This window comes from Ochotona princeps, chromosome 24, assembly GCF_030435755.1.
Source record: "Ochotona princeps isolate mOchPri1 chromosome 24, mOchPri1.hap1, whole genome shotgun sequence".
In the NCBI taxonomy this organism is placed as follows: domain Eukaryota; kingdom Metazoa; phylum Chordata; class Mammalia; order Lagomorpha; family Ochotonidae; genus Ochotona; species Ochotona princeps.
Genome location: NC_080855.1, coordinates 1584410 through 1728588, shown reverse-complemented (window position 1 = coordinate 1728588; position 144179 = coordinate 1584410). Strand labels below are relative to the sequence as shown.

Genomic DNA, 144179 nt, shown 5'->3' with positions numbered 1-144179 from the left:
TTTGTAAAGGTCTTCACATGGTGCAGGGGCCTGAGAGCTTGTTTCATCTTCTGGTACCTTCCCAGGGTACATTAACAGAATGCTGGCTAGGAAATAGAGCAGCTTGGACATAAACCAGTACCTTTATGAGATGCCTCTTCTGTGGATTACTTGATTTCTTGCACCACAGTTCCAGCCTCTTGAGTTAGCTTTGTACAGAATGTTTAACAAAGAACTGACTCTACTTTTTGTGTGTAAATGTCCAATTTACCACCAATATTTGTTGAATTGGAAACCTCATTTCGTAAATGGTTGCAATACTTTCACAAAATTTGGTGGATCATGAAAATAAGGTTTACTTCTGGATTATATTTTTTATCTATGTCTATATTGAAGGCACTAAATCATTTGCTCTGATGTTATAGCTTTATTTATGTTGAAATTTTGAGAGAGTGATTTTCCATCTGCCATCTTGCTTCTGAAATTGCTACAACTTTTGGAGTTGAGCCAATATGAAGCAAGAAGTCAGCATCTTCCTCTGTATCTCCTACGTGGGTGCAAAGTGTAAAAATTTAGTCCATTCTCCAATAGTTTCCCAGGTCATAAGCAAGCTAGATGGGATGTTGAGCAGCCTGGATATTAACCAGTGCCCATCTGGCCTGCCAGTTTCATAGAATGAATCTAGAATTGTTCATTCTTCTTCCCTGGTTTGCGACTTTTTTGGGGGGAGGGGGGAGAAGTGATAGGAGTTCTTTAAATACATGATGGCATCCATCTTTGAAGGCACCTGGAACTGGGAATCTCATCCATTCCTGTGATCATTGCAAAGATGAGGAAAAGACCATTGATGCTCTGTCCCAGTGATGAAATCTGTGTGTGAATGCGCCTGGAAGTCTAAAAAAAGTGCTGAGGGAATGCTTCCTGGTTGAAAACCTTGATGACTTTTACTCCTCTGCATGAGAAATTGCAATTGTGCCACATAAATTTTGCTTTTCATTTTGGTTTCTTTTCTTCCTATAGCACTCTTTTTTTTCCTCACCCCAGTATGTGAAGCATTGCCTATCACTAGGTTCCCCCAAAGATGTTATAGATGTTTTGAAAATTTCTGTAGAAAGGATTTAAGAATATTACCTCAAGTATAAAGATGTTAATTCAATATTACATGAGGATGTTCTGTTTTGCCAAGTTTTGGGGGCCATAACTGTATGATCTATTTATTTTTTTCTGTATTTTTTAAAACAAAGATTTATTTGGTTTTTTTATTGGAAAGGCAGATATACAGAAAGAAGTAGAGACATAGAGAAAAATCTTTTGTATGCTGGTTTGCTTCCCAAGTGGCTTCAGTGGCTGGAACTGAGCCAATTCAAAGCAAGGAGCCAGGAGCTTTTTTTTGATCTCCCATGGGGGTGCAGAATCCCAAGGCTTTGGGCTGCACTACCACTCTTCCTGGAACAAATGGGGAGCTGGAAGGGAAGTGAAGCAGTTGGGGCAGAAACTGGTGTTCATATGTGATTTCAGGAATGCAAGGTGAGGATTTAGCACTAGGCTGTTGTGCTGAGCCTGATAGTTCTAAGTTTAAGGTGAGCTTTTGTATTGGGTGGGCGATGAAGAATTTTGGGTTTGTGCAGATATGAAAATGAGTCAACGACAACATTTACAATGCAGTGATAGGCATGGCAATTAGCATTTTGAGGAATAATATTGAGATGATGACTCAGGGGAGTCCAGTCAGACCTCTCGACTTGAGAGCAGTCTTCTCAGAGAGCAGTTGCACTCCTGAGCTCCTGAAGCACTTTTGACATATGGTTGTCTTGTCTTTAAAATTTGCTTTCAGCACAGAGTGGATTTTCTACAACTAATGATTAACTACCCGAATTCTAAAGAAGTCGATTCCTACAAAGTTAACCAAAGATTCCTGTGAGGTCTGTGGACAGGAAGGTCTGAGGGAGGGTTTGTTCCAAAATATGCATGCAATTTTCTAGACAGGTGAGCAATTCTTCCAAACTTCAGAGAGATGCATGGTCAGACATGATCAGGGGTAGCAGAGTGAATTCACCCAGCCTGTGGCATTACCACACGGAGAAGTGTAGCATTTCATGCCAGAAAGCCAGTGATCACCATTGTTGGTAAAACAGAGGCAGATCCCCAGTCACATCCAAATCCCTGTATCAGAGCCTCTGCCTAGAAATGTTCATCTAGATGTGGAATTAGTCACTGTGTCCCGAGCTATTTTATTAAGTGGGGCTGCTTTGTGTAAGTATGCTCACTGTCATAATTTATAAAGTTTCATTTCCTGTTTGAAATACACATGCACCCTGTGGGGAAAACATTTAAGTATTTGTGTGTTTACAGTTTCTTCTGAAACCTCTACTTACAAGTTTGATCATGTAATGATGGCTTTCAAGTGAAGCCATGGTCACTGTACTGGATGTGAAATGACTTCTTACATCCCTCATTTTTTGCAAACTAGAAGTGATAATTGCTACTAAGTTGTCTGCTTTCTAGATTACTTCTAGGATCAAAACGGACAAATGAAATTTATGTACAGAGAACCAAAACTGAAGCACTTCCATTGATATTATATCAAGTGATGCCAGTGGGCTTTTTTTGTTTTCCATGTCTCATTCTTTGTCTCTCTCAAAGACTACTCCAATCCATAACCTAGTTCTTTGACATAAATATTCTCGGCATGTTAACTTTCAAGCTACCACCATTTTGCCAATTTTTGCCAAAATTCTTAAGTACCTCAAAGTTGGCATAGATGGTAGGATTGACTGATCTAAGTACAACCATGTAAATGTATTTTTCATATGATTTCATTCTGTTTTCTTTATTCTAGTTTAATTTATAAAAATTTTAACTTTTCTTGAAGTAGGAGACAGCAAGGGAACCAGTATGCACTCTATCCATTAATTCACTCCTCACATTTTCATAATGGCCATGGATGTCAAATGCATATTGTAGAAATTGCACATGGTAAACCCTAACTCTAGATATTTTGACATGAACTGCTTTAGATTATGAATTATATAAAGTAGGCACTTATGTGTTTCAGTGTTCTGAGTATCAAGCATCATAATTCAGCCTTGATTAGACAGAACAAAATATTTCAACTTTTATATTCTTGGAAGCAACATTAAGAGGGATGCTAGTTTTTATCCACAAGGGCTGTATTGAGAGTATGAGGACGGCAGCTGGAGAGGATATGCACTCAGGAAGAGGTCATTCATGCCATGACTTTGCATGAATTGCAGATCCCTACAGTGTATCCCATCTTTCAGTATCTCCAACTGAGTCATCACTTTCTGTTGACACATTCCTTCATCTGCTATTTCAATGTCCTCCAACAGACTAGGATGTTTTCTTTCTGTGTAGTTTCTTTACAGTCTGAGATGATCTGTTTTGTGGCTCTTCCCCAATCTTCTATTACTTGATGCCTTTCAGAAGTATGTCCCATGCTTCTCAAGTGAGATTGTGCATAATACCTTTTGATGCTGCACAAAATAACAGATTCTGAAGTTCTTCTCTATCTTTTTTAAAAATTTGTTTATTGGCCTTTGTTGCCAGACAGTGGGCAAATTCTAAGCTTGTCCTGAGGTCCGAGAAACCCCTCTTCCCACAATTATACTGTGGGCATCTCAAGTGGATCTAGGCAGACACAGCATCCTGTCTCTGCCCACCACGACCCTATTGGTGGGGGAGTTCAGGTGTGCCTGAAACTGGAGGCATGGGTGCTCTATTCTTGCCACATGGCAGCTGCTGAGAGACCTGGGTGATGCCTGTTGGCCACCCTACAATGCACTCTGAGAATTTGGGGGTGTGGGCTTACAGGGACTCTGAGAGATGGCCTAGGTGGAGACTAGCATGAACCTTAGGCTTCAGGTGCAGGTGAGGATGAATTTTCCGGAATTTACATAGACAAGGCCACTGTACTTGAAGGGTTACAACATGGAACCCATTAGAAAGTGTCAGAAAATGGAATAGAATTTGTTAGGGTGGCTAATGAAGTGGACAAATATGTGAGTGAATTAAGTCTGGGGGTAGAATCTGTAGGGCAATATGTGGACTCACCCATGTGAAACAGCAATATTCATTAGCACATGCAAGTACTGTGGTTGTGAAGCTAAGGGGATGCCCCAACTGGGCTGGAATTCCCATCGGTGAATTGGTGCATTGTTCTGAGCTGAACATGGCTTCAATCTTCCTTGGCATGGGTTTGCATCTGGGGAGGATCAAGTTCGACTAGACTCCAGCACCCACTGGTAATTCTGAGAATCAGGGTGGATGAAAAATGGGTTGGGCATGGTCTCCTGTGTGTGCAAGATCTACCATTGGGAGGAGAGGATAAAGGAGTTTCGTGAACTCCGTTGGATGGTTGCAGTCCCTGTAGGTTAGCACAAAAACCAAGGCAAAGAGCCGCCTAACCCAGACCAGGTTATGCTCCGACCAGCAAAGCCAGTAATGTGGACAGGGAGAGAGTCTGGGGATGAAGCACCAACAGGAGACCAGTGATGGTAGAAGTCTCCCTTTACTACACCTTTTATACTCTTCCCCTCAAGTCCTTTAGACAAACAATAGGATGCCACTGAGTCTGATTAGTCCAGGTGTTTTTAGCTACAAGCCCGTTTCCTGTTACTTCTCAACATAATGAGAGCACTAATTAAATTCTTAGCCCACAATAGCTCCTCCCTTTTGTTTTAAAGCAGACTTGAATACACTTGTTTTATGTTGTGGACTCTCAGGTAATCTACCTTACCTTTCATTGGGAATCTGTTTTAGGTTGGTCAGTTCCTGGCCCATCTTACCCATCACTGGCTGCCATTCAACTTATTTCCTCCTGCAGCTGTGAAAGCCATTTTTGGGGAGGCTGGTAGCCCTGTTCCATGGCTGAGAGTACCTTTAGCATGGTAGCAATAAGCAGACAGCCATTTCTGGGCTTGGGAAACATATTGCACTAGCACAGGTGTCACACACAAAAAGGCATATGATGGGGAGCAAGAGGTCCTGACCCTCTCCCACAGCATCTGCTGCTCCTGTGTCAACAAATCAACTTGCTGTTACAATGTAAGTGTGCCTACCTGCTCGTATTCATCAATAAAGTTCTGTTGCTCCATAACTTGGACAGTCTATTCTGTGTGTTTGTTTATGGTCTCAGTGGAAGCTGTAGGGTGTCCCAGGGTCATTGGTGCTGTGGTGGTATCTGCCAAAGCCACAGCAATATTGGCTAAGATGGTTGCCATTATGCCAAAGTCTCTTATCAGCCCAACAGAGGTCTCTAGTTAGCCCAACAGGCCTAGGCAGGATTCTGGGAAGCCGCACGATAACAGCAGTATCACCATTGTCATTCCAACATGTTGTCAGGGTGCAATTGACCTCGGTGTAATTCACTTCAGAGGTGTTTCCTGTATGTTAGAGAGAAACATGAGGATAACACAGGCAGACACAGGCTTAAAATTCAAGGAGCTGAGGTTCACCACATGAGCGAATCTTCAAATCCAGTGGAGTGATAGAACTAATCAATTCCATAGGAATACTTGCCTGCCTGAATAAGGGAAAGGGGGGGGGGCATGCCAGTGCATGCCCATACTCCACAAAGCTGTCACAAAGAAAAAGTGAATGATAAGAAAAAGCAGGAGCAGTAGTTGAACTATTTTTAAGGGGAGGGCAAGGCCCCCAACAGGTGGGGTCACACACTAGGCAATCTGGTAGTCTGATTTAAGGAGAAACTGGCAGGACATATTGGGACCTTGGGGAGCATAGGAAGAGGACAAAAAGGAGGGGTGCTTAGCAAAGGCCCAATATATTTGTTGTCCTGTCAATCTTCTGACTCAAATGCCATCACCATGGCTAGTACCTGAGGTTTCACTAGACTCAGCAACAGCAGCTTGCTGGACAAGCCTCTCAGGAATTTACCTTGGAAAGTTTTCATTTTCTGGGAAAACACAAACCAATCCTTGCCCCCATATGAAGACAGGATCTGGGCCGTGCCACTGACCAGTCAAGGGATCCTTCCACTCGTTCCACATCACATAGCCCTTCTGCTTCTGAGATGCATTCCAATGTTGATCTGTAGCTGACTGTCCTTCAGCATCCAGTGTTAGAAAATTTAAGATAAACACAAGGTTCAAATTATCTTGGGGGTGCTATACTCCCCCTTTATATTTTAATAAGGTAATCCTTAATAGTATGGTCCACAATACCTTGTCCTTGAAGATTATATGGAATACCTGTCATTAGTTGTATATGGTCAGAGGCAGCAACATCACAAAACTTACTGCTGGTATAGCAGGGGCCATTATCAGTTTTAATAACTTTGGAAGTTCCCAATATGGTAAAGCATGCAGAGCAATGGGCTAGAGCATGCCAAACTTTTCCCCCCCTCTGAGGAGTAGCTAGAATAAACCCAGAGCAAGTATTGACAGTAACATTCACATAATTCAGTGTCTCAAAAATTGAGATGTGTGTCACATCCATTTATCAGCCATGATTGGGTAACAGTCCTTGGGGATTTATGCCATAATGGGGAACAGGCAAAATTTGAGGGCACACTGAGCATTGCTTCACAATGGTTCTGGCTTGTTCCTTGATCAAATTAAAGTGCAAACGTAGGGTGTAGGAATTCAAATGAAACCTAGCATGTGATTTTTGTGTTTCCTTAGGGCCAAGGCCACCAATTTGGCTGTGGTATCTGCAGCTGTATTTTATGCCCTTGCCTTGAGGATATGAAGTGGGGCCTTAGATCTGAGCTACCAGGTTGCTTACCCATATAGGGACAGTATAAAGTGAAAATTGTCAAATAATATCTTTATAAAACATTTATCCCAAAGGCCTATTGCCTGTATCAATGAGACAGGAGTGTAGGTTAACAATAAACTTAAATATAAATATATTAATGACTTAACATTTTAAAAACAGCCTATTAGTAGTTTAAGTTACATAAATCAAAGAAATCTGTGTTAATTAGTAATCTTATTGCTGGACAAAACAAATCAGTTTTGACTCTTACAATCCTATCAGAAGGCTCTGGGTATGGCTGCAGAAACCAGGTATTGCCACAGCCTCAAGGCAACCTGCTTTTGTTGATGATATGCAAATTATGTGCCCTGTGTTTGCAGCTGAGGATACAGATAGCTGATGAGACCAACAGATGAATAAATTTACTCGCTTTTTAAAATGTTCCTATAGGTGCTTTAAACTTAATTCACAAAAGCTAAAACATTTTCTGACCAATAAACAGACAGTAATACATTATAACAATGATAGACACCTGTACAAAAGACAGATATTAAGACACACATGCGTTCACACACACAAAGATCCACACTATTGGAAACTAAAAAAAAAAAAAAAATGATTCTCAATCAAGCTTAGTAGTAGTAGTGTTCACCAGAAAACAGTAACTGAAAAGCTATCAAGTTAACAGTCTTGAACCAAGATCCTCAGAGAAAAAAAAGTCACCACTATGAAATCCCTTCATCAAGCTGAAGATCTGAATTTCAATCTTCCCAGTAATATAACCATGGAACAACCAGATACAACTGTAGAGCTAAATCATTAAAAGCACACAAACTAAAATTAAACCTTCCCAACTCCATGGATGTATACAACATTTTGACATGACAGAATTTTGCTCCATTTGGAAATAATCTTAATATAACCCAATTAACCGGATTAACTGTCTCCACAAAATGGGAGATTAATTCGTTGGCACTCTTGAGGCCTCGTAAGAATAGCAAGTGAAGCCCTAGAATTTGAAACTTTTGAATTCTTGGATGCCATTTTAAGAATGGTTAAAAATACCTGAAAGATTTTTGTTGTTGTTAGCATACCACATTATAGATTACAATCAGTTACTGACATGAAATCCTCACTCAAATACCCTTAAAGCAAATACAAAACCTTTACCAACTTTAAGCAATGAGAAATTCTCAAAAGCACAAGAATTACTTTAATATATTAAAATACTTTGTAGACAATAGCACATTAATTTAACTTATACCTTGAAATGATTTAATAGTGTTAGTTTTAATTCTATGCTAAATTACTTATGATAAAATTTCACATTTTTGAAATTATCACAAATAAAACCTCAAGAGTTGTAAGAGCCTAATATGGTCTTTGAATTCTAAGTTCCCAAAAGTTGCCATGGATATGCAAGTGAAGTTAGTTTGCTAAACATTTATCACAGCATAAGACATTCCAAGGCACAATTTGCAAGCCTGAAGAATAAGTTCTGTAAAATTGTTCTTCTTTCTTTGACTTTTTCTTCTTTATCATTTCATAAAGACATTTTAAAAGTGGGCAACCAGGTAACAGTAAACTTAGGGTCAGATAATGGAAGTCCGGATGAATTAAAAGTGGCCAGCTGTCAACAATAGAAAGCCTGACTAACAAAATTAGCATCCCAAGAGTTGCTATCAGAGTAAAGCATTCCAGCAAGCCTCCAATGGGTGGAGTGTAATTGGTAGTTGTCTAGGTTTCAATCTTGGAAATTGAGAAGGGAGGCAGGCAATAGACCATCTGCAGCAACAGCGTCCCTCAGATTCTTACAGCTCTTAAAAGATAGTGCCACCTGATTCTCCCTTGCTGATCTTCTACTTCAACCACTAGGAAGGCAAAACAGCTGGCAAGGGCAGCTGCCTCAAGTTCTCCCTGCTCCTGTGCTTGCCGTACTGCAAGCTCCACAGCTGAAATGGAACTTGAAAGCAGGGGTCCAAAGCAAGACCCGTTAGTGTGTCCACTCTGTTCCTACCTCAATTGAAGGGAGAGCTGCTGAAGTTGTTCCTGTAAATGTTTCACAGCTGCACCCAGATTTAATGGCTCCAACAGCAAAGGTGGTGCAGAGGGCTCCATGCCTAGCCAAAAGAGATTTTACCTCAGCATGCGCTCTATATGCACATGATCCTCGGCAGACTGACTTTCATCCTCTCCCCCTTCTTCCTCCTCAGAAGAGGACCACAAATCTTTGCACAGTTTCTCCAGACTTTGTCTGGTTTGGGATTCCTTCTCCTTTTTTACCCTGGTTCAGGGTCTTCTTACTCTGTCCTCTTTCTCTGGTTTGCAGTTCCTTCTGTCTTCTTACTCTGGTTTGTGGCTCCCTCCCCCTTCTTATGGATAATTTTTCAAGGAAGGGTTGCACCACTGCTTGAGGGGAAGACAAAGCATTTTTTACCAAGTGTCAGAGGAAAAAAGTGGCTACAAGGATAGCAAACCATGGGGATACATTGTAGACAGTTTCAACAAACTTCTGCGAGGTCTTAAGCTTAATGTCAGTGCCTTGTGACTGGAGCAGATCTCTGATTGCCTTAATCATCAGTACTTTAGCAAGTTCTTGCCCCATGATAAGTTTTACTTACACTCCTGCAAAATATTAAATTCTAAGCTTGCCTCTAGTTTTCTGGGGTCCCTCAGATTATCCCTTGTGTCCCAGGACAGGAAGAGGGTCTGGGGTTGAAATCACTTTTGCCCTTGCAAAATTTTTAATTACAAACCTACTTTTGTAGGTCCAGGGATCTCTCAGATTGTCCCTCGTGCTGTGCTCCACGTTAGGCACTGTTTGCTCTGACCAGCAGAACCAGTAATGTGGACAGGGAGAGGGTCTGGGGATGAAGCACCAACAGGAGACCAGTGATGGTAAAAGTTTCTCTCAAGTCTCCCCTAACTACTTCTTTTATACTCTTCCCTCCCATGTCCTTTAGCCAAACAATAGGATGCCACTGAGCCTGATTAGTACAGGTGTTTTTAGTCTCAAGCCCATTTCCTGTTACTGCTCAGCTTAATGAGCACTAATTAAATCTTAGCCCACAACAAAGTTAGAGTACCTGGATGTGCACGTGTGGGTCAAGTCAGGGGATGGGCCAGGTTGGGACAGTTTATGACATCCACTGGTTGATCCAAGAACCAGGATGGGGTGCAGGAGGGGCTGAGTTGAGATGCATCTGTAGAAAATTCACACTCGAGCCAGGACTGGGGGCTGACTCTGCATCTGAAGTACCAACTGGTGGATGCCGAGGAAACATAAGCCTTGTCAGTCTGGAGGTGATGGGTGTCAGGTCTATGAGCCCTGAAGGTGGGGGATCCAGTGGGTCCCAGGGGTGAAGGGTCCAGCGGGTCATGGGTGACATGGCTTGGGCCTTAGGCCCACCTGTGTAGTGGGTGCTGGATGCATGAACCTCAGGGGTGGAGGGTCTGGCTTGGATCTGGGTCTCCTGGCTCAGGCCCAGGTCCTAGGGCCCATCTATATATTGGCTGTCAGGTCTGTGAGCATAGGGAGTTGGGGTTACTGGTGCATCCTGGACCGCAAGGCCCTCAGTCTTGGGTCCGCCTGCATGGTGGGTGCCCACCTGCATGGTGAGTGATAGGCTGCTGAACCTAAGGGTGGAGTGTACGATTTTGCCCTGGATCTCCTGGCCCAGCTGTCCTTGGGCCCACCTCTGCAGGTGATGGATTCGTCTACCCTAGGACTGGAGTCATGGAAGGTTTTGGGTCTCCTGGTCCAGGTCACCAAGCCCACTGGAATGGTGATGACTGGGTCAGTGAGTCCTGGTCATGGGAGATCGGTGGGTCCCGGGTTGCATGACCCATGGCCTAGGGCCTGCCTGTGAAGTAGGTGCTGGACTTGTGAGCCTCAGAGGTTGAATGTCCAAAGGGCCCTATGTATCCTGTCCCAGGTTCTAGAATCCACTTACATAGTCAGTTTCAGATCCATGAACCCAAGGGGTGCTTGTCCAGCAGTGACTGGGTCTCCTGATTCACATCACTGAGCCTACCTGCATGGTGAGGACCAGGTCCATGAGCCCTGGGGATGGGGGATATGACGGATCCTGGGTTTCATGGCCTAGGGTCTTGGGCTGGCATGTACAGTGGGTGCTGAACACGTGTGCCTCAAGGGTGTGGGGTCTACTTGGCACTGTGTCTTCTGGCCTAGGTCTTAGTGACCATTTATGTAGTAGTTGTCAGGTCTGTGAGCCCTGGCAGTGGAGTGTCCAGTGGAACACAGGTTTTCTTATCCAGGTCCTTGTGCTCATCTATGCAGTGAGTGATGGATCCGTGTACCCCAGGACTGGGGGCCCAGAGGAGCCTGTGTCTCTTGGTCTAGGTCACCAAGTCAGTTTGAGTTGTAGGTCTGGTTCCATGAGCTTCGGTGCTGTTTCTTCCAGGTTCTGTGTCATATGGCCTTGGGCCATCGGACCTCCTATAAGGTGGTTGCTGGATCCATGACTCCTGGGTGGGGGGCAGGGGGCAGTGGGCATCAGTCTCCTGGCTGAGGTCCATGAGCCTACCTAGTGAAACTGATCCTCCTAAGTTTAGAGGATGGAGTACTATATGGCAGACCCTGGTGCAACAGGAGAACATAATAACTCATTGGATCCTGCAGAGGACATCTGGTACGATAGCAGAGAATGGAGAACAGATCACATGGACCATACCCAGTCAAACAATGACAGCAAATATCTGGGCAATTGGAGACTATAAGGTCGGTGGTGTCAGTCAATGGACATTGGGAGGGATTCCTCATTCATAGATTGGTGAGATCTATAGCATTTTCAAACTATCACATCCACATGGGCAGTGCCTTCAGAACATGTGTCATATGAATCTGAGTTGATATTGGGTAGTGTTTCCCCATCCTCAGGTACTGGGGTGGTATGGAGGCTGTGTATGGATACTCCACTTATCTCTCCTCTCCCTCAAAAATGGGAAGAAAAAAATAGAAAGCTTGGAAACAGTGATCACACTAACTTCTCCATAATCTTAGATCATTTTCACCATGATTAACTATGTAAATATTAACCAAAATTGAGAAAAGGAAAAAGAGAAAAGAGAAAAAAAGTATTTGTTTATTCCTTGCCTGCAGGGGAGCAGCTGTCTTCACACCTTCCTGTTCTCCACATCTGCTGCACGGACTCCAACACCTCATCTTGTGAAAAAAGATTTCATTTGCCTTTATAGCTGAGTAATGTTCTACCATACATAGAATAAAAATCTCTTTATCTAGTCATCATTTGATGGATACTTTAGTTAAATCTATATCCTAGCTATTGCAAGATGAATTACTTTAAACACCGGGGACACAGAAAACAATCTTCATAAGCTGATTTCATTTCCTTCATGTAAACTCCCAAGAGTGGAATGTCTGGGTCATATGGTTGATGTATTTTCATAATTCTGAGGAAACTCCATGTTGTCTTGCATAATTATTGCTGCATTTGTGTGAGTTTCCAGGGGCTGCTCATCCTTGGACTGCATTCTGAGTCCAGAATTTTATCTGTAGCCCATTCTTGTCCCATTAACCTAACTCATGCAGACGTAGATGAAACAACCTTTAATTTTCATACAGTTAAGCTTTAGCCTTTTACACTCAGTGTTTTCAAATATTTTAAGTAGAACACAATGTAATTTTCTTAAGGAGAAGGCTACTCTATATTGTAATTTCACAATTATCCAAGTGGTACACTGGTTGCACTGTGCATGTGTGACAGAGAAGCTGTCTCCTGAAAACAACCAGCTGAGATGGTAATGAGGATGGTGCAATAAAGAAAGGATAGCAGGGCATGGGATTGACTGGGATAAAGTGGATTAAAGCAATGTTGGATTTTTGGCTTGATAAGGAAGACGTTATTTGAATACCATTTATCGTCTCTGCAGTATCCGTTTTTTTTTCCTACAGGAATTTTAAAGTTGTATGAGAACTTTTGTTTTTTAAGATGTATTTACTTGCAGCACAGCAAGAAAGCAATAGATTGTGTGCTTTGCCATCTGCTGGTTCATTTTCCAAATTGCTTCAACAGCTGGAGCTACTTCAAGTTGAAGCCAGGGGACTGGAATTCCATCAAAGATTTCCCATGAGGGTACAGAGGCCCAAGCATTTAGACTATCTTTTACCATTTTCCTAGGCTTATTGGTAAATGATGGTATTGGAGGTAGAGCAGCTCTACACTGGAATCCAGCAGTCATTTGGGATGCTGGCATTGTAGCCAACAGGTGAGTGCCCTCTACCACAATACCCATCACTATGTGGAATTTGTGCATGTACTGTGGGTCACACTCCTCTGCTTTACTTAAAGCATATTTCTTCTCTTTTACCTCTGACTGGTGTAGAGATTGTATCACAGTCAAATATCTTTCTTTTTGATGCTTATAGACAACTGGCAATGCTCTCTCCTTCATTGTGTAATTATTGTCCAAACACCCTGATGTCCAGCAGAAACTGCAGCAGGAGTTTGATGCAACTTCGCCCAATATGGTGAATGAGTTATGCTTGTGTTTCCCAATAAAATGAGTGAGTAATATTTGTGTTGCCAAATAAGAGGAATAGGTTATACTGGAGTTGAGGAGAGTTCATTGGGAGAAGAGAGTATCTTGATAGAATGCTTGTTCAGTGCTATTCGGGGGTGCAAAATGTGTGAGCCTGGATTCTTTAACTGACAATATTAGGAAAATGTAATTAAAAACAATGTGGGGGCCCGGCGGCGTGGTCTAGCGGCTAAAGTCCTCGACTTGAAAGCCCCGGGATCCCATACGGGCGCCGGTCCTAATCCCGGCAGCTCCACTTCCCATCCAGCTCCCTGCTTGTGGCCTGGGAAAGCAGTTGAGGACGGCCCAATGCATTGGGACACTGCACCCGCATGGGAGACCCGGAAGAGGTTCCAGGTTCCTGGCTTTGGATTGGCGCGCACCGGCCCGTTGCGGCTCACTTGGGGAGTGAATCATCGGACGGAAGATCTTCCTCTCTGTCTCTCCTCCTCTGTGTATATCTGGCTATAATAAAATGAATAAATCTTTAAAAAAACAAAAAACAAAAACAAAAACAAAAAACAAAAAAAACAATGTGGAACAAAAGGATGATGGTGCTACTCACTGAACTGTACGATCTTTATAAATCAGTGTTGATCCTGGGTGTCTGTTACCAGAATCCACAGAGGCACCTACAAGAAGTCTTTTTATTCAAGTTTGTGGTTTTTCACTCTGCTTCAATTGTCTGCACTTGCTTAAGCTTGTGGTCTTTTGCTCTGTTTCAGTTGACTGGACTTGGTCTGGTTTTTCTGTTAGCTAAGTAAGGCTGGCCTGTTCTGTCCTGGCCTGTGGAGGCAGACTGCGCTCTGCTTCCTGCCATTCTCATCCCCTAGTCACATCAGCAGAGGTAAAGAAGATAAGACATGACCCAGGGAGTCTGCTGTTGAATACAAAGGAACCTGATATCTAGGGTGGTATGGCAGTTTGTCACAAGGAATCACCAGCATCATCTTCAGAGTTTGTAGTTGAAGCCTGAAACTATAGCTCAGAGACTTCTAGAAACAGCACAGGGAGCTGAGGTGGGTTCCTATCTCTGTCAAAATTTCATTTTACTGTAAATGTTACCACATTAGCATTTATTTTCAACTTTTTGGATCATAACAGGATAGAAAGAAGATAGTTCTTAATCTCTGCAAAAAATTTAAAAAGTTTAGTAGTTATTTTGAAAGCCAGATCTAAAGAAAGAAAGGTAGAAATGAAACTCATATTTTCTGATCATTCCTTTATGTCTACCATGGCCAGGGTAGAATCAGACTAAAGCTAGGTGCCAGGAGCTGCATATGGCCTCCCATGTGAGAGGCAAGGACCCTGCATTTTGGACCATGTTCTACTGCTTTTCCTATGCCTTTAACAGTGAGATGAATTGGAAATGGAGCAGCCAGGACACCACCTCACATTCATAAGGGTCGCAGGCTTGACCTCCTGTACCACAGCCCTGTTGACCATCTTGTCAGAGTTTTGATGTGTGTTGAAAGCATTGCCAATCAGGAGTCTTCAAATAAATCTTTTTAGTGTTTGTGAGAGTAAGAGGTTTTCTGCTCTCCATGTAAATTTACTTGGCTATGCATGTGACCTCTCTTGCAATAGAGACTCTGGCATATTTTGTTTGATAACAGTGAATATTGTAAAGATGTGCTGGGGATTTTTGAACCTGTGTAGTGAATTTTTCTCAAAGTCTTCCAGTAAATCTCCTTATCATCTGAATGAACCATTCATTGAGCAGGGCCAAAACACTTGGCTCTTATTAAATACCTCTTAAATGTCAGTATCTTTCACCAATGAAAGTTATGCTCTTGAGCATGTAATGCTCCAATAGTACTGCATAGACCTAGTTTAAAATTAATTCCATATCTCAACTTATCAAAATCTTTTTTCCCAGACACTTGTCACGTATGATGCTCTGATGTAAATGGAGTATCTGACATGGTGGTGAATGAAGCTCTATGATTATACCCAATTACTAGCAGAATTAAGAGAATTGTAAGACAGACATTGAAATCAAGGAGATATACATTCCCAAAGGGACAATTGTGACGATGCTGCCTTATGTCCTTTACTGAGAACCAGAATCCTGGACAGAGCCTTATGAATTCTGCCCTGAAAGGTACAGGATCCCTGGAAAGGGAATCCCCCGTGACCCAAGCTGGCTCAAGCATACCTGGAATCTCTTAGTGTATATAGCAAACTTGTGGCAGTAGAATCATTTGCATCTAGGTATTTTGATTGTTAGAAGCCTTTCTTAAGAGAAAAGCAGTAATTGTTTTCCAAACTGTCAAAAGTGGTAACTAGAGAAAGAATACTATCGTCATCCATAATTCCAAAAAAAAAAAAAAACTTGAGACCCTGAAAATGCTATGTAATTTTATATTAGGAATTTGAGTGTATGGATTGTGTATTTATGGGGATCCTGGATGTAGTCTTCCACTGATACACATACACAGCATATGCATATAGAAACTCATAGTTTTGGTGATACATGCATACATCATAGTTTATAAACTGCTACCTCATTTTAGGTATATAGACTTCTTTTATTCCTTCCAAAATTTTTAAAGATTCATTTGTTTTAATGAAAAGTCAGTTTTATAGAAGGAGAGACAGAAAGAAATGTCTTCTGTCTTCTGGTTTACTTCCCAGTGGCTGCAAGGTCAAGAGTTGAGCTGATCTGAATCCAGGCTCCAGGAGCTTCTTCTGGGTCTACCATGTGGTTCCAAGGCTTTGGGCTATTCTCTACTGCTTTTCCAGGCCACACGCAGGGAGCTGGAGGGAAAATGGAGCAGCTGGGATATCTTCTGGCACCCATATGGGATCCTGGTGCTTGAAAGGCAAGACTGTCATGCTTTTTATTGCTTTCAGTTTTCCTGTGCTGATCACTTCGGCTGCCACTGTCATTGCACCTATAGGAAACACTTATACCTTGCATCTGATGGCCTCTCTCTCTAGAGTAAATGTAAAACAACAGGCTTTGCTGATGAGAGTCCTCATTGTTGCTTGACAGAGGAGTTAGTGAGAACAAGGTAGAGCCTGGGTGCCCTATTCCTGGTTCTGGCTGCTGTCTTGTGCTGGCTCACATGCTCTCTTGTTAGTGAGTGACTCCTTCCAGTGTGAAGTCACAAGCTCTTGAGGCTGGTCTCTCTCTGTGAACTAACAATGTAGGTGAGGCTTTAATTAGAGTGTACACTCTGGAAATGGTTGACCTGCTGCCATTATTGTATTGGTAAGCAAAAATGACCAGGGAGATTGCAGGACACTGGTTGGTAAGTCAGAAGTCTTGGATTACGGTTCTTTTTACCCCTACATGTGGACTTTGTCTTGTTCGACGCCTCATTGTGTGTCTTGTTGATCCTGCTGATGACACAGTGCTTATGTTTTAAGCGGCTAAAGTCCTCACCTTGAACACGCCAGGATCCCATATGGACACTTGTTCTAATCCTGGCAGCTCCACTTCCCATCCAGCTCCCTGCTTGTGGCCTGGGAAGGCAGTTGAGGATGGCCCAAAGCTTTGGGACCCTGCACCTGCGTGGGAAACCCGGAAGAGGTTCCTGGTTCCCGGCATCGTATCGGCGCGCACCAGCCCGTTGCGGCTCACTTGGGGAGTGAATGATTGGATGGAAGATCTTCCTCTCTGTTTCTCCTCCTCTCTCTGTATATCTGACTTTGTAATAATAAGAAATAAATCTTTAAATAAATTATGAATTAATTAAATTAGTTTTACCTGGCCCTTTGCTTTCTGAGCCATAAATTCTGTGTAGCCTACACATTCAGGACTTCTACTTTCTGTAGCTTCATTTGTATTCAGTGGTAATTGTTTGTAGTTCTTTTTCATTAATTTAGTCATCCAACTTTAAGTTCATGGACTGAACCAGGCAGTAGGTTACTTCCAGATGCTATGAGTGTGGGTGCTGAAGAATGTTTGAAGTATCCCCACGTGTAACCAACAACAGATACTATTTTATGGAGCACTTCTAATGCATCTGCATGGGTCTTACATTTGCCTGAATGTCCATGACTGATGTCAGGTCTCTAACTCAAGCACCATCAATACGCACCCTCTGTTTGATATATTATGAGCAAAATAAGCCATAGAAACTTAGCAATACATAAAAATTTCAGCATTATTTGAAGATCTATGTGATTTTGAAAATGATACTGCATGATCATTTTTGTAGTATAAACTTTCTTTTTAAAAAAGTATCAACTATCTAGGAATTATTTGAATAAATGATAGGTTTACTCTTCATAGGATGTATAAATCCTTAGATGAAGTGATAGGCAAGTGTCTCACTGATGATACTAAGTAGAGTAGTATCAGATGTCACATGAATTATCTGACTAAAACTATTGCAGTAAGATAGCAGAAGGATTGTGCTGGTGAGGCAGATCTTAAAGACCATTTGAGGGAGAATTTGGAGAGGAAGGAGAAGGAAGGTGATATGGAGAAGGAGAGACGTGAAGGAGTGGTGAAAGAGAAGGAGAAGGACAGATAGGAAGATTATAGAAGAGAAAGAGAAGAGTAAAGACAGTTTTACTTAGATAGCAGGAGGCATCATCTTCTTTCTCAGTGAACATATGACCTTATAGCTGTGAATTGGCGCAGGTACATGCTTTCCCTTCCATCATCCTCATTTTGCATACACATTCCAGAATGTGAATACACCATAATTTCTTAACTGCTACCTCAGTTTAGGGATATAGGCTTTTTCTTTATTCCTTTCACTTTTATTTTTTCAGTCACTAATCTAAATGTAATTTAAGGGTGCCAAGTTAAATTTTTTTAAAATAGAATTTACAGCATTTCATCAACGGGAGAGAAAAGTCCTCTACAGAGCGGGTAATTGGAAAGGCTCTATAATAAAATGCTTAAAGCTCAATAACAGTAAGATCTGAATGGCCATTCCAGAAATGGTTGAAAGTTGTAGGTAACAGTTCCAACTAGGTGGTTCTGTGTTTTTGCAAGTTGCTAATTAGTTTTCACTTTCTGATGTGGAACCAGGTTCAGCAAGAAGAACAAGGTTAACATCAACCCTCTCAGATATCTTTCCTTTGGAGCTGGTCCACAAAATTGCATTGGCATGAGGTTTTCTCTCATGAATGTAAAATTTGCTGTCATCAAATTAATGCAGAACTTTTCCTTCAAGCCTTGTAAGGAAACCCAGGTTAGTGCAGTTCATGTAGCAAGAACGTTTTCCTGGCATTTTCTTTTTTTTAAAGCTTATTGTTGTTGTATTCAAACAGAATATTTTGTCATTACCATTTGATTTGGCTCTGTTTTTCCTACATCTCAGAATGCTTCCCCAAATCTATACTCTTGAGTGTCACTTTTGCCCTTGAATAAACCCCTCAGTAATGCGATTTAGGGGACTCATCCCACTGACAGCACAAAATGTTTAAGGAGTAGTTTGGTTTTGATTTGGAGTTACTGAGTTCAGATTTTAAGCTACTTTAAAACAATTTTATCAAGAGATATTTGTGTATATCTTCAATGAAAGTGTCTGATCACATTTCAAATTTAAATATGATTAAATATGTTTATAATGAAATGTGCTCTTCTACCCTCATTTCCAATAATGTGACAATCTATAGAGCAGAATCAGTGAGAATCAATAGCTTATTGCATTTGATCATCAGCATCACTTGTGCGGGGCTTCAGAATTCCAACACGATGGTCAATAAAGTTGAGGACTAATCTGAGATTTTGCCTGTTCCTTACATGGTAAATTTATTGTTATATTTTGATTTTTGAAGTCCCCTCCTGCTCTGTACACAAAGCCTCCCTTAAGAGGGTTTCTTTTGGATCAAAATACAAGCTCCTATATTTTTTTCTAATGTCTAAGGTAGTTAAGTATCTGTTATCTATAAATCACCTATTACAATATTAATAGAATATATTTAAAGTCCTCCTCAAATATTCTAAGAAGGTAGAGGATTTCACTGCACTCCTGACCTGTTGAGGAAAAAAAGGAATATTAAAAGCAAATCAGGTTTTTCCACTCTTTGAGGTAGTTACAGTGGGGTTTCATCTTCTCCAGGGCAGCATTGTATTCAAGGGAGTTGCTGTACTTTCAAGGCCAAATAAGCTGGTAACAGAAACCACAGTTTTTCAAAGGATCCATCAGGAAATTCTAAAGAGACAAGGGCATAACATTTGCCACAGGTTATTATATCCTAGAATACCAATCAAAATCAAATAAATATTTATTAGTAGTACCAAATCCTCCAATTCTTTGGTTATTAGAGAAACCAGGCATATAATATGGTAAAAGCAAAAGCTGTGTAATTTTTCCTTCTTGCTTGAAAGTCCAGGCACATGGAATTGAAATCAATACAGAAATTTCTACTTTATAATTGGAATCAGTAACTCCTAGATGTACTTTGATATTTTTTGAAGCTGAGACTGCCACATCCGATTATTAAGTCAACCATTCAATCATGAATGGATCCAAAAAATCTGCTGGGCACTGAACACGAACACTGAGATGGAGTAATAGTGAAATTCTGAGAAATATCAATATCTAAGACAAAACTTCCAGCAGTTGCAGGTTTTAAATCTATTATTGTGTTGTGGACACGAATTGAATGGGATATTTGTGTGCTGCAAACACCTGATTGTTTGGGGCCTGGGTCTGGCCCTGCAAGTAGTTTCCTGGCTACAGGAATTGGCCATTGCGATCTGTTATAGATTTACACTCTCTTGTCCAGTGTTGTCCTCGACAGCACCTGGGGCATATACCAGAGGAAATATTGTTATCTGTATCAGCACCAATTTTTTGTTACAGGAGGTGTCTGGCATTGTTTGCAAAAGTGATTTGGCTTGCCACAATTGAAACATTTAGCCTTCATCTGCTTCTGGACAGCAAAGGTTTCATTGCGGCTAAATGGGCACGATACTTAAAAGTCCCTATGTTACAGCAGGTTTCACGGTAACATAAAAGATCTTCTCTTTCTTTTATAGGATGAATAACAGCCTGGCAGTCCTCATTTGTATTATCAAAAGCTAACTGTCTGAATAATAGTTTTCTAGTACTGTCGTCCCTAACCTGTTTTTCTGTGCAATTCATCAACCGTCTTTTAAAGTCAGCATAAGATTCCCCTGCTCTTTGGATGACTTTTGTATAACTGCCTGCAAATTCAGACCCAGTGTTGATATGTGGGAAGATGGCCGACCGCAGAGAGCTGGTGTAGGGAGGAGTAGGGAAAGAGGGGAACCAATCCAGCAGAGAAACAGGCTAGGAAATACAAAATTGTAGGAAGAAGAGCGAGAAGGTCACTGGAGCTCATTAAAGCAAGAAGATCTACACAGCATGAAGGAACAGCCGCAAAAAGTGGGAAATAAAATACAGCACGCTGCGAGAAACTTGGTGAGTCACGAACCCAGGCAGGGGGAAGGCGGCAGAGACTCAACCGTCCCAAGGACAGAGGCGGCTGGAAGGATAGGAGCCCACACAGACAGGGGCACCAGTCCTCTGGAGGGCAGGAGCCCTGAGAGGAGGCTACTGGACTGATCATAGGGGGCATCATCTCCTGCAGAAGTGGAGGACAAGCAGGGGAGATTTCCCAGAGGTGCACCTCTCAGCTGCTCAGCGTTTTTGGGAGAGTGCAGAGGGAACAGGAGCAGCGCTGTGGGACTGGGGCTCAGAGATCCCCGTATCGGCTCCGAACACTGGACTGGCTGCTGGGCCGTCCAGTGGATCCTTTTGCTGGGCTCAGACTGAGCTCCAGAGGCTGGGCAACACTCAGCAGGGACCTCACGTCCTGGGCAGAGGAGCAGACTAGTGGGGGCACGTCTGCGTGCCCCTCACAGCTCTGTGCCTCTTGGGAATCCGCTTCCACCCTTGAGAGAGTGCAGCTGAGGAAGTGGTTTCTCTGGGGTGGAGTCCATTGCTGGGCGCAGCTGGACAGGTCTGACCTGAGCGGGCTCGGCGGAATTGGCCAGACAGGTTCTCCCAGCAGGAGCCCACTCTGAAAGACCTGCTTGCAGTGTCAGTGGAGCAGCGCCTCTGAGTAGGAATCCCTGAGAGTGCAAATCGGCACTGGGACAAGCGGAGATTTCTAGCCCAGCCCAGCCCTGAGTTGGGGATTTCAGGCTTCAACCAGCAGGGGCCTCTGCTGTGCTAACCTGAAGCCCTGAAGGAGAGTAGAGGTTCAGCACTGAGGCAGAAACACCCGCTGTGCTAGCCTTGTGACCCAGAGCCGTGGGGCACCGCCTTTGAGATGGAACCACAGGGGAAGGGGCCTGGCACTAGGGCTGGCCCACAAACCCTCCTGACACAGCTCTGGGCTGTGATCTACAGACCCTGAAAGTAGCTGGTGACTCAGGCAGTACGACCTGCTGGGCTCAGCCTGAGACCCCAGAACAGAGCCGGATCAGCTGAATCGACGCTAAAATCCCAAAACAAAAGAAGCAAAAACACAATGAGGAGAAGTATCAGAAAAAGCAATGACCCAGAGGAAGCATCAAGCACTCCCTCCCAATACAACCAAAAACTAATCTCAATATCTGAGATGTAAGATGAAGACATAGAGGAAATACCAGATAAGGACTTAAAGAAACTAGTGATGAAATTCATCAGAGACAGTGAGAAGCATTGGGAAGAGTCGAAGGTATTCAAAAACCATGTCACTGCAGAAATAAATCAAGTCAAAAAGGGAATCCTCGCTATAGAGTGCAAAATTGAAAGCATAACCAACAGAATGAACACAGCAGAAGACAGAATATCAGAATTGGAAGACAATCAGAATGAAAGGCAGCAGCTCATCAAACAGTTGGAGACAAATCCAGAGAAGGCCAATAGATCCATACAGGAAATGAAAGACAACCTCAAAAAATCAAATATTAGAATAATAGGCCTTCCCGAAGGAGTGGAAAAGGAGACAGGCTTGCAACGGGTGCTCAATGAGATAATACAGGAGAACTTCCAGAACACTGGTAATATAAATCCAGCACAAACTCAGGAAGGACAAAGGACCCCCAGTAGATTCGATCTAAATAAATCGTCACCCAGACATGTGGTCCTCAAGCTACCTTCAAGTGAATACAAGGAAATTATTCTAAGACAACTATGAAAAAATATAAGATTACTTTCAGGAGAAGGCAAATCAGAATCACAGCCGACCTATCAGAAGAAACGCTCCAAGCAAGGAGAGAATGGGGTAAAACCTATTAAATCCTGAAACAAAACAACTGCCAACCAAGAATAATGTACCCAGCAAAGCTCTCATTTGTATTTGAGAATGAAATCAAATACTTCAACAGTAAAGAGAAACTCGAAGAATACATCAACACGAAACCAGCTCTGGAAAATCTCCTCAGAAAGGTGCTAAACCCAGAAAGAAAAAATGAAAACCAAAATCAAAGATGGCAAATGGGAAGACCTCCCCACTAAAATCCATACAAGGAAAGTCAACCAATCAGAAACTCTAATAGTCGCAAATACACATTTGCACACTTACACACACTCATGGAAGCCAAAAATCACACCCTCTCAATATTGTCTCTTAACACAAATGGCCTAAACTCACCAATCAAAAGGCATAGATTAACGGAATGGATCATCAAACAGCACCCAACAATCTGTTGCCTACAAGAGACACATCTAACCAGAAAAGCCTGTAAGAAATTTAAAGTGAAGGGATGGAAAAAGACATTTCATGCCAATGGACGAGAAAAAAAGGCTGGCGTAGCTGTCCTAATCTCAGATGACCTAGACTTCAAGCTGACAGACATCAAGAACAGAGAAGGACTTTATATATTGGTGAAGGGATTGATCCATCAGGAAGTAATTACCATTGTGAACATATATGCACCAAATTCAACTGCACCTAGCTACGTGAAGCAATTACTCACGGACTTAAGGGGAGACATAGATATGCACACAATAATAGTGGGCGATCTTAACACTCTGCTAACAACAATAGACAGATCAACAAAACAAAAACTCAACAAAGAAACAACAGAGCTAATACAAACATTACAACAACTAGACTTAGTAGACACTTATAGAACTTTTTATCCTAAGACCACAGATTATACATTTTTTTCAGCAGTGCATGGCACCTTCTCCAGGATCAACCACATGATAGGACGCAAAGCAAATCTAAATAACTTCAAAAAGATAGGAATCATACCATGTACCCTCTCAGACCACCACGGAATGAAACTGGAAATCAGAAATTCAAAATGCCCAAGGAAATACAGAAACTCTTGGAGGTTGAACAATAGGCTATTAAATGAACAATGGGTCAGGGAAGAAATTGAAGATGAGATCAAAAACTTTATGGAAACCAATGAAAACTCTGACACAACATTGCAAAACTTGTGGGACACTGCCAAAGCAGTGCTACGGGGTAAATTCATCGGAATTGGAGCTCATGTCAAGGCCTAAGTGAAGCGCAAAATACAGGAACTAACCACACACTTCCAGGATTTGGAAAAGCAGCAGCAGATGAGCCCCACACACAACAGGAGACAAGAAATCATCAAAATAAAGGAGGAAATCAACCAGATAGAAATAAAAAAAAAAAACATACACAAAATCAATGAATCAAACACCTGTTTTTTTGAAAAGATAAACAAAATAGACACCCCGCTGGCCAGAATGACAAAGAAAAAACAGGAGAAAGCAAGAATTAACAGCATCAAAGATGAAAAAGGCAACATAACAACAGACATTACAACCATTAAGAACATAATTAGAAATTACTACAAAGCACTGTACTCCAACAAATTAGAAGACCACCAAGAAACAGAAAAGTTCTTAGACTCACACAACCTGCCAAAACTTAGCCCAGAGGCAACAAAAAAACTGAATAAATCCATTACTGAAGCAGAGATTGAATCAGTGATTAAAGATCCTCCAACAAAGAAATGCCCAGGCCCAGATGGCTTCACTGCAGAATTCTACAAAACATTCCGAACAGAACTAACCCCAATCCTCTACAAACTCTTCAAAACAATAGAAAAGGAAGCAACCCTTCCAAACTCATTCTATGAAGCCAACATTACCTTAATCCCAAAACCGGACAGAGATCCTACAGAGAAAGAAAACTACAGACCTATCTCTCTGATGAACATTGATGCTAAGATGCTCAACAAAATCCTAGCCAATAGAATTCCAAAAATCATCCGACAGATCATTCATCCAGATCAAGTAGGATTCATCCCTGGAATACAGGGGTGGTTCAACATTCGGAAATCAATAAATGTGATACACTACATCCAAAAACTGACAAATAAGAATCACATGATAGTATCAATAGATGCAGAAAAAGTTTTCAACAAAATCCAACACCACTTCCTGCTAAAGACCCTAACCAAGGTAGGCATAGATGGAAAAATCCACAACATAATCAACGCAATATATGAAAACAAAACGCCAGCATCATACTGAATGGAGAAATGCTAGAACCCTTCCTGCTGTGATCTGGAACAAGACAGGGATGTCTGCTTTCTCCACTGCTATTCAACGTAGTCCTAGAGGTACTCGCTGAGGCCATAAGACAAGAAAAAGAAATGAAAGGAATCCAAATGGGAAATGAAGAAGTCAAGCTTTCACTATATGCAGATGACATGATTCTTTATATAGAAGAGCCAAGAGGCTCAACACAGTGACTGTTAGAACTTATACGAAAGTTCAGTAGAGTGGCAGGGTACAAAATTAATGAACAAAAATCAACAGCCATAGTGTATGCGTACAGCCCCAAGTTGGAAAAATATCCAACCAGCAAGATACCATTCAAAATAACAGAGAAAAGTATGAAGCATCTGGGAATAAACCTAACCAAAAATGTAGGAGACCTATTTGAGGAAAACTAAAAACCACTTGAAAAGAAATGGAACAAGACCTCAAAACATGGAATAACATCCCATGCTCCTGGATAGGTAAAATCAATATCATTAAAATGTCTATATTGCCAAAAGCAATATATGCATTCAACGCAATTCCAATCAAATTGCAAAAAACATTCTTCATGGAACTTTAAACAATGATCCAAAGGTTCATCTGGAAACACAAAAAAACACGTATAGCTAGAACCATCCTGAAGAACAGAAAGTTAGCAGGGGGAATCACAGTCCCAGACCTCTGGACATACTACAGTGCAGTGATTATCAAAACAGCCTTGTACTGGCACAAAGATAGAGAGGAAGATCAATGGAGCAGAATAGAAACACCAGAAGGGAACCCACACAGATACAGTCAAATAATCTTTGATAAAAGGACAAACGATAATCCAGGCAAATGGGAAGGTCTGTTCAATAAATGCTGTTGGGACAACTGGTTGATAGCCTGTAGAAACAAAAAGATAGACCCACATCTCTCACCATACACCAAAATCAAATCTAAATGAATAAGATCTAAACCTGCATCCAGAAACCTTCAAACGTTTGGAAGAAAATGTTGGAAATACTCTGCAAGATCTAGGGGTAGGTCCCTACTTCCTAAGAAGGACAGCAAAAGCAGTATAAATGGAGACCAAAATCAACAAATGGGACCTCATCAAACTAAGAAGCTTCTGTACAGCAAAGGAAACAATCAATAAAATAAAAAAGCAACCCACAGAATGGGAGAAGATCTTCGCGCACGACATAGGTGATAGAGGACTAATCTCCAGAATATACAAAGAATTACAAAACAGCCAAAACACCAAAATAAATAAGCCACTCAAGAAATGGGCATGGGAAATGGGCAGACACTTCACGAAGGAACAATCCCAAATGGCAAATAAACATATGAAAAAATGCTCAAGTTCCCTGGCAATAAGGGAAATACAAATTAAAACATCAATGAGGTACCACCTAACGCCAGTGAGACTGGCCCACATGAATAAAAGCACCAACAACACTTGTTGGCGAGGTGGTGGGGAAAAGGGAACCCTACTCCACTGCTGGTGGGGCTGCAGATTGTTTCAGCCTCTATGGAAATCAGTATGGAGAACATCCAAACAACTCAAATATAACATACCGTATGACCTAGCAATAGCACTCCTAGGAATATATCCAGAACACTTGTTTTATGAGAAATCAACATGCACTCCTATGTTCATAGCAGAACAATCAGTAATTGCAAAAACATGGAAACAACCAAAATGCCCATCATCAGAGGATTGGATAAGAAAGCTATGGTTCATCTACTCCATGGAATACTACTCAGCTATTAAAAAAAATAAAATGCAGTTCTTTGTGGCCAAATGGGCCAAAGTGGAAACCATAATGCTAAGGGAAATGGAAATGAACCAATCCCAAAAGGTTAAATACCACATGTTTGCCTTAATTTAAGATGATATGATGTATAGCATATTATGTTATGTTATGGATATTATGTCATTTGTAATAAATAAACTAAAATTGAACTGTGAATGGGAGGTCACAGAAAGTGGTTAAGGAATGCATTTATTTTTAACATGTTGACTGCTCAATACCATGTCAATTAATTGCATAATGATGTTAATTGTTGCAGATGGTATGTTAGTGCTTTTATTTGACCGGGATGATACTCTGCTGACTCTGGCCTCAGACCAGAGAGGGTCTACCCAATAAGTAGTTGGACTTGTCTGGACTATGGGATGTTGGACTCTATGCTTGGCAAAAATTTACAGGGAGGGAATATCAACTAAACTTGAACTATGGTTATGCAGCGGGGTGGAGGAACCCACCATGGGGGGAAGGTGGGGGGAGAATCCCAGATTCTATGTAATTACAACACCATGTAATTAATGAATAAATTAAAAAAATTCAGACCCAGTGTCAACTTTCTCACAGGCCCACTATGCTACCTCTCATATATGAGTAAACATAGCTTAAGCTAGTTGTATTTGCTTTGTAGTAGCCCACTGTGCATCTCCAACAAGCATATCATAAGTTTGCCGCCCACCACAGGGGGTTGTCAACCTGTTTGCCCTAAACTGCAATTTTTCCTTAGCCACATCATTCCTCAACATTTTCCATTGTAAATACTGAGAATGAGAAAGTCCTCTTTTTCTATTACTTCAAAATCCTAAAGAATCCAGCTTGTTTCTTTGTCCCAACTATTTAAATATTCCCATACATATGCAGAAGTGGGACCGCAGGACACACAAGCAGTTTTAAAAGCTGTGATGGCATTAAAATCTAGGCTTTCAATGTAGGTTGACTATTTTCTTGACTAAGTATAATTGGAAAAGCCAATCAGAATTCAAGAGGTCTCCAGGGAATATTAGAACTTTGCAAATGTCTTTGATCAGATTTAAGGGTAATGGAGTATAGGCTGGTATTTAACTGCTCTTCTTCTATCTCATCCTCATCTTCCCCACTAAAGAAATCTGTGATTTAACACTGAAATGTTTCCTTTTTTCTTAGTTTTAATTTCATTTTCTTCCTTATCTATGCTTTGAAGAATCCCCTTTCTGACCAAATAACCATGGCCTCCCCAGTGAGAGGAATCTAGCACAGATTCCACTTCTTCATTCTCCTCATCTGTACTGTGAGATAGGGAAGGAGCAAGAAGTGAGTCAGAAAGTGGGGGTGCAGATGGAATGGTGTTAGGAAGTATTTTCTTGTTTTTTTTTCTTTTTAGGCTTTTGCTTCAGTTTACATCCAGCTCCCAGTTTGTGCCCTGTGACAAAGTCCAGATGGCCAAAGTCTTGAGAACCTGCACTCACGTGGGATACCGAGAAGAAGCTCTGGTCTCAATGGCTTTATATTGCCTCAGCTCCGGCCATTGCAGCCATTTGGTGAGTGAATCATAGAATGGAAGACTTTCTGGATCTTCTCTCTGTAAACCTGGCTATCCAGTAGAAATAAATAAATGTTAATACTAATAAAAGTTAATTAAAGTTAATAAAAGTTTTTCTGGCAAGAGAAGGCCATATTGAAACTAGCTTAAATATAATATACCCTTAATATCATCAGTAAGACCCAAAAAGTTAAACTGTTGCTTGCAAAGTCAGCACTCCATGTGGGAGCACAGTTTCATGCCTTGCTTGTTGTGCTTCTGCCCTAGGTCCCTGCTTACTGTATCTGGAAAACCAAAAGCTGTCCTAAGTACTCGGGTTCCTCCCATGACTAGGAAGATACAAATGGGGTCTAGACTTCTGGATTAAGTCTGACCCAGCCCCAGCTGTTTTGGTCATTTGGGGTAAAGGAACAGCTGCAAAGCCTCTTGATTTCTCCTAGTCATTCTACACTTTAAAAAGACAGATACATGTTTCTAAAAGAGTGGCAACCTACACAGTTTGGAGTAGAATTAGAGTTAGTATTTACATGTTTAACATAGTATTTATCATATATGTGGCTTATTATGATTCATAATATATCTATGTTTAAATCAGAATCATTTGAATATTTAAATCTTTCCATGAGAATTTATTTATATCTTACATATGCTTATATATTACTCACTGTAGTTGTACTTGAACAAAAATTATACTTTTCAAGGTAATTCAGGTCCAAATAATCAATTTCAGCATTAGTCTAAATAAGATTATCTTTCTCAGTACTTTTTAATGTCTGCATTGATTTAACATTAAGAAGAGGCACTTAGAATTCCAAAGTACCATATTAACGTGAAGGTCATTTATTTTTGATCTATCTGTTGCCAACTTACTAATATTTGTGTAATATTAAACCCTACAACACTGATTCACTAATTTCACTCTTAATAATTTTTAAGAATTCATTATATTTATTTGGCAGGCAGAGTAATAAACTCGCAGTATGAAAGAGAGAGACAAAAACAGAGACACAGAGATCTTCCATTTCATGGTTCCTTCCCCAAATGGTCACATCAGCTGCGGCTGAATCAAGTCAAAGTTGGGAGTCAGGAACTACTTGTGGGTCCCCCTGGAAGGCTCGAGAGCGCATCAGCTGCTGGATTTCCAGGCACATTAGCAGGAAGCTGCATTGTGAACAGGGCAGCTGTGATTCAAATCTGTGCCTGAATGAGAGATGCCAGTTTTAAAAGTAGCAGCTTACCCTACTATGAGACAACATGCATCAAAATAAACTTCATTTAAAAGCTCAGTTATAAAATACGTCTTCTGGGGCAAACTCTACTTCTGATTCCAATCCAGGATTTGCCAGTATTTGGAAACTTCACCACCAGATGATTATGAATAATATGACATTGACTTCTCTTCAAAAACTGTGATGTTTAACTGGTAAAATATGTTAATTGAGTTTCTTATAACTTAAGTTTCCTTCTTTATTATGTGCCTTTTTATATCAGCATATTGCAATTATTTCATTTAGACATCAATCTATATCTATAAACTAAATTGTTCTAAAATTTCTTTACAGTGTTTTTGCTTAATTGAGGAATTCTAGTTTTTAAGGTAACGCCTCTTCCTGTTCTCAAGAGACTCTTCATTTCATTATATTTTTTACAGATTCCGAAAAAAAATTCAGAAGTGAAAGGTATGGACAAGTATTCAGTGTACCAAGATGTTTTCTTTTTTTAATAAAATAATTATACTTGATGCATTTAATTCTTTTTTGGTTTTGTTTCTTTATTTATTATTTTTAATTCATTAATTACATTGTATTATGTAATCCCGGCAGCTCCACTTCCCATTCAGCTCCCTGCTTGTGGCCTGGGAAAGCAGTCGAGGACGGCCCAAAACTTTGGGACCCTGCACCCAAGTGGGAGGCCTGGTAAAGATTCCTGGTTCCCGGCATCGTATCGGCGCGCACTGGCCTGTTGTGGTCATTTGGGGAGTGAAACATCAGATGGAAGATCTTCCTCTCTGTCTCTCCTCCTCTCTGTATATCCGGCTTTCCAATAATAATAAATCTAAAAAAAATGTTAAAAAAAAAAAGTAAATGCGAGTTCTTAACCACCTTCTGTGACCACCTCATTGACATTTCAATTTTAGTTTGTACACAACACATAACATCCATAACATGTTATACATAACATCATATCATCTTAAATTAAAGCAAACATGTGGCATTTAACCTTTTGGGATTGGTTCATTTCCATTTCCCTTAGCATTATGGTTTCCAGTTGGGCCCATTTGGCCACAAAGAACTGCATTTTGTTTTTTTTAAGAGCTGAGTAGTATTCCATGGAGTAGATGAACCATAGCTTTCTTATCCAATCCTCTGATGATGGGCATTTTGGTTGTTTCCATGTTTTTGCAATTACTGATTGTTCTGCTATGAACATAGGAGTGCATGTTGGTTTCTCATAAGACAGTGTTCTGGATATATTCCTAGGAGTGCTATTGCTAGGTCATACGGTATGTTATATTTGAGTTGTTTGGATGTTCTCCATACTGATTTCCATAGAGGCTGTACCAGCCTGCAGCCCCACCAGCAGTGGAGTAGGGTTCCCTTTTTCCAACAACCTCGCCAACAAGTGTTGTTGGTGCTTTTATTCATGTGGGCCAGTCTCACTGGTGTTAGGTGGTACCTCATTGATGTTTTAATTTGTATTTCCCTTATTGCCAGGGAACTTGAACATTTTTTCATATGTTTATTTGCCATTTGGGTTTGTTCCTTTGTGAAGTGTCTGCCCATTTCCCATGCCCATTTCTTGAGTGGCTGGTTTGTTTTGATGTTTTGGCTGTTTTGTAGCTCTTTGTATATTCTGGAGATTAGCCCTCTATCACCTACGTAGTGCGAAAGATCTTCTTCCATTCTGTGGGTTGATTTTTACTTTACTGATTGTTTCCTTTGCTGTACAGAAGCTTCTTAGTTTGATGAGGTCCCATTTGTTGATTCTTGTCTCAATTTCTATTGCTTTTGGAGTCTTTTTAGGAAGTAGGGACCTACCCCTAGATCTTGCAGAGTATTTCCAACATTTTCTTCCAAACGTTTGAAGGTTTCTGGATGTAGGTTTAGATCTATTATCCATTTAGATTTGATCTTGGTGTATGGTGAGAGATGTGGGTCTATTTTTTTGTTTCTGCAGGCTATCAACCAGTTGTCCCAACAGCATTTATTGAACAGACCTTCCCATTTGCCTGGATTATCGTTTGTCCTTTTATCAAAGATTATTTGGCTGTATCTGTGTGGGTTCCCTTCTGGTGTTTCTATTCTGCTCCATTGATCTTCCTCTCTATCTTTGTGCCAGTACAAGGCTGTTTTGAAGACCACTGCCCTATAGTATGTCCAGAGGTCTGGGACTGTGATTCTCCCTGCTAACTTTCTGTTCTTCAGCATGGTTCTGGCTATACGTGTTTTTTTGTGTTTCCAGATGAACCTTTGGATCATTGTTTAAAGTTCCACGAAGAATGTTTTTTGCAATTTGATTGGAATTGCGTTGAATGCATATATTGCTTTTGGCAATATAGACATTTTAATGATATTGATTTTACCTATCCAGGAGCATGGGATGTTATTCCATGTTTTGAGGTCTTGTTCCATTTCTTTTCAAGTGGTTTTTAGTTTTCCTCAAATAGGTCTCCTACATTTTTGGTTAGGTTTATTCCCAGATGCTTCATACTTTTCTCTGTTATTTTGAAAGGTATCTTGCTGGTTAGATATTTTTCCAACTTGGGGCTGTACGCATACACTATGGCTGTTGATTTTTGTTCATTAATTTTGTACCCTGCCACTCTACTGAACTCTCGTATAAGTTCTAACAGTCACTGTGTTGAGCCTCTTGGCTCTTCTATATAAAGAATCATGTCATCTGTGTATAGTGAAAGCTTGACTTCTTCATTTCCCATTTGGATTCCTTTCATTTCTTTTTCTTGTCTTATGGCCTCAGCGAGTACCTCTAGGACTATATTGAATAGCAGTGGAGAAAGCAGACATCCCTGTCTTGTTCCAGATCACAGCAGGAAGGGTTCTAGCTTTTCTCCATTCAGTATGATGCTGGCGTTGGGTTTTTCATATATTGCGTTGATTATGTTGTGGATTTTTCCATCTATGCCTACCTTGGTTAGGGTCTTTAGCAGGAAGTGGTGTTGGATTTTGTTGAAAACTTTTTCTGCATCTATTGATACTATCATGTGATTCTTGTTTTTCAGTTTTTGGATGTAGTGTATCACATTTATGGATTTCCGAATGTTGAACCACCCCTGTATTCCAGGGATGAATCCTACTTGATCTGGATGAATGATCTGTCGGATGATTTTTGGAATTCTATTGGCTAGGATTTTGTTGAGCATCTTAGCATCAATGTTCATCAGAGAGATAGGTCTGTAGTTTTCTTTCTCTGTAGGATCTCTGTCCGGTTTTGGGATTAAGGTAATGTTGGCTTCATAGAATGAGTTTGGAAGGGTTGCTTCCTTTTCTATTGTTTTGAAGAGTTTGTAGAGGATTGGGGTTAGTTCTGTTCGGAATGTTTTGTAGAATTCTGCAGTGAAGCCATCTGGGCCTGGGCATTTCTTTGTTGGAGGATCTTTAATCACTGATTCAATCTCTGCTTCAGTAATGGATTTATTCAGTTTTTTTGTTGCCTCTGGGCTAAGTTTTGGCAGGTTGTGTGAGTCTAAGAACTTTTCTATTTCTTGGTGGTCTTCTAATTTGTTGGAGTACAGTGCTTTGTAGTAATTTCTAATTATGTTCTTAATGGTTGTAATATCTGTTGTTATGTTGCCTTTTTCATCTTTGATGCTGTTAATTCTTGCTTTCTCTTGTTTTTTCTTTGTCATTCGGGCAAACGGGGTGTCTATTCTGTTTATCTTTTCAAAAAACCAGCTTTTTGATTCATTGATTTTGTGTATGGTTTCTTTTATTTCTATCTGGTTGATTTCCTCCTTTATTTTGATGATTTCTTGTCTCCTGTTGTGTGTGGGGCTCATCTGCTGCTGCTTTTCCAAATCCTGGAAGTGTGTGGTTAGTTCCTGTGTTTTGCGCCCCCCTTGGGCCTTGACATGAGCTCCAATTGCTATGAATTTACCCCGTAGCACTGCTTTGGCAGTGTCCCACAAGTTTTGGAATATTGTGTCAGAGTTTTCATTGGTTTCCATAAAGTTTTTGATCTCATCTTCAATTTCTTCCCTGACCCATTGTTCGTTTAATAGCCTATTGTTCAACCTCCAAGAGTTTCTGTATTTCCTTGGGCATTTTGAATTTCTGATTTCTAGTCTCATTCCATGGTGGTCTGAGAGGGTACATGGTATGATTCCTATCTTTTTGAAGTTATTTAGATTTGCTTTGCGTCCTATCATGTGTTCGATCCTGGAGAAGGTGCCATGCACTGCTGAAAAAAATGTATAATCTGTGGTCTTAGGATAAAAAGTTCTATAAGTGTCTACCAAGTCTAGTTGTTGTAATGTTTGTATTAGCTCTGTTGTTTCTTTGTTGAGTTTTTGTTTTGTTGATCTGTCTATTGTTGTTAGTGGAGTGTTAAGATCGCCCACTATTATTCTGTGTATATCTATGTCTCCCCTTAAGTCTGTAAGTAATGGCTTCACATAGCTGGGTGCATTGGCATTAGGTGCATATATGTTCATGATTGTATTTACTTCCTGGTGGATCAATCCCTTCACCGATATGTAATGTCCTTCTCTGTGTTTTTGATGTCTGTCAGCTTGAAGTCTAGGTCATCTGAGATTAGGACAGCTACGCCAGCCTTTTTTTCTCGTCCATTGGCATGAAATGTCTTTTTCCATCCCTTCACTTTAAATTTCTTACAGGCTTTTCTGGTTAGATGTGTCTCTTTTTTTTTTTTTTTTTTTTAATTTTATTTTAAATTCATTAATTACATTGTATTACGTGACACAGTTTCATAGGTACTGGGATTTTCCCCACCCCTCCCCAAACCCTCCCACCATGGTGGATTCCTCCACCTTGTTGCATAACCACAGTTCAAGTTCAGTTGAGATTCCCCCATTGCAAGCATATACCAAACATAGAGTCCAGCATCTTATTGTCTAGTCAAGTTCAACGGCTTCTTAGGTATGCCCTCTCTGGTCTGAAGACAGAGCCAGCAGAGTATCATCCCGATCAATTAAAAGCTCCAACATACCATCAGCAAAAATTTACATCATTATGGAATTAATTGACATAGTAATGAGTAACCAATATGGTAAAAGTAAATGCGATTTCTTATCCACCTTCTGTGACCACCTCATTGACATTTCAATTTTGGTTTATACACAACATATAACATTCATAACATAACTTGTTATACATAACATCATATCAAATTAAGGCAAACATGTGGTATTTAACCTTTTGGGATTGGCTCATTTCCCTTAGCATTATGGTTTCCAGTTTGGCCCATTTGGCCACAAAGAACTGCATTTTGTTTTTTTTAATAGCTGAGTAGTATTCCATGGAGTAGATGAACCATAGCTTTCTTATCCAATCCTCTGTTGATGGGCATTTTGGCTGCTTCCATGTTTTTGCAATTACTGATTGTGCTGCTATGAACATAGGAGTGCATGTTGGTTTCTCATAAAACAAGTGTTCTGGATATATTCCTAGGAGTGCTATTGCTGGGTCATACGGTATGTTGTATTTGAGTTGTTTGAATGTTCTCCATACTGATTTCCATAGAGGCTGTACCAGCCTGCAGCCCCACCAGCAGTGGAGTAGGGTTCCCTTTTCCCCGCAACCTCGCCAACAAGTGTTGTTGGTGCTTTTATTCATGTGGGCCAGTCTTACTGGCGTTAGGTGGTACCTCATTGATGTTTTAATTTGGATTTCCCTTATTGCCAGGGAACTTGAGCATTTTTTCATATGTTTATTTGCCATTTGGGTTTGTTCCTTTGTGAAGTGTTTGCCCATTTCCCATGCCCATTTCTTGAGTGGCTTGTTTGTTTTGACATTTTGGTTGTTTTGTAGCTCTTTGTATATTCTGGAGATCAGCCCTCTATCACCTAAGTCGTGTGCGAAGATCTTCTCCCATTCTGTGGGTTGCCTTTTTACTTTGTTGATTGTTTCTCTAGCTGTACAGAAGCTTCTTAGTTTGATGAGGTCCCACTTGTTTATTTTGGTCTTGATTTCTACTGCATTTGGAGTCTTTTTTAGGAAGTGAGGGCCTACCCCTAAGTGTTCCAGTGTGTTTCCAACATTTTCTTCCAAAAGTTTGAAGGTTTCTGGATGTAGGTTTAAATCTTTTATCCATTTGGATTTGATCTTAGTATATGGTGAGAGATGTGGGTCTATATTTTTGTTTCTGCAGGCTATCAACCAGTTGTCCCAACAGCATTTATTGAAGAGACCTTCCCATTTGCCTGGGTTGTCGTTTGTCTTTTTGTCAAAGATTATTTGGCTGTATTTGTGTGGGTTCCCATCTGGTGTTTCTATTCTGCTCCATTGATCTTCTTCTCTATTTTTTTGCCAGTACCAGGCTGTTTTGATAACCACTGCCCTATAGTATGTCCAGAGGTCTGGGACTGTGATTCCCCCTGCTAACTTCCTGTTCTTGAGAATGGTTCTAGCTATTCGTGGTTTTTTGTGTTTCCAGATGAACCTTTGAATCATTGTTTCCAGATCTGTGAAGAATGTTTTGGGCAATTTGATTGGGATTGCGTTGAATGTATATATTGCCTTTGGCAGTATAGACATTTTAATGATATTGATTTTACCTATCCAGGAGCATGGGATGTTACTCCATCTTTCTAGATCTTGTTCAATTTCTTTTTTAAGTAGTTTGTAGTTTTCCTCAAATAGGTCTCCAACATTTTTGGTTAGGTTAATTCCCAGATACTTCATGCTTTCCTTTGTTACTTTGAATGGTATCTTGCTGGTTAGATCTTTTTCCAACTTGGGGCTGTTAGCATACACTATGGCTGTTGATTTTTGTTCATTAATTTTGTACCCTGCCACTCTACCGAACTCTCGTATAAGTTCTAGTAGTCTCTGTGTTGAGCCTTTTGGCTCTTCCATATAAAGAATCATGTCATCTGCATATAGTGAAAGCTTGACTTCTTCATTTCCCATTTGGATTCCTTGATTTCTTTTTCTTGTCTTATGGCCTCAGCGAGTACCTCTAGAACTATGTTGAATAGCAGCGGAGAAAGCGGACATCCCTGTCTTGTTCCAGATCTCAGTGGGAAGGGTTCCAGTTTTTCTCCATTCAGTATGATGCTGGCATTGGGTTTTTCATATATTGCTTTGATTATGTTGTGGATTTTTCCATCTATGCCTACCTTGGTTAGGGTCTTTAGCAGGAAGTTGTGCTGGATTTTGTCGAAAGCTTTTTCTGCATCTATTGATACTATCATGTGATTCTTGTTTTTCAGTTTTTGGATGTGGTGTATCACATTTATGGATTTGCGAATGTTGAACCATCCCTGCATTCCAGGGATGAATCCTACTTGATCTGGATGAATGATCTGTCGGATGATTTTTGGAATTCTATTGGCTAGGATTTTGTTGAGCATCTTAGCATCAATGTTCATCAGAGAGATAGGTCTGTAGTTTTCCTTCTCTGTAGGATCTCTGCCCGGTTTTGGGATTAAGGTAATGTTGGCTTCATAGAATGAGTTTGGAAGGGTTGCTTCCTTTTCTATTGTTTTGAAGAGTTTGTAGAGGATTGGGGTTAGTTCTGTTCGGAATGTTTTGTAGAATTCTGGAGTGAAGCCGTCTGGTCCTGGGCTTTTCTTTGTTGGGAGGTCTTTAATCACTGATTCAATCTCTGCTTCAGTAATGGATTTGTTCAGGTTGATTGTTGCCTCTGGGCTAAGTTTTGGCAGGTTGTGTGAGTCTAAGAACTTTTCCATTTCTTGGTGGTCTTCTGATTTGTTGGAGTACAGTGCTTTGTAGTAATTTCTGATTATATTCTTAATGGTTGTAATGTCTGTTGTTATGTTGCCTTTTTCATCTTTGATGCTGTTAATTCTTGCTTTCTCTTGTTTTTTCTTTGTCAGTCGGGCCAGCGGGGTGTCTATTTTGTTTATCTTTTCAAAAAACCAGCTTTTTGATTTGTTGATTTTGTGTATGGTTTTTTTTATTTCTATCTGGTTGATTTCCTCCCTTGTTTTGATGATTTCTTGTTTCCTGTTGTGTGTGGGGCTCATCTGCTGCTGTTGTTTTTCCAGTTCCTGGAGGTGTGTGGTTAGTTCCTGTATTTGGCGCCTCTCTTGGGCCTTGACATGAGCTCCAATTGTGATGAGTTTACCCCGTAGCACTGCTTTGGCAGTGTCCCACAAGTTTTGGAATGTTGTATCAGAGTTTTCATTGGTTTCCATAAATTTTTTGATCTCATCTTTAATTTCTTCCCTGACCCATTGTTCGTTTAATAGCATATTGTTCAACCTCCAAGAGTTTCTATATTTCCTTGGGCATTTTGAATTGCTGATTTCCAGTTTCATTCCGTGGTGGTCTGAGAGGGTACATGGTATGATTTCTATCTTTTTGAAGTTATTTAGATTTGCTTTGTGTCCTATCATGTGGTTGATCCTGGAGAAGGTGCCATGTACTGCTGAAAAAAATGTATAATCTGTGGTCTTAGGATAAAAAATTCTATAAATGTCTACCAAGTCCAGTTGTTCTAATGTTTGTACGAGCTCTGTTGCTTCTTTGTTGAGTTTTTGTTTTGTTGATCTGTCTATAGTTGTTAGCGGGGTGTTAAGATCGCCCACTATTATTGTGTGTGTATCTATGTCTCCCCTTAAGTCTGTAAGTAGTTGCTTCACGAAGCTAGGCGCATTGGCATTAGGTGCATATATGTTCACGATTGTAATTACTTCTTGATGGATCAGTCCCTTCACCAATATATAATGTCCTTCTCTGTCCTTTTTGATGTCTGTCAGCTTGAAGTCTAGGTCATCTGAGATTAGAACAGCTACACCAGCCTTTTTTTCTCGTCCATTGGCATGAAATGTCTTTTTCCATCCTTTCACTTTAAATTTCTTACAGGATTTTCTGGTTAGATGTGTCTCTTGTAGGCAACATATAGTTGGGTGCTGTTTGATGATCCATTCCGTTAATCTATGCCTTTTGATTGGTGAGTTTAAGCCATTTGTGTTTAGAGATAATATTGAGAGGAATTGGTTTTGGGTTGCCATGAGTGTAAGTGTACAAGTGTGTATTTGCGACTATTAGAGTTTTTGATTGGTTGACTTTTCCTGTATGGATTTTAGTGGGGAGGTCTTCCCATTTGCCATCTTTGATTTTGGTTTGTATTTTTTCTTTCTGGGTTTAGCACCTTCCTGAGGAGATTTTCCAGAGCTGGTTTCGTGTTGATGTATTCTTCGAGTTTCTCTTTACTGTTGAAGTATTTGATTTCATTCTCAAATATAAATGAGAGCTTTGCTGGCTACATTATTCTTGGTTGGCAGTTGTTTTGTTTCAGGATTTGATAGGTTTTACCCCATTCTCTCCTTGCTTGGAGCGTTTCTTCTGATAGGTCGGCTGTGATCCTGATTTCCCTTCGCCTGAAAGTAATCTTATCCTTTTTTCTTACTTGTCTTAGAATGGTTTCCTTGTATTCACTTGAAGGTAGCTTGAGGACCACATGTCTGGGAGACGATTTGTTTGGGTCGTATCTACTGGGGGTTCTTTGTCCTTCCTGGATTTGTGCTAGATTTATATTTCCAGTATTCTGGAAGTTCTCCTGTATTATCTCATTGAGCACCCGTTGCAAGCCTGTCTCCTTTTCCACTCCTTCGGGAAGGCCTATTATTCTAATATTTGATTTTTTGAGGTTGTCTTTCATTTCCTGTATGGACCTATTGGCTTTCTCTAGATTTGTCTCCAACTGTTTGATGAGCTGCTGCCTTTCATTCTGATTGTCTTCCAATTCTGATATTCTGTCCTCTGCTGTGTTCATTCTGTTGGTTAGGCTTTCAATTTTGTTCTCTATATCAAGGATTCCCTTTTTGACTTGATTTATTTCTGCAGTGATATGGTTTTCGAATGCCTTAGACTCTTCCCAGCGCTTTTCACTCTCTCTGACGAATTTCATCATTAGCTTCTTAAAGTCCTTATCTGATAGTTCCTCTATGTCTTCATCTTGCATCTCAGATATTGGGATTAGTTTTTGGTTGTATTGGGAGGGAGTGCTTGATCTTTCCTCTGGGTCATTGCTTTTTCTGATATTTCTCCTCATTGTGTTTTTACTTCTTGTTGTTTTGAGATTTTAGCGGTGATTCAGCTGAGCCGGCTCTGGTTTGGGGTCTCCGGCTGAGCCCAGTAGGGCTTACTGCCTGAGTCACCAGCTGCTTTCAGGGTCTGTAGATCACAGCCCCGAGCTGGGTCAGGAGGCTTTGTGGGCCAGCCCTAGTGCCAGGCCCCTTCCCCTGTGGCTCCCTCTCAAAGGCAGTGCCCTACAGATTCACTCTGCTGAGCCGCGCCTGGGATTTGGGTCACAAGGCTAATACAGCGGGGGTCTCCGCCTCAGTGCTGAGCCGAGACTCTCCTTCAGGGCTTGAGGTTAGCACAGCAAGGGCTCCTGCTGCTCGGAGCCTAAAATCCCCAACCCCGGCCTGTGTTGGGCTGGAGATCTCTGCGGCCCCAGTGCCAAACTCGGAAGCGCTGCTCCACTGAGGGCTGCAACACTGCAGGCAGGTCTTTCCGAGCGGGCTCCTGCTGGGAAAACCTGTCCGGCCAGTTCAGCTGAGCCCGCTCCGGTCTGGCCTCTCTAGCTGAGCCCAGCTGGGGACTCCGCCCTGAAGAAGCCACTTCCTCAGCTGCACTCTCTCAAGGATGGAAGCGGATCTCTGAGAGGCACAGAGCCCTTTAGGTGAGACGTGCCCCTACTAGTCCGCTCCTCTGCCCAGGACGTGAGGCCCTGTCGAGCGTTGCCCAGCCTCTGGGGCTCAGGGCGAGTCCAGCAACAGGATCCACTGACTCTCCCACAGCCAGTCCACAGCTCGGAGCCGATATGGGGATCTCTGAGCCCCAGTCCCACAGTGCTGCTCCTGTTCCCTCTGCACTCTCCCAGAGCCGCTGAGCAGCGGGTAGGCAAGCCTCTGGGAAATCTCCCCAGCTTTTCCTCCACTTCTGCAGGGATAATGCACCCAATGATCAGTCCAGTAGCCTCCTCTGGGGGCTCCTGCCTTCCAGGGGACTGGTGCCCCTGTCGGTGTGGGCGCCTATCCTTCCAGCCGCCTCTGTTTTCCCTGGGGCGGTTGAGAATCTGCTGCCTTCCACCTGCCTGGGATCCTGACTCACCAGGTTTCTCGCGGCGTGCTGTATTTTCTTTCCTACTTTTTGCGGCTGTTCCTTCACGCTGTGTAGATCTTCTTGCTTTAGTGAACTCCAGTGACCTTCTCGCTCTTCTCCCTACAGTTTCGCGCCTCCTGGCCTGTTTCTCTGCTGGATCGGCTCCCCCTAGATGTGTCTCTTGTAGGCAACAGATTGTTGGGTGCTGTTTGATGATCCATTCCGTTAATCTATGCCTTTTGATTGGTGAGTTTAGGCCATTTGTGTTTAGAGACAATATTGAGAGGGTGTGATTTTTGGCTTCCATGAGTGTGTGTAAGTGTGCAAATGTGTATTTGCGACTATTAGAGTTTCTGATTGGTTGACTTTCCTTGTATGGATTTTAGTGGAGAGGTCTTCCCATTTGCCATCTTTGATTTTGGTTTTCATTTGTTCTTTCTGGGTTTAGCACCTTCCTGAGGAGATTTTCCAGAGCTGGTTTCGTGTTGATGTATTCTTCGAGTTTCTCTTTACTGTTGAAGTATTTGATTTCATTCTCAAATACAAATGAGAGCTTTGCTGGCTACATTATTCTTGGTTGGCAGTTGTTTTGTTTCAGGATTTGATAGGTTTTACCCCATTCTCTCCTTGCTTGGAGCGTTTCTTCTGATAGGTCGGCTGTGATTCTGATTTGCCTTCCCCTGAAAGTAATCTTATCCTTTTTTCTTAGTTGTCTTAGAATAGTTTCCTTGTATTCACTTGAGGGTAGCTTGAGGACCACATGTCTGGGTGACGATCTGTTTAGATCAAATCTACTGGGGGTTCTTTGTCCTTCCTGGATTTGTGCTGGATTTGTATTACCAGTGTTCTGGAAGTTCTCCTGTATTATCTCATTGAGCACCCGTTGCAAGCCTGTCTCCTTTTCCACTCCTTCGGGAAGGCCTATTATTCTAATATTTGATTTTTTGAGGTTGTCTTTCATTTCCTGTATGGACCTATTGGCTTTCTCTGGATTTGTCTCCAGCTGTTTGATGAGCTGCTGCCTTCATTCTGATTGTCTTCCAATTCTGATATTCTGTCCTCTGCTGTGTTCATTCTGTTGGTTAGGCTTTCAATTTTGTGCTCTATATCGAGGATTCCCTTTTTGACTTGATTTATTTCTGCAGTGACATGGTTTTTGAATACCTTCGACTCTTCCCAGCACTTCTCACTGTCTCTGATGAATTTCATCACTAGTTTCTTTAAGTCCTTATCTGGTATTTCTCCTATGTCTTCATCTTGCATCTCAGATATTGAGATTAGTTTTTGGTTGTATTGGGAGGGAGTGCTTGATCTTTCCTCTGGGTCATTGCTTTTTCTGATACTTCTCCTCATTGTGTTTTTGCTTCTTGTTGTCTTGGGATTTTAGCATCTCTTGTTTGACCACAGCCCTTGCCCTCAGTGCTGTAATCTGTAGGAGGTGTGATCTAGCTGCTGTATGTGGTGCTGGCATAAGCGTTCTATTTCTTACTCTACTGGGGACAGCAAGGGATGGTGGGGTTGTTGTTGGGTTGCTTTGTTTGCGCCTGTGTTTATATTTCTGCCACCTGTCTCCAGTGCTGCTAGTTGGTTAGGAGCTGTCCTACGTGTGCCACCACCTCTGAGGCTCCTGCTGAGTAGAGCAGGGGGTACTGCCTGAGTCACCAAGTGCTTGCTGCTCAGTGTTTGTAATCTACAGCCCTGTTCTGGGTCAGGAGGCTTTGTGGGTCAGCCCTAGTGCCAGGCCCCTTACCCTGAGGCTCCCTCTGAAAGGCGTTGTACCTCTGAGGACTTCCGCCTCAGTGCCGGGCCAATACACTCCTTCAGGGCTTGAAGTTAGCACAGCAAAGGCCTCTGCTGTTCGAGGCTTGAAATCCCCAACCCCGGGCTGGGTTGGAAATTTCTGCAGGCCTCAGCACCGAACTCTGCTCTCCAGAATTCCCACTCAGAAGTGCTGCTCTGCTGAAAGGTGCAACACTGGGTCCCGCCTCTGGGCAGGCAGGCTTTTCTGAGTGGGCTCCCACTGGGAGAACCTGTCTGGCCGATTCAGCTGAGTTGGCTCTGGTTTGCCTCTCCACCTGAGCCCAGCAGGGGATTCTTCCTGAGAGAAGCTACTTTCTCAGTTGCACTTTCTCAATGGTGGCAGAGCCCTGAGAGGCACAGAGCTGTGAGGGGTACGCAGCCGTGCCCCTACTAGTTTGCTCTTCTGCCCAGGTCGTGAGGTTCTGCCGAGTGTTGTCCAGCCTCTGGAGCTCAGGCTGAGCCCAGCAATAGGATCCACTGGATTCTGTTGCAGCCAGTCCACTGTTTGGAGCTGATATTGGGATTTCTGAGCCCTGGTCCCACAGCGCCGCTCCAGTTCCCTCTGCACTCTCTCAAAGCTGCTGAGCAGTTGGGAGGCACGCTTCTGGGAAATCTCCCCGGCTTGTCCTCCACTTCTGCAGGGGATGATGCCTCCTAGAATCAGTCCAGTAGCCTCCTCTCGGGGCTCCTGCCCTCCAGAGGACTGGTGCCCCTGTCTGTGTGGGCGCCTATCCTTTCAGCCGCCTTTGTTTTCCCTGGGACAGTTGAGACTCTGCCACCTTCGCCCTGCCTGGGATTGTGACTCACCAATTTTCTCGCAGCGGCTGTTTTTTCATGCTGTGTAGATCTTCTTGCTTTAGTGAACTCCAGTGACCTTCCCGCTCTTCTCCCTACAATTTTGTGTTTCCTAGCCTGTTTCTCTGCTGGATCGGTTCCCCTCTTTCCCTACTACACCCTACACCAGCTCTCTGCAGTCGTCCATCTTCCCACTAATAAATGATGTATTTAATTCTTTTTATGATCCCTAAATCTTCCCAACATTTTTTTTACAAGTTGTTGTTTGTAACATGCTATTGCCAATGTGTTGCAAAGCAAAGCAGACTTAACTTGTTTTCTCCTAGGTGTTGGAGCTCAAAATTCCTCTGTCTGTACAAACATGTTTTGAGGCTGGAACCCGCGGGTCTGATTGGCAGGCGCCTCCGGCTCGCGATGCCTTGAACTTGGGGGTGAGCTCCGCAGGCTGTTTTTCTGCTCTCTCCCTTCACAGGCGCTCTACCAGCCTCAGTTGGAGAGTAGAAACTTGGGCCAGCCCTCTGCTCTCAGGTCAGGTTTCAGAAGCCAGATAGGCCTGGCCAGGCCCTCTCTTGCCTGCTCTTCCCAGGCCTCAGCTTGGGCTGTGGGTTTGCAGACCTGGCGCTGTCCAATTGCCGGGGTGAAAGTGCCCTGTCCTGCTGTGGGGGTGATTCTGGGGAACCCAAAGAGGGTTTTGCCTGTGTGAATGCAAACTGTTTTCTTAATATTACCGCCAGCGCAGCCCATTGGCCACCCAGACTTGGCTATTTGTTCACAATGCTGGAGTGCTTTTAGAAACTATGTGAAGCAACATTCTTGAGATTCCGAAAGACATCATTTCATCATGGGACAACACATTTCGGATCAGACCCAGTTGGTTATTAGCAGGTTACCAGAAAAAGCAGCAAAACATGTCACATTGGTTCAAGAAAGTGGCTCCTTAACATACGGAGAATTTCTTGGGAGAGTAGCTGAGCTTAACGATGTAACTGCTAAAATGTCTTCTGGCCAGGAACAACATCTTCTCTTTGAGGTGCAACCTGGGTCTGATTCCTCTGCCTTTTGGAAAATGGTTGTATGGGTGGTGTGTACCAAGATTAACAAAAGTAGTGGCGTTGGGGAAGCATCACGCATCATGAATTTATACCAGTTCCTTCAGCTTTATAAAGACATCACAAGCCAAGCAGTGAGTGTGCTGGCCCAGAGATCTGCCTCTCCTGAACCCGAGGAAGATGCATCCTCTGGAGCGTCTTGTCAGGCCAGTCTTTGGATGGGAAGGGTCAAGCAGCTGACCGATGAGGACGAGTGTTGCATCTGCATGGATGGGCGAGCTGACCTCATCCTGCCATGTGTTCACAGCTTTTGTCAGAAATGCATTGATAAATGGAGTGATCGACACAGGAATTTGCCCAATCTGTCGACTACAGATGACTGGAGCACATGAATCTTCAGTGGTGTCGAATGGGCCCACTGAAGATGTTATGGCTAACTACATACTGAACATGGCAGATGAGGCTGGTCAGCCACACCGGCCGTGAGCTCCCTGTGAAGATCTGCTGCAGGCCACACACTTTGGTCACGGACGAAAACTGCTGTGGTACAGATAAACAATGAGTTTCTCCCCCCTCCTATTTTTGCTATACTCACACAATGCCCCATTTTTTTTTTTTAACATAAACTATCCATGTCTTCCACTGATCATAAGCTAAAGTTTGCTACTGTTTTAGACCATGGTTCCCTATTTATTTGTTCGAAAGTGCAATAGAACTAAATTGCTCTTGAGTCCTTTGCTAGCCCGTAACAGCAATATTTCCAGAGGGTTTTGATCACACTGCAGTTTTTCAGGGCAAGACTATTCTGGAGTCTTTAGATTTAAAATAAGCCTTGAAATTAAAAACTGGAGAAAGCATTAAGTGACTAAACATGTGGGCCACATCAGAGTGCGTGTTACTACTTAGATTGTGGGCTCTAAGGGCTGTGTCCGCCCCCTTGTGGTTAATTACCACTCTCTTAATTTTTGCTTGAATGCTCCATCCACTGTTTTCAGGACTTCAACAATGTGTCTTGGAGCTGCCTAGTGTTGTCGCTTCTAAAGGTGGTGGATTTTGTCCTGCTGTGTAAACTGGATGAGGACTGTAGAGCTGGGCGTGGTCGCTTCATAAACAGACCTCCCAAGGGACGCTCGGGGGCTGTTCTGGAAAGGCCTTCCCCAGCAGAGCAACTGCTTTCCGTGGCTTTTGGGAATGCTCACAAACTGAGTCTCAAAAGGAAACTTTTCCTCATGACAAGCACTAAACTTTATATTCCCAGCTATGGTAAGTCATTCAATATTGGTTTGTAGTACCTCTGCTTTCTCAACTTGAAGGTGTGCTTCTAGGTTTCATGGTCCTCAAATTTCAAAGATTGAGAGAATATAGGGTGAGCCTCCCCCACCTTTTTAAACTATGCAGTGTGAAACATCTCTGAAAATGACAATTTTTGCTTACTCTTTCACTGTAGTGCTCTGAAAGTGTCTGAACAAGTATATAATTATCCTTACTCCCTCAAAACATTTTTCAAAATTTTTGTCTATGGCATACAATTCTTAACATTAGCATTTCAGCATACAAAAACTAGGGCTTGACATCACCTTTTAGGAATATTGTGACTGTCCATGTAATTGTTCTGACCTTTTATTGATAATTTGCAAATGTTATTTTCCTAAGTATCCAGGGATCACTGTGTAAGTCACTGCTTATTAATGACAAATTTTGAAAGCTAAGATCTTAATAAGCATGCCTATCAAACCCATCTCAAAAGTTTGACTGAAAGCAGCTTCATTTTTACCTCTGAGAACTAGACCAACTCATTAACATTTATGATGAGGACAGTGAAGCACCAAATGGTTAAGTACTTCACCACAGCTGTTGAAGGTTGCCAACCTGGGGATGCACTTGATGGTTGTGTGACCTTGAGAAAGTTTCTCATATTTCTAAGTTCCTACTTTGAGAATTGACTTCATCTGTACTTTTCCCGATATTTCAACACTTGAGCCTTTTCTTCCCCCAGGCAAAAATCTTAGAGTTTTTATATACACACACCATATCCCACCATTTTTAAAAGTAAAATTTCATTAGTACAACTTTCCTCATATAAACTTGATATACTATAGTAACTGAAGTGAGCCGATGAAAGCAGAATAAAGCATTCTAGTACAAGTGTATTAAAATTTGGTAACAAGTTTGTATAATGGGAGTTGTATTTGTTTACACACACACACACACACATAGACACCAGTTAAAATTCAGGTCAACTTCACAGAAGCCTGAATCTCCTCCACTTATTCCTAGTAGTCCATGGAAGATGATTCTGGAACCCTTGGGAGAGATGATTCTCTGAGAACTTCAGTTGGGATTAGACCTGCTGAGTCTAACTCAGGTTGCCTAACTTTAAAATGTTTGTGAACATCCAGTTGTTTTACAGATGTTTGATCTTTCCAGTGAGAGTGAAGATTTTGTCTCCCAGAATTATTCTTCCTGTTAAGGAGTTATATCATAGTAGCCCAGCAACTCAACCTTGCCCAACACTTTTTACTTTACAATACGAACTCCAAGACATTAACTGATCTACTGTGAAATGTGGAGGGTTTTTATTAGCCTTATCAAATCAATGAGCAATGGATAATAATTCTTTAAATGTGAATGTTGGGTAGGTTCTACTGTAACAACTAATCATGAAAGTTATAAATTTGTTTCGTGGATGAAATGTACACTTTTTGTATTCTGTACAGCTTTTTCTTTTTAAAATCAGAAGTACTTAAATGCACTCACTATGATAGGAGATATGTGTGCCTTCTAGGATTTGTGAAATGGTCTCAAGAACTCTAATTCATATTATAGATCATAGAGATTTTCCTCTCCTAACTCAACAATGAAGGGTTTATTTGTATTATAGTGCTATAAAACTGTGATTTGGTAAAATGAGTTTGATATATTGAATTTAGAGGTGAGAATGTTAGTTTGGTTTTATTCTTAGGATGAACTAATAAATTGTGCAATAACTAATCTTTAGCCAGAAAATGTTAGCTAATTGAAAAATATTTTTCTTACCACGTAATTTCACATTCTTACATATGAAATGCTTATATTCCTTAGAGGACTATTTCATATTGTGCTCTGGCGGGTTGTGATGTTTGTGTGCTGTGTTTTAAAATTCATTTCAAGTTGGACTTGATTTTATGATTGTACCTAATATTTTTCCAATAATAAGTTGGCTTGAAAATATCTGTTGGTTCAAAAGTATTTTTTGACATCAGGATATTTGGGCTCATTAAAATGCGATTTAAATAAAAAAATATACAAACATGTTTTGAGACATTAATCAATGAAATTTCCCCTAATATTTATACAAAACTGATAAGCAAAAAAGGAAGACTATTGGAGAGAATCTGAATCAATAAAATCTGAAAATAAAAAGAGATGTTACAAGAGATATCCCTGAAACAGAAAGTATAATCAGGAAATATCAAATTTAGCTAGAATGAACCATAATGACAATGAAAATCTGGAACATGTAAATAATTGACACAAAAACTCAATCAAGTAAAAAAACAAAACAATTTCCCAGCAAAGAAAACTCAATGATTATTTGGCTCCAGTGATAAATTCTTCCAAGCTTTTGAAGAAGGACTAACCCCAATTCCTCCTAAACTGTTCAAAACAATTCAATGTGGACAAAAAAAAAAAGAACAATTACTTTAGCTCCTTTTGCAGTCTCATAAACAATGGGTCAAACGTGACTGCCAAAAACCCTTCAGTGAAACTTCAGTCTCAGGAATCGCAATGAGTGCAGGACTGTCCAGTGTCTCATGACTCAAGCACCAACATTAGTCTGGTATGCTCACTTTTTCCTCTCTTAGCCTAAGTGGTTCCACTTCTACAAAGCCTGGTGCAATTCCACTGAAAGAATAGTTCACAATGTTGGGAGCCAGGATTTCGCTGGAATAATCAATGAATCATGTTAAAATTAAGCAAGATTACAATTTAAGCATGAAAAAAATCAAAGTGCAAGATTTTTATATATCACAGCTCTAATGGGCAAATTATTCCCAGCAGGTCAAGACTAGACTTTCCCAACTTTGGTGAAGCACTGTCAACTATGCTTCAGAAGCATGGAAGGAGAGATGGCAGTGAGGAGAAGGCAGGTCCCTGACATTCTCAGTTGGCATGGCAGGAGAAAGGCACCTCTGTCTCACTGTAAAGTGGGGTGGAGAGTATGAAGTTCAAGAATGTCATATTAATTCCGACCAAGTTCCCACAGAGGTAACTCTTCCTTCTTTCCATAATTCTTTCCCTCATTACAAGAAAGGCAGAAAACCGAATCCTAAGTGCTTGGTTGATGGAATGTAGTGGACCTTGAGAAAGCCTTTGATCTTTGTTTATGTGTCCCTATGAAAATGATCAGAATTGAACCAAAAGATACAAGGTATTCCTTCTTCCATATACAACACCCCTTTAGAGTTGTCTGCCTCTGGTCTCTTTAGGATTCAATAACATGCACCCGCTTCTTATTCTCCTGATTTTGTGGGCCGTGCTTTGCCCATCTGACTAACATCAAGAACTATTCCAGAAAGGATTTGACATCAAGATAGAAACAGAGTAGATGAGGTGAACAGAACAGACTTTTCAGTCTCAGGATTCTATGTCCAAGGGTGATTTCTCAACCAGGACTGCAGGCATATGGACAATCTATTTCACACCCACACCTTCAGAAACATATATAAATGAATCACTTTATGTACTGTCTGCTTTCATCAGTTGACCATGTGAGACAGGTACTTCCATCATCCTTACCCCATATATAATTAAAATTAGCCAAAGAAAAGCTACCTGATGCATCCAAGAGGACAAGACTGGTTAAAGCTAATGCAGGATTATATTTCAATAGTCTACCTCTGCAATAACAGATCGGCCAGCTTCCATGTAACAGCTATCAAAACATGTATATCATGACAGATTGATTTCAACTAGTAATCCAAGTGTAATTAAAACATAAAGCATACAGTCACTTGGAGCAATGTCATATTAACTTAATGCACATTAACTCAATGATTTCTAAAAAGTCAAAAATATTCAATATTTAATTCTAGTTTAAGAATTTAATGCAAATATTGAGGGATTTTCAACCTTGTCATTTCATCATTTTATCATTTTAGAATCACAAAAACATTAACTGCTAGTTGCAATGTATTATTCTGTGCTTACAGGTTAATGTTTGCAACAAACTTACAGACAGCAATGTCACTCATTACTGTATATTTCACAGTTGTAAAAACATGTTCCTTGTAAAATGAAAAACATTTAATATGAGGTTAGCCATTTGAAAAAAATTGTCAGGATTGTTATAAACACATTTTGATGCAACCCTCACATCCATCTCAACATGAATACTAGTTCAAATATAATCCTATGACAATCATTCGCTGAAATATTTATTCAAAAAACTCATGTCAGATTTCAGCCTGGAAGAACAGTACATATTTTACCTGCCACCACTAAACAGTTCTTTTCAACTGTCTCATGAATCAAAGATACTTATTCAATGAACCAACACTAAAGCCTATGAGATTAATCCTGGAATTGAGTGGCAACCCAAAAGAGGATGCAAAGTTGGGCTATGGTATAGCAGCTGAGATGGCCCTAAGATACTGCATCTCACATCACAGTACAGGGGTTCACTACTAGCCCTCCTTAAGATTCTTTTTAATGCTCAAAATGAAAATAACGAATGGTTGATCAGGACCAATCTCCTCACCACTCATGTTGAACATCCAAATGAGGTTTCAAAACCTGTTTATCCCTATCCCAGCTACAAGCATCATGTTATTTTAAATTGAACAAAACTTTAAAAAAGTGTCCAAAATGTGTGTAGGCATCTCTAAATCCAGAAACACTGTACAAAAAAACCATAAAAAAGAGACACAGGGAAAAGCCTTAAAGCTTTCTTTCAGAGCTGATCACAAGTAACATATCACTTGCACAAGGGTCACAAACCACATTTCTGTCCTGCCATATCTTTGGATTTCCAGCTGGCAGTTGGCTTCCTAAAAACACAGAGCCATCACATGCATGCCCTGACAAGGAGAAAATTCATTCATGTTCTTAGGATCCAAAAGCAGACCAAAGGGAAATCAATCCCTGTCCATGGGGCTGAAAACAAAACAAAGTATATTATACACCAAATTTATGCTTAAGTCAAGACACATTTGTAAAGCAATTGTCTTACTAACCTGACTTGAAATACAAAGAACGCACAGCAACTCAGAAAGTTCCCTCCAGAATCCGGCTAGTTACTCTTGAGCAGTGACATCCAGGGATTTGATCTAGCACACTGGACTTCCCACATTATTTATGCAGCTTGTGACCTGATTAGCAGACACTGTGACATCTCAATGCATGTATATGGCATGTATTGGTCAAATCAGATTAATTAGCACAGACATTGTACACCACTGCATTACACTTGGAGCCTTTAATCTCTTCTAGATCTTTATGAAAAATAAATTTGTTAATATTAACTGTAATCACCCAACACACTGTGATGTGGAGTTTTCACAATTATTCCTTCCATTTAGTCATTTTTGGATCTGTTATTCAGTCTCCAAAATCCCTCCCTCTCCTCCATTAGGTAATTGTCTGGAAATTTCCACTCCATGTCCTGACTGTCTTTAACTTCTGAATGGGGTAGAATACAAAGTATAGTTTTCCTTTTGCTTTATTGGAATCTCTTCTATTCATCTTTACTACGGAGGATATAATAATGGTTTGTCAATATGACATATTTCATTGGGCTAATGAGTGTCATTCCCAATTTGACATTACCAACCAACTTCTGCAGGGAAAAGGAACCGGGAGCCATATCAAGGACCCCTCCAAAAAATATCGAGACCTGTCCTGAAAGCCTACCCATTCAGCAATGGTCAGGCGCACGCCCAACTGTTTCCAACCTGCGAAATGCAACCAGAGGAAGTGTTGCATTAGACTTGCCAATGAGAAAAAGGAGGACAGTAAAGCCAGAGGAGGGAAGAGTTACTCTTCCTACAGAAATACATGGACCGTTACCCTCTGGATCTGTGGGACTATTGTTGGGTCAAAGGAGCATGATGATGGCTGGCCTGGTGGTAGCTACTGAGGTTATAGATGAAGACTTTAAACGGGATATTGAAATCATGGCTCATGCTGAAAGAGAAGTACATTTGCTTCCTGGACAGTTTGTAGCACAATTGTTTTTACTACATTATAAAAAAGGAAAATCCCTCAATAAAAAGCAAACTGGGGAATTTGGAAGCACAAGTAAAAATATATATATTTTTATCAGACATATATTCAGGAATGTCACTCTTAACTAAAGTTGAATATTAATCAAAAATGCTTAAGGAAATTAGTGACATTGAAGCAGATGTTTCTATTATACTATTGAATTTTTGGCTTAAGCAATGGGAAAAGGTTCAGGTGCCAGTTACATTTTTAGGAGTTGGACAAATTTCAGATATTTGGCAATCTAAACATGTACTCACCTGCAAGTTTTAAGAACAAGTAACTTTTTTGCCTTAGATAGTAGATGTAGCATTTACATTGTGGGGTCAAAATTTACTTTCTAAATTACATACAATTATAAACATAGGGGAAGGATCTTATTCATCAGCTTAAAGAATGATGATGTCCATGGGGTATAAAGAAGGAAAAGGATTAGGGAGATTTTATCAAGGCACACCCTTCTTTATCCCAGAACAAAATTATGATCAAAGGCAAAGTCTTGGTATGTCAAAATTAGAGCAGGGGCCATTGTTCATTATATGTTAAAATTGAAATGGAAGGGCCCTGCAAGATAGCCTAGAGGCTAAAGTCCTGGGAGCCCCACCTCCCAACCAGCTCCCTGCTGGTAGCCTGAGCAAGCAGTTGAGGACAGTCCAAAGCCTTGGAACCATGCACCTGTGTGGGAGACCCAGAAGAGCTCCAGGCTCCTGGTTTCAGATCAGCTCAGAGTCGGCCATTGCAATTGGTTAGATGGAAGATCTTCCTCTCTGTCTCTCCTCTTCTCTCAATATATATCTGACACTGCAATAAAATAATAAATATAAAAAATTAAAATGAAAATCTGATAACGTTGTGTGGACAGAACAGTGGCCCCTTCCTCATGAGAAATTACAAGCCTTACCAATATTAGTGCAATAACAACCAGATGCTGGACATTTAAAGAAGCCAGTAGTCCTTGGAATTCTCAGATTTTGTTACAAAAAGAAATCAGGAAAGCAGAGAATGTTAGCAGGCCTTTGCAGTCTTAACAAGCACATTGAGCCCATGGGGCCACTTCAGCCAGGTCTGCCAACATCTGTGATGTTTCCTCAAGATTGGCAAATTATGATTATTGATCTTAATGATGTTTTTTTCACTACCCTTTTCATCAAGATCTGCTTTTGCCTTTGCCATACCTGTATATAATCACAGTTACCCATGCCCTGCAACATATCAGTGGAAAGTCCTTCCTCATGGTATACTTAATAGCCCTATCATTATCTATACCTACAATGTTAGAATAAACTTAAACACAAGAATAAGGACATGCATGTATTGCTGAGGACAATACTACTTGTAATAGTGTACGGGAAAATAGTAGCAGATAAGGGACATGGGCATGCATGGAAGAAGTAATCCCTGAGCCTTAGGAACCATTTCATGAAGAAAATATACACATTGTGATCATTTTTCTAGAAGTTCCATATGTCAGAAAAACTGTTCTTTCCATGAACAAGGCAGAAACAGAAACCTAGAACACCCACTAAAGCAGAATAGAAAGGGGTTGACTAAAGATAAGCAAATGGCCCTGGAAAACTGCATGTTTCTTCTAAGCCATTTCTCTTTCCATCTCTCTGTCTTGCACTCTATACACAAAAGCATGTACATGGCGAGCAATCATTAACTTATGTTAATAAGTAACAATTCATTTCATTTATGCTCCACTGTTTCACATTGAGCAATATATCCAGGAGAAAAAAAATCACAATTTCAAACAAAGAACTAAAATCTCAGGTCCTATTGTTTGCAGCACAATGAATGGAATAGGAGTTCATTATGCTAAACCAAATAAGCCTTTACAAAAAAAAAGTCTCTCATGTCTGCAAGTTTAATAAGTTAGGCTGAACATAAAGCAGAGATCACTGTAGGCTTTGAAGGACTAGAAGAGGGAATAGAGATACAGGTTGAATTTCAGTCAACCAAAACAACAAGCAGTAATAAGATTTAGGGATGATAGCAGAGTGACACATCTATGGTTCACAATAATGTATTTAATACTGAATGATAAAACACTGAAACCCATAGGCTTCAGCATAAAGAAAGAATAAGAAATTAGAATGACTAATGTCAGAGTCAGGCTAATCTTCCACCTCTGGCATTGCCAACCCATACAGTCACAAGAGTGTGTGTGGGACCCTGGTAGGTAGGAAAGGTGCCCAGGTGGAATGACACACTGCTGTAGCACTTGAATTGAGGACCTGCCTGTTAATGGGTATAGAGAGCTCTGTATTGCTCAGAAAATAGTGTCTGTGGATGTGTGGGAGCAAAGACAGCTGAAGGAAAACATGACAGGTGAGAAATGACTTCTGAGCTGCTGCACTTGAGAATAAATGAGGGAGCTAAGAACAGGTGGTTTGGCGGAACTTTCAGGGCCAAACCAATACACCAACCATGTCGGAAACCTGAGCTGGACTTGTTAGTATCAACTACAATCTACTGCACATGCAACAGCCACAGGTGAGGGGGCAGCCTGGCATGGTTTGGCCACAGTGCCCACCAGTATCAGGGCAGGGTGAGGACAACATTAGGCTGGAAAATTATACTAACCAACATATGAGAGAACTAGGTCTGGGAGCAGATTAGGTGGGGGACTTGTGGACTCACCCTTGTGGGATGATCATACAAGTTAGTTTGTGTGAGAGTTGGAGGTGGTGATGGTCTCATCTAGACATGACCATGGAACTCACCAACACTCACAGGTACTGGTGTTGGGAATAGGCAGTCTGGTCTAGGCTACACCACCTGCAGACACACCCAAGGATTGGCTGTGGGGTAGGCCCACAAAGACTGACACTGGGGGAAAACTGTGCCGGGGAAAGTTCTACCAAACACTAGTTCACATGAGATCTGGGTCTTGGAGTGGGCCTGGTGAAGGAACTTTGGGAAATCCCCTAGTGGGTCATAGCTAATCCTCGTGAGCATATAAGTTACTGCTGGGTGTTGACCAGGTTGGGCTTCACATATCTGCAGCTATGTGGGCTGGCTTTGTAAGAGTCTGACTAAGCAGGGTTTGTGAAACCATAGCACACTGGCATGCACAGGAACCAAGATGGGGTGCAACACATGCCACAATAGGCCAGGTTTACATGAATGCCAGGATGGGCACAAACTAGGCAGGGCTAGGCTGTAGAACCCAACAGTGAAAATTGGGACCAGGGCCAAGCTAGGCTGGGCCAGGCTGCAGCATCTGATAGCAAATCCCAAGACAGGTGATGTGTTAGGTCAAGATGGATCGAAGCAACCATGAGCATATGCAAGATCTGTAGCTCGGCGTGGGACTTCTTGGAGAGCTAAGGGGATGCCAGATCTGGGCTGCAGTTGCCCCTACTGAACATGAGAGCCAGAATGGGGATGGTGTATTGGGCTGAACATGGATGTAGTATTCCTCAGCATAGGTGTGAACTAGGTCTGGGGTGTGCCACATTGGGCAAGGCTCCAACATTGAATATTGCTCACAGATTATGTATAGAACAGGTCGGGATAGGTCTTGGCATTCACTGAATCACATGAGAGATGGTTCTGGCATAGACCAGGTGAGGCTGGTCTGTAGAACCAAATGGTAACAACCAGAATGGGTGTAGGATGGTCAGGCAAGTCTGCTGTACCTGCTCAACAAGACATGAGCCAAGTCAGGATAGGCCAAAGGCCCTTTGGTTCATGTGAGATCTGCTAATACAAAGTAACCTGATAGAGCAGCTTGTAAAACCCTCTCAAATTCAGCACCTGCAGGTAAACACAAGACCCGAGGCTGGGAGCAGCCCAGACCAAGCTAGGTTACAGTACCTGTTGGCATACATGTGGGTCAGGTCTGAGGGTAGATCAGGTTAGACCAGTTCACAGACCCCACTGGCACATGTGAAAACCAGGATGAGGTGCAGCATAGGCCATTTGGGCCACAGCATCACCCAGTTCACATTATGGCCACAACTGGGGACTGTCCAGGCTGTGCTAGGCTCTAGCACCCACTATCATGACCTGGAACTGGAGACAGATCCAGCCAAACCAGGCTGCAGTGCCTGCCGGTGGATGTCAAGGTGAATTGAGCCATGCCAGACTGGACCTCAGCACCCACCAGCACATGTAACATAGAGGTGAAGTTGCAAGCCCCATAGAGGGCTGCAAGGCCTTCCATATTGGACAACTGCTCCCACTGGTAAGCATGAGAGCTGAGACTGTGAGCAGACCAGGTTAGACAGGACATGAGCTGGGTTAGAGGGAGAGCCAGGTTGGGCTAAGTGACCATCTCCACAAGTGCATGCATGAGTCAAAGTAAGTACAGACTGGTTTGGTTTTGCTGTAGCATCAACTAACAAGTGCTGGGACTTGATGAACATCCTGTCACTAGACTGCAGAAACACCTAGAAAGTGTAAGATCTGGGACTATAAGTGACCTAGTATAGAAAATGTTGGAACTCCTGTGGTGAGTTCCAGCTCCGACCAATGAAAAAGACAATCAAGGCTGAAGGCAGACTTGGCTGGACAGGTTAGGACATCTGCTGGCATGAGTGTAGGCTGAATAGTGCTGTCAGCTATGCTGCAAAACCCATTGATGTGTATGAGACCGCTTTAGAACAGAAGCTTAACAATTATTATTTAAACTTGAAAGAAATACATTCATGCCTACCTGCCATTTGTAAAAAAAAAAAAGGTAGCATTCATTCACCAGCACTGTTTTCATCATGTCTGGATCAGTGATGGTCAACAAAGACTGCCAACCATCAAACAACCTGTGCTGAGAAAACAGAACTGATCATTCCCAACTAGCCAAAAACAGCAGCTAGAGCCAAGGCCAGAAATCCACAGTTTGATCCTAATATTACATTTCTCATAATGCTTTTGTCAACATATAAAAACACTCCTCCTAGTTCATAGTAGGGAGGATATACAATGAGATACCATACACAGAAGACATTTTGTCTCCATAAAACTAATATAACTCAATTAGAAGAGATATTAAAAATTGAATAGCTCATCATAAGTGTAGAAGGACATTGTGACTCTGGAAGGTCAGCAAGCATAAGATTACAAAAGATAGGATAACATTTGTATGAAAACAACTGAATGGATATCATTTATGTGACTGATTGGATATCATTTGTATAAGAACAATTAAATGAATACCATTTATAACTGATTGGACTTCATTTGTGTGAGAACAACTGAATGGATAGCATTTTAATCAGAACACTTGGTGAGATATACAAAACAAAAGAGTTCCAAACAAAAGTGTGGAAGCTGTTGATGGGCTCTGTAGGTATGCTCAATACCTCTTTCCTTATCCTATGTGACCCTGTGTGTAGAAGTCTGATGCCACTAATAAACTTTGGTTATTCACCATCATTCAGTGGTCCACACATGTTATTATCGCCTCCGTACACAAAGTCCATCACTGCAGGACAGCAAACACAAAAGTATCACATACCAAGAAATAATGCTAGCGGATGGCACAGTGGCACAACAAACAAAGCCACAACCTGCTTATGGATTGTATTCCGGCTGCTCCAACACTGAATCAGTTCCCTGATAAAAACCTGGAGAAGCAGCCGAGGATGGCTCAAGTGTTAGGTTCACTGCCACCCATATTGAAGACTGGGTAAACTTCCTGGCTCTTGGTCTTGCCTGGACCCACACCAGTTATTGTGGACATCTAGGGAATGAAACAACATATGAAAGCTATTAGTACTTTGAAAATGCAATGAAAAAATATTTTAAAAGAATATTGGAACATTTTTCATTCTAGGTTCAAAGAACTTAAAAGATAAGGGAATGCTGAAATTGCATTAGTTAAAAGATAAGCTGACTTATATGTTGTGTATAAACTAAATTGAAGTATAGGTGAGGTGGTCACAGAAGGTGGCTGGGAACTCGCATTTACTTTCAACATGTTGGTTACTCATTACTATGTCAATTAATTCCATAATGATGTAAATTTTTGCTGATGGTATGATGGAGCTTTCAATTGACTGGGATAATACTCTGCTAGCTCTGTCTTCAGACCAGAGAGGGTATACCTAAGAAGACATTGAACTTGACTGGACAATAAGATGCTGGACTCTATGTTTGGTGTATGCTTGCAATGGGGGAATCTCAACTGAACTTGAACTGTGGTTATGCAACAAGGTGGAGGAATCCACCATGGTGGGAGGGTTTGGGGAGGGGTGGGAGAACCCAAGTATCTATGTAACTGTGTCACATAATACAATGTAATTAATGAAGTTAAATAATAAAAAAAAAGATAAGCTGACTTTAGCTCAGAGCTGAAAATTCGTGCATTGTTTGTCATAATTTGGATTTTCCAAAAATTTTTGAGTCTCATGCATGTAATGGTTTAAAAAGACATAAAGAGTGAGCATTTCCCTAATTGTGACTGTGGTAGTCAATCCCACATCCGATATACTGCTTGCTGAATTCAATTCCAGGCTCCTGACCATGATTCCAGCATTACGCCAGAGAAAACGCTGGAATGAATCAGATAATCACACAAATGGCTGGTTCCTATCACCCCATAGGATATCTGAAATACGTTCCCAACCCCTCCCACCTCCCATCCACATCAACATGCAGATGCACCCTGGCAGTCTCTGACGTTTAAGAAGTGAACCAGGAGGTTGCAGAGATCTTCTTCTCTTTCCATCTCTTTCACGTTTTCTCTCTGTTTTGTTTTTGGCTTGTTTTATTTTTTAGAAGGGATATTAACAAAGTGAAACACAAGGCAATTGAATCATTTAAGCCTGACTGAATCCTACAAGGGGCATTTAGTGCTGAGTGAATGCTGACCCAGTGCTGCATGTTTCTCTATCAGATCACACCACTTTCATGGGCTGTGTCACCTCAGAAGCCCCTGGACCAGCACTAAGAGTTCAATGAGATGAGATTTGAAAAAAAGAATGTGCGAAGAGGCAAAGACTTGTCTTACTTGCTCACTAAGCATGCTGGTTAGAACTCTTCCTCGGCTCTCAGTAAAAGCAGCAGCTACCAAAAGAAATGAATGTTGAAAAGGGACAAGCATGCTTCACATATTACCAAGTATAATATATCAAGTGAAGAATGGGTAGTTTAAATAGCCCTACATTTGCTCTCCAGATTCAGAAGAAGAAAGCATGGAAATGCTTGGGCTCACTCACTAACAAGTCCTGTTTTTATAGTTTAAAAAAAAGCATTTTTTTTTTAACGTGCAGAGGCATATATATATATATATATATATATATATATATATATATGCAACATGTGTACCTGTACCTCCCAGTGACTCTTAGTTTTTTTTTTTTTAAGATTTCTATTCATTCATTCATTCATTCATTCACTTAAGGCATATTTTACAGACAGAGAATGGGGAGATAAAGACAGAGAGATCTTCCATCTTGTGGTCCACTCCCCAAAGGGGCCACACTGGCAAGAACTGCACTGATGCAAAGAAGGAACCGGGAGTGTCTTCACAATTTCCCATATGGGTGCAGGGACCCAAGGGCTTCAGCCATCCTCCACTGCTTTTCTAGACCATAAAACAGAGCTGGATTAGAAGTGGAGCAGCTTGGACACAAATGGATGCCTATATGGGATGACAGCACTAACAAGTGGAGGATTACCTTGCCACACAATTACGCAAGCCCCTCTCCCAGTCCTTCATTCAAAAGCACATATTAAATACAAATCTTTTGCAACAGAGTTTAGATTTTTAATGGAAAGTGTTCAACACAGGAAGGACATGGTGTCACACAAGTACAAGGGCACGCTAGAATGATCTGGAATGATGGACCTTACTCAATTCAAGGAGCCCTATCACACCCAAAATAAGAGAAAGCCAGACCTTGCACAGAATGTAAGGCAGGGGTCTCTGAGTCAACAACAGCTGAAAAAAGGTGATGACCTGCAACATATACACCTAATTCAGACACCAACATCTGGGATGTATGTAATCCTTGGTAGACAAGCCTCCACATCTTTATCCTCCACCACCTTATACGAAAAGCCTCTGAGCTAAGGTAGTCCCCTACACAGGGAGTAACTCTACAGAACAAGAAAGTTTCCTCAATACTCATTCCACATATTTCCATACTTCTTGTAACATTTCATCTCAAAATTCCATATGCCCTGGAAATTGAATAAAATGAAATATGATTATTATTCTAAATATAGTCATTTGGGAGAGATCCAAAATGGCAGAATGCAGAGGGCTGGTGCACATCACTGCGAAGAAAGCTTAGGATCCTGGAGCTAGTCTAATGGAGAGCTGAAAGAAGAGAAATGCTGGGCAAGGTGTCTGAAACACCCTAGAGTTCATGGAGGGAAACAGGTGTCATGAAAGTGAGGAAGAACTATGAAGGACAGACAGGATCACAATGGTAACTGGCAGCCCAGGAGGGTGCATGCCGATTGCAAAAACAAGGATGAAGACAAAGCAAGGAGAGTCACAGGCCTGCATAGGGAGACAACCATGAGAATTGCTTTCACCCGCATGGAAACCAAGGGAGACAGAGGAGCCCAGAATGTGGAACACTGGTGAAAAAAAAAAAAAGATTAACCCTTGAGTGCCTGCTCAGGTATCCCTGGAGCCTGGAAGACACCACTGGGGAGGTGCTTATGAGGAGCCCCATACACTATCCAGATTTAGGGGCTTGATCTCTTGCATTCAACTCAGAGCTGGTGCTGTCTGCCCAAGATTTGGGGCACAGGCTCCATGGCAGGAACCACCATACTCTGTCTGTCTTCCAGGATGATTAATCTTCTTCTTATTCCCCTACTCCTCATGAAAATGACATGATTGGAAAGGAAGAAGTCAATCTATCCATGATTTGAGCTAGGAAGAGGTCTTGTTCAACATGCAAGGGGGAATCCCCTGAGCCTATCATGAAAGATTAAAGACGTTAATGAAAATTTTTCCAAAAGGAAGCCTATGGAAGCTAACTGAAACGTAATACCCCCTTAATATCACCTGGGCTTTCAATCAATAGGACCCAAAAAGTTAAACTTTTGCTTGCAGTGTTGGAATTCTATATGGGAACACAGATACATGTCCTTCCTGCTGTGCTTCTGTCCTATGTTTCTGCTTTCTGTACCCGGGAAATCAAAAATATCCCAAGTACTTGGGCTCCTCTCATTACCGAGAAGGTCCAGGTGGGGTTCTAGGTTCCAAGCTAAACCCTGGCCCAGCCCGAGCTGTTTTGGCCTCTTTGCCTTTCCTTGTCATTCTACCTTTAAAATACACAAATGCGTCTTCTTAACACTTTTTAACACTGCCTGAACACACTAGCTCCTTGCAGTGGAGGGATGATCAGCAAGCTTCTGGGACCACCCCATCTTGGAAGATTTTTTTTCCTTTTTCTGTTTTTCTTTTTACTGTACAGATGCCTGTATTCTGGCTGCATGGCTGCCTTGCTTGGGGCAGGACACTCACTGCAGGAATTCAGGTCTCCCTGTTGGAAGCATTTGAACCAACGCAGGTATGTACCACTGAGCACATGAGCTTCCTGGTAAGGGTCAGGGAAGAAGGGATGCTTAGTGAGCTTCCAGCATCACCCTATCCTGGAAGGTATTTTTATTATTATTATTAACTGCACGGGGTGCCTGTAGCCATGCTGCTTTGCTCCCCCATGAAGGGCCTGGGCAGGGCCAGTCAAAGGTGATAGACAAAGCCCCTCAGGCTGTCTGGTGGACCACCCTCACAGTTTGAAGGGTCTTGATTTATAGGGGAATGATGGGATATAAAAGGTGGTAGTAAGAGATGACCTGTGGCTTTTTTTTTTAATTTTTAGGTTAAGAATTACAGCTGAGTGACTTCCATAGAAAAGTCCACAACATGTGTATGTAAGTAGGGGACTGATAGCAAATTGGTTTGGAGGGGAGAACAAGAGTGAGAGAAATGGGTCTGCTAGCAGAATCTGTGGGGGGAAATATGGGCTCACTTCTGTGGAACAGCAATCCCTGGCCCAAGAACTGAGGATGCGTTCAGGCCTTGCTGGTGAGTTAAGGTGGCAATTTACATGGGTTGGTTTTCCAATTGCACAGGACTAGAGTAGGATTGCAGAATACAGCCTTACCTGGATGAGGCTACAACTTACTCTGACACAGGAGTGCACTGAAACTGTAAAGCATCTGATTGGGTTGGACGTCAGTCCCCACTGGTACTCATGAAAACCATGTTGGGTATAGAACAGGCCAGGCCAGGTCTTATCACTCGGTTGCAAAAAACAGCAAGAACCAGCATGGCTGTGGCTAGTTGAACAAGGCCTATACTCTTGCCAGGACAGGAGGTGGACAAAGTCTGTGTGGGCCAACAACCCAATTGTGTGTGCAAGGGAGGAGACTCGATGGGGGAGCTTGGGAAACTCCATCACTGGGTTGCAGCCCCTGCAGGTGAGTGCAAGAATCAAGGCAAGGAGCAGCCCAGACCAAGTCAGTTTAGAGTACTTGCTGACATACATGTGGGTGAGATCTAGGGACAGATCAATCTGGGACAGCACATAACACCCACTGGCAGATCTGAGAACCAGGGAAGAGGACAGCAGCCAGATACAGCCACAACACCAGCCAGTTCACATTAGGACCAGGACAACAGTCAGACTGGCTGATATAGCCTGCAGACCCACCAGAAGGAGATGGAACAAGGGGAAGATTAAACTAGGCCAGGCTGCACAGTAACCCAGGGGTTCCACGTTTGTAGAAGTGGCAGGGACGGGGGATCTGACAGGGCTTGGGAGGTTTCCTCAGGTCCTGGAGACCTCCAACTTGGTGGGAACCAGAATCCTGAGCTTGAATTATCTGGTCCAGATCCTGGGACCTGTGCTTTAGGTGGGTGTCAGTTTCATGAGCCCCAGGGGTGTGGATCTGGCGGAACTCAAATCACCTAGCCAAGGTCTGCGGACTGCTTATGAAGTGGGTGTCAGGTTCATGAGCACCAAGGAAGGGGAATTCGGAGGGGTTTGGGTTGCCTGGCTTGGGTCCTGGGGTCTACCTGCAAGGTTGATGCTGAGTTGATGAGCCCCAGGGGGATCCAATGCGACTTAGATTTCATGGGGCTGGTCCTGGGGCCAACCTACTCAATTGGTGTGGGGTTTATGAGATCCAAGAGTAAGGGATCCGGAGAGGCTTGGGTCCCCTGGCCCGGGTCCCATTGCCCACCTACAAAGTGGATGTCAGGTGCATGAAACCCAAGAGTGGGAATTATGGTGGGCCTTGGATTACCTAGGCTGGGTCCTGGAGCCCCCAGGCAGGTGGGGTGAATCCAGCAATGCTTGAGACACCTGGTCTGGGTCCTAGGACTCACCTATAAGAACATGTCGTACTTAATGAAAAACTTGGAGCAGTGACTACATTCCCTATTGTAAAAGGCAAATATGAAAGCTCATTTGGTGCTGAAGCAGAACAGAACTAATCAGCCAACTACCCCAAACAAACGATGATAGGAAAAAATCTTGGGGAATGGAGCCAATGGACATTGGGGGGGTGACATCATCCTCAAATTGGTGAATTTGGCAGCATTTCAGAACTATGCAAACCACTTGGCCAGAACCCTTGGAAAATGTACACATTGAGATTCTGGGTTGGTATGAGGTGACAGTTCCTCACACCTGCATACTGGAATGTGTGAAAAGTTGTGAGTGGTTTCCTCCTTTGTCTCTGCCATTACCCCAGATAAAAGAAGAAATAGCAAATATGGAAGAAATGAGTTCCCTTATTTTTCCCTAAACCTTGATCCTTCCCACTCTAATCCACCATGTAATCATTATGAAAATTTATATATATATATATATATATATATATATATATATATATATATATATATAATGACTTCCTATCTAGAGTTTGAAGTAAAGTTACTTAGTATTTACATACTTAATACAGTGTTTATTATATATGCAATGTATTGGTTTTTTTTCAGTTTTTTTATTCATTAATTACATTGTATTATGTGACACAGTTTCATAGGTACTTGGATTCTCCCCAACCCTCCCCAAACCCTCCCACCATGGTGGATTCCTCCACCTTGTTGCATAACCACAGTTCAAGTTCAGTTGAGATTCCCCTATTGCAAGTATATAACAAACATAGAGTCCAGCATCTTATTGTCCAGTCAAGTTCAATGTCTTCTTAGGTATACCCTCTCTGGTCTGAAGACAGAGCCAGCAGAGTATCATCCTGATCAATTAAAAGCTCTAACATACCATCAGCAAAAATTTACATAATTATGGAATTAATTGACATAGTAATGAGTAACCAATATGTTAAAAGCAAATGCGAGTTGTTAACCACCTTCTGTGACCACCTCACTGACATTTCAATTTTAGTTTATACACAACATATAACATCCATAACATAACATGTTATACATAACATCATATCATCTTTTTTGACTTTTTTATTAATTATTATGCATTATGTGACAGTTTCATACGCTCTGGGAATCCCCCCACTCCTCCCCACGCCCCTTCCCCCTGGTGGATTCCTCCACCTTGGTGCAGTATTACAGTTCAAATTCAATCAAGATTCTTTCATTGCAAACATATACCAAACATAGAGTCCAGCTACTTATTGTCCAGATGGGTTGAACAGTTTCTTGGGGAGACCATTTCTGGTCAGAAGTTAGAGCTGGTAGAATATCATCCTAGTCAATTAAGAGTCCCAATATAACATTAACAGCAATTTGTAACATTATGGAATTGACATGGTTTCGCGTAACCAGTATGTTAAAAAAAAAAACAAAAAACAAGTTCTTAACCACAACCTATGATTTGCTCATTGACATTTCAATTTTCGTTTGTATACAGGACCGGCTGCTATATACCTTAAAATGGCTGTAAGTTACCATTCAGCTGTCTCGTGTCTATTTCATTTTAGGATTTAGCCATTTGTTGTGTTGAAGTATAATTTTGCTGATCTTGGCAGATTTTAGGATAATCTAGACTGGCTTGTAACTCTACCAAGACATTTGTCAGCAATATAGGTGCAGAACATTTTTTTTGGGGGGGGGGTGCAGGAAAGTCCCCAACACCATGGTGAGGAGTGACTAATCTTTGTGTCCCACCCAGCAAGGCATGAGCAAATCCATGCCAGCTCTTTCCTGTCAGATTACAAGCTCTACTTTTTGCTGTTTGTCTATTTATTTTAGGTTTTTTTAGTTTGTAGGATTGTTTGTTTGCTATGAGGGGTTTTCGAAGCGATCCTGATGGTCATTGCAAGGGAGGGTGGGGGTCCAGAGGTGGATCCAGGCTCGGACCAGAGAAAGCTCTCCTCCCTGGTCCCGAAGGATGTTTATTCTTCTGTTTCTGCGGACCGCTCAGGGCTTCTGCTTGTCTTTCCGATGACGTTGGTTTCTGCGTGGTAGTGTTTGGACTTCTTCCATCCCCAGCGGAAGCTCTGGTTGGGGGTGGGTGACCTCAGAGTACTCGGCCTCTGAGGACATCCAATTCCCTGTGGCCTCCGAGGCAGTTGGGATATAGTCCTTGTTGCTCGTATTAATAGTTTGTGGTGAAGGTCTGGGAGTCTTCATGGTTGGGATCCAGGCTTTCTCCTTGCCACCTGCTCCACTCTGCAGTGCCCCCCCTGCTCCATGCACATGACCTCCTGTTAAGAGGTTGTCAGGATCACACCTGATTCCCCCCTCATGCATTGGTATAGTAGTTTTACTATTGTTTAGTGCCGCTTTGAATTTGTTGTCTATGAATTACCAGATTTGATCTTGATAGGCTATATTGTACTTTTTCCTCACTCTTTTTATGGTCCTGAAAGGCTTCCCTGCACTCCCCTCCTATTACGGATTAACGTAGCATATTGAGGGTATAGTAGGTTTTACAGTTTTTCGATGTAGATTTTAAGTATTCTGACATTAATTGTTGGTTTATAGATTATATCGCATTATCTTATTGTATTGGATACAGGTTGTTAGAGATTGCACTAATATTACAATATACAGGTACTATCTTCCAAGTTGTCATCTTTTCATCTCAAATTAAGGCAAACATGTGGTATTTAACCTTTTGGGATTGGTTCATTTCTCTTAGCATGATGGATTCCAGTCGGGCCCTTTTGTCCACAAAGAACTGCATTTCATTTTTTTAATAGCTGAGTAGTATCCCATAGAGTAGATGAACCATAGCTTCCTTATCCAGTCTTCTATTGATGGGCATTTTGGTTGCTTCCATGTTTTTGCAATTGTAGATTGTGCTGCTATGAACATAGGCGTGCATGTTGGTTTCTTGTGTAGGAGATCTTTTAGATATATTCCTAGGAGTGCTATTGCTGGATCATATGGCATATTGATTTTCAGTTGAGTATTCGCCAAACTGATTCCCGTAGAGGCTATACCAGTCTGCAGTCCCACCAGCAGTGGAGTAGGGTTCCCTTTTCCCCACATCCTCGCCAGCAAGTGTTGGTGGTATTATGTATGTGTGCCATCCTTACTGGAGTTAGGTGGTACCTCATTGTTGTCTTCATTTGGATTTCCCTTATTGCCAGGGAACTTGAACATTTTTTCATATGCTTGTTTGCCATTTGGGTTTGTTCCTTTGTGAAATGTCTGCCAATTTCCCGTGCTCATTTCTTGAGTGGCTTGTTTGTTTTGACATTTTGGTTTTGTAGTTCTTCATATATTCTGGAAATTAGCCCTCTGTCACCTAAGTCGTGCAAGAAGATCTTCTCCCATTCTGTGGGTTGCTTTTTTACTTTGTTGATTGTTTCTCTAGCTGTACAGAAGCTTCTTAGTTTGATGAAGTCCCATTTGTTTATTTTGGTCTCTATATCTACTGCTTTTGGAAGTAGGGACCTACCCCTAGATCTTGCAGAGTATTTCCAACATTTTCTTCCAAAAGTTTGAAGGTCTCTGGATGTAGGTTTAGGTCTTTAATCCATTTAGATTTGATCTTGGTGTATGGTGAGAGATGTGGGTCTATCTTTTTGTTTCTGCAGGCTATCAACCAGTTGTCCCAACAACATTTATTGAACAGACCTTCCCATTTGCTTGGATTGTTGTCTGTCTTTTTGTCAAATATTAATTGACTGTATCTATGTGGGTTCCCATCTGGTGTTTCTATTCTGCTTCATTGATTTTCCTCTCTATCTTTGTGCCAGTACCAAGCTGTTTTGAAGACCACTGCCCTATAGTATGTCCAGAGGTCTGGGACTGTGATTCCCCCTGCTAACTTCCTGTTCTTCAGGATGGTTCTGGCTATTCGTGGTTTTTTGTGTTTCCAGATGAACCTTTGGATCATTGTTTCCAGTTCCATGAAGAATGTTTTTGGCAATTTGATTGGAATTGCGTTGAATGCATATATCGCCTTTGGCAATATAGACATTTTAATGATATTGATTTTACCTATCCAGGAGCATGGGATGTTGTTCCATGTTTTGAGGTCTTGTTCCATTTCTTTTTTAAGTGGTTTGTAGTTTTCCTCAAATAGGTCTCCTACATTTTTGGTTAGGTTTATTCCCAGATGCTTCATACTTTTCTCTGTTATTTTGAATGGTATCTTGCTGGTTAGATCTTTTTCCAACTTGGGGCTGTTTGCATACACTATGGCTGTTGATTTTTGTTCATTAATTTTGTACCCTGCCACTCTACCAAACTCTCGTGTAAGTTCTAGGAGTCCCTGTGTTAAGCCTCTTGGCTCTTCTATATAAAGAATCATGTCATCTGCGTATAGTGAAACCTTGACTTCTTCATTTCCCATTTGGATTCCTTTCATTTCTTTTTCTTGTCTTATGACCTCAGCGAGTACCTCTAGGACTATGTTGAATAGCAGTGGAGAAAGTGGACATCCCTGTCTTGTTCCAGATCACAGCAGGAAGGGTTCTAGCTTTTCTCCATTCAGTATGATGCTGGCGTTGGGTTTTTCATATATTGCGTTGATTATGTTGTGGATTTTTCCATCTATGCCTACCTTGGTTAGGGTCTTTAGCAGGAAGTGGTGTTGGATTTTGTCAAAAGCTTTTTCTGCGTCTATTGATACTATCATGTGATTCTTGTTTTTCAGTTTTTGGATGTAGTGTATCACATTTATGGATTTCCGAATGTTGAACCATCCCTGCATTCCAGGGATGAATCCTACTTGATCTGGATGAATGATCTGTCGAATGATTTTTGGAATTCTATTGGCTAGGATTTTGTTGAGTATCTTAGCATCAATGTTCATCAGAGAGATAGGTCTGTAGTTTTCTTTCTCTGTAGGATCTCTGTCCGGTTTTGGGATTAAGGTAATGTTGGCTTCATAGAATGAGTTTGGAAGGGTTGCTTCCTTTTCTATTGTTTTCGTAGAGGATTGGGGTTAGTTCTGTTCCGAATGTTTTGTAGAATTCTGCAGTGAAGCTGTCTGTGCCTGGGCTTTTCTTTGTTGGGAGATCTTTAATCACTGATTCAATCTCTGCTTCAGTTATGGGTTTGTTCAGGTTGATTGTTGCCTCTGGGCTAAGTTTTGTCTTGTGGTAGAAGTCTAAGAACTTTTCTATTTCTTGGTGGTCTTCTTATTTGTTGGAGTACAGTGCTTTGTAGTAATTTCTAATTATGTTCTTAATGGTTGTAATGTCAGTTGTTATGTTGCCTTTTTCATCTTTGATGCTGTTAATTCTTGCTTTCTCCTGTTTTTTCTTTGTCAGTCGGGCCAGTGGGGTGTCTATCTTGTTTATCTTCCCAAAAAACCAGGTGTTTGATTCATTGATTTTGTGTATGTTTGTTTAAATTTCTATCTGATTAATTTCCTCCCTTGTTTTGATGATTTCTTGTTTCGTATTGTGTGGAGGGCTCTTCTGCTGCTGCTTTTCCAATTTCTGGAAGTGTGTGTTTAGTTCCTGTATTTGGCACCTCTCTTGGGCCTTGACATGAGCTCCAATTGCGATGAATTTACCCCGTAGCACTGCTTTGGCTGTGTCCCACAAGTTTTGGAATGTTGTGTCAAAATTTTGATTGGTTTCCATAAAGTTTTTGATCTCATCTTCAATTTCTTCCCTGACCCATTGTTCATTTAATAGCCTATTGTTCAACCTCCAAGAGTTTCTGTATTTCCTTGGGCATTTTGAATTACTGATTTCCAATTTCATTCCATGGTGGTCTGAGAGGGTAGATGGTATGATTCCTATCTTTTTGAAGTTATTTAGATTGCTTTGTGTCCTATCATGTGGTCGATCCTGGAGAAGGTGTCATACACTGCTAAAAAAAAAAGTATAATCTGTGGCCTTAGGATAAAAAGTTCTATAAATGTCTACCAAGTCTAGTTGTTCTATTGTTTGTATTAGCTCTGTTGTTGCTTTGTTGAGTTTTTGTTTTGTTGATCTGTCTATAGTTGTTAGTGCGGTGTTAAGATCGCCCACTATTATTTGCATATCTATGTCTCCCCTTAAGTCCGTAAGTAATTGCTTCATGTACCTAGGTGGATTGGAATTAGGTGCATATATGTTCACGATTGTAATTACTTCCTGATGGATCAGTCCCTTCACCAATATATAATGTCCTTCCCTGTCATTTTTGATGTGTGTCAGATTGAAGTCCATTTCATCTGAAATTAAGACAGCTACCCCAGCCTTTTTTTCTTGTCCATTGGCATGAAATATCTGTTTCCAACCTTTCACTTTCAGTTTCTTCGAATCTCTTCTGGTTAGATGTGTCTCTTGTAGGCAACAGATAGTTGGGTGCTGTTTGATAATCCATTCTGCTAATCTATGCCTTTTGATTGGTGAGTTCAGGCCATTTGTGTTAAGAGTTAAAATTGAGAGGTTGTGGTTTTGCCCTGCCATACTTGTTTTTGTGGGTGTTGATATCTGTGTAATTGCCCTTCCTTGTGTGGACTTTAGTGGGGAGACCTTCCTGTTTGCCATCTTTGCTTATGATTCACCTCCTTTTTTTCTGGATTTAGTGCATTTCTAAAGAGATTTTGTAGAGCTGGTTTTGTGCTGGCATATTCTTCTAATTTCTCTTTGCTATGCAAGTATCTGATTTCATGCTCAAATACGAATGAGATCTTTGCTGGGTACAATATTCTTGGTTGACAGTTGTTCCTATTCAGGGTTTGGAAGATCTTTGTCCATTCTCTTCTTGCTTGTAAGGTCTCTTCAAAGAAGTCAGCAGTGATTCTGATTGGTTTTCCCCCATATGTGATCTTTTCTCTGCTTGGTACTTATCTCAGGATTCTTTCTTCGTCTTTGTTGGAGTGGAACTTGAGCACCATATGTCTAGGTGAAGATCGCTTTGGGTTGTATCTGCTGGGAGTCCTCTGACCGTCCTGGATTTGGGCTTTTTTCATGTTCCAAGAGTTTTGGAAGTTTTCCTGTATAATTTCATTGAGCACCATTTGCATTCCTGACTCTCTTTCCGCTCCTTCAGGAAGACCGATAATCCTAATATTCGATTTTCTGAGGTTGTCTTTCATTTCTTGTATGGTCTTATTGGCTTTGTTCAGACTGTCTCCAGCTGTTTAATGAACTGGGTATCTTGATTTTGCTTGTCTTCTGTTTAAGAGATCCTCTCTTCTGCTGCATTTATTCTGTTGGTTAGGCTCTCAACTTTGTGCTCTAAGTCAAGGATTTTACTTTTCATTTGCTGTATTTCTGTGACTATGTGGTTCTTGAATTCCTTGAAGTCCTCCCAATTCTTCTCATTGTCTCTGACAGATTTTAACATTATTTTTTTGAATTCCTTGTCTGGTAGAACTTCCATGTCTTCATCTCGCATCTCCGAAATAGACATTGGCTTTTGATCCTTTATTGGTGGGGTATTGGCTCTCTCATCTGGATCATTACCTTTGCTGGTATTTCTTCCCATTGTGTTAGTGTTTCTTTTTTGAGAGACCCAGGCACCAGTGTGCTGAGGGGTCTCCAAGCACTATGCTGCAGAGATCGGAGCCTGCAGGCGTGGAGTAGCAGGGTGCGGGAATTTTCAAGGCACTTTTGGTGCGTCTCCAGTACACTGGGCCTCAGGGAGCCACTTCCAAGGTCCAGCGGATTCAAAGCGCACTCTCAGCTCGTCCCCTACATGTATGCGACCACAGGACATGGGGGAATGAAGGCGCTCTCTGGGTGTGCCCCCTGTGCACGGGATCACAGGGCATGGAGGATTCTAGGTGCTTTCTCGGTGTGCCCCAGTGCCAGGGACTGCAGGGCGTGGAGGTTCCTGGTGCTCTCTGGGAATGCCTCCTGCATGTGGGTCCGCAGTGCCCTCCTGGTGTGTCTCCCAAGCAGGGGACTATAGGGCGTGGGGTGTTCCAGGTGCTCTCTGGAAGCGCCTCCTGCACAGGTCTGCCCACCCCAGCAGCGTGGGACCACCCACCCCAGCGCTCGCAGGGGACCGCCCAGTCTGGAGGCGCGCCTGGGTCTGCACAGCCCAGAGGCATGCGTGGGTTCCTGTGGGTCAGCACCACCCAGCTGTGTGCCAGTCCGCAAGGCATGGGGGAGTATTCAGTGTGTCTTTTGCCTTTCTCAGTGCACAGGACCGCTGTGCGTCACCTCCAAGACACAGTTTTGGCAGTTTCAAGGCACTTGCCCTGTGTCCCCAGATGCTGGAATCTCCGGGGGGGTGGAGGGGTGGGGAGATGAGCACCAAGGATGTTCAGGCTCTGTGCGTGCCCCTGGAGGGCCAACTCCGGGAGCCTCCGACCCACCGCTGCCCCCACCCAGCTCACTCAAACCTCAGGTTCTTGCAGTCTGCCTCTGGCTCTGGTGAGGACCCTCACTGCGGGTGGGTCTCCTGGTGACTGCGGTGGGTGCGGGTCCTGTCGACTGTGACATGTGCTGGTTCCAGCGACTAGGGTCTGCGTGGGTCCCAGCGGGTCCTGGCGACTGCAGTGGGTGCGGGTCCTGGCGGGTCCTGGCTACTGCGGTGGGTGTGGCTCCTGATGACTGCAGGTCCTGATGACTGACTGGTGCGGGTCCTGACAACTACGGGTCTACTGTGGCTCCAGGCACTGACGGTCACCACATCAGTGTGGAGGCCACTGCTGGATGTCTGGCTGGCGCTGGAAACGGACCGCCAGAGCCTGGATCACAGTAGCCTGGATTTCCAGGTTCTGAGTTGCTGCTCGCCGACTGCTGGTGGGTTCTTCAGTCCACTACAACACTGCTGTCATGTTTCCGCAGCTACCCTGTGTCCAGGGGGGTTCCTGGTACGTCCTACTCACTGCCTGAGCCCTACTTTTTCCCTGCAATCTACTTATTGTACTTCTCCCTGCCTAAAGATTCTCCGTCTTATCAAACGTGTCTGTACTCCATGCTGCCATCTTGCCTCCCCCAATGTATTGTTAATACATATTTATGTTAATATCATATCATCTGGGTATTTGAATCTTTCCATGAGAATTCACTTGTATCTTACATACTCCTACGTATTGTTCACTGTAGTTGTTCTTGAACAAAAATTGCTCTTTTCTAGTAAAATGCAACTCTAAATACACAACTTCATTATTAGTGGAAATGAAATCACCTTTCTCATTATTTTTTAATGATCCTTTATTATTGGTGTATCTGTAGGAAATTTACTAATATTTTCAGGATATTATGTCCCTTAACACATTTAGGTTAACTTCAATTTTGATAAGTACCTTTTAAAAATTTATTTTATGTATTTGACAGGCAAAGTAACTATCAAATAACTATCAAAGAGACTCAGAGGGACAAACATATCTTCTATTTGCCTATTCATTCCCCAAATGTTCACGACAGCTAGGGTTGAGCCAGGTCAAAGCTGGGAGTCAGGAAGTCCAAATGGGTATCCCAGTTGGGTGAAAGAGGCACAAGGACTTGAATCATCACCATTGCTTTGCCAGCTAAATTAGCATGGAACTGCAGTGTAAACAGAGCAGCTCGAGTTCAAACCTGTGCCTAAACATGGGATGCCAATGTCAAAGATAGCAGCTAACAGAGCTGTGAGACAACATGGGCCCCCATTCACTTATTTATACAGTTCAGTTATAAGATAGAACTTCTGGGTCCAGTTCCATTCCTGATTCCAATCCAGCTATTGCAAGTATTTGGGAATTGAACCAACAGATGATTACAATTTAACAGGATATTGAGTTCAACAATGGGTCTTGCATGGATGGACCTCCTGGCAGCATGGCTACTGCTTAGGGGAACCTGACACAGGGCAGATTCAGTATTTGGGGCCCTATCCCCAGCCACTGTTCCAGGCAATGTGGGAGTCCTGGGTTTGCCTAGGATTTCAGCAGCTCAGGTCTTAGACTCTGTTCACTGCCTGCATCCTGGTGAAAGAGGCCCACATAAATTTGACCTCCAAGCTTGGGTGGATGAAATTCCAAGCAGGATGGAGGATGCAGAGATGCCTGAGTCAGGGTACACTAAATCCTGGGCTTGCAGGCAGCCCAGGAGCAAATGGCAGCAGGTTTCTTGCACTGGCTGACCAGCAGCAAGCTCTGAGGGGTTAGGGGGATGGCATTACTGCATAGAGACATCCATGGATAAAGACATGTACATGTAGGTGAGGAGTGAATTGGAGGAAAACCCAACAACAGAGTCATTGTAATTGCAGGTAAACACGGGGACTGAAACTTGGTAGTACGGAATGGAGAGACCAGAAGATTTGAATGGCTCAGACTGATACACCAGCCCCCACGGGAGTCCTGAGCAGGGCTTGTTAGCGATGGAACATGGCTGGGAATCACACACCACTGCACACAAAAGCTAGGGCTTGGACCTGTCCAGCAGGACTAAATCTCAGTGCCTAACTGTGTATGTGATAAAAGAAGACAGGTCACATTAGACAGCACCATGACGCTAACCAGAACTCAAGAGAACCAGGTCCAGGGATAGATTCTCAGGCGGGATGTGTCTGCCCAATCCTGTGTAAATACAAGTCTTGCTACACTCATGGATACAGGGATTGAGAATACTCTAGGCAGGTCCAGGCTGCAGCACCCACAAGTGCATCCTAAAACAGGGTGTAGGGCAAACTAGGCTGCAATATGCACCAGCTCATGCAAGGTCAAGATGGAGGGGCAGGCTACGCCAGGCAAAGGCTTAACACCCACTGCCACTCCTGAGATCTGGGTCTAGGAGTGAGCCGTGTCAGGGAACTTGGGAAACCACGCTACTCAGTCATACCTCACACTGGTGAGCACGTTGTCTAGGCCTGGGGGTCAGCGAGGCTGAGCAAGGTAGCTCTACCCATTGGCAACTCTGTGGAAAAGTCTGGAAGGGGGTAGACAATGCAGGGACAAGCAAACCTTCACTTGCTGGCAAGTACAGAAATAAGGCTGGAGCACAGGTCATGCTAAGCTAAGCTGTCATACTTACTAGTTTGCATGGACCAGGGATGTGAACAAACTGAGCAGGGCCAGGTTCCAGCACTGGCCAGCAAGAGTTGGGACAAGGAGCAGACCAGATCAGACCAGGCTGCAGCTTTTAAAGGCAAAGGCCATGACATGTGTGGAAGTATGCCAAGCTGGATCAGAGAAAACCCTGGTACACGCAATATCTATGGCTGGGATCAGGCCTGCTTGGGAAGCTCAGAGGATGCCCTGAAAGAGTTGTGGTTCCCACTGGTGAATGTAAGAGCTGAGTTGGGGCTGCTGTTTGGTCTAGGCATGGGTGCAATGCTCCTCAGCATAGGTGTGGACTGGATCTGGGGTATGACAGATTGGGCTGGACTGCAGCACCCAAATGTACTTGTGCAAGCCAAAGCATTTGTAGGAATAGCTGGGCTGGATCTCTGCCCCTAAGGAGCTATGTGTGAGCTGTTTCATGTGAATCATGCTTGGCTGATCTGTAACACCCAACAGACAAAACTGGAATGTCTGAAGGCCAGTCATGAAAGGCCACTATTCCTGCCAGGAAAGGAGATGAACTAAGTAAGTTGACTCATGGATCCAACAATGAGTGTGAGATCTAGAATTAGGCAAGATACTCATGGAGGAGATTGAGCAACTCCTCTGTTGGAACACAGTCCTGAACGTGAGCACAAGAATCACAGTAGTAGCAGCCCAGCCAAGATAAGGAAAAGGTATCACTACCATACATTTGGTCACCTGGGCCAGTTCACATCAATCCTGTGGCAAATCTGAGCACCAGAATGGAGTGAGGGTCAGGCAAGTTTGGGTTGTAATACAAACCAGTTCAGATGAGGGGCCAGATAGGCTGCTCTGAGCTGTAGCTCCCAGCAGTGAAACCTGGAATTAGGGTTGGATCAGGCTTAGCTAAGCTATAGCACCCACTAGCAAATGCTGAGGTGGGGTTGGCCATGTCAGACTTGGCTACAGCATTCAATCATCACACATGAGACTCCGGGAGGGGGGGTAAAGCCAGTAGGGGGAGTGTGGTATGCTCAACTGCTGAACCACCAATCCCACAGAAGAGTGTGAGATGAGATTGGGGGCAGGCCATGCTGGGCATGGCTACAACACCTGTGGCCCTCATGTAAGCTGGATCAGGGAAAAGCCAGGCTGGGTTGACTGTTCCTACTGATTTAAGTACAAGCCAGTGTGGGTGTGTGTTGGTTGGGCTTCAGTGTAGCATCAGCCAACAGATGCTGGCACAGGGGGCACAAATTCTTTCAAGTTAAACTGCAAAACCACCTGAAGAATACAAGAACCTGGAGCAGAAGTGGATCCATTATGGAAATAGCTGGCACATCCCTCTTGGGTCCCCATTCCCACTGGTGAGCATGAGAATCCGAAGTAAGGCAGATATGGCTAGATAGAGGTTAACACTCACTAGCTTGTTGTGTGAGTTGGATGGGGAGGCTTGTTCATTTGAACAAGGCTTCAATCCCCATTGACATGTATGAGAACTGAATGGGAGGTGAGATAAGCTGGGCCAGTTTGCTGTACAACTGGAAAGCACAGGAACCAAGGTAGGGGGCAGTCCTTGTGGGGTTATTGCAGATTGCTCCAACTAGTCTGAAGCTCCCACTGGCGTACATGAAGACCAGCTGAGTGGTCAGCTGGATGAAGCTGAGCTGCTACACCCTGTGGTTTGCATAAAATAACTCTCTTCAATTGAACATAAGGAAAAGATCCCTAAATGTACAAGTCAAAAAAATCACCTAACATACAGAGGAATGGCAATGAAATTCGCAGCTGAACTCACAGGAAACTCTACAGGGCAAAAGAGAATGGAGCAACATACTCTAGACTCCAAAAGCAAAACATTGTTGGCCCAGAAAAATCTGTCCAGAAAAGCATTTCTTTCCAAAATGACAGGACCAAATATTCACCCATTCATATTGACGCTAAATGTTAATGGCTTATACTCATCAATCAAACATCATAGATTAGTAGATTGAATTAAAAAACAAAGCCATGCATTTGTTGCCAACAGGAGACACATTTCACCAACAGATATCAGCAGGAACTATGATTCATGAATTTTGATTTTTTTGTTTGTTTCATCTCTTCAGAATACCTTTTTCTGATGGAACTCTTCAATGACTCATAGATCATTTAGTAGCATCATTTTCTTCAAGAAAATTCTTGATTTTAATTTATTCAGTGGCAATTAGTCATTCAGTCGCATGACATTTAACTTCATGGTGTTGTTAATTTCTCTCTTTTTTTGTAATGTGGCTTTTTAAATGGATGTATAGTAACTATATAATGGAGACTATCATATCCAGATGTGAGGATACAATGCAATATGCATCTCTACTTCTAGACAAAGTTCGATTTGCCCATGAAACTCTTTACTACATCTTGACAAGGGATGCTGGACTGTCTGCCATTGACCATGTCCACAATGATAGATATATGACTGTGTATGAAGAACTACACTATACTCATGACATAGGGGGATTCACAGAGGTGGGAGGGTATTGGGGATAAGGCAAATCCCAGGGCCTTTGGAAATATATCATTAAGTAATAATAATACAAAAGTAAAATAAAAAAAATAATCATTCTGTAATTCCTTTTTTTAAAGATTTAGTTATTTTTTATTACACTCAGATATACATAGAGGAGGAGAGACAGAGAGGGAGATCCTCCGTCTGATGATTCACTCCCCAAGTGAACAGCAACAGGCCGGAGCTCTGCCGATCTGAAGCCTGGAACCAGGAACCTCCTCCCTGTCTCCCACGTGGGTGCAGGGTCCCAAAGCATTGGGCCATCCTCGACTGCTTTCCCAGGCCACAAGCAGGGAACTGGATGGGAAGTGAAGCTGCGGGGACTAGAACCGGCACCCATATGGGATCCCGGCGCTTTCAAGGCGAGGACTTTAGCCGCTAGGCCATGCCGCCAGGCCCCATTCTGTAATTCTTGAGGAGGTTTCACACACCGTGTACATGAGGATGCAAAATGTGAGCTGCTGGTTCTCACTGATTCAGTATGATAGATTCCCATTTAAATGGCAAGAATGAATTAGAAAAATTTATAAAGAAATTGGCATATTAAATGGATATTTACTGGAAAATGATACAAACACAAACCATAAAGAATGCAACTGATACTGATATGGTAAACTAATTTATTCAAATTTATGTTAGAATTATTGACAAAATGGTAAAAATAGTTATTATGTGTTCAGCCTAGGCAAACAATGAGAAGACTAAAGGAAGAGGGAGAGAGATGATCAAAAACAACCAGAGAGGCTGAGTCTACATATCTGGAACTGTTTTACTCAACTCTGTATTACAGAGAGAATAGAGAGAATTCTGGACACACAGATGGATCAAATTGCCCATTCTTTGTAATCCTTCCTTTTATGCCACAGGTCAATTACAACATTATTCCCAACTATTACTAACAAAATACATTAAGGTCTCTGGTATTTTGAGTACAGCTTCCATGAAGAACAAAGACAAAGTCCACAGGATAATCAAGCTCCATGCACAGTCCCATCTCTTGACATGACCTTTAGAATAATGGGCTTTTCAGGCTTGAGGAGTACTTGTGAGCCTAGTTTAAGTGGGATCTGAAATGATGAAGTAAGCATGCTGAGAAGCAAGAAATTAAGCACCACCCATAACAGAAGCATAGCAGAAATCAACAGCAATAACAATACTGAAAAATGTAAACATCATTCCTAACATATGGCTAACATGTCTACAAAAGTCACATGAAGTTAACTATTCTGTGTTGAAATCTAATTACATTTGAATGGGTGATACACATTTTAAGTGTATGTGTAGTTCTCAAATTATGGAGAAGTCAATTCCAATTAGAGATGCATAAGAAAATATATGCTCTTTGCTTCTTACTTCCCCTCTTGCCTTCCAACTGTACTGTAAATGGCAAATAAGGAAACTTTGAGGTTCTGAAGAGCTTTCATGAACCCTCTTAGCTTCATTCTCAAAGAATCCTTCATTCAGTGTGCAGAAACATCCAATGGCTCTCCTCTCAAAAGGAGAAGCTCCAGCAATTCCTCATATACACGAGGAAGTGCCAGGATGCAGATGACTGGAAGCCTGCCAAGGAGGAAGTATCCCACACCAAGTGTGAAGAGACCTGCTTTCTCTCAGGGATGACTTCATTTCTTCACACACTTATAAACTTAAATGTTGAATCTCAATGGGTGGCCATTTCTACCCTCCTAGGTTCCTCTGCAGAAATCATACTAAGGAGATTAATATTAAGTGCAACTTAAATGCAACTTAACCATAGAAATAAGCTTCCTAGAGCCTTTCCTGGTAGGAATTAATGAAACAGTCATGTAAACTCCTCACAAGACCAAATCCAGGAAAAGATGAAAAAAGATAAACTCTGAACATGTCCTGACAACCACTGGAACTGGGATTACTTAGCAGCCATTCCACACAAGCATATAATGTACGAGTATTGCTACTCTATTTTCATGGTATTAACAGTTCACATTTGAAGATGAGATCAAGAGGGGCATAAACACAAACATGCTGCGAATGGAAATAGAAACACTAAATCAAAAGTAATAATAAAATTATGATATTCACTAAAGGGTTACAAAAATATGTACTTCAGAGCATCAAAATGTAACCATTAATTTGCCATCTAAGGCATCAGCAAATTCACAGATTAGTTCTCATCTGTCTTTATCATCACATTGGAGTTCTAAAAATAAGCCCCTCACAAGTGATGCTGATGATCAATAAAAGGAGCAATTGAAGTTTACCAATTCTGTTATACAAATTCTCACGTTATTGGACTTGGACATAAAAGATCATATTTTATATTATAAACATAATATGTAATCATATTTAATTATGAAATGCAATCAGGTATATTCATAGAGGACATACACAGGTTTCAAAGTAATTTCAAATCAAAACCAAATCATTCCTTAAACAATTTTTTGCATGCTCTCTGTGGGATGAGTCACATAAAAACATTGTTGAAGGTTTGTTCAAGGAGAAAATTGACACTCAAGAGTGTAGATTTGGGGAAGCATTCAGAGATGTAGGAAAAACAGAATTTAGAAAAATGTTGTAATGAAAAAATATTCTATTACAACACAAAAACAATTAGTTTTTTAAAAACTGCCAGAAAAATACTCTCACTACACGAAGTATACTAACCTGGGTTTCCTTGCAAGGCTTGAAGGAGAAGTTCTGCATTAATTGGACTAGAGCAAGCTTTATGTTCATGAGAGCAAACCTCATGCCAATGCAATTTCGAGGACCAGCTCCAAAGGGAAGGTATACATAAGGATTAATGTTGTCATTGTTTTTCTTATTGAACCTGGTTCCACAACAGAAATGAAAACACATTAGTGATGCTTAAAATCATCTATTTGGATTTGCCAAATACACCATTCATATAATTGTGGATTGCCCATTCAAATCTTACTATTACTGAGCTTTAAGAGTCGTAAATTAGAGAACCTTCCAATGACCAATTATCCTCACCCTAGAGGACCTTTGTGTCTTGTTAATGAGATGATGTGAGTGCTGTTTAAAAAGACATGTACCTTTACACATTAAAATTACATTGAGAGTGGTGATGAGTTCACATTCTGGAATACAAATGGGAAGTAAGGATGATGGAGGGGAAAGCAGGTTTCTGCTTCAACTGACAACCCTGTTGACATATGTTAACTGAGGGAGAAGATGATGCCTCCTAGTATCTAAACAATTCTTCTCCTCATTTTCTCTCTTCTCCAACCTCATTCCTACCTGTCTTCCTCCTCATTCTCTTTCACCTTTCCTTCACTTTACTCCTTGTCTATATACTCATTCTCTTTCCAAGTTCTCCATCAAATACTCTTTGAGATCCTCTCCACCAGCACACTACTTCTCTCCTACCATGATTAAGTGACATTACTGACACGACACCTGACGCTACTCTAATAACATCAGTTATTAGAGTATTAGCAAATACATTTATATCTCTTCAACCAAATTATAAACTATTTGAATATTAAAGCTATCATTTATTCACAAAATTCCTGGATACTTGATTGTATTAGGAAAATGCTGTTAATACTGGCAAAATGATCATGAAATATAGCTCTTTGAGTTTAAAATAGTGCTACAGTTTTGTAGAATATGCTTAAGCTTCTATAGGCTGTTCTTTTTAAAATATTTATCTATCATTTTTATTGGGAAGTCAGATATACATATAGGAGGAGAGAGAGAGAGGAAGATTCCCCATCTACTGTTTCACTCCCCATGCGGACACACTTGCTGGAGCTATGCCAATCCAAAGCCAGCAGCCAGAAAACTCCTCCAAGCCTCCCATACAATTCAGGGTCACAATACCCTGTGTCATCCTTGATTACCCTTTCATGCCACAAGCAAGGAGCTGGAGGGGAAGCAGGGCTTCCTGGTCACTAGCCAGCACCCACATGGGAACTTGGTGCATGAAAGGCAAGAATGTCAGGCACTAGGCCAATGAGCTGGGCCCCTATAGATTGTTTTGCTCAAAATATCTTATCAATAGTGGGAGTGCAGTGTATGTTTTACCCCCAATAGCCTATCAATCAGAGCAATGTAGTATGTGAGAGAGCTGACACAGATTGTGGGTATTGTGACAAGCATTAGGCCCATGCAAATGCATTAGAAGTGCCCTCACAGACTTGTATCTGTCTGCTACATATGGGGATATTTCAAACATTCTCCAGAATCCACATTGATAACATCCAAAGTTCTCACTGTCTGGCCCAATCACTGACACCTAAAGTTTGGTGACTGAAATAATCAAAGAGAACCCTATGGATTTGTCACTCAACATGAAAGAAGCTAACCAAAGTAGAAGTTCTGATTGCAGGAAACAAAAAATTGATGGTTTTGAAACCAAAAGGTTATATGAACACAAAATTAACTCATAATTACCACATGAGCACTCTGTAGCATCAATAGGGTTAACAAGTCCACAACACGGTTTCTGGCAACAGAAGGTCCACCTGTAGCAAACACAAATGGCTGCATCTCGGGCCTGGCGCCTTGGCCTAGAGGCTAAAGTCCTCACCTTGAATGAGCTGAAATCCCATATGGGCGCCAGCAGCTCCATTTCCCATCCAGCTCCCTGATTGTGCCTGGGAAAGCAGTCAAGGATGGCCCAAAGCCTTGGAACCCTGCACCCTGCATGGGGGAGACATGGAAGAAGTTCCTGCCTCTTGGCTTTGGATCAGCGTGGTACTAGCCATTGCCCTCTCTTGGGGAATGAATCATTGGACCATGGGATGGAAGATCATCCCCTCTGTCTGTCCTCCTCTCTATGTACCTGAGTTTGTAGTAAAAATAAAGTAATTTTTTTTTTAAAGAAGTCTTAATCCCAAGACTTCTGACTTGCCAGACAGTGCTCTACAAATTCTTTCATCATTTTCCTTATTAAAACAACAGTGGTAGTCAATCATCCATTTCAAATTGTACACTGTATAACAGCCTAAACAATATTGCTAGTTTCAAGAATAGCAAGCAGGCTCGAGAGCTGGTTACTTCACACTGGAAAGAGTCACTCACTACTAAGACAACATGTGAGTTGCCAGAGGATGGCAACCAGAACCAGGATCAGGGCACACAAACTCTCCTCTGTCCTGAATTATTCTTCTGTCCACCAGCAATGAGCACTTTTCATCAGCACAGATTCTGGCTTTACAATTGCTCTTGAAGAAGAGACCATTAGATGCAAGGTAGAAAGCTTTTCCATAGGTACTGTGACATTAGACAGAGAAAGAAATTAGCATAGGAAAACTGGAAAGAATTTTTTAAAGCCTGTACACCTAAAATAAGGTAGCAGTTACTAAAATACAGTTAAATGCAATTATCACCAAAACTATGTGAGTTTTTATATGTATATACTGTCTATGTGTATCAGAAGAAGACAATATCCAGGATCCTCACCAATACACAATCCACACACTCAAGTCCCTAACAGAAAATGACACAGCACTTTCAGAGATCAAAATAGGTCTATGTGGCCCTCAGATCTAACGGCCAACTGGTTCAGGCAAGATCACCACCAAAAACATCCTAGCAACTAGGACACCTTGTGTCTCCCTAATCTTGGGACCTGCTCCAACCAGAAGTGGAAGAAAGGTGGTACAGACAATAATGCACTCTCTGCATGGTATCACATGAGGTGAAAACAGGTGAGCCAGAAGCTGGGGTTACAGAGAAAATGGTAGAAATCTGACATAAGAACCCAGTACTGGAACTTGATGAAGGGAGTAACACAACTGACTGCAAACAAAAAGCAGTGTGCCAATTGCAATAAGTAAAATAGAATTGTACACATGTGGGTGACAAAGCTTAGAAACATGCCACAAGAAGAAGAATCTGCTAACCAGACATACAATGACCAACAGCAAAAGAAGAGACAAACGTACAATGAATATGACTGAAGACTCCCCTGCAGTGGAGCAAAAACCTTTGCCAAACCCAGAGTCCACTGTGGAAGACATCCTGAAAATGAGGCATACAGAATTTAAAACACTTGTTATAAAATTTCTTATCAACAATGAGAAGCATGTAAAGCAGGCATTCAAGGAATATGTCATTCTGGAAATGAATCAAATAAAAGCTGATGTATCAGAAATGAAGAATACAGTGGAGCAAATCACAAATGCACTGGAGAATCTCCAAAATAGAATGAAGAAGGCAGAAGAAGTTATCTCAAATTTAAAAGATATTTTCTGTCAGCAGGGGGAAATAAAAAGCTGGATGCAGAGCTGTATCAGTAACAACAACATCAACACACCACTGAAGAATTGAATGACACTATAAAAAGGCCAAGTGTAAGAGTAATGAGAGTCCCAGAAGGTGCAGAAAGAAAAGCTGGGATTACAGGGATATTCAATGAAATAATGAGGGAAAATATTCCTAATCTAGAGAAAGAATTGGGAAACAACCTCAAGGAGGGACACAGAACTCACAACAGGGTTGACCAAAAGGGATTTTCACCACAAATCAAGCTCCCTTCAATCGAACATAAGGAGAAAAACCCTTCTATGTGTGAGTGAAAAACATCAACTGAAATATAAAGGAATGCCTATTAAATTCACAAGAGACCAAACATAGGAAACTCTACATGCCAGAAGAGAATGGAGTGACATATTCCAGATTTTCAAAGCAAAATATTGTCAGCCCAGGATAACGTACACAGTGAAACTTTCCTTTGTCTTTGAAAATGAAATAAAATTCTTACACAGTAAAGAGAAGTTAAAAGAATTTGCCTCTTCCAAACCTGCCTTACACATGATACTTCAAGATGTTCTGCTGAGAGAGAAGGAATAGCACCCATCAAAACCGATGGCAAATGCGAGAACATCTCAGTAAAATAACAGAAAATTGAATCAATGAACAACTCATTGCTAGTTGACAGGACCAAAGTCTCATCCATTCGCATTAACCATGAATGTCAATGGCTTTAACTCATCACTCAAAAGTCATAGATTAGTAGACTGGATTAAAAAACAAAACCCATGTATCTGTTGCCTGCGGGAGACACATTTCACCAACAAATATCAGTGAAAACTGTATCTCATTGATTTTGGTTTTTTTGTTTGTTTGTTTTTGTTTTTAGTTTCATCTCTACAAAACACTTTCTTCTAATTAAATTCTTCAATGACTCATAGATCATACAGCAGATTCATTTTCTTCAAGAAGGTTCTTGATTTTCTTTTTCATTTCTTCAGCAACACATTATTCATTCAGTCACATGTGATTTGACTTGATGGCATTGCTGATTTCTTACGTCCTGTTGTTTTCTTTGTGGCAGTTCACTTATGGGACATATAGTAACTGTGTAATGGAGACTATCGTATCTAGTAGCATGTTATTCAACTTTATGGTGTTGTGAATTTCTTTCTTGCGTCCTGTAGTTGATTTTGTTTTGGTTTGCGGATTTTCATTTAAGGGGACATATGGTAACTGTGTAATAGAGACTATAATACCTAATTGCATCTTTCTAAATTCATGTTGCTAAAAATTTGTATTTTTCTTCCTGTTGTTGATTTTGTATTGTAGCTTTTTATTAAAGGGGATGTGCAGTAACTGTGTAATGGAGACTATCATACCCAGATGTGAACATACAATGCAGTATGCATCTCTATTTCCAAAGTTCGATTCCCCATGAAACTGTTTACTATATGTTGACAATGAGATGCTGGACTCGTTGCCATTGTCCATGTCCGCAATGGTAGACATATGACTCTGTATGAAGAAATATACTAAAGTAATGATGTAGGGAAATTCAGTGAGGGTACGGGCTTTGGGGAGGGGATAAGGGAAATCCTAAGGGCCTAGGGAACTGTTTCATACAATGATGATGAGAAAAAGATGTAAAATTATTAAAATCATAAAATGATAATAAAAAGAAGTAAAATTACAAAAAATAATGATTCTGTTGTCACGAGTAATGTGTTTACTCAAACAGTTAACAGATAAGCTTAAACCAGACTGATTTAAGCTGTTGTCTCTACCTTTCAGGGCGGAATTCATTAGGCTCTGTCCACAACTTCGGATCTTGGTGAAGGGCATAGACCGGAATTGCCACAATTGTCCCTTTGGGAATGAATGCTCCATTGATTTCAACATCTTTCTTGCAGACTCTCTCAAATCTGCCACCAACTGGGTATAATCTGAGAGTTTCATTCACCACCATGTCCAGATATTCCATCTGCATGATGGCATCATATGTGACAAGTACCTGAGAATAAAGAAACAGATTTTGAGAAAATGAGATTTGAAATTAAAACAGTTGCCCCCTTCATACTAATCAATAAGCAGTGATTTCTGATGTGGGAAGTGGTTGTGAACTAGGAAATTTTGAGGACAAACTCCTAGCCAGGGCCGGAAATCCTCAACATGCCCTTATAAGACTCATGCTGTCTCATGTGTATGGAAGAGATAAACATTTGGCATGGCATGGTTGCTTCCTGGCTAAAGAATTTAACTTGCATGCACTGGATTTTGATATGGGTGTGGAATCTAAACCGGTGGCCCCCTCTCATTATTTTCTCTGCATATGGCCTGCAAAAGCAGTTGAGAATGGCCCAAAACCTTGAGCCTCTGGGCCCAGATGGGAGACCCAAAAAAGTTCCTGGCTCCTGGCTTCATATTGGCTCAGATCTGTCCATTGCAGCCACTTGGGGAGTTAACCATCAGACATAAGATCTTCCTCTCTGCCTCTCCTCCTCTTTGTATATCTGGCTTTCCATTAAAAAATCATTAAGAAGGAGAAATGAACAGAGTAGAACACTACACTCAACAAAAATATGCAAACTCGATATCACCTTTTAAAAATAGGCTATAACATTGCCAACAAAATGGGATGTGAAAAGGAGAAAATCCCTTACACTGTCTGGCTTCACCCTGATGCCACACTGGTCATTGTGGACGTAAACAGAGTGACCAGAAAATGGAAGATTTCTCTGTCCCTCCTTTTCTTTTTCTTTTTCTCTACATTTGACTCTCAGAAGAAACAAGAGAGAAAGAAACATTTTATTTAAAAATATGGGCCTATTAGGGCCAATTTTTTTTAAATTGATGTAAATGTGGCAACAAGTTCAGGTCAAGTGAGAGTTCTATACAGATTGGAAAGCACCTCTTCTCTGAATAATTGTTCTAGAATAGGCCCTCAGGCATAGCTTCAGTCCTCAACTGCAAACAAGGAAGATGATCCTGGTGTTTATCTGGACATAAAACAGCCACACCACGCTAGATTCCAGGCTCCTTCGCTGGATCATCTCTGGTCTTCTTTAACACTGGTGTGTGAATGGAGCATGAGAATGGTAGGAAGAAGAGCACAGTCTGCTTCCCCATGCCAGTCCATATCAGCACAGGCAAGCCTCATTCACACAAAAACTCAACCAGACAATATCCAGCCATTGGAAGCAGAGCTAATGACCTCAGACTTGAGTAGTAAAGATTCCTTCTAGGTGCCACTGTGGATTCTTGTAACACACACCTAAGACCAAAGATCATTCTCAAAGATGTTATAGTTCTGTGAGTTGCAGCTTCAGCCTTGTTTCTCCATGTGTTTTTCTCTTTAGATTCTTCCTTTTTTTGTCAATAAAGTATCCTCACCACACACATTGCAAGCAGTCCCCTGAACAGTGATGTGGACACATTCTATCAGGACACTAACCCCTGCCCCACAGTGCACCCATCCCAAGTATCACTCACTCACTCACCTTATTGGAAAAAGCTGAATCAACCTCCTGCTGCAGTTTCTGCTGGACATGAGAGTGAGTGGCCAATAAATACATGATGAAAGAAAGAGCATTGCTAGTGGTCTCATAGCCAGCAAAAAGAAAGCTGATTGACTGGGCTACAAGTTCTGCATCAGTCAGAGCTGAAAAGAGAAAAAAAAAAAAAAAACATTTTAAGCAAATTGCATCATTATAAATCACATGCAAACAGATGTTAAAGTACACAAATTTAATCTACTGCCTGCAAAGACAGCATTGGATATTAGTGCTGGATTCAAGTCCAGGTTCCCAATTCCAATTCAGCATTCTAGTAATGATTCTGGGAAGGAAAAATGATGGACCCACTACTTAGACCCCTGAACATGCCAAAGAGTTTTCAATGGATATCCAGGCTCCAGGATTATTCCTGCCCAGCACAAGCTATGGTAGCCATGTGTGGAATGAGCCAGTGAAGGTAGAATACTCACTCTCCATTTCTGTCTGTAACACTTCTTTTAAATAAATAAATGTTTAAAGAAACAAAAAATGCCTTTAGGGAAAAAAATGTATAAGCACCCAGCAATTGGCTTAATTGACTAATGCTCTACCTTCTATTGCCAGCATCACATATGTATGCCAGTTCATCTCCCAGCTTTTCCATTTCCCATCCAGCTCCCTGCTTTCAGCCTGGGAGAGCAACAGAGAAGGGTCAAAGCCAAAAGCCCATGCAGCTGCATAGGGGAGAGGGGAAAAAACTCTTGGCTCCCGGTTTCAGATCGGTTGAACTCTAGCCATTGTAGCCATCAGAATGAACCAGTGGGTGGAAGATTTTTCTGTCTTTCCTTCAATCTGTAAATCTGATCTGTATTGCCAATAGTCATTTTTTTAAATAAAAAAACAAGGTTATCTACACAGAGTCAGAAAAAAAAATTGCTTGAGTTCACTTTACCCCAGTCTGTCCCATGCCCCGTTATTCTCTCTTCATTACACCATCCTCATCACCATCTCAGCTGGGTGATTTCAGGAGAAAGCTTCTCTGTCACACATGCACAGTGTAACCAGTATACCATTTGGGTAATATGAAGTAGCATTGTCCATAAGGAAAAAAAAAAAGCATTATATTCTACTTAAAGTATTTGAAATTACTAAGTGTAAAAAACTGAGGCTTTACTGTTTGAAAACTAAAGGATGATTCATCTAAGTATATGTGAGTAAGATTAAGGGGACAAGAATGGAATACAGATAAACTTGTAACATTCAGAATGCAGCCCAACTGCCCTTTATTCAGGTAAGTCTCGGGACTTTGTGAAGCAGGTCCAATCCCTTCCACTGCTTGCTAGAAGCTTGAGCTGGGGACAGTACCAGGAATGGGCGTGGCCTGAACCTGGGGGGTTGGACTTTCAGCAACCACCTGGCTGCATAGGGGCTCCGGGACCGGAGGCGTCTCATGCCTGGATACACACGCCAACCACCACTCTGGGATTTTTTGTTCTTTGATTTGCTGCCTAGGTAGCTCCATGCTGAACCCACAGTGCTTTGGGGATGTGAATCAATCCTAAAGATTCCCAATGACAGTAAATCTTCCTCTGAAAAACCTGTAATTAATATTATCTCAACCTCAAACAGCCTATACCTCATGCAATAAGATATTGTAAAATAACCAAAGAACCAACAATCAATGCGAGTCAGACTGTTTAAAATCCACATCAAAGAAACGTAAAACCTAATATACTTTTAATATCCTATGTTATTCCATAATGGAGTGGGAGAACAGAGAAATCTTTCATCTCCCTAGAATGTGTAAGGTAGACGTGAAACGAAACCTACCAAGATCATAACTGGTAACTCATGAACAACAGACTCGAATTAGAATTAGACAATAGTTAAACTACAAAGACACATAGAGGGACTTAAGAGCAATCCTGACAATCTCTTAATAGGAGGTCATATGCAAAGAGTAGGGGCGGACCCCAGAGTGGAGCAGGGGGATAAGAGGAGGCTTGTATCCCAACCCTGAAGACTCCCGGATCCTCACAAAGGTCTATCAGTATGAGCACCAAGGACTACATCCCAACTACCAAGGAGACTATGGGGAATTGGAGTTTCCTCGGAGGCCAAGAACTCTGCGGTAATCCACTCCCACTTGAATCTACCACATGGGATGGAAGAAGTCCAAATCCTCCCTCACAGGATCTAAGAACATAAGAACAACAGCCAAGAGCCCTGAGCAGTCCGCAGAAACAGAACAGTAAACCTTCTTCGGGACTAGGGAGGGGAGCTCTCTCTGGTCCTCACTTGGTTCCAACTTTTGGTCCACCCCCTCTCAAGCAATGACCATGAGGATTACTCCGGAAACCCCTCAAATTGAACAAATAAACAAAAAATCTAGAATAGATAAACAGAGGACAACAAGGAAAGCCTAGAATCAGACAGGAAGCGATCAGCGTAGACTCATTTATATCTTACTAGGTGGGACACAAAGATTAGTTACTCCTCACCAAGGCATTGAAGGTTTCTCTACACACCCCTCCATAAAACTGTTCTGCACCTAAACTTTTCACATATGTCTTATTAGAGTTATAAGCCAGTCTAGACTTCCCCCACCCCCCCCAAAAAAACCAGGTTTACCAAAATTATGCTTCAATGCTCTAAAATGCAAAATACTACACTGAAAATAGGCAAGAGACAACTGAATAATACTCTATAGCAATTTTATGGTATATAGGACCCGGTTGTATATAAACTGAAATCAGATTGTCAATGAAGAAGTCACAGGATATGGTTAAGGACTTGCATTTTTTTAAACATATTGGTTACTCAATACTATGTCCACTAATTCCATAACGTTATAAATTGTTGATGTTATGTTGAGGCTTTTAATTGATCGGGATGATACTCTGCTGGATCTACCTTCAGATCAGAGAAGATTTCCCCAAGAAGCCATTGAACTTGTCTGGACAATAAGATACTGGACTCTATGCTTGGTATATGCTTGCAATGAAAGAATCTCAACTGAACTTGAACTGTGGCAATGCAGCAAGGTGGCGAAATCCACCATGGGTGGAGGGTTTGGGCAAGGGTGGGGGGAATCCCAGTACCAATAAAACTGTGTCATATAATGCAATGTAATAAAAAGAAAAACGAATGCAGTCCAAGGATGAACAGCACCTGGCTGCACATTAAAAATGCAATTTTCCAGCAACAGTTATGCAAGACAACATGGAAATTCTTCAGAATTCTGAAAATAGGTCTACTGTATGACACAGCCATTCCTGCATCAGAGCTTCCTATACATTCTTGATTACCTTTGTAGGAATTAACTTCTTTGGAATTCTGGGAGTTAATCATCAGTTGCAGTAAATCCACTCGGTGCTGAAAGAGAAAGATCAAAGCAAGATAACCCTAAGTCAGAAGTCCATCAGAAGTTCAGCACTGCAGCTGCTCTTTGAGGAGGCCCCACTTAAGTCTAGAAGTCTGCCTGGAGTGGCCTGAGTCATCATCTCAGTATTATATCTCAAAACGATCATATGGTTGAAACACCAAATCCTGGGGAAAAAAGAACATCCGCATGCAAATAACATCAGATTTACCTTTTTCTTGTCTTTGAGGCGATCTTCTTTAATCTTTTCAACAGATGTTTTCAAAAACTCTGTAACATCTCTGGAATGCCTAGTGATATTCAATGCTTCATACACTGGGGTGAGAAAAGGAAAGAGTGCTATAGGAAAAGAAAAAAAAGAAATTATATTGCAAAGCAATATTTATGTGGCACAAATATAATTTTTCAATCAGAGGAGTAAAAGTCCTCAGGTTCTCAACAAGGAAACATTCCTTCAGCATTTTTCTTTAGACTTCCTGAGCAATCATTGGGCAACAATGACGCAACCACACACACAGGTCATTACAAGAAAGGAACATCAATGGTCTTTCCTTCATTTTAACTATCACAAGGGCCCTGTACTGAAACTCACCAGAGAGAATGGTACAAGTGACTGCAAATGAAGAACAGGGTGCTGAACACAATCAGCAGCACGAACTGTAGACTTATGGTGATAAAACTTAGAAACCAACCTAAGAGAAATCTAACCAGAAGTGCAATGATCAAGAGCAAAAGAAAAGACAGTCACAACGAATATTAATAATGCCTCCCTCTAAAAGAAGCAAAAACCATTTTCAGCCATGAAGTTAAATTGAGGAATGCATTGAGGAAATGGGGATAAAGAATTTTTAAAACAGATATTCCTTTCCTGAGAAGGCGGTGAGGGGAGCAGGGGAGTGTGTCAGCTCATGGGAGCCTGAGGATGTGGGCTTGGGGGTGGGGAGCATAGCAACAGTGGGGCATGTGAGGACCTGAGAGCTCACATCTAAGCATGTAAGCAAACCTGGGAATTTACCCAGGTGAGGTGAGGTGAGGGGAAGCCACAGCCCCAGCACAGCATGTTGCCCTGGTGTGCTGGTGGGCCAGGCCTGGAGAATTTCAATAGGCCTGGATCTTGGGTAGGTGGAGGGGTAAGGAAACAGGCTAGCAAATATACCAGGATATTGGACTCTGGTGGGTAGACAGAGGTCTGGATCAGTAAACCAATGACTATGCTTGCAAAGGCTGGAATGAAGAACCCATGCACTGTTGGACACAAGGATTGTGGATTCATTAGGAAAGGGGGTGAGGCACTATGGGAAACGGAGGATAGCTCAGAGAGTGTTTTGCAAATAAATTATTCCTGAAGAACTCCCAGCAACGAGGCCACTGTACTTGAGAGTAAGCAAGCGGCCTGAGAGCTGACGGTATGGAGGGGAGATGTCAGAGGGCATTTATGGGTCTGACCAATGTACTCCCAAATGGGAGCCTTGAGTTGGACTTGTTAGCATGAAACTGCTGCCTACCACAAGCCAGCCCACACAAAAGCTAGGGTTAGGGGCATACCTGGCAGGATTAGATCACAATATCTGACAGTGAGTGTCAGCATAGTGGACAAGTAATGTTAGGCTTGTCCATGACACTAACAAACACACAAGAGAACCAGGTCCAGGGGTAGATTCTATGGGTAATATATGGGCCTAATCCTATGGAATCACAAGTTCTACTGGACAGCTTAAGGGTTGGGATAGTGATGGGCTGAACTAGGCATGACCATGGATCCTGCTGACACGGGTACTGAGGCTGGGACAAGACTGGGCGGATTCAGGCTGCAGCACCTGTATGTGCACCTTAAAACAGAGTATGAGACAGACTAGTCCAAAATATTAACCAGCTCATACAAAGGCTTGGTGAAAGGGCAAGCTATGAGGTATGGATCTATACCAGCTGGCATATGTGAGATCTATGTCTGGGATTGAGCCAGCTAAGGGAACTTTGGAAACTTCCCTGGTTGGTCATCATTCCTGCTAGTGAACTATGGTTCAGGCCTGGGTAATGGGCAGGCTTGACAATGTAGCTCCATTTGCTGGCAAGTATGTGTGCTGATTTTGGATGGGGGTGGAACGGCAAAGCCAAGCAAACGTTAGAACACTAACAAGTGTAGAAACCATACTGCAGTGGAGATTGTGCTAGGTTTGACTATCCTATCTAACAGCTGGAATGAGGCAGGGATGGAAACAGATTGTGCAGGGCCTGGATACAGGCCAACAAGAGTTGGGAGTGGGACCAGATGAATCAGGCCAGGCTGTAGCTTCTGAAGGCAAAGCCAAAGATAAGGGAGGAGCTATGTCAAACTGGGCCAGAGCAACCACTGGCATGCACATAATCTTTGGCTAAAAACAGGGCTGGTTGAGGAGCTAAGGAGAAACCCAGGCTGGGTGGGGCTTCCGACTGGTGAGTGTGAAGATGGAGGGGTCAATGATCTGCTCTGGACATGACTGCAATGTATCTTGGCATGGGTGTGAACTGGGTATGGGGTGTGACATGCTAGGCTACAATCCAGCACCTACCCATAATCATGAGAACCAAGGTGGGTGAAGGAAAGGCTGGGTTAATTCTCTGACCCTGCTGAGCCATATGTAAGCCATGCCTGTGTGTAGAACAGGCTTTACTGGGCTCAAACATCCAACAATAAGAACCAAAATGGGTGAGGGTTTGTTAGGAAAAGACACTGCTCCTGCTAGGACAGGATGTGGGTCATGTTGGCTGAGCATTGATCCACCAGTGTATGAGAGACCTGGCACTGGGATAGTTTCTGACAGAGGAGTTTGGAGAACTCCTCTGTTGGTACACAGTCCCTGCAGGTGAGCACAAGAACCAAGGCAGGAAACAGCCCAGATCAGGCCAGGTTACAGTACTCACCAGTATACGTTTGGCTCAGGTCTGGGGCAAGCCAGGACGGGACAGTTCATCTCACCCACTGGCCAATCTGAGCACCACAATGCAGTGTAGGTTGGGCAGAGCTGAGCCACAATATCAACCAGTTCACATTAGGGCCAGGACTGGGGGCTCCCTGGATTGGACTAGGCTGTAGCCTGCTCCATTGAGAGCTGGAATTGGTGATAAACAAGGCTGAGCCAGGCTACAGCAACCACTGGCAAATGCCAATGGGAGGGGCCCATGCTATATTGGGATGCAACACCCAACCAGCATGCATGCAACCCAAAGGGGAGAGGTATACGTCTAGTAGGAGAACACCTATTAGCCTGCATGTGAATTAGTTTAAGGGGAAAGCCAAGCTGGGTTAACTGTGCCCATTGGTACATGCTTAAGCCAGAGTGGTTGCAGGTTGGTTGGGCTTTTCTGCAGAATCATCTGTCAGGTGCTGACAACAGAGATAAATTCTGTAAAACTAAATTGCAGAACCTCTTGAAAAGTTCAAGATCTGGGAGTGGGAGTGGATGCAAATGGGAAACAGTGGGAACCTCCCTTCTGAGTTGCCACTCCCACTGGTGGGCATGGAAAACAACACTGGGCAGGCATGGCTAGACAGAGACTGGCAACCACCAGCATGTGTTTGGGCTGGATAATGAGGCTGGTTTGCTTGAACCAGGCTTCAGGGTCCATTGATAAATATGAGAGCTAAATAGGATGTGGGGGAAACTGGTCCAGTTGACTGTATATACTGGCAGCAAGGGCAGCAGGTCAGGAAGCAGGCCTGCTGTGGGTTATTGGGTGTTGTTCTGACTATGCTGCAGCTCTTGCTGGTTTACATGAAGGATGAATGGGTAGTGAGAAGGATCAAAGTTGGCTGAAAAACCCATTGGTTTGCGTAGGAAATGAAGCTGGACAAAAAGCTGACTCAGCATTTGCAATCACAAATTTGCATGTGGGCTGATTTGGGAGACGGATTGTGTCTGACCCTGTATTGGCAAGCAAACCCAAGAATCAGGTCAGGGACCATCTCAGATAATGCTGCTTTGGGGATCCCTCCCCCAAATGACTGCAGTACTCAGAATTCCAAACATGGGGAGAATTGTAGGCTGCATGGTCTGAACATGGAGGGCATGTGTCAGAGCTGGGCTTCCTCAGTGGATTAGATGGAATAGTAAATAGCATATCCAGATACACATGGAGCATATGGCGGTGCACTGGAGTCTTTAGAGGGTACCTGGTACCACAAAATAAAATGGAGAACAGAAAGAAATTGATCAACTACCCTAGCCAAAGGTTGGAAGTGAATATCCGGGCAAACGTCAATTCATTGTCAGCCAGTGAGTTCTGGAGGGATTTCATTGTGCTTAGGATGGCAAGATTGGCAGTAATTCAGAATTATTGAGCTATCAAAATCACTTGAGCAGGACTCACAGAGCCTGCCTCACATCATGGACCCAAGTATGGCATTGTGGCAATCACCAATTCCAGAAAACAGAGGTAGTTGAGTGGCTGAGTGTGGCTTCTCCCCCTTTTCCCTTTTCACTGAGAAAAAGAAGCAAAAATGAGATTTTGGAACTAATCATCTCCTTTACATTCATCTAGCCCTTGTCCTTTCCCACACTAATCAATAATGTAGAAATAATTAAAAATAAAATTTTCAAAAATACTTTCAATATCTTGTTACAAACTGCTTAAAAACAATGAGAAACACATACAACAGTCTAAGGAGTTTAAATAACGTTTCACCCAGCATATAGCAACACTGAAACAAAATCAAGTTAATTATTACAAATAAAAGGCACAATGGAGCAAATTTAAAATTCATTGACACCCTCAAAGAAGGAAGAAATCTCCTAATTGGAAGACATTATTTTCAAAAATGGGAGAAAAACCAAAAGGCTGGAAGATGAATAAAGCTAACAAAACCATTCAGGAATTAAGGGACAGTATTAAAAGGCCAAATGAAAGAATTATGTGAGTTCCAAAAGAGACAGAAAAAAGAAGCTGGGCTTTAAAAATGTGCACAGTAAAATAAGAAATAAAAACTTCCTTAATTTGGAGAAAGAATTGGGAAAAATATAAAATAGGGGGCACAGAACTCCCAATAGGTTTTACCAATGCATTCCTTACCACAACATGAAAATCAAGATTACTTCAGCTAAAAACAAGAAAGATATCCATAAAAGTGCACTTGAAAACAATCAGGTAATTTATTGAGAATTGAGCGACATATTACATATAATAAGAGAAAATTGTTGTCAGCCCAAAAGAACTTCCCAACAAAGCTTTCTTTTCTCTTTGAAAATGAAGTAAAAATTTTCACATAAAAGAAAAGCTCAAAGAATTTCCTCTTCAGACCTGCACCACAAATGATACTTAAAGTTGTTCTCTTGACAAAGAAGAGGAATAGCACCCAACAAAACCAAAGACACACCTGGAGAATATCCCATTAAAAGGACAACAAAAGACTAAATGAAGAACAATCCTTTGCTAAAATATCAGAAATAAATTATTACCTATTCATGTTAACCCTGAATGCAGATGGATTAAATTCATCAATCAAGTGCCATAGATTAGAGGACTGGATCAAAAAACAAAACCCATCTATCTGCTGCCTACAGGAGACACATCTCAACAACAAAGATATGCAGAATCTGAAAGTAAAAGGACGCTAAAACATATTCAAAGCTAATGAAAAGTAAAGAGCAAGTTGGCATAGTCATTCTTATATCAGATAATACAGACTTTGACATGAAAAACATTTAAAGCAATGAAGAAGAACACCTCATATTGATCAAAGGATCCAATCCTCCAGAAGAGATCAACTAATTTGTTTCTTAGGATCTTTTCTTTTTCATCTCTAATTTTACTTGGTTTTCTCTCTTGCGTTTCTTGCTAGACTGAGTAAAACATTGTTTTTCTCAACTTCTTTAAACAATGGCTTGTTCATGAGAACCAGGACTGCAGGCAGGCCTGCCATGACAGGTAGTGGTACCCACTGGCAAGAGCGTGGGCTGGAGGGTGGAGTCAACTGGGATGAGTTAGGCTTTAATGCCTAATTATGTGGATGAGAGCTAAAGGGGAGGTAAGACAGACCGGACAAATCTTCTGAATATGGAAGTTTTGGGGGTTCACTCTGACTGGACTGTAGTTCCCAATGCTGTACATGAGGGTCGACTATGTGGAGGTCAGTGTTAGGATGGGACGCAGCACCGGTCCTTTTATGTAAGAAATGGGGCTGGAGATAATCATATTGATGTAAGTACACTTTTAAGTAGAGCAATATTAGCCAATATCAAGCAGAGAGTGCACCTTCAAGGAAATAAAAAAAGAACAGAGCAGAGAAAGCCAAGATGGCCGACATAGGAGGATGGATGTGAGGGATATAACAGCGAGAGAGGGATAGGATGCTACAGAGTAAGTGGAGCAGCAAAGAACTGCAGGGAGAGGTGCATGAAGTTCTCTGGACAGTGTGGAGCCAAAAAGATCCACACAACTCGGAAGAGCAACCAGAAACGAAACAAAACAAAACAAAACAAAACAAATGACAGGGAAAAACAGCATCCCGCTCCAGACCTGGTGAGTCATGTTTTTAGGCAGCCGACAGGAGATGCAGCCAGCCCAGACGATAAGGAAGCTTGGAGGGATCATCACTGGTGAAGGTCCTCACCAGCGGCAGAGGCAGACTGCAAGAACCTGAGGTTTGGGTGAGTATGGTAGGGGCAGTTGTGGGTCAGCAGCTCCCGGAGCTTGCCCTCCAGGGGCACGCACAAGGCCCGAGCCTCCTTGGTGCTCCTCTCCCTATCTCTCCCTGCGGGTTTCCAGTGACTGATGCCACAGGGCAAGTGCTTTGAAACTGCCGAATCTGTGTCTTGGAGGTGGTGCTCAGCAGTCCTGTGCACTGAGGAGGCACAGAGAGAGCACCTTAAATACTCCCCAATGCGGACCCGCGCACAGGAGCTGCACTGTGCAGACCCGTGCTCAGTAGATGCTCTGAGATTGCCTGGAACCCTCCGCGCCCTGCAGTCCTGTGCTCAGGTGACACACCAGGAGGGCACTGAATACTCTTGCGCCACGCTGTGCAGACCCACATCAGGAGATGCTCCGGGAGAGAGCCTGGAACCTTCAACACCCTGCAGTGCCGGGCGCCGGCGAAGAACCTAGAGTGCACGGAATAGGAATACTCCCGCACCACACTGTGCAGACCGGCAAACAGGAGATGCTCTGAGAGAACGCCTGGAACCCTCCACGTCCTGCATTCCCGTGCATGGACAATGTACCAGGAAGGCATTGAATACTCCCGCGCCACACTGTGCAGACCTGCAAACAGGAAATGCTTCGGGAGAGTGCCTTGAACCCTCTGCCCCCAGCAGCCCCTGGCACTGGGGACACACTGAGAAAGCACCTAGAATTCTCTGCATCCTGTGGACCCGCACGCAGGGGGCACACCCAGAGAGCGCCTTCATTCCCCCATGCCCTGCGGTCTTGTACGTGTAGGGGATCACTGAGAGTGCGCCTTGAATCTGCTGGGCCTCAGAAGTGGCACCCTGTGGTCCTGTGTGCTGGGGATGCACCAAAAGGGCCTTGAATACACCCGCGCCCTGCTACTCCATGCCTGCAGGCTCCGATCTCTGCAGCATAGCGCTTGGAGACCCCTCAGCACACTGGTGCCTGGGTCTCTCAAAAACAAACACTAATGCAATGGGGAGAGGTATCAGGAAAATTAATGATTCAGATGACAGAGCCAACACCCCACCAAAAAGGACCAAAAGCCAATGTCTATTTCAGAGTTGTGAGATGAAGACATGGAAGTTCTACCAGACAAAGAATTAAAAAATAATAATGATAAAATTCATCAGAGACAATGAGAAGAACTGGGAAGACTTCAAGGAATTCAAGAACCACATAGTCACAGAAACACAACAAGTGAAAAACAAAATCCTTGACTTAGAGCACAAAGTTTAGAGCCTAACCAACAGAATAAATGCAGCAGAAGAGAGGATCTCTTAAACAGAAGACAAGCAAAATCAAGATACCCAGTTCATTAAACCGATGGAGACAAGTCTGAACAAAGCCAACAAGACCATACAAGAAATGAAAGACAGCCTCAGAAAATCGAATATCAGGATTATTGGCCTTCCCGAAGGAGCAGAAAAGAGTCAGAAATGCAAATGGTGCTCAATGAAATTATATAGCAAAACTTCCAAAACTCTTGGAACATGAAACCAGCCCAAATCCAGGACGGACAGAGAATTCCCAACAGATACTACCCAGAGAGATCTTCACCTAGACATATGGTGCTCAAGTTCCACTCCAACAAAGACGAAGAAAGAATCCTGAGACAAGTACGAAGCAGAGAAAAGATCACATACAGGGGAAAACCAATCAGAATCACTGCTGACTTCTTTGAAGAGACCCTACAAGCAAGAAGAGAAAGGACAAAGATCTTCCAAATCCTGAATAGGAACAACTGTCAACCAAGAATATTGTACCCAGCAAAGATCTCATTCGTATTTGAGCATGAAATCAGATACTTGCATAGCAAAGAGAAATTAGAAGAATATGCCAGCACAAAACCAGCTCTACAAAATCTCCTTCGAAACGCGCTAAATCCAAAAAAAGGAGGCAAACCATATGCAACGATGGCAAACAGGAAGGTCTCCTCACTAAAGTCCACACAAGGAGGGGTAATTACAAAGATATCAACACCCACAAACACACACACATGTATTGCAGGGCAAAATCACAACCTCTCAATATTAACTTTTGACACAAATGACCTAAACTCACCAATCAAAAGACATAGATTAACGGAATGGATCATCAAACAGGACCCAATTATCTGTTGCCTACAAGAGACACATCTAACCAGAAAAGCCTCTAAGAAACGGAAAGTGAAGGGATGGAAAAAGATATTTCATGCCAATGGACGAGAAAAAAAGGCTGGAGTAACTGTCCTAATTTCAGATGATATACCCTTCAATGTCATAAACATCAAAAGGGTTGGAAGGACATTTTATATTGTTAAAAGGAATAAACCATCAGGAAGTAATCACCATTGTGAACATATATGCACCGAATTCGAACTCGCCTATCTACATGAAGCAATTACTTACAGACTGAAGGGGAGACATAGATACACATACAATAATTGTGGGTGAGCTCAACACACCATTAACACCAAAAGACAAATCAATGAAGCAAAAGCTCAACAAAAAAACAACAGAGGTCACACAAACAACAGAACAGCTGGACTTGGTAGACATTTATAGAACTTTTATGCTAAGACCACAGATTATACATTTTTATCAGCAGTGCATGAGACCTTCTCCAGGATCGACCACATGACAGGACACAAAGCAAATCTAAATAACTTCAAAAAGATAGGAATCATACCATGTACCCTCTCAGACCACCATGGAATGAAACTGGAAATCGACAATTCAAAATGCCCCAAAAATACAGAAACTAATGGAGGCTGAACGAAATGCTATTAAACGAATAATGGGTCAGAGAAGAAATTAAAGATGAGATAAAAAAATTGATGGAAACCAATGAAAACTCTAATACAACATTCCAAAACTTGTGGGACACTACCAAAGCAGTGCTAGAGGGTAGGTTCATTGCAATTGGAACTCATGTCAAGGCCCAAGAGAGGTGCCAAATACAGGAACTAAACACACACTCCCAGGAATTGGAAAAGCAGCAGCAGAAGGGCCCCACACACAACAGGAAAGAAATCATCAAAACAAGGGAAGTGATAAACCAAATAGAAATAAAAACGTATACACAAAATCAATGAATCAAAAAGCTGAATTTTCAAGAAGATAAACAAGATAGACACCCCACTGGCCCGACTGACAAGAAAAAAACAAGAGAAAGTGAGAATTAACAGCATTAAGGATGAAAAAGGCAACATAACAACAAACACTGCAACCATTAAGAACATAATTAGAAACTACTTCTAAGAACTGTACTCCAATAAATCAGAAGACCTCCAAGAAATGGAAAAGTTTTTAGATTCCCATCACCTAACAAAACTTAGGCCAGAGGCAACAAACAACCTGAACAAACCCATAACTGAAGCAGAGATTGAATCAGTGATTAAAGATCTCCCAACAAAGAAATGCCCAGGCCCAGATGGCTTCACTACAGAATTCTACAAAACATTCCGAACAGAGCTGACCCCAATCCTCTACAAACTCTTCAAAACAATAGAAAAGGAAGCAACCCTTCCAATCTCATTCTATGAAGCCAACATCACCTTAATCCCAAAACCGGACAGAGATCCTACAGAGAAGGAAAACTACAGAACTATTTCTCTGATGAACATTGATGCTAAGATTCTCAACAAAATCCTAGCCAATAGAATTCAAAAAATCATCCGACAGCTCATTCACCCTGATCAAGTAGGATTTATACCTGGAAGGCAGAGATGGTTCAGCATTTGGAAATCCAAAAATGTGATACACCACATTCAAAAAAAGAAAAACAAGAATCACATGGTAGTATCAATAGATGCAGAAAAAGCTTTCGACAAAATCCAACACCATTTCCTGCTAAAAATCCTAACCAAGGTAGGCATAGAAGGAACAATTCACAACATAATCAAAGCAATGTATGAAAAACCCAACGCCAGCATCATACTGAATGGAGAAAAACTGGAACTCTTTCCACTGAGATCTGGAACAAGACAATTATGTCCACTATTACTGCTGCTATTCAACATAGTTCTAGAGGTACTCGCTGAGGCAATAAGACAAAGAAATCAAGGGAATTCAAATGGTAAAAGAAGAATTCAAGCTTTCTCTATACGCAGATGACATGATTCTCTACATAGAAGACCCAAGAGACTCAATACAGAGACTGCTAGAACTTATACAAGAATTTGGTAGAGTGGCAGGGTACAAAATTAATGAAGAAAAATCAACAGCCACAGTGTATGCAAACAGCCTCAAGATAGAAAACGAACTAATCATCAAGATACCATAAAAATAACAGAGAAAAGTATGCAGTATCTAGGAATAAATCTAACCAAAATGTAGGAGACCTTTTTGAAGAAAAGTACAAACTACTTAAAAAAGAAATTGAACAAGACCTCAAAAGATGAAGTATCATCCCATGCTCCTGGATAGGTAAAATCAATATCATTAAAATGTCCATACTACGAAAAGCAATATATACATTCAATGCAATGCCAATCAAATTGCCCAAAACATTCTTCATGGAAATGGAAAAAACGATACAAAGATTCATCTGGAAACACAAAAAACCCTCAATACTTGGAACCATCCTGAAGAAATGGTTAAATACCACATGTTTGCCTTAATTTAAGATGATATGATGTTATGTATAACATGCTATGTTATGGATGTTATATGTTGTGTATAAACTAAAATTGAAATGTCAATGAGGTGGTCACAGAAGGTGGTTAAGAACTCTCATTTACTTTTAACATATTGGTTACCCATTACTATGTCAATTAATTCCATAATTATGTAAATTTTTGCTGATGGTATGTTGGAACTTTTAATTGACTGGGATGATACTCTGCTGGCTCTGTCTTCAGACCAGAGAGGGTATACCTAAGAAGCTGTTGAACTTGACTGGACAATAAGATGCTGAACTCTATGTTTGGCATACGCTTGCAATGGGGGAATCTCAATTGAACTTGAACTGTGGTTATGCAACAAGGTGGAGAAATCCACCATGGTGGGAAGGTTTGGGGAGGGTTGGGGAGAATCCAAGTACCTATGAAACTGTGTCACATAATACAATGTAATTAATGAATTAATAAAAATAATTTAAAAAACACTAATTAAAAAAAAAGGTGACAGGGGGATCACAGTTCCGGATATCTGGACATAATATAGGGCAGTGGTTATCAAAACAGCCTGGTACTGGCACAAAGATAGAGAGGAGTATCAATGGAGCAGAATAGCAACACCAGAAGGGAACCCACAGAGATACAGCCAAATAATCTTTGACAAAAAGACAAACGACAATCCAAGCAAATAGGAAGGTCTCTTCAATAAATGCTGTTGGGACAACTGGGTAATATCCTGCAGAAACAAAAAGATAGACCCACATGTCTCAACATACACTAAGATCAAATCTAAATGGATAAAAGATCTAAACCTACATCCAGAAACCTTCAAACGTTTGGAAGAAAGTGTTGAAAACACCCTGCAAGATCTAGGGGTAGGTCCTGACTTCCTAAAAAGGACACCAAAAGCAGTAGCAATCAAGACCAAAATAAACAATTGGGACTTCATCAAACTAAGAAGCTTCTGTACAGCAAGGGAAACAACCAACAAATCAAAAAGCAGCCCAGAGAATGGGAGAAGATCTTCTTGCACGACATAGGTGATAGAGGGCTAATCTCCAGAATATACAAAGAGCTACAAAACAACCAAAATGTCAAAACAAACAAGCCACTCAGGAAATGGGCATGGGAAATGGGCAGGGCAGACATTTCACAAAGGAACAAATCCAAATGGCATACAAACATATGAAAAAATGTTCAAGTTCCCTGGCAAAAAGGGAAATCCAAATTAAAACTTCAATAAGGTACCACCTAACGCCAGTATTACTGGCCCACAAAAAAGGAAACACCAACAACACTTGTTGACAAGGATGCAGGGAAAAGGGAACACTACTCCATTGCTGGTGGGGCTGCATGCTTGTACAGACTCTATGAAAATCAGTATGGAGAATACTCAAACATCTCAAAATCTGTATCCCATATGATCCCGCAATAGCACTCCTAGAAATATATCCAAAACACCTGTTACATGAGAAGCCAACATGCACCCCTATGTTCATAGCAGCACAATCAGTAATTGCAAAAACATGGAAGCAACCAAAATGCCCATCAACAGAAGACTGGATAAGAAAGCTATGATTCATCTAATCCATGGAATACTACTCAGTTATTGAAAAAAAAATGCAGTTCTTTGTGGCCAAATGTGCCCAACCAGAAATCATGATGCTAAGGAAAATGAGCCAATCTGAAAAAGTTAAATAACACATGTCTGACTTAATTTAAGATGAAATGATGTCAAAATGAAAAATATTACCTGTAAAATGTAATATTATCTCAACCTCAAACAGCCTATCTCACATGCAATAAGATATTGTGAAGTAACCAATGAACCAACAATCAATTGTAATCAGACTGCTTATGATCTACATCAAAGAAGGGTAAAACTTAATATACTTTTAATACCCTATGTTATTCTGTAATGGGGCGGGAGAGTGGAGAAATCTTCCATCACCTTAGAAGGTGTGAGGAAGACATGAAATATTAGTTATTCCTCACTAGGGTATTGAGGAGTTCTGTGCACACCCCTTCTAAAACTGTTCTGCACCTAAACTGTTGACATATGTCTTGTTGGAGTTATAAGCCAGTCTAGACTTCCTGAATAAAAGCCAGGTGCAGCAAAATTATGATTCAAAGCTATAAAAGGCTAAATATTATAATGAAAAGAGACACGAGACAGCTGAACAGTAATCTATAGCTATTTTAATATGTATAGAACCCGGTTGTATATAAACTAAAATTGAAATTTCAATGAAGTAGTCACAGGATGTGGTTAAGAACTTGCATTTTTTCAACATAATGGTTACTCAACACTATGTCAGTTATTTCCATAACGTTATAAATTGTTGATGTTATGTTGAGGCTTTTAATTGATTGGGATGATGCTCTGCATGGTTCTACCTTCAGACCAGAGAAGATCTTCCCAAGAAGCCATTGAACTTATCTGGACAATAAGATTCTGGACTCTATGCTTGGTATATACTTCCAATGAAGGAATCTCAACTGAACTTGAACTGTGGTAATGCAACAAGCAGGAGGAATCCACCATGGTGGGAGGGTTAGAGGAGGGGTTGGGGGAATCCCAGTGCTTATAAAACTGTGTCCAATAATACAATGTAATCAAAAAGAAAAAAATATCCATAACAAAAACCAAAAAAAAAAAAAAAAGAACAGTGTAACAACAAAGGGAGGGAGGGAGGGAAACGTGGAGACTGAGAGACACAGGAAAGTAGCGAAGACAATAGTGTGCTGCCTCAGTGATCAAATACACCAGCGACATTAAGCAAATGGCTACCTACACTGCACCAGAAGCCAGAACTGCACCAAAAACCAGGTGTGAAGGGGACTTGATTGAGAACTCAGAAGGTGAACCTAGACAAAGAACCGCCCAATTTGCTGGCTTTTATAACTTGACCAAGAGCAGAGACAGAGCATCAGATTCCAACCAGGTGGTGCAGGAACAGGGCAGATATACAGCTTAACCCAACTATAGCCCAATTGGGCACCATCTTGTGTAGGGAGACAATGGATATCGGACAGAACTGAGCATGAACTAAGTTGAAAGTGAACTTATTACTGGCTCAGCGAACTGCAGCAATGCAGCATGCTTCAAGTTTCTCCAAAAATAGGTCCAGGTAGCCCCCAGACCTAATGGCCAACAGATCAAGAACTCCACAAGTTTCACATGAGGTGTCACTTTGTACAGTGTGGCAAAGGCTTTGGCACTGTAGGGACAACAGTGAGCTGCACATACACTATAATCCTGAGAACTATGTGAACTGAAAATGGGAGAAACATTGTGCTGACAGCGGTGCAAAAATAGTACAGAGTCACAGGAGAGAGAGTGGTGAGCTAGGAGCTGGGGTATACAGACCGTGGTGGAAGTGTAACATAAGAGCACATATCTGAAACTCGATGGAGGGTGTAATACAGAAGACTGTAAACAAAGAATTGCATACCAACCACAATAAGTACAATCGAACTGCAGACCTGTGGGGGACATAGTTTGGAAACGTGCATCAAGGAGGAGAATCTAATAGCCAGAAGTACCAAGACAAAGAGCAAAAAAAAGAGATAAAAGCACAATGAATATGACTGAAGTCTCTCCTGCAGAGGAGCAAAAGCCTTGGCCAACCTCAGAATTTACTGAGGAATACGTGGAAAAAAGAGGTGAGTCAGAGTTCAAAACACTTGTTATAAGCCTTAACAATGAAAAGCAAGTAAGCAGGAGTTCTAGGAATTTAAGGAATGAGTTACACAGGAAATGTCAGCAATGAATCAAACGAAAGCTGATATATCAGAAATGGAGAATTTCTGATTCTTTTTTTATTATTATTTAACTTCATTAATTACATTGTATTATGTGACACAGTTACATAGATACTTGGGTTCTCCCACCCCTGCCCCATACCCTCCCATGATGGTGGATTCCTCCACCTTGTTGCATAACCACAGCTCAAGTTCAGTTGAGATTCCCCCATTGCAAGCATATACCAAACATAGAGTCCAGCATCTTATTGTCCAGTCAAGTTCATCGGCTTCTTAGGTATACCCTCTCTGGTCTGAAGACAGAGCCAGCAGAGTATCATCCCAGTCAATCAAAAGCTCGAATATACCATCAGCGAAAATTTCCATCACCATGGAATTAATTGACATAGTAATGGGTAACCAATATGTTAAGAGTAAATGCAAGTTCTTAACCACCTTCTGTGACTACCTCACTGACATTTCAATTTTGGTTTATACACAACATATAACATCCATAACATAGCATGTTATACATAACATGCCGACTGCAGAGAGCTGGTGTAGGGTGGAGTAGGGAAGGAGGGGAGCCGATCCAGCAGAGAAACAGGCCAGGAGGCGCGAAACTGTAGGGAGAAGAGCGAGAAGGTCACTGGAGTTCACTAAAGCAAGAAGATCTACACAGCGTGAAGGAACAGCCGCAAAAAGTAGGAAAGAAAATACAGCACGCCGCGAGAAACCTGGTGAGTCACGATCCCAGGCAGGGGGAAGGCGGCAGAGGCTCAACCGCCCCAGGGAAAACAGAGGCGGCTGGAAGGATAGGCGCCCACACCAACAGGGGCACCAGTCCCCTGGAAGGCAGGAGCCCCCAGAGGAGGCTACTGGACTGATCATTGGGTGCATTATCCCTGCAGAAGTGGAGGAAAAGCTGGGGAGATTTCCCAGAGGCTTGCCTACCCGCTGCTCAGCGGCTCTGGGAGAGTGCAGAGGGAACAGGAGCAGCACTGTGGGACTGGGGCTCAGAGATCCCCATATCGGCTCCGAGCTGTGGACTGGCTGCGGGAGAGTCAGTGGATCCTGTTGCTGGACTCGCCCTGAGCCCCAGAGGCTGGGCAACGCTCGACAGGGCCTCACGTCCTGGGCAGAGGAGCAGACTAGTGGGGGCACGTCTCACCTAAAGGGCTCTGTGCCTCTCAGAGATCCGCTTCCATCCTTGAGAGAGTGCAGCTGAGGAAGTGGCTTCTTCAGGGCGGAGTCCCCAGCTGGGCTCAGCTAGAGAGGCCAGACCGGAGCGGGCTCAGCTGAACTGGCCGGACAGGTTTTCCCAGCAGGAGCCCGCTCGGAAAGACCTGCCTGCAGTGTTGCAGCCCTCAGTGGAGCAGCGCTTCCGAGTTTGGCACTGGGGCCTCGGAGATTTCCAACCCAGCACAGGCGGGGTTGGGGATTTTAGGCTCCAGCACAGGCGGGGTTGGGGATTTTAGGCTCCGAGCAGCAGGAGCCCTTGCTGTGCTAACCTCAAGCCCTGAAGGAGAGTCTCGGCTCAGCACTGAGGCAGAGACCCCCGCTGTATTAGCCTTGTGACCCAAAGCCCAGGCGCGGCTCGGCAGAGTGAATCTGTAGGGCACTGCCTTTGAGAGGGAGCCACAGGGGAAGGGGCCTGGCACTAGGGCTGGCCCACAAAGCCTCCTGACCCAACTCAGGGCTGTGATCTACAGACCCTGAAAGCAGCTGATGACTCAGGCAGTAAGCCCTGCTGGGCTCAGCCAAGACCCCAAACCAGAGCCGGCTCAGCTGAATCACCGCTAAAATCTCAAAACAAGAAGAAGTAAAAACACAATGAGGAGAAGTATCAGAAAAAGCAATGACCCAGAGGAAAGATCAAGCACTCCCTCCCAATACAACCAAAAACTAATCCCAATATCTGAGATGCAAGATGAAGACATAGAGGAACTATCAGATAAGGACTTTAAGAAGCTAATGATGAAATTCGTCAGAGAGAGTGGAAAAGGAGACAGGCTTGCAACGGGTGCTCAATGAGATAATACAGGAGAACTTTCAGAATACTGGAAATATAAATCTAGCACAAATCCAGGAAGGACAAAGAACCCCCAGTAGATATGACCCAAACAAATCGTCTCCCAGACATGTGGTCCTCAAGCTACCTTCAAGTGAATACAAGGAAACCATTCTAAGACAAGTAAGAAAAAAGGATAAGATTACTTTCAGGGGAAGGGAAATCAGGATCACAGCCGACCTATCAGAAGAAACGCTCCAAGCAAGGAGAGAATGGGGTAAAACCTATCAAATCCTGAAACAAAACAACTGCCAACCAAGAATAATGTACCCAGCAAAGCTCTCATTTATATTTGAGAATGAAATCAAATACTTCAACAGTAAAGAGAAACTCGAAGAATACATCAACACGAAACCAGCTCTGGAAAATCTCCTCAGGAAGGTGCTAAACCCAGAAAGAAAAAATGAAAACCAAAATCAAAGATGGCAAATGGGAAGACCTCCCCACTAAAATCCATACAACAAAAGTCAACCAATCAAAAACTCTAATAGTCGCAAATACACACTTGCACACTTACACTCATGGCAGCCCAAAACCAATTCCAAAACTTGTGGGACACTGCCAAAGCAGTGCTACGGGGTAAACTCATCGCAATTGGAGCTCATGTCAAGGCCCAAGAGAGGCGCCAAAAACAGGAACTAAACACACACCTCCAGGAATTGGAAAAGCAGCAGCAGATGAGCCCCACACACAACAGGAAACAAGAAATCATCAAAACAAGGGAGGAAATCAACCAGATAGAAATAAAAAAACCATACACAAAATCAACAAATCAAAAAGCTGGTTTTTTGAAAAGATAAACAAAATAGACACCCCGCTGGCCCGAATGACAAAGAAAAAACAAGAGAAAGCAAGAATTAACAGCATCAAAGATGAAAAAGGCAACATGACAACAGACATTACAACCATTAAGAACATAATCAGAAATTACTACAAAGCACTGTACTCCAACAAATCAGAAGACCACCAAGAAATGGAAAAGTTCTTAGACTCACACAACCTGCCAAAACTTAGCCCAGAGGCAACAATCAACCTGAACAAACCCATAACTGAAGCAGAGATTGAATCAGTGATTAAAGACCTCCCAACAAAGAAAAGTCCAGGCCCAGACGGCTTCACTCCAGAATTCTACAAAACATTCCGAACAGAACTGACCCCAATCCTCTACAAACTCTTCAAAACAATAGAAAAGGAAGCAACCCTTCCAATCTCATTCTATGAAGCCAACATTACCTTAATCCCAAAACCGGGCAGAGATCCTACAGAGAAGGAAAACTACAGACTTATCTCTTTGATGAACATTGATGCTAAGATTCTCAACAAAATCCTAGCCAACAGAATTCAAAAACACATCAGACAGATCATTCATCCAGATCAAGTAGGATTCATCCCTGGAATGCAGGGATGGTTCAACATTCGGAAATCCATAAATGTGATACACCACATCCAAAAACTGAAAAACAAGAATCACATGGTAGTATCAACAGATGCAGAAAAAGCTTTCGACAAAATCCAGCACAACTTCCTGCTAAAGACCCTAACCAAGGTAGGCATAGATGGAAAAATCCACAACATAATCAAAGCAATATATGCAAAACCCAATGCCAGCATCATACTGAATGGAGAAAAACTGGAACCCTTCCCACTGAGATCTGGAACAAGACAGGGATGTCCGCTTTCTCCGCTGCTATTCAACATAGTTCTAGAGGTACTCGCTGAGGCCATAAGACAAGAAAAAGAAATCAAAGGAATCCAAATGGGAAATGAAGAAGTCAAGCTTTCACTATATGCAGATGACATGATTCTTTATATGGAAGAGCCAAAAGGCTCAACACAGAGACTACTAGAACTTATACGAGAGTTCGGTGGAGTGGCAGGGTACAAAATTAATGAACAAAAATCAACAGCCATAGTGTATGCTAACAGCCCCAAGTTGGAAAAAGATCTAACCAGCAAGATACCATTCAAAGTAACAAAGGAAAGCATGAAGTATCTGGGAATTAACCTAACCAAAAGTGTTGGAGACCTATTTGAGGAAAACTACAAACTACTTAAAAAAGAAATTGAACAAGATCTAGAAAGATGGAGTAACATCCCATGCTCCTGGATAGGTAAAATCAATATCATTAAAATGTCTATACTGCCAAAGGCAATATATACATTCAACGCAATCCCAATCAAATTGCCCAAAACATTCTTCACAGATCTGGAAACAATGATTCAAAGGTTCATCTGGAAACACAAAAAACCACGAATAGCTAGAACCATTCTCAAGAACAGGAAGTTAGCAGGGGGAATCACAGTCCCAGACCTCTGGACATACTATAGGGCAGTGGTTATCAAAACAGCCTGGTACTGGCAAAAAAATAGAGAAGAAGATCAATGGAGCAGAATAGAAACACCAGATGGGAACCCACACAAATACAGCCAAATAATCTTTGACAAAAAGACAAACGACAACCCAGGCAAATGGGAAGGTCTGTTCAATAAATGCTGTTGGGACAACTGGTTGATAGCCTGCAGAAACAAAAAGATAGACCCACATCTCTCACCATATACTAAGATCAAATCCAAATGGATAAAAGATTTAAACCTACATCCAGAAACCTTCAAACTTTTGGAAGAAAATGTTGGAAACACACTGCAACACTTAGGGGTAGGCCCTCACTTCCTAAAAAAGACTCCAAATTCAGTAGAAATCAAGACCAAAATAAACAAGTGGGACCTCATCAAACTAAGAAGCTTCTGTACAGCTAGAGAAACAATCAACAAAGTAAAAAGGCAACCCACAGAATGGGAGAAGATCTTCGCACACGACTTAGGTGATAGAGGGCTGATCTCCAGAATATAAAGGAGCTACAAAACAACCAAAATGTCAAAACAAACAAGCCACTCAAGAAATGGGCACGGGAAATGGGCAAACACTTCACAAAGGAACAAACCCAAATGGCAAATAAACATATGAAAAAATGCTCAAGTTCCCATGCAATAAGGGAAATCCAAATTAAAACATCAATGAGGTACCACCTAACGCCAGTAAGATGGCCCACATGAATAAAAGCACCAACAACACTTGTTGGCGAGGTTGCGGGGAAAAGGGAACCCTACTCCACTGCTGGTGGGGCTGCAGGCTGGTACAGCCTCTATGGAAATCAGTATGGAGAACATTCAAACAACTCAAATACAACATACCGTATGACCCAGCAATAGCACTCCTAGGAATATATCCAGAACACTTGTTTTATGAGAAACCAACATGCACTCCTATGTTCATAGCAGCACAATCAGTAATTGCAAAAACATGGAAGCAGCCAAAATGCCCATCAACAGAGGATTGGATAAGAAAGCTATGGTTCATCTACTCCATGGAATACTACTCAGCTATTAAAAAAAACAAAATGCAGTTCTTTGTGGCCAAATGGGCCAAACTGGAAACCATAATGCTAAGGGAAATGAGCCAATCCCAAAAGTTTAAATACCACATGTTTGCCTTAATTTAAGATGATATGATGTTATGTATAACATGTTATGTTTTGAATGTTATATGTTGTGTATAAACTAAAATTGAAGTATAGGTGAGGTGGACACAGAAGGTGGCTGGGAACCCGCATTTACTTTTAACATATTGGTTACTCATTACTATGTCAATTAATTCCATAATGATGTAAATTTTTGCTGATGGTATGTTGGAGCTTTCAATTGACTGGGATGATACTCTGCTGGCTCTGTCATCAGACCAGAGAGGGTATACCTAAGAAGCCGTTGAACTTGACGGGACAATAAGATGCTGGACTCTATGTTTGGTATACGCTTGCAATGGGGAAATCTCAACTGAACTTGAGCTGTGGTTATGCAACAAGGTGGAGGAATCCACCATGGTGGGAGGGTTTGGGGAGGGGTGGGGAGAACCCAAGTATCTATGTAATTGTGTCACATAATACAATGTAATTAATGAAGTTAAATAATTAAAAAAAAAACTCACAAAAAAAAAAAAGGAAAAAAAAAAAAAGAGTAAATGCAAGTTCTTAACCACCTTCTGTGACCACCTCATTGACATTTCAATTTTGGTTTATACACAACATATAACATCCATAACATAGCATGTTATACATAACATCATATCATCTTAAATTAAGGCAAACATGTGGTATTTAACCTTTTGGGATTGGCTCATTTCCCTTAGCATTATGGTTTCCAGTTTGGCCCATTTGTCCACAAAGCAGATACTTTTGTAGTATAACCTTACATAATAGCCTCCAGTGACAGCATCTGCTATCTGATGCTGCAGGGGGAATGTCAAGGGTCCTCTGCTGTTGTAGCTTTTAGCTTAAGGAATTTATACTGACCGTGGAGTGGAGACTGAGAAGTCCAAATGTGAGGATAAGGTACAGTATGCATCTCCACGTCTAGATCTAGGATGGACTCCCAGCAAAACTGTTGGATGCTGCTTGAGAAAGGGATGCTGAACACTGGAATTGTCCATGTCCGCAGTGACGGATTTATGACAGTCTATGAGGAACAATGTTGTAATGATAAGGCAAAACTCATTGGCTGGGGGTGGGATTAAAGAATGGGCAAGGGAAAACCACAGGACTGATTGAACTGTATTGTAAAATGATAATAATAATAAACAAATAAATAAATAATTAAATTAAAAATTAAATGAAGTTTGGGAAAGATCTGACCTAGCAATTGCAAATTACCAGTGTGAACATAAGGTGACAAAGGTGAAAGAAAAACTTGTACCCAATGCAAGTGCGTATACACAGAAGAGTCAGGTCTGACATCACTTGGAGAAGATTGCTATGAGGATCCCCAAATAAAATTGCTGGACTCATAATTCCAACCATAGGGAGAGTGGCAGGATCAATGGACTGCCAGGGGAGTGCATGTGTCCCAATCCGGCTTCCCCAGTGGCATTGACAGAGCTGTGAACAGCATACCCAGAAGCACATGGAGGATATGTCAGACCATTGGAGCCTGCAGAGGACACCTGGTACCATAGCAGTGGAAAGAGGGCGGACAAATTGGTCAACTACCACAGTGAAGCATGACAGTACATTTCTGAGTTAACAGAGACCAAAAGGTGGACTGTCTTAACAAATGGACCTTGGGAAGATATCCTCATCTTTGCATCTGTGAGATCAACAGCATTTTAGAACCATTGAAACCACTGGAGCAGAATCCTTGTGGCATGCTCCATATCAAGGACTTTGCAATGACATCGGGTGCCATGACCCATTCCTTGAGTACTGAGGTGTTTTGCAGGCTGGGTGTGGCTTCCTCCCTTACTCTCCCCTTCCAGAAATGGTTTGACCCATTTTGCCCTGATACTAAACCTTTCTACTTGAATCAACTTATAAACATCATTAAAAGTATGTTAAAAATAAAAATAAAAATGGCTCATTCTTGCTGCAATTTGTAGTCTTTTAGTTTCAATTCATTTTGATGTGATTTTTTTTATCAAAAAATCTGCCAAGTTCAGCAAAATTATGCTTCAACACTACAAACAGCTAAATACTAAAATGAAAATAAACATGAGACAGCTGAACAGTACCCTATAGCCATTTTAAGGGGTATAGCAACCGGTTCTTTATATAAACTAAAATTGAAATATCAGTGAGCTAATCACAGGATGTGGCTAAGAACTTGCATTTTTTTTTTACATATTGGTAACTCAAAACCATGTCAATTCCATAATGTTGTAAATTGTTGTTGATGTTATGTTGGGATTCTTAATTGATTGGGATGATATTCTACCAGCTCAACCTTCAGACCAGAGATGGTCTCACCAAGAAACTATTCAACTTATCTGGACAATAAGATGCTGGGCTCTATGCTTGGTATATGTTTGCAAAAAAGAATCTTGATTGAATTTGAACTGTAATACCGCAACAAGGTGGAAGAATCCACCATCGGGGATTGGCATGGGGAGGGCTTGGGGGAAACCCAGAGCCTATGAAACTGTCATATAATGCAAAATAATTAATAAAAATAAAAAAACCCTAAAAAAGAATATAAACTGGAAAAAAAATCCCTGCTCATTTTCCTTTTTAAATAATCTTTGAGATGCTTTATCAGGTCATTTATTTGAAATATTTTGATTGTTTTGTAAGTCCCTCATGCTATAAATGTCCCTTTCAATGTTGTTTTTGCCACATTTCATGAGTTGTGACATTTTTGCTTTTATTTTGTTTCTAAAGATTTTTTTTCTATGGATTTATTCAGTGACACATAGGTGATACAGTAGCATCATTTTCTTCCAGAAAGTTTTTACTTCCTTTTTCATTTCATCAGTTTCACATTTGTCATTCAGTAACATGTTACTTAACTTCAATACTTCATGTTGTAAATTTTCCCCTTTTCACATATGACTGATTTTGCTTCATGGCTTTTCATGAAAGGCATGTTTAATGACTATGTCATAGAGACTTTCATAAACAGTGTGAAGATACTATGGCATGTGCAACTCTATTTTCAAATCAGAGATGGACTTCCAATGAAACTGTTAAAAATATCTGGACAATAGGATGATGGACTCTCTTCCAATGTCCATACCTACAATGTCAAGATACACTTAAACAGCAGAATGATGGACTGATTATGATGGACTATACTACTATAATACTATAGGGGATATTAGTGAAGGGAAGGTGTTTCAGGGGGCTGCAGGGGAAATTCCAGAACTAATGGAAATGTATCATAAACTAATAAAATTAATTAATTAAAATATTTGGAAGAATATATACTTCCACATGCATACTATGAAACTAATATTACTCTGATAATACCATTAGATATCAAGGCCTTTACACTGGAACCTGACCAATAATCTATCTGCAGATTAAATGACTCAAACAGGGCATGACACAATAGCCTAGTGACTGAAATCCTTGCCCTCCATAAGGCAGGATCCCCTATGGGCACCAGTTCATATTCCTGTTGCTCCTCTACCCATCCTCACTTGTGGCCTGGGAAGGCAGTGGAGGTGGGCCAATGCCTTGGGACCCTGTACCTGCATGGGAATCCATGAAAGAAACTCCTGGTGTCTGGCTTTGGTCAGTTCAGCTCCTGCTGTTATGGCCACTTGGGTAGTGAACCAATGCATGGACATTCTTACTTTCTGTCTCTCCTCCTCTTTGTAAATCTGACTTTTCAATAAATACATGAATCTCTGCAACAGACAGAAAATGATGTTGACTACTGGCTTCAGATTAGCTCAACTCCAGATGTTATGGCTATTTGAGGAAGGAATCAGCAAATGGAAAATCATTCTCTCATAATTCCCAGTTTCAACATACAGAAAGCTATAACACCACAGCAATTAGGATAGGACCTTCAGTATAGACAGATATCAAAATAAAAGAAACAGAGACCAAAAGTAAACCTCATTTGCTTTTTCCACTGAATATTGTGAAAGATTTATTTCTTTTTTTAAATTTTTTAAATTTTATTTAATTACATTGTATTATGTAACACAGTTTCATAGCTACTGGGATACCCCCACCCCTCTCCACACCCTCCCCCCATGTTGGGTTACTCCACCTTGTTACATAATCACAGTTCAAGCTCAGTTGAGATTCCCTCACTGCAAGCATATACCAAACATAGAGTCCGGCCTAGTTCAACGGAAGATTTATTTCCATATAAGGGAGAGGGCTATTCAGTTCAACAATTAGTGCTGCTACAATTGGACCCTCACAGACAAAAAAATAAAAGAGACCCTTATTTATCATTCTGTACAAAGCTAACTCCAAGGACTGGCACTGTGCTGGGAGAAATTAAGTCTCTGTCTGCATCAGAGGCATCCCATATGGGTGCTGCTTCAAGTCCTGGCTGCACCAATTCCCATCCAGCTTCCTTCTAATGTACACTGGAAGTGTAGCAGAACATGACAGAAGTTCTGAGGTCCTTGCTTCATTAAAGACCTCCATGAATATCCTAACCCCTGGATTTGGCCTTGCCCTGTCCCAAAACCTTGAGGAAATCTGCGATATAAACCAGGTCAAAGATGAAACTTTCGCTCTCGATCTCTCGCTGCCATCTCTCCACCCAACCACACTCACCATCTTTATAATTCTGCCTTTCAAATAAAACATATATAGCTTTAGAAACCTAAAATGCATCAACTTACCATACAGCATATACAAAGCTATACAATTCTATCAGAAAGCCAAGAGGTATGAGGTCATGGCTACAGATTTGGCAATGGATTCCTAGACTTGATAACCAAATCACAAGCAATAAAAGGAAAATACACAAATCATACATAATCAAATGTCAATCATTTGCACTTACACAGCAACTATTTCGAGTAAAAGATACTCATAGACCTAGACTCTTTGCCATTGTCCATACCTGAAATATCAGGGTACGTTTAAATAGCAGAATGGTGGACTTATGATTGCTTACTAATGACCATACTATTGCCATAATATAGGAGAAATCACTGTGGTAGGAATTTACAGAGGAGTTAGAGGAAATACAAGAGCCTATGGAATTGTGTCATAAGATGAAAAAACTATTTAGAAACTTATAATACTGTAACAAGCAAAAAATGATTTACACTAGTATAGAAACTGCTTAGATTGGTAAAAGCCACCCACCACAACAGGAGAAAATGTTACAAACTATTTAGCTGTAAAGAGATTTTTCTCTACAGTTTAAGGAATTCTTTCAATTCAATAGCACAGAAAAAACAATTTAAATTGAATGGCACTGAAACTTCAGTAGACAGTTATTGAAAGAAAGCATGACAATGGTGCATGATGGTTATATAGTTATCAATTTAAGGATGAACATTAAAACCAGCATGGGTTATGACTTCTATCCAATAGAAAGGCTATATGATGAAAATATGCAAGAGTCAAGCACTGGCAAGAAAGAGAAAGAGTTAGAACCTTACATACTCCAGGGGAGAAAGCAAAATCATGCAGGTATTTAAAAAAAAAAAAACACTTGAAAGCTACTGAATTAGCTAACCATAGAATTATTGCCACTAATTCTACTACTGAGCATATATTAAAAAGATTGAAATGGATATTAAAACAAAAAATTAACAAGTTTTCAAAGAATGAACACAGTTTTCGAGCCAAAGTAATAACAATTCAAATGTTCAGCAAATAATGAATCCATTGAGAAGCAAAATATTGAAAGTTACGTAATGGAATATTACTTGCTGCTTAACAATGATTGAAATAAACCAATCACAAGGGAACATGTGTGAAACAATTCCATTTGAACACAGTTTAAGAAATAGTGAATCTATGGAGATAAAGGATTAGTGGTACATGGGACAAGGAGTGATGAGAGGAGGAACAGAATTATTGAAGTGACAAAAATGTTCTCGAATTGGAAACAATGATGGCTTAATTATACATTTAAAATAGGTATGTTATTATTTATTAATAACTTCTGAAAGACATATTTTAAAAAGATAAATAAATAAATAGTGCTATACTTACTTGCTGAGAAAAGTAAAGGACTAAACAAAGTAACATTTAATAGCCTCCTGACATTTTTCAAGAACGGATCCTGTGGGTTTCTAAGGGAATCAATGTTCACTCCAAATGATGTTGCAGTGATCACATCCATGCTGTATGCCCCAAGGATTCTGTGGAGAGAGATACAAGGACAATTAAAACCAGCACCTATCTGCCATTCTTGAGCCACACATGGAGCAGGAAGTGCTGAGAAAGCACACGTCAAGCAAAACAGGCAGACAGCCAAACAATTCCTGGACCACATCCAGAGGCACGCATAGGGACTCAGTGGCTTAGGTTTGGTAAGCACACATCATCAGTCAGAATTCTGGCTCAAATCCAGCGACCACATTTCTGATCTAGCTTCATGCTAACACATCCTGGGGTGCGGAAGACTGTAGTTTTACAGCTTGGCACCCTATCACACATGCAGGACGTGCATGAGTTCAGAAATACCTAGCATGGTGAATCAGCAAATAGGATATATCTCCTCTACTATTGAGATAAACATTAAAAAAAAAAAAAAACTAGCACTACCATTTAGATAATCAGAACTATCATTACTTCTGTTACACTCACACGTGTCAAGGGTGAAATGTGCAATTGTTTTTGTTCTAGCGATAGCAGGGACTCTGGGAATATTAGGCATGCATCTACACTTAAGCAGAGCTAAAGCTCATAATAACACAGGTTACAGAATGTGTGCCATATGTGGATGTAATTGATGTGGAAGACCTAGGCTTTAGCAGGATAGGGTGGAATAATTCACTCTTTCCAGGGGATTCAAGAAGGTGACATGCGTCCAGGTCTTGCCTCACACCAGAAACTATTGGGAAAGATGCTTTTTCCCTAGCACATTACTAGCCATCAGCACTCTGCTCTAAATTGCAGGAACTTCAATTCTCCTTCCCTCCATCCATTGACAAAGCTCTAAAACACACCCTATTTTATATAATGAGAATCTGAGGTGGCTGTGAGGGTAGAATTCACTTTAAAATCAATGACAGAGACAGAAAAAATGGCCGACCTGAGAGCACAGGCATAGAAAGGGAAGCATTGAAAGTGAGACAGGGTGCGGCTGGAGAGAGATCTGCGGACCAAAGAACCACAGGAAGGAGTGCCAGAAGCTCCCTGGACATCAAGCATCCAAGAAGAAACATAACTTGGAAGAAATCCAGAGAAGGAATGCAGGAAACACAAAGACCCGGTTAAAACGTGGTGAGTCATCCCAGGAAAGGGGCGCATCAGCTGGAAGCCCAGAGGACCCAGGGCGGCTGGAGACAGCAGGACGGGTTGCCTTTTGCGAAGGCCCCTACCAGCAGCAGCGACCGCTCCCCTCCTGGCGGAATTTTCAGCAACCAAAGCTGTGAGACTGCTTGGCGCTCTAAGCAACACGGGCCCCTACAGGCACCTGGCTTAGCAGCTTTGTTGTGGAGTGGGCACCTGTGACTCCGGGACGCACAGGAACCCAGAGAGGTGGAGTACCCCAGGGGTGAAAAAGAAAAAATTTTCGGGCTTTTCGCTCCCTGAGAGAACCATACTGAGACTGACCCTGCTCAGTGCCCCCTCTCCCCCGGAATTCTCCCAGTCTGAAGCTGTGCGAGAACTGAACACTCCAACTTGTGTGGGAGCCCCTGAGTGGTGCAGTGCAGGAGACTTGCGCAGCTTGGCTTTCTCTACCATTTCGGGGGCGTTGCCTCACTGAGGACTTCCTCCTCCATGTGGGCCTCTGCTGCTCGAGCCTTGGGATCCCGGGCCCGGGCTGTGTTGGAGAGTACCACAGGCCTCAGCACCAGACTGCTCTCCGGAATTCCCGCTCGGGAGTGCTGCTCTGGAATTCCCTCTCAGGTGCTGCTCTGCTGAGAGGGGCGGCGCTGCCTCCAGCTACCACAAGCAGACTCTTCTGGGCAGGCCTCCAGCTGGAAGAACCAGTCTCGCCAATTGAGCTGATTAGGCTCTGGTTTGGCCTCTCCCGCTGGGCCCAGCAGGGGATTCTGCCTGAGAGAGGCTACTTTCTCAATTGCACTCTCTCAACCTTGGAAGCAGAGTCCTGGGCAGAGCAGGGCTGCGGGGAGCCGCGCCCCTTCTGGCTTGCTCTTTTGCCCAGATCGTGGGGTTGTGCTGAGTGTTGTCTGGCCTCTGAAGTTCAGGCTATGCCCAGCGGTAGGAGCCAGTGGATGCTCTAGCAGCCGCTCCACTGTTCAGAGCTGGTGTGGGGACTTCTGAGCCCCATTTCACGGCCCCGCTGCGGTTCCCTCTGCACTCTCTTGGAGCTACTGAGGAGTGGGGAGGAGCTTTAGGGGACTGAGGGCAACGGCTGTGGACAAAAAAGTCAGACGCTAAAATCACAAAACAACAGGAGGCAAAACACAATGAGGAGAAGTATCAGAAAAAGCAATGACCCAGAGGAAGCATCAAGCACTCCCTCCCAATACAACCAAAAACTAATCTCAATATCTGAGATGCAAGATGAAGACATAGAGGAAATACCAGATAAGGACTTAAAGAAACTAGTGATGAAATTCATCAGAGACAGTGAGAAGCGCTGGGAAGAGTCGAAGGCATTCGAAAACCATATCACTGCAGAAATAAACCAAGTCAAAAAGGGAATCCTCGATATAGAGCACAAAATTGAAAGCCTAACCAACAGAATGAACACAGCAGAGGACAGAATATCAGAATTGGAAGACAATCAGAATGAAAGGCAGCAGCTCATCAAGCAGTTGGAGACAAATCTAGAGAAAGCCAATAGGTCCATACAGGAAATGAAAGACAACCTCAAAAAATCAAATATTAGAATAATAGGCCTTCCCGAAGGAGTGGAAAGGAGACAGGCTTGCAACGGGTGCTCAATGAGATAATACAGGAGAACTTCCAGAACACCGGAAATATAAATCCAGCACAAACCCAGGAAGGACAAAGGACCCCCAGTAGATATGATCCAAACAGATCGTCACCCAGACATGTGGTCCTCAAGCTACCCTCAAGTGAACATAAGGAAACTATTCTAAGACAAGTAAGAAAAAAGGATAAGATTACTTTCAGGGGAAGGAAAATCAGAATCACGGCCGACCTATCAGAAGAAACTCTCCAAGCAAGGAGAGAATGGGGTAAAACCTATCAAATCCTGAAACAAAACAACTGCCAACCAAGAATAATGTACCCAGCAAAGCTCTCATTTGTATTTGAGAATGAAATCAAATACTTCAACAGTAAAGAGAAACTCGAAGAATACATCAACACGAAACCAGCTCTGGAAAATCTCCTCAGGAAGGTGCTAAACCCAGAAAGAAAAAATGAAAACCAAAATCAAAGATGGCAAATGGGAAGACCCCCCACTGAAACCCATACAAGGAAAGTCAACCAATCAGAAACTCTAATAGTCGCAAATACACACTTGCACACTTACACACACTCATGGAAGCCCAAAATCAATTTCTCTCAATATTATCTCTAAACACAAATGGCCTAAACTCACCAATCAAAAGGCATAGATTAACGGAATGGATCATCAAACAGCACCCAACAATCTGTTGCCTACAAGAGACACATCTAACCAGAAAAGCCTGTAAGAAATTTAAAGTGAAGGGATGGAAAAAGATATTTCATGCCAATGGACAAGAAAAAAAGGCTGGCGTAGCTGTCCTAATCTCAGATGACCCAGACTTCAAGCTGACAGACATCAAAAATGACAGAGAAGGACATTATATAATGCTGAAGGGTCTGATCCATCAGGAAGTAATTACAATCGTGAACATATATGCACCTAATTCCAATGCACCTAGCTATGTGAAGCAATTACTTACAAACTTAAGGGGAGACATAGATATACACACAATAATAGTGGGCGATCTTAACACTCTGCTAACAACTATAGACAGATCAACAAAACAAAAACTCAACAAAGAAACAACAGAGCTAATACAAACAATAGAACAATTGGACTTAGTAGACATCTATAGAACTTTTTATCCTAAGACCACAGATTATACACTTTTTTCAGCAGTGTATGGCACCTTCTCCAGGATCGACCACATGATAGGACACAAAGCAAATCTAAATAACTTCAAAAAGATAGGAATCATATCATGTACCCTCTCAGACCACCACGGAATGAAACTGGAAATCAGCAATTCAAAAAGCCCAAGGAAATACAGAAACTCTTGGAGGTTGAACAATAGGCTATTGAATGAACAATGGGTCAGGGAAGAAATTAAAGATGAGATAAAAAAATGTATGGAAACCAATGAAAACTCTGACACAACATTCCAAAACTTTTGGGACACTGCCAAAGCAGTGCTACGGGGTAAATTCATCGCAATTGGAGCTCATGTCAAGGCCCAAGAGAAGCGCCAAATACAGGAACTAACCACACACCTCCAGGAATTGGAAAAGCAGCAGCAGATGAGCCCCACACACAACAGGAAACAACAAATCATCAAAACAAGGGAGGAAATCAACACGATAGAAATAAAAAAAAAATACACAAAATCAATCAATCAAAAAGCTGGTTTTTTGAAAAGATAAACAAAATAGACACCCCGCTGGCCCGAATGACAAAGAAAAAACAAGAGAAAGCAAGAATTAACAGCATCAAAGATGAAAAAGGCAACATAACAACAGACATTACAACCATTAAGAACATAATTAGAAATTACTACAAAGCACTGTCTCCAACAAATCAGAAGACCACCAAGAAATGGAAAAGTTCTTAGACTCACACAACCTGCCAAAACTTAGCCCAGAGGCAACAATCAACCTGAACAAACCCATAACTGAAGCAGAGATTGAATCAGTGATTAAAGACCTCCCAACAAAGAAAAGCCCAGGCCCAGATGGCTTCACTACAGAATTCTACAAAACATTCTGAACAGAACTGACCCCAATCCTCTACAAACTCTTCAAAACAATAGAAAAGGAAGCAACCCTTCCAAACTCATTCTATGAAGCCAACATTACCTTAATCCCAAAACCGGACAGAGATCCTACAGAGAAAGAAAACTACAGACCTATCTCTTTGATGAACATTGATGCTAAGATTCTCAAGAAAATCCTAGCCAATAGAATTCAAAAAATCATCAGACAGATCATTCATCCGGATCAAGTAGGATTCATCCCTGGAATGCAGGGATGGTTCAACATTCAGAAATCCATAAATGTGATACACCACATCCAAAAATTGAAAAACAACAACCACAATGTAGTATCAATAGACGCAGAAAAAGCTTTTGACAAAATCCAACACAACTTCCTGCTAAAGACCCTAACCAAGGTAGGCATAGATGGAAAAATCCACAACATAATCAACGCAATATATGAAAAACCCAACGCCAGCATCATACTGAATGGAGAAAAACTAGAACCCTTCCCACTGAGATCTGGAACAAGACAGGGATGTCCACTTTCTCCACTGCTATTCAACATAGTTCTAGAGGTACTCGCTGAGGCCATAAGACAAGAAAAAGAAATGAAAGGAATCCAAATGGGAAATGAAGAAGTCAAGCTCTCACTATACGCAGATGACATGATTCTTTATATGGAAGAGCCAAAATGCTCAACACAGAGACTACTAGAACTTATACGAGAGTTCGGTGGAGTGGCAGGGTACAAAATTAATGAACAAAAATCAACAGCCATAGTGTATGCTAATAGCCCCAAATTGGAAAAAGATCTAACCAGCAAGATACCATTCAAAATAACAGGGAAAAGCATGAAGTATCTGGGAATAAACCTAACCAAAAATGTTGGAGACCTATTTGAGGAAAACTACAAACTATTGAAAAAAGAAATTGAACAAGATCTAGAAAGATGGAGTAACATCCCATGCTCCTGGATAGGTAAAATCAATATCATTAAAATGTCTATATTGCCAAAAGCAATATATACATTCAACGCAATCCCAATCAAATTGCCCAAAACATTCTTAACGGAACTGGAAACAATGATTCAAAGGTTCATCTGGAAAAACAAAAAAGCGCGAATAGCCAGAACCATCCTGAAGAACAGGAAGTTAGCAGGGAGAATCACAGTCCCGGACCTCTGGACATACTATAGGGCAGTGGTTATCAAAACAGCCTGGTACTGGCAAAAAAAAATAGAGAAGAAGATCAATGGAACAGAATAGAAACACCAGATGGGAACCCACACAGATACAGTCAAATAATCTTTGATAAAAGGACAAACGATAATCCAGGCAAATGGGAAGGTCTTTTCAATAAGTGCTGTTGGGACAACTGGTTGATAGCCTGCAGAAACAAAAAGATAGACCCACATCTCTCACCATACACTAAGATCAAATCTAAATGGATAAAAGATCTAAACCTGCATCCAGAAACCTCAAACTTTTGGAAGAAAATGTTGGAAACACACTGCAACACTTAGGGGTAGGACGTCACTACCTAAAAAAGACTCCAGATGCAGTAGAAATTGAGACCAAAATAAACAAATGGGACCTCATCAAACTAAGAAGCTTCTGCACAGCTAGGGAAACAATCAATAAAGTAAAAATGTAGCCCACAGAATGGGAGATCTTCGCGCACGTCATAGGTGATAGAGGACTAATCTGCAGAGTATACAAAGAATTACAAAACAGCCAAAACACCAAAATAAACAAGCCACTCAAGAAATGGGCATGGGAAATGGGCAGACACTTCACAAAGGAACAATCCCAAATGGCAAATAAACATATGAAAAAATGCTTAAGCTCCCTGGCAATAAGGGAAATCCAAATTAAAACATCAATGAGATACCACCTAACTCCAGTAAGGGTGGCCCACATGAAAAACACCAACAACACTTGCTGGTGAGGTTGCAGGGAAAAAGGAACTCTACTCCACTGCTGGTGGGGCTGCAGATTGGTACAGCCTCTATGGCAATCAGTATGGAGAATATTCAAACAACTCAAAATCGACATACCGTATGACCCAGCTATAGCACTCCTAGGAATATATCCAGAACACTTGCTTTATGTGAAACCAACATGCACTCCTATGTTCATAGCAGCACAATCAGTAATTGCAAAAACATGGAAGCAGCCAAAATGCCCATCAACAGAGGATTGGGTAAGAAAGCTATGGTTCATCTACTCCATGGAATACTACTCAACTCTTAAAAAAACAAAATGCAGTTCTTTGTGGCCAAATGGGCCAAACTGGAAACCATAATGCTAAGGGAAATGAACCAATCCCAAAAGGTTAAATACCACATGTTTGCCTTAATTTAATATGATATGATGTTAAGCATATCATGTTATGTTATGGATATTATGTCATTTGTAATATATAAACTAAAATTGAACTGTGAATGGGGGGTCGCATTTATTTTTAGCATGTTGACTGCTCAATATCATGTCAATTCAATCCATAATGATGTTAATTGTTGCAGATGGTATATTATTGCTTTTATTTGACCGGGAAGATGCTCTGCTGACTCTGCCCTCAGACCAGAGAGGGTCTTCCCAATAAGTAGATGGACTTGTCTGGACTATGGAATGTTGGACTCTATGCTTGGCAAATTCTTGCACGGAGGGAACTTCAACTAAACTTGAACTATGGTTATGCAGCAGGGTGGAGGAACCCACCATGGGTGGAGGGTGGGGCGGAGAATCCCAGATTCTATGTAATTACAACACAATGTAATTAATGAATAAATGTAATTTAAAAAAATAAAAAAAAATCAATGACAACGATGGATAAGTATATGACTAAATCTCCCTTAGGCCTATTATTAGGAAGAATTCATAACTATGTGATGTGCTCCCTGCTTCTCCAAGAATTTGCAGTTTATAAAATCTACTCCTGAATAATTTAGAATTAGCCCATACTGACTAGAGGAGCAGAATAGCACAGTTAGGATGCTGTTTGAGATGCTGCATTCCATGTGTAAGTCTTCAGGCCAAATGTCAACTCCACTAATAAATCCCAGCTTCTTCAGAATGCATGTTCTCAGAGACCCCAAGTAACAGCTCATGGACTTGTGTCATTCAACACCCAGGTGAGAACTAGATTGAATCCTTACCTCTTGGTTTGACAACTCCCTAGTTATCACTGATATTTAGGATCAGGAGACAGAATATGTGTCATACTCGAAGACTCTCATCTCACCAAATAAATATATATATATATATATAAATAACAAATTATTTTTAGTTGAGATAACAAATTATTTCATTGCCAACCCCAAAAGGCTTTTCTGGGCCTTCTCTCACCACAGATTCAAGAACTTTAAAGTAAAAGATAAAGTTCAATGTTTAGCATTTTTCTAATATCATCAGCAATATCATGAAGGCATTTAAGTTCTTCCTACACAGATACTGGGACTCTCCTGGCATAGAGCTTGCTTCCCCATATGTACGAAACGCTTCCCCTAATGCCCCAGCCCTATTCCATACCATCTACCAAAACAAAACTTTAACTTTGACACAATAACATTACTTCTTTCTATGTAGGAATTTTGTCTCTCAAGTACTCAAGGCGACAGTCAAGCTGGTGACTTTGTTATGTGCTCTATTCAAAGAAGGCCCAATCTGTCTACAACTCCCTTTGAGTTGGGTCTAACCCTTTCTGGTTGAATCATTGGAGTTGTAATGCAACATACCTGCTGTTGTATGCTCACTCTAGGGATTCCAGAAGGGAAATTCTAAATCCATGTCATGCACTGAAAGATCACTGAACCCCACAAATACATTACTACTTACTCTTTTAAGTTGATGGGCTTGCCTTTCTCTGCTTCCTGACTCAGGTTTTTCACCAACACTTCTCCATAATGGGCAATGATGGGTAACATCTAAGTACACACACAACACCAGGCACAGTGAGATGCAGAGATCCAAGTCACATAAGGAAATAGGTTTCTAATGCATGCAGGAGTGACATAGGTCTAACAATACACCACATAATTCACAGTTAGAGTAAATATCCAAGTCAAAAGGAATGGATCACCAAAGCAGAGGTAAGTCAGCAACATCTTTAATGATCTAATGTCTCTTCTAGGACACATACACAAAAGGATCATTTTGAGGAACCTCGCGCCCAAAGAACTTGCCTCTTCAAGTTCACTAGGATTTTCTTTCCACTTGTTTCCAGACTCAGCTAAGTTTCTACTTAAACATCCACTAATTTATTACCTCCTTGAGTTTTCCACTAGTGTAGGTAGGAGACACCAGTGCTCTAAGTCTCTTCCATTCTTCATCCTTAGAGTTGGCGAGGGTGTATTTCATAAATCCCACTGGTCCAAAAGACTAGAATTCAAATACAGGCATTTTGTCATGCATAAGTTCTAAGGATCTTCAGTGTTGTAAATATTTCTTACACACACATCAAGTCATTTCAAAAGTATTTCTTAGAAGTATACCAGTTGATATGCTAAGATTGTGTGCTCAATAAATATTCCAAATGCCTATCCACATCGGATAGTAGATTTGCTATGGTCTCAGGCATTTTTCTTCCATTTTCCTATAAAAGTCAATCAATGTGCCATGAATTAGAGAATCTGTCCTTCCAGAAGACAAAACAGAAATAGAAACCTAGAACATCATCTAACATAGAACAGAACAGAAATGGGTTGCTGGTGGAAGGCCAGATGGCCCATAAAAACTATATGTTTCTTCGAGCCAATTTTTGTTTTCCATCCCTCTGCCTCACTCTCTATACACAAAAACATGCACATGAACTACAACTGATAAAATAAGAGAACTTTCCTGAAAAAGTGAAAATACTTTTCATTTAGATTTAGCTGTTCTGCTTTGAGGTATAGTTCCCCTCCAATGAAGTCATATTATCAAAGAAAGAACTAAACTCTGAAGTCTTGTTTTTTTTTTTTTAATTTATTGTCTTTTATGTTCTTTTTTTTTTAAAATTTTATTTCAAATTCATTAATTACATTGTATTATGTGACACAGTTTCATAGATACTGGGATTCTCCCCACCCCTCCCCAAACCCTCCTACCATGGTGGATTCCTCCACCTTGTTGCACAACCACAGTTCAAGTTCAGTTGAGATTCCCCCATTGCAAGCATATACCAAGCATAGAGTCCAGCATCTTATTGACTAGTCAAGTTCAACGGCTTCTTAGGTAAACCCTCTCTGGTCTGAAGACAGAGCCAGCAGAGTATCATCCCCATCAATTAAAAGCTCCAACATACCATCAGCAAATATTGACATCATTATGGAATTAATTGACATAGTAATGAGTAACCAATATGGTAAAAGTAAATGCGATTTCTTATCCACCTTCTGTGACCACCTCATTGACAATTCAATTTTGGTTTATACACAACATATCACATTCATAACATAACTTGTTATACATAACATCATATCATCTTAAATTAAGGCAAACATGTGGTATTTAACCTTTTGGGATTGGCTCATTTCCCTTAGCATTATGGTTTCCAGTTTGGCCCATTTGGCCACAAAGAACTGCATTTTGTTTTTTTTTAGTAGCTGAGTAGTATTCCATGGAGTAGATGAACCATAGCTTTCTTATCCAATCCTCTGTTGATGGGCATTTTGGCTGCTTCCATGTTTTTGCAATTACTGATTGTGCTGCTATGAACATAGGAGTGCATGTTGGTTTCTCATAAAACAAGTGTTCTGGATATATTCCTAGGAGTGCTATTGCTGGATCATACGGTATGTTGTATTTGAGTTGTTTGAATGTTCTCCATACTGATTTCCATAGAGGCTGTACCAGCCTGCAGCCCCACCAGCAGTGGAGTAGGGTTCCCTTTTCCCCGCAACCTCGCCAACAAGTGTTGTTGGTGGTTTTATTCATGTGGGCCAGTCTTACTGGCGTTAGGTGGTACCTCAATTAACAGCATCAAAGATGAAAAAGGCAACATAACAACAGACATTACAACCATTAAGAACATAATCAGAGATTACTACAAAGCACTGTACTCCAACAAATCAGAAGACCACCAAGAAATGGAAAAGTTCTTAGACTCACACAACCTGCCAAAACTTAGCCCAGAGGCAACAATCAACCTGAACAAACCCATAACTGAAGCAGAGATTAAATCAGTGATTAAAGACCTCCCAACAAAGAAAAGTCCAGGCCCAGACGGCTTCACTACAGAATTCTACAAAACATTCCGAACAGAACTAACCCCAATCCTCTACAAACTCTTCAAAACAAAAGAAATGGAAGCAACCCTTCCAATCTCATTCTATGAAGCCAACATTACCTTAATCCCAAAACCGGGCAGAGATCCTACAGAGAAAGAAAACTACAGACCTAACTCTTTGATGAACATTGATGCTAAGATTCTCAACAAAATCCTAGCCAACAGAATTCAAAAACACATCAGACAGATCATTCATCCAGATCAAGTAGGATTCATCCCTGGAATGCAGGGATGGTTCAACATTCGCAAATCCATAAATGTGATACACCACATCCAAAAACTGAAAAACAAGAATCACATGATAGTATCAATAGATGCAGAAAAAGCCTTAGACAAAATTCAACACCACTTCCTGCTAAAGACTCTAACCAAGGTAGGCATAGATGGAAAAATCCACAACATAATCAAAGCAATATATGAAAAACCCAATGCCAGCATCATACTGAATGGAGAAAAACTGGAACCCTTCCCACTGAAATCTGGAACAAGACAGGGATGTCCGCTTTCTCCGCTGCTATTCAATATAGTTCTAGAGGTACTCGCTGAGGCCATAAGACAAGAAAAAGAAATCAAAGGAATCCAAATGGGAAATGAAGAAGTCAAGCTTTCACTATATGCAGATGACATGATTCTTTATATGGAAGAGCCAAAAGGCTCAACACAGAGACTACTAGAACTTATACGAGAGTTTGGTAGAGTGGCAGGGTACAAAATTAATGAACAAAAATCAACAGCCATAGTGTATGCTAACAGCCCCAAATTGAAAAAAGATCTAACCAGCAAGATACCATTCAAAGTAACAAAGGAAAGCATGAAGTATCTGGGAATTAACCTAACCAAAAATGTTGGAGACCTATTTGAGGAAAACTACAAACTACTGAAAAAAGAAATTGAACAAGATCTAGAAAGATGGAGTAACATCCCATGCTCCTGGATAGGTAAAATCAATATCATTAAAATGTCTATACTGCCAAAGGCAATATATACATTTAACGCAATTCCAATCAAATGCCCAAAACATTCTTCACAGATCTGGAAACAATGATTCAAAGGTTCATCTGGAAAAACAAAAAAACACGAATAGCTAGAACCATTCTCAAGAACAGGAAGCTAGCAGGGGGAATCACAGTCCCAGACCTCTGGACATACTATAGGGCAGTGGTCATCAAAACAGCCTGGTACTGGCAAAAAAATAGAGAAGAAGATCAATGGAGCAGAATAGAAACACCAGATGGGAACCCACACAAATACAGCCAAATAATCTTTGACAAAAAGACAAACGACAACCCAGGCAAATGGGAAGGTCTGTTCAATAAATGCTGTTGGGACAACTGGTTGATAGCCTGCAGAAACAAAAAGATAGACCCACATCTCTCACCATACACTAAGATCAAATCCAAATGGATAAAAGATTTAAACCTACATCCAGAAACCTTCAAACTTTTGGAAGAAAATGTTGGAAACACACTGCAACACTTAGGGGTAGGCCCTCACTTCCTAAAAAAGACTCCAAATGCAGTAGAAATCAAGACCAAAATAAACAATTGGGACCTCATCAAACTAAGAAGCTTCTGTACAGCTAGAGAAACAATCAACAAAGTAAAAAGGCAACCCACAGAATGGGAGAAGATCTTCGCACACGACTTAGGTGATAGAGGGCTGATCTCCAGAATATACAAAGAGCTACAAAACAACCAAAATGTCAAAACAAACAAGCTGCTCAAGAAATGGGCATGGGAAATGGGCAAACACTTCACAAAAGAACAAACCCAAATGGCAAATAAACATATGAAAAAATGCTCAAGTTCCCTGGCAATAAGGGAAATCCAAATTAAAACATCAATGAAGTCTTGTTATTTTCAGTAAAATGGATGTAGCAGGAGTTTATTATTCTAAGCCCAATAAACCTTACACAGAAAAACAAACACCAAATATTTCTCTCATGGGTACAAGGTTTATAGCCCATTCTGAACACAACGTGGTATTACTGCAGGCTTTGAAGGACTGCAGGAGGAAACAGAGAAGGATGCTGAAAGGCAGGCACCATAACACTGTGTCAGAATAAGATTTATGGATCGATAGTAGAGTGCACATCCATAGTTCACAATAATGTATGTTTTTTGTTGAATGAAACCCTGAAAGAGAAGAACTCTTAGGACCTGGCTTAAACAAAATATAAGAAAATAGAAGGAACAGTGTTAGCAGGAACCAATAAGGGCACCTACTACTCTACTTATGATCCAGGTCCCTTCTAATGGCTGAGGAAAGCAGTGGAGAATGAACGAAATACTTTGGTTCCTGCATCCATGTGGAAAACCCAGAAGAAGTGCCTGGCTCCCAGCTTCAAATGGGCCAAGCTCTGGCAATTACAGTAATTTGGAAGTGAACCAATGGATGGATGCTCATGCTCTAAGTCTCACTATTACTCTCTTTCACTTTCTCATTTTTTCTCTGCCATCACTACCCTTTCAGTTAGAGAGTTCTGGTATATTTAATGAAAGTTCTTTACAAAATTAAAGACTAGAAATATTAACTACCTGATCCATTGATTCTGCACTTATTTATTGAAATACCATGCAGTAGAATGAAAAAAATTGCATTATAGGTAACCAAAAAAACTTACATATTTGTAAAATTTTTTAAAGCAGATAATATCTCTCAGATTCGATACCTATTGTGAGGCCAGCATGTGGCATTTCATGCTAAGCCACTCATTGCAGTTCTGACAACCTATATCAGCTTTGACATCCTGTATCAGCATTCTGATCCAGCTCCCTGCATATAACCTGGAGAAACTGCAGAGAATGATGAAGTCATCTGCCCCCTGCACCTACATGGGAGACCCAGAAGAAGCTCCTGGAGTTGGGCTTTGGTTAAATCTTCTCTGGCTGCTGTAGCCTTTTATAAAGTGAACCAGTGAATGGGAGATTTCCCTCTCCATCTCAACTTCTTTCTCTGCAAAATCTGCCCTTCAAAGAAGAATAAGTAAGTCATTAAAAAATAAACTTATTTGCTATTCTGAAGAAATTATGAGATTTTACGGAAGTCCATTTTTCTCAATATCACCACAAGAAGAAAAGGAAAAGAAAGAATTATGTAGACCATCCTGAGACTGGCCAAGAAACTCAAAATTCTAGGAAGATTTTTCCATCTTCTAAAGCTATTGTTTGTTTAAAATGAGCATTTCCAACATTATACAAAAAATAATTAAAACACAGAAATACAGGCAAATTTCCTCATCTTGATTTTTTTGTTTTTTAACAAAAGATGCCATTTTACAAAAAAAAAAAAAAAAAAAAAAAAAAAAACGAGTGGAAGAAAAGACTTTTAGTGAATATACAATGCAATGGAGAAGCTCAACATTTTACCATTCCCATCAGTCAGAATTCAGATGAAATCACTCTCCTGTTAAAGGTATGAAGATATAAGATAAACATACTTGCAATCATTTCCAATATATATAAGCAATTTAGGTAAAAAATTAACATATGTACATAGAGATAGATAGATGGATGGATAGACAATATATACTGATAGCAATATTTTAATGAAAGGAATCCAAGAAACCTAACACAATGGAGAGGCATGCTATGGTCATAGACTGACAGACTCACAAGTCTAAGGACACAGACTCTAGCACAGTTTATCTGTGGTTTGTTGTAGATAAAAATGAGCTGTCCTATATTTGTGTTTGTATGGAAAGACAAGAGAACATGAACAGCTAAGCCAGTCCTGAAAAATAAAGTGGGAGAATTCGCACTACATGGTAAGCCTATTATAGAGCTGCCATAACCAAGACACTATGGTATTATTGGAGGATTAGACAGAGTGATTAGTCCAACAGAACAGATAATGAAACCTAGACCCACACAATCACTACTGATTTTCATAGGTGATAAATCAGTTCAATGAAGTGAGCAAAGGGATGTTGAAACAATTGTGTAGCACATAGTCCAAAAATTAACAGTAGTCTAAACCTCACACCTGACATAAATACTAAGTCAAAATAGATTATATGCATAAAATATAAAACACAGAAGTGCTAGGGAAAGAATTTTCAGACTTGATATCAAAAGCACAATGAACAAAAGGCAAGTAGGCAACTGTCAGTCACGTGGTTGTGAGTTCATTCTGTATCCCAGGGCCCTAATGAAGGTACAATGAGAACCAGATGTTTGTTATTTGTGGGCAGCACCAACAAAAATGCTAAAAGGGACATTGTCTCCTAAAGGGTTGGGAGACATTCATGATGGACTTGGGGAAATTCACAAAAAACACACATTGTGAGACTGGATGGGAAAAAGAAGGAGAGGATATGAAACCTGGATGGGGGCAGGGAGAACCCAGCACCAACTAAAACTTATCAAAAAACAGTTTAATTATTTTTTTTTCAATTTCAATATTATTTCATTCAACTTTGAAGAAATGAACTTTAGGTAAAATTAAGAAATTGGCCTCCTCTGAATAAAAAGTAAAAAACCTTACAAGGAATCTGTTAAAAATAAGAGATAAGAAACATGTTGTCACTCTAACAAAAAGTAAAATTGATTTTTTTCTGATGGAAGAGTTCTTATCAGTTTGTGCTGCTAGCTATGCAGATCTACACATCTGTCTCATGTGGTTAGCTACATGCACACACACACACACAGAGGGTGAAAGAGAGAGAGAGGTGAAACATGAAATATGAATAAAGTTTGTTGTCTACCTGCTACTGGAGAAATACACTAATTTTGTAGTTTCACACAGTGTTACCCAGAAAAACAAAATGAAGCAATCATAAATCTTCCCTGATCATTTTGTGAATATCTAATATTTAAGAACAAAAGCTTAACAATTAAAACTTAAACTTGAAACCTACCCGCCGGTTTGTGAAGACAGAGTAACATTCTTTCACCAGCACTGTTTTTATCATCTCTGGATCAGTGATGACCAGCACAGGCTGCCGACCATCAAACAATCTATTATGGGAAAAGAGAAATGGTTAAACACGACAAACCTGATGCAGCAGCCACAGCCAAGCCCAGCCCAATTTGATCCTGAGCTTATGTTTCTTACAACCCTTTTGTACAACACAAAGTGACATCCTTTCCTGGTTCAAGTTAGAGTAAGATATACAACAAGATTCCAACCACAGAAGACACTCCTGTCTTCAAAAAATTAAGGTAAATCAAGTAAAGAAAATGCATATAACAATGAAATAGTATTTCTAAAAAACTTTTCCCTGTTCCTGTTTCTTGAGGAGTGCTTCCTATGTTTTCCTTTAATAGTCTGATTGTTTCTGAATGTAGATTTAGGTCTTTGAACCATTTAGAGCTGATTTTTGTGTAATGTGACAGTGTGGGTCTTGCTTCTTAATTCTGCAAACTGCTGTCCAGTTGTCCCCAATGCATTTGTTGAATAGACCAGGCTTTTTTCTTGGATCTTTTTCAGTTTTCTTGTTAGAAATTAGTTGGCTATACATGTGTAGGCTCCCTTCTTGTGTTTCTATCCCATTCTAGTAGTCTTCTCTGTTTTTGTACCTGTTTTGATGACCACTGCTCTGTAGCTTGAGGTCTGGAATTGTGATCCCTCCAGCGTGAATTTATTCTTCAGGACAGCTTTGGGTATCCGTAGTCTCTTGTGTTTCCAGATGAACTTTTATATCATCCTTTCCATTTCTGAGAAGAATGTTGTTGGAATTCAGACTAGGATTGTGTTGAATCTGTACATCACTTTTGGTAATATATTCATTTTGATGATTTGGATCCTGCCAATCCAAAAACATGGTAAGTTTCTCCATTTTGCAATTTCTTCTTCTGTTTTCTTTTTAATCTTTTATGGTTTTCATCGCAAAAGTCTTCCACATATTTGGATTGACTAATACCTAGGTATTTAAGATTTCCGCTATCTTTTTAATAGCATGATTTATTATATAATTATTTTAACCTCAGTAATCTATTTTATAAGCTTTTGGATTTTTCCATGATCTTAAGCTCAAGCTAGTGTTCTACTTGATATATAATTACCCATTTTTGTGGCTGAAATGTAATCTTTCATTATCCTACACTTGAAGGGTGTGTTTTACTTTCAACTACCTTATCTCTTCAAAACTTGACATCCAAGATCACTGACCCAGTTCAGATCCATTACCAAATCGAGCTATGGGAATGTGCAAGGTTGAATTTAATAGACTAGTAGTAGTTTTCCACTTCCAAATCATATTTCCTGTGGAACAAAGGGCTAGTTCTTAAAGTGGCATGTAAATTTATTCATCTAATATTTCTGTTCCTGCCAACTTGATATGCTCCTTTCCCATGCAGGTCCTGGCAGGCATTTGTTAACATCTTCACCAACTGCAACATCTTCTTGGAGCTTTGACCGGGTCAGGTCAAGGTGTCCAATCTACATCACAGTCCAGCCCATAATTCCCTTCAAAGCCATAGGTTAAGCACCAGTGTTGTATGCCTTAGGTTTGTACATTGAGGGTACTCTTTCTTCCCAACTAACCATCTGGTCACAATAAATATATGGAAGAAACATTTCCAAATGATCGTTAGTCTGCTGCACTTCGTAAAATCTGAGACAGTTACCTCCTGTCAGGAAGAACAGAAGCCCAAGAAATAGGTGCAAATTTTATGGGAGTCACAGCCAAGGTTTTCTATTTCCTTGAATAGAACTACCAGCTCTACTTCTATATGCACCTCAGGATGCCTCCTAGAGTTTCATAACAAGAGTGCAACACAAAAGAGTTGCTGTGTCAAAAAGTTTATTGTCTTTGTTAGGAAAATCTTCATAGAAAATGTTTGATTTAGCTCTCAGCAGCCTGCTCCTGAGCGTGCAGGAAGCTTGCCTTCTTTTGGGCTACCTGATCTTTCTTCTGGGCAAGGGAGATCTTGGGACGTTTCCACCTCTTCTTCTTCACCTCTCTCGGGCTTCTTCTCATACACTGGATTCTCTCGTATAGCTGCTTGGGCTTTCTTATACATCTCTTCCATCATGTCTTCCCCACTGCAGGTCCTTTTGTTCCTCAGGATGTGATTGCTGTGTGCGATTGACGGATCCCTCTGTGTGACAGATGGAAAGTAGAAGTGGGTTTGACACAACATGGCAGTTGGTCTGGACTGGCACTTGAGGTTTGAGTGTTACTTTGTTGCATGTTTTGCTCATAAGTATCATAAGCTAAAACATTGACCTTCTGTTTTTGTTTTGCGCTAAGGGGTTTGTTAAAGTTCTTAAGAACAAGGCCTATTTTAAGAGATACCAAGTGAAATTTAGACGACGTCCAGAGGGCAAAACTGATTACTATGCTCGGAAACGCTTGGTGATCCAGGATAAGAATAAGTGTAACACACCCAAATACAGGATGATCGTTCGTGTAACAGAGATGTCTTTGCCAGATTGCTTATACCTGGATTGAAGGGGATATGATAGTCTGTGCAGCTATGCACACGAACTGCCAAACTACGGTGTGAAGGTTGACCTGACCAATTATGCTGCAGCCTACTGTGCTGGCCTGCTGCAGCCTCGCAGGCTTCTGAATAGGTTGGCATGGACAAGATCTGTGAGGGCCAAGTGGAGGTGATTGGAGATGAATAAAATGTGGAAAATCTTGACGGCCAGCCTGGTGCCTTCACCTGCTATCTGGATGCAGGCCTTGCCAGAACCACCATGGCAATAAAGTGTTTGGGGCCCTGAAGGGAGCTGTGGATGGAGGCCTGTCAATCTCTTACAGTACCTAACGATTCCCTGGCTACGATTCTGAAATCAAGGAGTTTAATGCGGAAGAACATTGGAAGCACATCATGGGGCAGAATGTTGCAGACTACATGTGTTACCTAATGGAAGAGGATGAAGATGCCTACAAGAAGCAATTCTCTCAATACACAAAGATTTCTGCTATTTTTAAGTAGACAATACTTACAATATGTTTCTCAGCCATGGAATTATTTCTATACACAAGCACCACATATTTGTGTTCATTTATTTTGTATCCTGCTACCCAACCAAATTCTCTTATGAAAGCCAGTAGTGTCTCAACTGAGTTTTGGTTCTCCTATATAGAGAAACATGTTATCTGCAAATACAGATCCTTTCAGTTCCTCATTTTCAATTTGGAATCCTTTAATTCCTTTTTCTTGCCTAATAGCTCTGGCAAGGATTTCCAATACTGTATTGAAGAGTAATGGTGACTGGACGTCCATGTCTAGTTCCAGATTTTAGTGGAAAGGCTTCCAATCTTTCTCCATTTATCATGATGCTAGCATTGGGTTCTTCATAAATTGCTCTGATTGTGTTGTAGAATGTTCCTTCTATGCCTGTCTTATACTTTTCAGCATGAAGCGGCGTTGAATTTTATCAAATGCTTTCTCTGCATCTATTGAGATGATCATGTGATTTTTATTTTTTTTTAGTTTATTGATGTGATGTATCACATGTAGTGAACTGTGAATGTTGAACCATCCCTTCATGTCTGGGATGAATCCCACCTGGTCCAGGTGAATGATCTGCCTGATGTGATGTTGCATCCTTTTGGCTAGTATTTTGTTGAGGATCTTTGCATCTATGTTCATCAAGGATATCAGTCTGTTGTTCTGTTTTCTGTTGCTTCTCTTTTTGGCTGTGGTATTAAGGTAATGCTGGCTTCATAGAAAGAGTTTGGAAGGATGGTCTCTCTTTCTATTGTTTGGAAAAGCTTTGGAGGATTGGGGTAAGTTCTCTTGAAAAGTTTGGTAGAATTCAGCAATGAAGTCATCTGGTCCGGGACTTTTCTTGGTTGGGAGGGCTTTAATTGCTGATTCAATTTCAGTCCATGTTATAGATCTATTTGGGTTGTTAATTGCTTTTTGATTTAGTTCTGGTGGATTTTATGTGTCCAAAAACCTATCCATCTCTTCTAGGTCGTCTGATTTGTTCACATACATTTTCTTGTAATAGCTGCTGATGATTCTTTGTATTTCCAAGGTATCTGTTGTATCTTCTTTCTCATCTCTGATGCTATTGATGTGTATCTTCTCTCTCCTTTTTGGGATTTGTTGAACTAGTAGGGAGTCTATTTTGTTGATTTTCTCAAAGAACCAGATCTTTGATTTATTGTTCTTATGTGCAGTTCCTTTGGTTTCTATCTGGGTAATTTCCTTTCTTATTTTGATTATTTCATTTTTTGTCCTACTATTCTTGGAATTGCTTTGCTGCTGCTTTTCTAAACCCTTCAATTGTAGGGTTAGCTCATTTATTTGGTTCCTTTCTAGTTTGTTAATTTAAGCATTGCTGGAGATGAGCTTTCTTCCTAACATTGCCTTGATTGTGTCCCATAAGTCTTTTTTTATTATTACAAAGTCAGATATACAGAGGGGAGGAGAGATAGAGGGGAAGTGGAGCTGCCAGGATTAGAACCAGTGACCATATGGGATCCTGGTGCGTTCAAGATGAGGACCTTAGACATTAGGCCATGCCACCAGGCCAGTCCCATAAGTCTTGCTATGTTGTGTTGATGCCTTCATTTGTTTCAAACATTTTTCAATTTCCCCTTTGATTTCTTCTGTAACCCATTGCTCATTTGGTGACATATTATTCAGTCTCCATGTATTTACAGGTCGTCCTTGGTATTTTGACATCTTGGTCACTACCTTCACTCCATGATGGTCTGAGAGGATGCATGGTATAATTTTGACTTTTTAAAATTTGCTGAGGCTTATTTTGTGGCCTATATCATGGTCAATTCTGGAGAACATTCCATATACTGATAAGAAATAGTGTATTCTTTGTAGGATGAAAGGTTCAGTACATATCAACTAAATCCATTGGTTCTAGAGTTTGAGTGAGTTCTGTTGTTGCTTTACTGACTTTCATTCTCGTTGATCTGTCTATTGCTGTTAATGAGGAATTTTGATCACTTTCAGTTTCCTCTGATCTTTGTTGGTGAGCTGAGTCTCCTGTAAACAGTGGATAGATGTGGTTTGTTTTTTGATCCAGTCCTACAATCTGTGGCGTTTGATTGATGAGTTTAGGAAATTTACATTCAATGTTAATATTCATAAGTGGAAGTTTGGATTGTTCTTTGAAATAGTCTTCTTCTAGGCTTTTAGTGGGATGTTCTCCACATTTGTCTTTGGTTTTGGTAACTGTTATTCCTTTGTTCTTTCGCAAGAACATCTTTGAGTATTAATTGTAAGGCTGGTTTGAAAAATGCAAATTCTTGGAGTTTCTCTTTACTATGGAAGAATTTTATTTCAGTTTCAAATAAAAAGAGGAGCTTTATGGAATATGTTATTCTGGAATGAAAATTTTTCCTTTTGGAATCTGGAATGTATCACTCCATTCTCTTCTGCCCTACAGTGATTCCTCTGAGAGGTCAGCTGTCAGTTTCATTGGGATTTCTCTACAGGCCACTTGGTTTGTTGTTGTTGTTCTCTTTTGCACATTGAAGGATTTTCCTTTTATTTGACTGAAGAGAGCTTAATTATCATGTGTTCCAGTGACATTCACTTTTGATCAGCTCTGTTTGGAGTTCTATTAACCTCAAATATCTTGTTTTCCAAATCTCTCTTCAGATTAGGGATGCTTTCATGCATTTTTTCATGGACTACACCTTTAATCCCAGCTTCTCATTCTGCACCTTTCTGGTAGTCCCATAATTCTTTTGCTGGGCCTTTTAATAGTATCTTTCATTTCTTCAATGTTCCTTTTAATTTGACTCACCTCTGCTTCCAGCTTTTTGTTTGTTCTCCCATACTGATAGGAAATATCTTCCAGTTCTGAAATTCTCCTTCTTCATCCATTCTATTTTTTAAGACTCTCCACTGTACTTTTAATTTGCTCCAGTGTTCTTTATTTCTGATATATCAGCTTTCATTTGATTCATTGCTGATATTTCCTATGGAACATATTCCTTAAATTCCTTGAACTCCTGCATGTACTTCACATTGCTATTCAAAAACTGTATAATCAGTTTTCTGAATTTTGTGTATTCCATTTAATCCTCCATTAACTCTGAGGGTGGGCAGATCTTTTTCTCCTTTGCTGAAGAGTCTTCACTAACATTCATATTTCCTCTTCTTCTTCTTTTGCCTTTTGACATTGCTATTCTGGTTGACAAATTCTTCTGCTTAGTGCTGATTTGTAAGATGAATTACCTGGCAGCCAGAAGAATCTAGCCGTGGCCATTGCTGGGTCCTTGGCTGTTGCTGGGGTCTGGATCACTGCTCACCAGCCACTGTTGTGCTCTCTGTTTTCTGCAACACTACTCTACCCTCACTGCTACCTCCCTCTGTACAGAGGGTCTCCATGTTCCCCCTGCCAACTGCCAGATTCCTTTCTTTTCCTGTAATCTGTCCTTGCACTTCACCCTATTGGATCTACATCATCCAACTCTAATTTGCCCATCAGCCAGCCAGATGGTCGGGTCATTGTTGGCTGCTGCCACCTTGTGGTTGGCAGGTGCTTTCACTCTCTTTGTTACTCATATTTTAGAGCTGGTATGTGCTGGTGTTGATTAAGTAGTTCTGCCCATAGATTTGCAAATCAGAGCCAGATAGTTCTAACTGGCAAAGGTTGGCCCTCTTCCCAGACTCCCAAAAACAACAACAAAAACGTGAAAAAATGTGCAAAGGAAATGAACAGACATTTTTCAAAAGATGAGATCCAAATGGCTATCAGACATATTGAAAAGATGCTCAGGCTCCCTAGCTGTCAGGGAGATAAAAATGAAAACAACATTGAGGTACCACCTAAGTCCGGTCAGATGGGCCTACATTCAGAACTCTACTAAAAACACCTGCTGGTGTGGATGTGGGGGAAAAGGTACCCACATTCACTGCTGGTGGGAGTACTGGCTAGTACAACCACTATGGAAATCAGTATGGAGGGCGCTTAAAGAATTGCAAATAAATCTGCCATATGACGCAGATATCCCACTCCTAGGAGTTTACCCAAAGTTAATGAAAACTGCATGAGAAAAGGGTCTGTAATTTTAGATTTACAGCAGCACAATCTATAATAGCAAAGACATGGAAACAATCCAGATGCCCATCCAAAGAGGAGTGGTTAAAGAAACTGTGGTACATTTCCTCCAAGGATAATTAAAAAGAATGAAATTAAACCATTAGCAACTAGACTCCCCCAGCTAGACAGCATCATCCTCAGTGAAATAACTCAATCACAAAAGGACAAACACCATATGTTCTTGAGATGGATAAATACACTATTGCAAAAATATGGTATAATTAGTCAGGGGTTGTGAGTTTCAAGGGTAGGTAATCTCAGACCCTACATAATTGTACCATAAAATTTATAATTAAAAAAAAACTAGATAATTCATCATGAAGATCACACACATAGAAATAATGCTAGATTGCTGGTATGGTGGCATAGGAATTGAAAGTCATCACCAGAAAAGCTGCTAAACATTAGAATCAGCTCCAACATAGCAACCTGCAAAACCAGCAGAAGACAGCCCATGAGTTAGCAGCCCTGACACCTCTGTTGAAGAATGAATAAACCCCCTGGCTCCTGGCCTTCCCTGGCCTCATACAATCTATTTGGTCTTACACAGTGAACCAGCAGATAGAAAACCTCTTTTTCTCTGATTCTGTCATTATGATTTTGAAACTATAATAAATATTTTTGAAAGAATGTTAGAACATTTCTTAGATCTAGGTTCAAACCCAACCCCAGATTTTGTATTATGCCAGAGAAAACCCTGAGTTGCAGAAGGTCGGCACACAGGTGGGTTGCTTCTTGTCACCCCCATGGGAGATCTGGAATATGTTCCTGGTTCTTCCCATCTACTGCCCATATCCACAACCAGACAAACCCCAGCATTCTCTGACATTTGTGGCATGAACCAACAAATGGCAGAGATCCTCTTCTCTCTGTGTGTCTCTCAATTTATGAAAATGGTATTAAGCAAGTGAAATACAAAGGCAAATGAATCATCTAGGATAGACAAGTACTGAATCCAGCAAGGGAAATTTAAGATTGAGTGAAAGGAGATCCAGTGCTTCATGTTCTCTCATCAGATCAAAATAGCTTTGTAGGCCATGTTACCTCAGAAGGCCCTGGACCAGCTATAAGAATTTGATAAGACAAGATGTGAAATTAAAAAAAAAATGTAGGAAGAGGCAGACTTTTGCAGCTTGCTCATAGATTCCAAGCACATCAGTTAAACCACTTTCTCTGCTGAATGAAACCTGGAAACGGAAAAGGATGCCCCATATGTCACCCTAATATACACGTATATAAACATGCATTACATAATTATATAATATTATACACCATATTTATTTGTACCTTTCAGTACTTGTTTCTTTTCTCAAGAATTCTATCCACTTATTCATCATTCATCTATTAAAGACATATTTTGCACAGAGAAAAGGAATGCAAAAAAAGGAAAGTTTCCCATCCTCTAGTTTACTTCCCAAATGGCCACAATGGTCAGAATTGAGCTGAAGCAAACATTGGACCAGGAGTTTCTTCAAAGTTTTCCATGTGTGGGCAGGGCCCCAACTTATTGAGCCATTCTTCACTGCTTTCCAAGCAGTCAGCAGAGTGCTGAATCACAAGTGGAGCAGCTAGGCACAAGCGGGTGTCCATATGTAATGCCAGCACTAACAGGTGGAGGAATAATCATCTATACCATAATGCCAGCCCCACCCATAAACCTTCTTTCAAAAGCACATATTAAATATAATCTTTAGGTAACAGAATTTAGATTTTTAATTGAAAGGAATTAACCCAAGAAGATAAGTTATCACACAGGTACAAAGACATATTACAATGTCCAGGAAAAATGTACTATACTCAATTAAGGATCTATAAGCAACCAAAATATGCAACAGCAAGACTCTGTTCAGACTTGGGTCCCTGGTTCAACAACAACAGCTGAAAAAAGTGATGACCTACAACAATGACACCAAATTCAGACACCCATATCTGGAGCGTATGCAGTCCTTCCTAGGACAAACCTCCAGAACTTTACCTTGGATATCCTCATACAAAAAGGCTCTGAGCTAAGGTTGTCCCCACAACAGTGAGTACCTCACGAGAACAAGGAAGCTTTCCAAATACTCACCCCCACATATTTCCATATTTTTTATAACATTTCATGTCAAAATCACACACACCCTGAATGGGAAATAAAATGAAATGTGATTATTATTGTAAAATCAGTAAACTTGATCTCCAATTGAAGAAAACTAAGCAAAATACAACTGCAACAAGCTTAATATGTTATTATCTAATTATCCAGAAACTCCTATTCAGAGACACCTGGGAGAAAAAGCGAGACAATATTTGAAGTGGAGAACTCCAAAGAATTCTTCAGTTTCCCCTGAATACTGTGGAAACCCTGTGGCTAAACCTGGTCCACAGAAACTATGTAACCCTTGTCACCATGAAGCTGTTTCCTGGGCCTCTATGGTCTCAAAATATTTCATAGAGCAGCAAGTAGTTTTCTCCATGCACACATGAGGAAACTGAGACTTGGGGAAAACTGTGAGGTTCCCCAGGATGAATCCACTCACTTCTCTAGATCTTGTGAACTTTCTAGACTTCTGACAGATTTAAGATACTAAAGATATTAGTCAATTTCTTTTGTACTCTTGGCTATGTTCCTGAGGGAGAAAGTGCATTGATTAAAGAATGTATGTGAACTCACCTTCCAATTTGAGAGCACAATATGGGAAAGAGTAACAAATACCAGCTTGACACACAGCACCAGTGTATTATAATAACGGCACAAGATCAGGCATTCCAGCACAGTACCTAAGACACCTCTCTCCCATATTTGAGTATCTGTGCCCCATATCTGTCCCTGCCTTCTCATTTTAGGCTGCTGCAGAGATGGCTCAGCTAACGGGGTACCTCTATTCTGCTCGCAAGGCCTGGATTCAGTTGAACTTCTCAGCTTCTGATCAAGTGTAGTCATGGATATTGTGATCCACACATCCATCAGAAAGTGGGTAAATTCAAACCTTCTCCCCTGAGAACTTCATTTCATAAAACTCAACATTCTTTGCAAATACATGAAGAAAAGGCAGCAGTTCAAATGACACTCACCTTGCGGTAGCCCATGATATTACCTAGGAAAGGCAACGGTGTTGGCCCAGGAATGCCCAGCTTCTTAAAAAGGCCATGTGTAGAGGTGCCATATCTGTAAAGTCAAGGAGGAGTCAGGTCACAAGGGTAATAGTTTACAAGAAGGGGAACCTGCTCAGAGATCACAATAAGAGCTGACACTGTGTGTGGGTTCATCTGAGAATGGGCCAGGCATCAGCTGACAGGCGTCAGAACTAGTTGTGAGTCATATTAGACTGGACGGCAGTACTTCAAGGAAGGTACAGGATTCAGTGCTCTGAACATCCCTGATTTAGGAACTATGAACACTCCCATGCTGGGATGTATCTTTAACCTTGGTGCACAAGAACCAGGTCTATGTGTGGAGGTGGGGCATTCTGAGCTAAACCACATCACCCATAAGTCTTCATGAGAGCCAGATGACTTGTGGAGTGAGAAAGGCTAGGTTGCAGCAGAAGACTGCAAAAACCATGGCTGAGGGCAGTCCTTGTGGGGGTCTTGGAGGTTGCATCACTTAGTCTGCATAACCCACTGGCATGCATGAGGCAGGGTTGGACCACAGCACCCATCAACTCACACGAGGGATGGGGTAAAATTGGAACTGACCAAACAGTATGGTATGTGTGCTGGCTACTGCAGGTGACATAGCACACCTGCACTGTAAAATAAACACAAGAGTCAAGAATGAGGTAATCAAAATGAGATTTCTTAGGGGACTCCCAAGAAACTGCTAGGTTCAGACGCTGACCTCCAGGAAAATCACAGGGTGCATGGTTGTACTTTGAAGCACATGTTTTGGTACTGGACTACCTCAGTTACGGATGCCTCTGTGGACGAGAGCATGTCCAGATGCACACCAGGGTCATGAGAGAAAATTCATCTAGGGCAGCAGGGTATATCAACTGACTCATCAGAGCACAGAAAACAGAACAATTTGGACAATTTTGGCCAAACATTGCATCATGTTCCTAGGTTTGTGGATGCAATAGGTAGACTTTGTCAACCAACAAACTTTGGAAAGATTTTCTCAACACTGGAGTAACGAAACCAAAAACTTCTCAGAAGTATTAGAACTACTGAAATAACTCCCTTGAGGCACTCTTCCGCAATTGTGGGTCTCTAAGGCATCATCAAAGGACAGATCCCTATCCCAGGGTTCTGAGGTAGTCTGACATCAAGGAATAGCATCTGCTGCCCACTCCACTGCAGACTCAGGGCAAAACCAAACACAGTAAACTAACAAATATGTCACACACACATTCCTCCATGCCTCAAATTCTCACCCTAATCAGAACCCATATGAACATGGATCCCTCTCAATGATAAACAATACTAAAAGGAAAGTTAAGAAAAATTAAGAAGAAAATATAAAGTGAATTTGGTGGCGCTCTGGTTTCTTGATGCTACCTAAAGAGGAACATTAGAGGGAAAATAAATCTCTATACTAATGCCAACTTGTTAACTTCACAGAAACTGTGAAGAATAAGGGAAAGAAACCTGAAGATTGCTGCCTAGTCTGCCCTTCTCTGAAAATCATTTCACCTAGTGCAGGGTTGATGAGTCAAATCACAAGAACCAGGCAGCAGTAGAAGAGTACCAGGGCAGGAACACAGAGGGGTAGAAGAACTGAATCTGAGCCTCCACTGAAGTCCGGGGTTCTGGACTGCTCTGTGTCAGTGATGCATAGGCAGCGGAAGGGAGAAACGCAAGAGCCAACCACACACACACTCCTGCAGTGTGGATGCAGACTCAGAAGGTAAAGCTATTGCAGATCAGTGCAAGTCAACTTTTTCCCTCAGAATCTCTGGAGTGTAGGCCCTGGGTGAGGATTCCCCTGCACTTGGCACACATGTTCTTATAACTTATCTCAACTGAATCCTAACTACACAGCATGAGTCAAACTGAGAGTCAATCAGCATTTCTTCTATGTAACAGATGCCATTAACACTTCCTACAGGCAGAGGTTGGGAACTGGATGGGTTGAGATAAGTCAGTAGTCTCACTGAAATCTGTTATTACCTTTCTATTGGTATCACCCAGCACTTGGACATCTTCCCCTCTGATCGTCAGAACAGATGAATGAAAGACAAGCCTCATTACCATTCCAGATGCAAGACTACAAGAGAGATCAGATGGACAGCTACTCACAGATACAGGAATGCCAGGATGGTAGCCGCGAGAACCCAGGTTTCTAAGGAAAAGTCTGGCATCAGGTCCATTGCCACTCACTGCTGCAGCTCTCTCCTCTGAGTGTTCCCTGAAGCTGTGTGTGCTGCTCTTTGCTGGGCTGTGTGAGCACAGCTGCCCTGCCCTGTAAGCCGTGATCCAATCAAGGTGACTGGGGAATGAGGTGGAGCTGGACATGCAACAAATAGGATATTTACTTGTGCCCTGCCTGCAATCTGGGACTCTCTCCAATTTGGCAGTTGGCAAAGAAT

The 144179-nt window shown here is 41.4% G+C and overlaps 1 protein-coding gene and 3 pseudogenes across 1 annotated transcript; 3 read left to right on the top strand and 1 right to left on the bottom strand.

Moving 5' to 3' along the window:
* The first annotated feature begins 10307 nt into the window (after window positions 1–10307).
* LOC131483260 (cytochrome P450 3A19-like) lies at window positions 10308–27869 on the top strand (annotated as a pseudogene).
* A 15756-nt stretch (window positions 27870–43625) lies between these two features.
* On the top strand, window positions 43626–44491 carry LOC131483221 (RING finger protein 141-like; annotated as a pseudogene).
* Window positions 44492–83932: 39441 nt separating this feature from the next.
* Window positions 83933–143960, bottom strand: LOC131483219 (cytochrome P450 3A6-like). Its single transcript, XM_058680731.1, has 11 exons — window positions 143890–143960; window positions 141724–141817; window positions 140738–140790; window positions 131549–131648; window positions 124689–124802; window positions 124260–124348; window positions 115547–115695; window positions 89237–89364; window positions 88952–89018; window positions 85650–85810; window positions 83933–84163 (listed from the first exon to the last, which is right to left on the bottom strand). Exons 1-11 carry the CDS (start codon window positions 143958–143960, stop codon window positions 83933–83935), a joined length of 1257 nt encoding a protein of 418 aa, XP_058536714.1.
* On the top strand, window positions 133856–134579 carry LOC131483256 (large ribosomal subunit protein uL18-like; annotated as a pseudogene).
* Window positions 143961–144179: the final 219 nt, after the last annotated feature.

Coding starts and splice junctions, on each gene's coding strand:
- LOC131483219 (XM_058680731.1), bottom strand. CDS start 143,960: ATGGACCTGATGCCAGACTTTTCCTTAGAAACCTGGGTTCTCGCGGCT. Junction 140,791..141,723: donor ATATCATGGGCTACCGCAAG/GTGAGTGTCATT, acceptor TTTCCCATTCAG/GGTGTGTGTGATTTTGACAT. Junction 89,365..115,546: donor TCCTTTACTTTTCTCAGCAA/GTAAGTATAGCA, acceptor CTTTTCCTATAG/CACTCTTTCCTTTTCTCACC.